The sequence below is a fragment of the Coregonus lavaretus genome, assembly GCF_964263955.1.
Source record: "Coregonus lavaretus genome assembly, chromosome: 8".
In the NCBI taxonomy this organism is placed as follows: domain Eukaryota; kingdom Metazoa; phylum Chordata; class Actinopteri; order Salmoniformes; family Salmonidae; genus Coregonus; species Coregonus lavaretus.
This window is the reverse complement of record NC_139995.1, coordinates 19,445,038-19,566,933: the sequence shown is the minus strand read 5'-3', so window position 1 is coordinate 19,566,933 and position 121,896 is coordinate 19,445,038. Positions and strand designations below refer to the sequence as shown.

Genomic DNA, 121,896 nt, shown 5'->3' with positions numbered 1-121,896 from the left:
TTTGCTGTTCTCCAAATAGCATTTTAGAGTTTTTTAATTGTGAATAAATGCAGTAAATGAGCTTCAACTTCCAAAAAATTCCATTCCCCCTCCCACACCCCACTTTGCCATACCCTAGGTTTAGCTGAACTGACGCCACTGCTGTGGCAGGTGGGGAGGTGCAAGTTACCTGAATGTCTTGTATGGTATTTATATTGTATTGGCTTTTGAATATGACATAATTTAAAAAAAATGTACCTTCTTATTATATTTCATCCTTCAATGTTCATCTCAAAGTCCACCATATTGATGCATTTAGCTGTTGAATTATATATATTTTTCTTCCAGGGGAGACCCCCAGACCCCACTACTAGGGTTCAACCTCTGGCTTTGGGCTAAGCCCCAATGTCCTCAAATCGTAGCAACGCCCCTGCTTTTGACAGTAGGTTACAATAGGTTGACTACCCTGCCATCTAGCGGCCATGTGCTACAATGACTATTCGTCTCCTCATTGTCCGAGCCTTCGAGGCCGACGACATTCCTGCAGTGCGCACGGCAACTGTCCTCTTGAGTCCGCTCCCTTCGTCTCTGCCTGTCATCACATAGGCTCACTGCACTAACCAACGATGGTTGAAAAGTTGCATCATTGGGACATCTGCCAAGTTTACAAGCCCTCAAAAGGCTCATAAAGCCTGCATAAGTTAAGATTAGCTCATGTTATGGTTGCATATTATTATATTCCTTGCAGCTCGGACACCATTGACATCTGAGGCTTATATTAGGAATATAAATCCCCGTCCTTGTTTTTTCTCCAAAATAAAACCGCATAGGCCCATGTCATGACTCAAAATCATACTAGGCCTATTTCCCCTTTGATTTATTGATGATTATCATATCTGCAGCTACTTCTTGTTGGGAAAAAAATATTTAAGAAAGATCAAATCGAGTTTGTAAAATTGGAAAGAAATAGGCAAAAAATTGTTGTTCTTTTAATGTTCAAGCCATTCATACATGTTCATTCTAGCGAATGGATTATTGTTATGCCACATTAATTGAATATTAGTTATGCCATTTCCATTCTCAACAACTGTGAGACATCTCAGACATTCTTTTTTTTACCAAATGGATTGGTATTTGTGGGGATTAAGCTTTAGCCTATAGAGTCCACAGCGTACTGGGAACCTGCTTTTAACAAACGGGGCTCTTTATAACGATTTTCAAATCTAGAACACATTGGGTTCGCCATGAAAGCATATTTCTAAAAGCTCTACACCCAAACATTTAATAAACACCTTATCACGCCCAGGTCCGCCCCCCTCCCCCCAAAAGATAAACCCTTAAATGCCCTGTCATTAGTGTCTCTCTTCAATTTCATAATCTGCTGATATTATTGTGCATTCGGTTGTTAATTAATAAGAGGACAAATCTTTTTCTCAATTATAGCCTAATAGATCAATATGTATTTATGTGCCGAACAATGGAGCAAAATTAAGCAACATCGAGTTCTTTTATGCGGTTTCAGGCAAAAGTCGATATCACCTTTACAGTTTTGGGGAGAAAAAAATGCCATTCAACGAAAGTGGCTCGATTATATAAGCCTATGCAATCCATATTCTAAATTAGTTCAACGATTAACTAAGTGTTGAATCCATAAGGGAATTTGCCAAACGTAGGCTAAAGGTTCCGTCTAAATCAACGTTCAAGAAGATAAACATTATTTCCCTCCTCTGAAATAGTCTATTTCTGAATAAAAAAGAAAACATTGTTTTCTGTTTCTTTGCATCTGTTAATTCTGGTGTTGGATATTAGATTTTTATTGTGTTTGAAGATGGAAGTCATGTTTTTATTCTCAACGCCGACAATATCAGCTACTCGGGTTTAGAACGTAGATATAGGCGGCAGAACATGCGCAGTGGCAGTTTGTGCCATATTGGAATGAGGTCGTGAACGACTAGGCGGAAAGAGACGGCATCTAAAACCGACTTGAAAAACTATTTACTGGTAAGAATCAGATTTTGTGACCAAATACTCACATACAATATTTTGTTTATTAAGATCTTAATATGATATAATACATTTTGGTGCTGTCTGCGTCTTTTTTCCCGTCTCTATAAAAGATGACTCGGGCTCGGTCGAGTGCAAGCGCCGGTATTGCTTAGTATAGCCTATCGCTCAAGCCATGACGTTCAGTAACTTGACTTAGTCACAGGCGTTTTTAGCATGTGCGGAATCAGCCGCATTCTACTGCGGTGCGGTTGGCATCTGAACTGACCTATATGGCATAAACACAGAGAGGCTATGAAATACATGTTCTTTATTGCGTTCGGTGTTCTTCTCTTTAGTGCACGTTCCAGTGTGAAAGTTGGATCATCGGTGCTCGTGCGTTCAAAGCTATTGCGTTAACATCCATATTGCGCTAAGTAACCTATTGAGCTTCTATCGGAAATTCCCTCAAATTTTGTTAATGTACTTAATGCATTTATTTAGTTGGATATCGCTCCTATATAATAAAGGTTGCACAAGCTTGATGGACATCTGCGGGTGTATTTTACAAATAGCCTAGCGATCTTTTTATTTTTTATTTTTTTAATTGTAGTTGATTGAATAAGCCTAACAGATAGGGCCTAAATTATCCTATACACATTGCCATTTCCACGTAGGCTACCCTAAGCACTAAGCTGCCTATTTCTCTACAGCTCCAACTTCCCAGTTATGCAACTTGAGTGATCGCAGCAACATTGTTTCAATTGACCTGCCGCAATAAACTGCAACATTGTTTCAATTGACGTGCATCTATAGCCTAAAATGCTAAATTGTTTCTTCTGACTTGTCGATGAAATAGCAATACGAAGTGTTTTTTCCTTAACTTTTATATTTACATCTGCCATTGGTTAATTAAGTTGGAACTATTTATGGTCAGGCTCTTCTATGGCCATTTACACGAAAAATCCAGTTCAAATAACAGTTTAAACACTGCAACAACACTGGGGCAACAACAGTGGGACACCAACACTGCCCTCTGACGTGCGAGGCCCCTACTTGACATAGGCAACATGTAACCCTGAAATACAATCTCTCAAATAACAAGTAGCCTATGTGAAGGCGAATTGCTGACAATAAGGAATCATAAACACACAGGCTAATATTATTGTAATTGTGTTCCACTTGATGAAAATACTCCCAATAGTCTAACTGTATTCTTGACATAAACCCATGTCCTCAAGACTTCACTTTAATTGAAAGTACATTTCTCAAACCCTTGTGTGTCCAATTAATGCATTTATTTTGCTTGCATTACCTGCCCAGAGATCACTCAGGACTTCATTCAGTCAGTGGCATGTTAAAAATCTGCTTGTGTTTGTGTATGCATTCTAGTTTCTCTTTCAGGGCGAGTCAGGGTATTTCTGCTGGTGTATCTTCTGGTGGAGAGAGTCAAACATGCAGGCATCCTGGTGGTGTGTGTGGGTACTGGCTAGGTCTCTTTCAAACGATAGGGGAAGTTGTTGGTCTTCCTGTTCACTTTGGTGATGAAGTGACAGTTTGTTAAACAGAATGAGCTATGAAGTCCCAGAAATGTCAGCATAATAAAATAATCTTTCATCAACCCCCTCATCCTTCCCTTCTCAGCTTCATTCTAATTTGTCTATATCATATTAAAATAAACTTGCTGACATTTTCAATCTTTATCAACAACTTTTAGAATACTTTTTTGGGCTCATCGGGTATTAGAATACACCTCAACACTGAGGGCTGGCTCTTTGAAAATGGCTAAATGGCTCTGCTGCTCTTTTTATCCTCCCTAGTGTGAGACCAGAGTATGACCTCCAGCACAATGAGGCCCTTTACGCTGTCTGTGAATGTCCAAAGATTCAGTTGGGCTTGGTTGGATAGCTCTGTGTGTGTGTGTGTGTGTGTACTCTGAGGGCGGCAGGGTTGTGGGTGAAAGGATGGGCTGATCCTGGGTCGCGGTGTCCGGGCGGTGGTCAGAAGGACCCTGTCTGACGGCTGTCTCTACTTTAATAGAGACATCAGATTTGACAAAGACTGGTCTGACAGCCCTGCTGAATGGAGCAGCAGTGACAGAGCAGCTATCCTCCGCATCCTTTACACAAACCTATCAGCTATTGTCATCTCCAATGCTCTCTCATGCTCAGTATATAAATGCCATTTCTCTTTTATGTTAAATTATTTAATATGCTTTGTTGTCACTCTGGCTATAAGCCTACAGCTCAACTTTGGTTCAAAGTTGTCGTCTCTTTAAGAGGCCCCACTCATGCTTTTAGAAATTTAGCAAGAGGGATAATTTGTATTTTCAAAACCCTTACCTAAATATTCTCAGTTTCACTTCTCTCTCACACATTAACTAAACTTTGTTTATGCTTTTATTTCGCAAGCCCCCTCACCTTTCACAAAAATGTTATGTAATCACTGGACAAATTACATCCCTTTCACCAGCTATACCACTTTTAACAACCACCTACTATTCTTACTTGCTCTCCTGATTTTTGCTGTCAAACACAAATAATAATCCAGCTCTCCTTTCTTCCCCAGAGCTTCTAGACTTGGCTTGTAGGAGGAGCCGACATGAGTCATGAGTCGCTGGAGTCTGGTGAGAAACAACATGGACCTACAGCTTTGTTACTGGTGAAGAGGGCTTTCAACATAACAAAATTAACTGAACTGGTGTGTGTGTGTTGCAGATGGGGACTCTAGTCAGCATGTGTCTGACTTTAACTGGGATGACTATCTGGAGGAAAATGGGACAGTGTCTGTGCCCCACCATGCCTTCAAACACGTAAGTATTGAGACTGCTCACACTCCTCTCATAACCACACACAATATTCACACTCTTAATCCTAAATTCACCTTATAAGATATTTTCCTATTTAATTCTCCCCAGGTGGATCAGGGCATGCAGACGGGTCTGACTCCAGGTATGAAGCTGGAGGTGTGTGTGCGTTCGGAGCCCGACCAACCCTACTGGCTGGCGACCATCATCACCACCTGTGGCCAGCTGCTCCTCCTGCGCTATGAGGGTTACCACGATGACCGCCGCGCTGATTTCTGGTGTGACATCATGACGGCGGACCTCCACCCCCTGGGCTGGAGCCGGCAGCAGGGCAAACCCATGAGACCCCCCGAGGGTAAGAGAACTATGGCCGGGGAGGGAACTCAGTTGGACGGGTGTTGTTAAAAAATTAATAAAGTTCATCTGAAGAAGTTGTATAATTATCTTTCCACTCCCTGTTATTACAGTGAAATCTAAAACGTGGTTTTCTAAAGAAATTCCGGAGGCTTCTTTCCATATTCTGTAACCGTGCCTCTCCATCGCCCCCCTCAGGTGTGAGAGAGAAGCAGCCAGACTGGCAGGGTGTCCTGGAGAAAGCCCTGGCTGAGAAGTGCAGTGCACCTGCCAACCTTCTGGAAGGGGTAAGGGGGTGCTCAGTTATAAACTGGAACAACTGGGAAGGTATGACAGATAAGCATGGGTTTTGAACTCCTTACGTGAGTTCTTACACGTCTGTGTGTGTGTGTGTGTGTGTGTGTATGTATGTAGCCCCAGCGTGGTAAGGACCCGGTGGACCTGCTGTCTCCAGGCTGCAGTGTGGAGCTGCAGGACCGTGTTGACCCTGGGGTGGCGTGGGGTGCTGAGGTGGAGGAGAATGTGGGTGGCAGGCTGAGACTACGCCTAGTGGGCACAGAGGGGCTCCCTGAAACACACTCCACCCTCTGGCTCTACTACCTGCACCCCCACCTCCACCCACCTGGCTGGGCCAAGGAGCATGGCTGCACCCTCAGGCCTCCTTCAGGTAAGCTGATCATCTTTTCAAAAAGACCTTGGGGAAATTCAATTTTAACCTTTTCACGCGTGAGTTCCAAAAATCTCTAACGGTCGCCCCAGCGTGAGTTTTTTATGCGCGTGATGTCAGAATGCACTCACTGTTCCAAAATGTGATTGTTACGCAACAGGACAGTTAACCCGCGCTGTCCTCAAACCAAAGCACGCTGCCTGCTAATTATCTATAGGCTATGTTTCAACTTGTCAATTTCAAATGATTTTCTAACAAGTGTTTCTTTTGAACAACAGTTTGAATTGAGGTGTGTTCTGCCTCCTCATTAATTCACATAGGAGTAGCCCGTTTCACTGTTGCGGACAATTTATGTTTGAGGCTTTACTGAACTGGACAAACTTCTCCCTTGGAGGAGAGCCCAAGCACTTCCCCAGTGTTTCCAGATCAAGTATGCAGACATTTGCGCATCTCCAGTCATCTCCTGGGACATTATCCAGCTTGCGGCCACATTGCCTTGATTGTTGTTTTCCTTACAAATAATAACTTTGGACGTGTGCGTTCCTATCAAAGTAAGTTCCTTATTACTTTATCATTATAGTTTCTGTATCGTCTTGTCATTTCTACTGTAGCACACTGTATGTATGTATGGAGCATAATGGATTTACTGTTTTATTCACGTTTTCAAGTACTGGTGACAAATCATGCATTCCGATTCTTGCATAGATTGTAATGGAGACACACTATATATACAAAAGTATATGGACACCCCTTCAAATTAGTGGATTTGGCTATTTCAGCCACACCCGTTGCTGACAGGCGTATAAAATCGAGCACACCACCATGCAATCTCTATAGACAAACATTGGCAGTAGAATGGCCTTACTGAAGAGCTCATTGACTTTCAACGTGGCACCGTCATAGGATGCCACCTTTCCAACAAGTCAGTTCGTGTTATTGTGAAGTGGAAACGTCTTGGAGCAACAACGACTCAGCCGTGAAGTGGTAGGCCACACAAGCTCACAGAACAGGACCACCGAGTGCTGAAGCGCGTATTGCGAAAACATCGTCTGTCGTTCGTTGGGAGCTTCATGAAATGGGTTTCCATGGCCGAGCAGCCGCACACAAGCCTAAGATCACCATGCGTAATGCCAAGTGTTGGCTGGAGTGATGTAAAGCTCGCTGCCATTGGACTCTGGAGCAGTGGAAACGCGTTCTCTGGAGTGATGAATCACACTTCACCATCTGGCAGTCCAACGGACGAATCTGAGTTTGTCAGATGCCAAGAGAACGCCACTTGCCCTAATGCATAGTGCCAACTGTAAAGTTTGGTGGAGGAGGAATAATGGTCTGGGGCTTAGCGCTACAGCATACAGTGACATTCTAGACGATTCTGTGCTTCCAACTTTGTGGCAACAGTTTGGGGAAGGCCCTTTCCTGTTTCAGCATGACAATGCCCCAGTGCACAAAGCGAGGTCCATACAGAAATGGTTTGTCAAGATCTATGTGGAAGAACTTGACTGGCCTGCACAGAGCCCTGACCTCAACCCCATCGAACACCTTTGGGATGAATTGGAATGCTGATTCCGAGCCAGGCCTAATTGTCCAGGCCTAATTGTCCAACATCAATGCTCAACCTCACTAATGCTCTTGTGGCTGAATGGAAGCAAGTCCCCGCAGCAATGTTCCAACATCTAGTGGAAAGCCTTCCCAGAAGAGTGGAGGCTGTTATAGCAGCAAAGGGGGACCAACTCCATATTAATGCCCATGATTTTAGAATGAGATGTTCGACGAGCAGGTGTCCACATACTTTTGGTCATGTAGTGTATGATGTGTGTAAAATACTTTCTGGAAGGTTGTACTGATTATGATGAGCTAATGCTATCGTTACTCCAGGTTGCCAGCTCATACCCCCCTTCCAGAGTTTAATTTTATTTAGCTGATAAACTTATCCTGTGTTTGCCCCCCATTTTTATTGATATATCCCCCACATAGTAATATTTCCTGCATCATATCCCCCCACGATACCATGAACCCCACCACAAACCATCCTAAAATGGTTTCAACTATATCTGGCAACCCTGTTTAGCTTTCGCACTATGGTTAGGCTAGGCAGTAGGCTTGTATTTGGGGTGATGATCTGTGAGGTGATAACATTTTATTTGCTTTGTGATTTGTCAAACACTGTAAACGACTTACCAGGTCATGTGCTCCGGTTCTTGTATACACTGTAACAACTACATCGAATATTTATAATATGCTGAAAGTGGCCAAACTAAGTTCATATTTGGCGCAGCCATCTTTCACTTTGACTTTATTTATTTGTGTCTTATAGTGAATGGCATTCTGGGATTACGGAGTTTTCACTTGTCAAACATAAACAAACATGGCTGCCATCATAAAGAATTTAGCCGCTGTTAGCTTAGCTGACACGCATCTCTTTTCTAAACAATATTACGTTTCTCCATGTGCTCACCAGAGATGTGGTACATTGTAAACAATTCTAGCTGTTAGGTCGCTAACCGGTTGTTGTTGTTTTTGTCAGCGCAACCTGTTATTTAGACTGGTTTATGGGATGAGTTTGGCTGTGGATGCGTTCCGTGTGACGCTTGGATGATGAAGTTCGCATTTATCTTTTACAATAAAAGGTGAAATTGAGGAATAAAGTTGTGAATACCTTTATTTCCCATCAGTACAAAACAATGTTTAGATGCTTTTCAGACAACAATGCCGTTTAGGCACGTTTGTTGCATCATGCGTTCTGTTGCTACTGTTCCAACCACATATTTGCAATGGTACGCTGCAGGGACCACTCAACAATGATCACAAATATGTCATTTTACGCATCAAAGGGTTACGATGCAGAAAGCAAAATATGATTTTTGAATAAATCGGAGGTTGCGGTTTTTACTGTTTAACATGATAATTTGTGTGTGTGCTTGCTTTTTTCAGCCCTGGTCCCCCTGCACACAGAGGAGAAGTGGGAGGAGGTCAGACAGAGGATGATTGATCAGCCTCATGGTGAAGCCCTCTTTGAGGAGTTCTATAAGGTGAAGGCACTACCAAGCATTATGTACTAACATTACAAGTCTGTGGAATACCTGTGCAATATTGATATAACAAGCCATCACTGTGTGGTGTGTGCATGCTTCAGGACCGGCCTCCCATCGCTGCCCACTGCTTCACTGTGGGGATGAAACTGGAGGCTGTTGACCCTGCATCCCCTTTCTGCATCAGTCCTGCCACCGTTACCAAGGTAACAACCTCTTTACTGTCCTCCTCTCTCCTCAGGCTCCTGGATTTGTCTGAATACGTCCTTCCCAGACCAGAATTAATATGACTGGGTTGGATGATGGTTGTACAGTAATGAAGGCACTCCACCCAACAGTTTCCACCATATTGTTGCTGCCTATTCGGTCCACTCAGATCAGTGTTCATCTCAGGGCTAGGAGAGTAGAGATGAATCCTGACATAGTACCCATGTACACTCTGGGAGTCTATCCACTCCAAGCAGAAGTGTGTTGTCAGTGAGATACAGTATGGTAGTGTATGTAAGGCTAGCTTTGGTTGTGATATGGTCATGGAGGAAGGGTAGAGTAACTACTGCATAGAGCCAACATGAGTATGATGTGATACCCGACCTCTCCTCTTCAGGTGTTCAATGACCAGTACTTCCTGGTAAAGATGGACAATCTCTGTGGTAATGATTTGGTGTCAGATGGCGGTGGGAATTCCTTCCTGTGTCACAGGGACAGTCCTAGGATCTTTCCCGTCCAGTGGAGCCTGAAGAACGGCCTCCCGCTCAGCCCCCCACCAGGTCGGGAAACACTAGTAACATTTACAGAGCTACTTTTAAAACTGTGCTCAACTTTCTTTAAAAACTTTAAGCTAATTGTATTGTGGTATCCCTCTCCCTCTCCTTCTCTCTCTCTCTCTCTCTCTCTCTCTCAGGGTACCAGGGGCAGGACTTTGACTGGGCAGACTATCTGAAACAGTGTGAGGCTGAGGCAGCACCCCAAAACTGCTTCCCCACAGTGAGTCAAGCGCTGTCTGAAAAATGGCCTCATAGAACAATGCATGTTATAACATGAATTGTGGGGGGGGAAAAGTATTTAGTCAGCCACCAATTGTGCAAGTTCTCCCACTTAAAAAGATGAGAGAGGCCTGTAATTTTCACCATAGGTACACGTCAACTATGACAGACAAAATGAGATTTTTTTTTCTCCAGACAATCACATTGTAGGATTTTTAATGAATTTATTTGCAAATGATGGTGGAAAATAAGTATTTGGTCAATAACAAAAGTTTCTCAATAGTTTGTTATATACCCTTTGTTGGCAATGACACAGGTCAAACGTTTCTTCACAAGGTTTTCACACACTGTTGCTGGTATTTTGGCCCATTCCTCCATGCAGATCTCCTCTAGAGCAGTGATGTTTTGGGACTGTCGCTGGGCAACACGGATTTTCAACTCCCTCCAAAGATTTTCAATGGGATTGAGATCTGGAGACTGACTAGGCCACTCCAGGACCTTGAAATGCTTCTTACGAAGCCACTCCTTCGTTGCCCGGGCGGTGTGTTTGGGATCATTGTCATGCTGAAAGACCCAGCCACGTTTCATCTTCTTCCCTTGCTGATGGAAGGAGGTTTTCACTCAAAATATCACGATACATGGCCCCATTCATTCTTTCCTTTACACGGATCAGTCGTCCTGGTCCCTTTGCAGAAAAACAGCCCCAAAGTATGATGTTTCCACCCCCATGCTTCACAGTAGGTATGGTGTTCTTTGGATGCAACTCGGCATTCTTTGTCCTCCAAACACGACGAGTTGAGTTTTTACCAAAAAGTTCTATTTTGGTTTCATCTGACCATATGACATTCTCCCAATCCTCTTCTGGATCATCCAAATGCACTCTAGCAAACTTCAGATGGGCCTGGACATGTACTGGCTTAAGCAGGGGGACACGTCTGGCACTGCAGGATTTGAGTCCCTGGCGGCGTAGTGTGTTACTGATGGTAGGCTTTGTTACTTTGGTCCCAGCTCTCTGCAGGTCATTCACTAGGTCCCCCCGTGTGGTTCTGGGATTTTTGCTCACCGTTCTTGTGATCATTTTGACCCCACAGGGTGAGATCTTGCGTGGAGCCCCAGATCGAGGGAGATTATCAGTGGTCTTCCATTTCCTAATAATTGCTCCCACAGTTGATTTCTTCAAACCAAGCTGCTTACCTATTGTAGATTCAGTCTTCCCAGCCTGGTCCAGGTCTACAATTTTGTTTCTGGTGTCCTTTGACAGCTCTTTGGTCTTGGCCATAGTGGAGTTTGGAGTGTGACTGTTTGAGGTTGTGGACAGGTGTCTTTTATACTGATAACAAGTTCAAACAGGTGCCATTAATACAGGTAACGAGTGGAGGACAGAGGAGCCTCTTAAAGAAGAAGTTACAGGTCTGTGAGAGCCAGAAATCTTGCTTGTTTGTAGGTGACCAAATACTTATTTTCCACCATAATTTGCAAATAAATTCATAAAAATCCTACAATGTGATTTTCTGGATTTTTTCCCCCTCAATTTGTCTGTCATAGTTGACGTGTACCTATGATGAAAATTACAGGCCTCTCATCTTTTTAAGTGGGAGAACTTGCACAATTGGTGGCTGACTAAATACTTTTTCCCCCCACTGTATAGCATGGGTGAACCGGGACAATGAATAATCTCTCTCTCCTGATGTCTCTCTATCTCAGGAACAGTCTGATCACAGCTTTAAAGAGGCCATGAAGCTGGAAGCGGTCAACCCACTCTCACCTGAGCACATTCACGTGGCATCAGTAACCAAGGTCAAAGGGCAACATATCTGGCTTGGCCTGGAAGGTGAGAACCTGTAGCTATGCCTCATATTTGGGCCCTGCATTTTTAAAGCTTAGTTTGAGACCATTTAATTGTGAGCTTGTTCACAATGATGGTATTGATATTAGATCATTAATAAGTCATGTGTGTCTACATCATTTTTCTCTCTGTGTGTCCAGGGCTGAAACAGGCTATGCCAGAGCTTATAGCTCATGTGGACTCGTTGGACATCTTCCCTGTCAGCTGGTGTGAGACCAACGGTTACCCTCTGCTGTACCCCATCAAGCCCGAAGGTGGGCGTCCCAAAATAGTATCCCTCTGTGTTCCTCTCTAATCTGAAGGGGTGCCATGCCACAATATGCATGGAAGTGTTAATATTGCAGTCACCATATTTGACAGTACCGTGTGTAGTTTTATTCATGGTGATTATACATTGTCTTACAGTTGAGAAGCAGAGGAGGATTGCTGTGGTGCAGCCTGAGAAACAGTAAGTAGGCCTATGGGAAAGGAAGGACTCTATCATTGGCTGTTTGTCCACTTTTGATTGGTTAACATTCTAATTCCATGCACTTTGACCCCTAACCTGTATCTTTGTCCCTAAAGCCGAGCACCACCCAAATCCTCAACACCTGACTCACTCAAGCAGCAGATGACCAGCCAATCAGCAACTGGTGAGTGTTCTCTTTCTCATCTAGACATCCTGGAGAAATACATTAGGATTGTTTCTAAGGTGAGGCACAGCTCTTACATTGTGTGTGTTGTTTTGTGTACAGGACAGGGGAACGGGAAGTACTGCTGTCCCAAGATCTACTTCAACCACCGCTGCTTCTCTGGCCCCTACCTGAACAAGGGCCGCATCGCTGAGCTTCCCCAGTTTGTCGGCCCTGGCAACTGTGTTCTGGTGCTCAAAGAGGTGAGGAGCACCTGAGTGGGATTGGAACAACTATACTATACAGTGTTATAACTATATATTACAATATACTCCAAAGTAAACTAAAATCTCCTAAGGGCAGTTGGTAATAGGGCGAAATTGTAGTATGCCAAAAGATCCCTTCTCACGTCCCACTTAGACTGGGAATAGTATCCATGCTAACCCCTTCATGTCTCTCTCCGTCTCCCTGTGTGCTGTCCAGGTGTTGACTCTGCTGATCAACTCTGCCTACAAGCCCAGCCGGGTGCTCAGGGAACTGCAGCTGGACCAGGAGGGCCGCTGGCACGGCCATGGAGAGACGCTCAAAGCCAAGTGAGGAACACATTCTCTATCATAACGTCATTAAGATCACCTCATGCACTTTGTAACTTTTCTGCTCATATTTGTGATTGAGTTGATGATTAAAGTGTGTACTGGGCCTGGCTAAGCGTTCCTAGCGTTGCTAACCTGAAGATCTGTTTTTGACCGGCAGGTACAAGGGAAAGAGTTACCGGGCTACAGTGGAGATAGTGCGTACAGCAGACTGCGTGGCTGAGTTTTGTAGGAAGACCTGCATCAAGCTGGAGTGTTGCCCAAACCTGTTCGGACCTCGCATGGTTCTGGAGCGCTGCACAGAGAACTGTTCTGTGCTCACCAAGACCAAATACAGTATGTGTCACCAGTGCTTGACTTGGACTGAAATACAGTACCAGTCAAAGTTTGGACACACCTACTCATTCAAGGGTTTTTCTTTCTTTTTAGTATTTTCTATATTGTAGAATAATAGTGAAGACATCAAAACTATGAAATAACACATATGGAATCATTTAGTAACCAAAAAAGTGTTAAACAAATCAAAATATATTTTAGATTCTTCAAAGTATCCACCCTTTGCCTTGATGACAGCTTTGCACACTCTTGGCATTCTCTCAACCAGCTTCATGAGGAATGCTTTTCCAACAGTCTTGAAGGAGTTCCCACATATCCCAAACCATCTCAATTGGGTTGAGGTCGGGTGATTGTGGGATTGGAACAACTATAGACATCGGAGGATTGCAACTATAGATGATCTGTGGAGGCCAGATCATCTGATGCAGCACTCCATCACTCTCCTTGGTCAAATAGCCCTTACACAGCCTGGAGGTGTGTTTTGGGTCATTGTCCTGTAGAAAAACAAATGACAGTCCCACTAAGCGCAAACAAGATGGGATGGCGTATCGCTGCAGAATGCTGTGGTAGCCATGCTGGTTATGTGTGCCTTGAATTCTAAATAAATCACAGACAGTGTCACCAGCAAAGCACCCTCACACCACCTCCTCCATGCTTCACGGTGGGAACTACACATGCAATGATCATCCGTTCACCTACTCTGCGTCTCACAAAGACACGGCGGTTGGAATCAACATTCTCAAATTTGGACTCAGACCAAAGGACAGATTTTCACCGGTCTAATGTCCATTGCTCGTGTTTCTTGGCCCAAGCAAGTCTCTTCTTCTTATTGGTGTCCTTTAGTAGTGGTTTCTTTGCAGCAATTCGACCATGAAGGCCTGATTCACACAGTCTCCTCTGAACAGTTGATGTTGAGATGTGTCTGTTACTTGAACTCTGTGAAGCATTTATTTGGGCTGCAATCTGAGATGCAGTTAACTCTAACTTATCATCTGCAGCAGAGGGAACTCTGGGTCTTCCTTTCCTGTGGCGGTTCTCATGACAGCCAGTTTCATCATAGCGCTTGATAGATTTTGCGACTGCACTCGAAGAAACTAAAAGTTATTGAAATTTTCCAGATTGACTGACCTTCATGTCTTAAAGTAATGATGGACTGTCATTTCTCTTTGCTTATTTGAGCTGTTCTTGCCATAATCTGGACTTGGTCTTTTACCAAATAGGGCTATCTTCTGTATACCACCCCTACCTTGTCACAACACAACTGATTGGGTCAAACGCATTAATAAGGATATAAATTCCACAAATTAACTTTTAACAAGGCACACCTGTTAATTGAAATGCATTCCATGAAGCTGGTTGTGAGAATTCCAAGAGTGTGCAACGGGTGGCTACTTTGAAAAATCTCAAATATATTTTGATTTGTTCAACACTTTTTTGGGTTACTACATGTTTCCATATGTGTTATTTCATAGTTTTGATGTCTTCACTATTATTCTACAATGTAGAAAATAATCAAAAGAAAGAAAAACCCTTGAATGAGTAGGTGTGTCCAAACTTTTGACTGGTACAGTAGGTGCCGGTACTCATTTTGGGTACTGTTTATATTTAGATGCAGGTGCTCCACAATACTTTTGAGCTAATATTCTAGAAGCGGGACAGGAGCTCAAGCAGTAGAACATTTGAGGTGCCTTACTCAGCTCCGGTGAGCCCCTGCCCAAGTCAAGCACCTAATCAGTCACTCTAGATCAAATGCATATCTGTGAAAACTGGTATTAAAACATCTGGTGTTATTGAGATAAAGGGTCACTCAAAGCTGATATGCAGGGAAAAAATATATAGGGGAACCAGTGTCTGTTTTTATGTGTACTTCATTATGCATCTATGTCTATGGTAAAGTATTGGATGCATAATGCTCAGGAGGACTAAGATTGTAATATTGATTTGTTCTCTGCAGCTTATTACTATGGTAAGAAGAAGAGTAGGCGAGTTGGCCGCCCACCAGGGGGGCACTCTAACCTGGAAGGGGGGGTGAAGATGAGAGGTAGGAGGAGGAAGAGGAGGAAGCAACTCTTCGTCCATAAGAAGAGACGCTCCTCAGCCTCACTTGACAACACACCTGCCGGTTCACCACAGGTAACACACACACACACACACACACACACACACACACACCCACACCCAGACATCTTTAAACTGAACCATCCCTTTTCTCTAACACAGGGGAGTGGAGAGGAGGAGGATCTGGATGATGACTCTCTGAGTGACGATACTGGCTCTGAACTCCAGGATGATCAGGATGATTCAGAATATTCCATTGGGAAGTCACAACCACCCACCCCGTCCCCGTCTCCTCCCACAACGCCCAGGCCAACCCGAAAGCGCAGGAAACCTCGCTCCCCATCCTACTCTGATGATGAAAATCACCCACCTTCACCAAAGGTAAACTACTGTGCTTTGACTTCTTGTTTGTTCACTGTTAATATATAGTACGTTGCATTGTCTAGACCTTATTGTCCCTGTTAAAGATAAACACCATAATTAACTGCATCTTTGTGTCTTGCATGTGTTTTGCAGCACTCGAGAGGTGAGGCTCCCCAGAAGCTGTGTTTGGACACCAGTCCCCTGGAGTGGAGTGTGACTGATGTGGTGCGTTTCATCAGGACCACCGACTGTGCTCCCCTGGCTCGCATTTTCCTGGATCAGGTAATAATTGTATATATACATACATACATACATACATACATACATACATACATACATACATACATTCATTCCAGGGTTTATTTTACTATTTTCTACATTGTAGAATAATAGTGAAGACATCAAAACTATGAAATAACACATATGAAATAATGTAGTAACCAAAAAAGTGATAAACAAATCAAAATATATTTGAGATTTGAGATTCTTCAAAGTAGCCTCCCTTTGCCTTGATGACAGCTTTGCACACTCTTGGCATTCTCTCAACCAGCTTCATGAGATAGTCACCTGGAATTCATTTCAAATAACAGGTGTGCCTTGTTAAAAGTTAATTTGCGGAATCTATATCCTTATTAATGCGTTTGACCCAATCAGTTGTGTTGTGACAAGGTAGGGGTGGTATACAGAAGATAGCCCTATTTGGTAAAAGACCAAGTCTATATTATGGTAAGAACAGCTCAAATAAGCAAAGCGAAACGACAGTCCATCATTACTTTAAGACGTGAAGGTCAGTCAATCTGGAAAATGTCAAGAACTTTTCATGTTTCTTCAAGTGCAGTCGCAAAAACCATCAAGCTTTATGATGAAACTGGCTCTCATGAGGACTGTCACAGGAAAGGAAGACCCAGAGTTACCTCTGCTGCAGAGGATAAGTTAGAGTTAACTGCACCTCAGATTGCAGCCCAAATACATGTTTCACAGAGTTCAAGTAACAGACACATCTCAACATGAACTGTTCAGAGGAGACTGCGTGAATCAGGCCTTCATGATCGAATTGCTGCAAATAAACCATTACTAAAGGACACCAATAATAAGAAGAGACTTGCTTGGGCCAAGAAACACGAGCAATGGACATTAGACCGGTGGAAATCTTTTCTTTGGTCTCGATGAGTCCAAATTTGAGATTTTTGGTTCCAACCGCCGTGTCTTTGTGAGACGCAGAGTAGGTGAACGGATTATCTACACAAGCGTGGTTCCCACCGTGAAGCATGGAGGAGGAGGTGTGATGGTGCTTTGCTGGTAACACTGTCTGTAATTTAAAACCCTGGAATGAGTAGGTGTTCTAAAACTTTTGACTGGTACTGTATATTCACACACACACACACACACACACACACACACACAAACACAAACAATTATCTTGACTGTGTAACTGTGTTTACACTGTGGTCTAAATCCATGACCATTGTTGTCTAACCCCATGGCTGTGCTTGTGTTTTCAGGAGATTGATGGACAGGCTCTGCTCCTTCTCAACCTGCCCACGGTGCAGGAGTGTATGGACCTGAAACTGGGACCAGCCATAAAGCTGTGTCACCATATCGAAAGGGTCAAACTGGCATTCTACCAGCAATTTGCTACGTAGCTGAGGGTTCTAAACTAAGAGAAACATTACATAGTCAGTAACCTGAAATGATTCCATAACTGATTTACTGGACATCCTTTGGACCCTGCACCCAGGCCCAGCTCAACAGCAGCAGTCAGGCATGGACATCAGATGAGTCAAGACTTCCATTGTTTCCTGTTTCTTTGCTATTTCTACTGTATGGTCAGAGAGGGTTTTGCCCCGCTTTATTCTAGGTAAAGACACCTCACATGGAAATTCATATTCAGGTTTATTTCGCCCACAGTCTCAAAATGACTCCTGGTTTCATTTAATCAACTTGCAAGCATGGACAATGCAAGGATCTAAGCACAAAGACAAATAAACCACTGGACTAAATTGTGGTATGCAATGTGTATCTAGCAGGGTGTATTTGTGTATAGTGTACATATTTAAAAGTTATTCTAGTACAACAGGGTGATTAATGGTTATAGCTTGATTTTCTACAAAACATATTTGCTTTGAAAGTATCTGTGAAGGCCTTCTTTCAAAACAGCCTTTCATCTTCTCTGAGAAAGATTTGAACTTATCATATTGAAGACATTAGGGCATGTGGTAAAAGCATTTGGATGTAGGTGTTTTTAGAGCAGAATTCAAATTTGATAGTTTTACCTTTTTACTACAACCCTTGGTAGACTACTGGATATTGTGTGGTATTTTATTTTCGTGAGCCAACTAACTCTTTGCTGTTTTAGTTTTTAGTTTCCCTCATTTATCCATCTCTGCCACTGAGATCAAATATATTTTACAGGAGATAAAATAGTGGAATTGATTCATTTGATTGTATCTATATGTTTGTGGAATATGATATTTAAGAGAATATGGAATAAAAACCTGACTCTCATCCCCATGAGTTTCAAGATCTTTACTACACTTCCCATGATCCCGTTGTCACGTCGAGCACATTAACCTTTACGTCATGTCAACATGAGTGGGCAGTATGGGAACAGAAGGGATGCAGCTTGGAATTCTAGTGGTAGCTAGCTATGCAACGAATGGACTGGATACTCTGGTCATCGAGCGAAGTATTCATAGTTATTTTATGCTAAACAGCTTTTTCAAAGAAACAAGTAGAACGTCTGAAGTCGTGAGAAGATCAATATCATGCATTTCATACATGCAGGAGGGAGGGATCAATTGCAAGTACTTGGACTGAACCAGACTAGGTAGCTAGCGCTCTAGCTAGGTAGCTAGCCAGCCTAGCTAAATTACCGGCGTTAGCAACGATTTGCATCACCCTGGTAACGTTAGGCTAGCTAAAATGATAACTGGTGGTTTGTACCTGACGCGATATTAGAGCGAAACAGTTGTATTTACTCAAGGAGCTTGATAACATAGCTAGCTAATTGGTACAGACAGCCGAAATTAGCCAACAGTAGCTAGCTAGCTTCATTTGTTAGCTAACGTTAACCCTCTCGCGCACTGCTAAAATGACATGAAGAACATCTATTGGTAATGAATCCTCATTTTTTGCACGACTGATGTTAAATGCAACTTTGTTGCTAATGTTTCCGTTAGTAAAACATTGCGTCGCTACATGCATGTTAGTGTGGTATATGCGTGAAGCATAGCTAAACCTTGTCCATGCTTGCCTGTGTATCTGGCTAACTAGTTAACGTTAGGTAGCCACAGTTTGGGTTTTAATTTGTCATAAAACCAAGAAGACGCTGACGCATGGTATGTAACTCGTTCTTTTGTGGCTATTCGGGATTAATATGGATTATCAGTAATGACATGTGTTTGCTGACACTGGCTACATAGGCAACGAGAAGATATTGATCCGCAGTTAAAGGGAGAATATTTCATTACTAGTGGCTAGTTAAGTTAACGTTCTGTTTTTTTTTTACCGATATTGTCTGCATAACTAGCTAATCGATTGCTAGCTAACAACAACTGGATAACGAAGAAACCCATTCTATGTGGATGAGACATTTAAATTGAAGTTATTGCTTGGCTATCTACCTATATGCCATCACCCCAACAACCCATTTGTTTTATCTGGTCATCTATGGCTGTTAGCGGGGTGAGTCTTATTTCTCAGGCCGGGGACGTGGATGCCCCGGGAGCGGCTCTGGCTGCTATGTCCTCTTCCAATACGTCATTGTCCGCCAACCCCACGCCAGATGCGGACACCCGTGGCTGCGAGAACGGTGCCTTGATGGACTCTTTCGGCATCTTCCTGCAAGGCCTGCTAGCGATGGTGGCCTTCAGTACGCTGATGTGTGAGTACATCCAGCCAGACGCCCACTCTGACTGTGGAAATGTGACTTCTTTATTGTAGTTTGTTCAGTATAGGCTTAATGTAAAATTGAATTTCACTGTGCAGTGTTGAAATTGGATAACCTGCTTAGGCTACTTGTTTTTAATTGATGTCTGTCTGTTTTCGATCGGCAAGAATCACTGGCAGTCATGGCATTCACTGTGTCTCAAAAGACTGGATTGGACAGTTGCCTGTTCTGTCCAAAGTATCTATGTTGTCCCATCCCTGTAGTGTTCCTTTTTGGCAATGTAGTTTGTCCTCCTCTTTGACCTTTGAGTCATTGTCAGTGTTGCCCTGGTAAAGAGGAACTTCAGTCACAGCAGCAAGAGTTGAGGAATGTTCAGCTCTCAGAGCAGTGTTGATGCCTGATGCAGCTTTCTTGTCAGGAATTGATTGGGCCTAGGCTTGCATCAGTCACACAGCCCAGCTTACATGCAGGGTGTGTCAGTAGTTACACACTCCATACAAATAACAGAGTAGTATGAGGGAGCCTGAAGTCACAGCATACCCATATTAACATTCCACTGTAAACATTTGTTTGGGCATCACACTAGGAAAACCAGCTCCCATTTTGACAGGCGACATAGACACATACTTTACACAGACACACATGCACGCACACAGTAAAGTGCTTAACACACACTAGGAGATTGTTGTCTAGTGGTACCATAGCTGAAACACAAATTGAGGATTAGGGAATGTCCGGTAGATTAGTGACTAGTTGAGTCATAAAGCATTGAACCACTTCTCACCCAGCAATCAATCGTGTGTAATGGAGGTTAGGAGAAGGGGGGGGCATGGAAACAAGATGACTATTGTTGGGAACAGCCAGAGCTTTATTTGTCAGCCATTACGTCACGTTGAGAAAATACACACACTCACACAGGGATTAATTAAAGTGTAGGCCTAGATTTTAAAAGAACCCAGTGGCTTGTGCGTCTTGTACACATAGGGGCCTAAACCCCAGAGTAGCAGTCAGGCAGTTTGTCTTTCATGTAGGCTATTGTGTCTGTAGGGAACAATGTTTGAACACACTCTCCAACCTACAGTATCTCATCCCCATTCTTCCATAGCCAGGTTGGTAATCCAGGTGATAATGCTGAACGATTCAGGTCACTGATATACCAGTCACGTGGTCAGGACAGTGTGATATGTAATATGACAATGGCTGGTGTCACATACTCTTAGCAATAGCAGGCCCTCTTGATTAGTGCTAAAGGCACTAGATGGCACATTTCTTTTAGCTCATAAGAAATAACCCAAGTATTTCCTCAGCTCACAGGACGAGCGAGATTTGGCTGATAATGATAGGCACAGTGACATCAGCTTGACTACAATTTTAGTACATAATATACAGTATAGTAGTGTGCCATTTCCTCTTTTACCATTCACCCTTCGTCTATAGTCTCACCTTGTGTAAACATGGCATCTCAATAGCTGACTTGTTAAGAGAATATAGCCTAATGAACATTGTTTGCTTCAGTCTTAAGTGTATTAGTTAGGCTATGGTGTCAGGTGTAGCCTATTTAAAAGCGAACACTGAACTGCATTTCCCATCACACTGGCCAATACTCATAGAAATAGGCCCCTTACATTTTGTGCTGATATGTTGACCATCATACTAAACTTGATGATGAAAGTATAAAGCCTATTTAAGTTCAGACTTGAGCTGTCCTAAATTAATTTACATGAATAGGATGATTGAGTTTGCTCCTTGATATAATTAGGTACACAAAGAGGTACTGATTCATCCTACTGCTGTCGTGTGTGTCTGTGTGAGAAAGACTACGACAGGCCTATATATGACTCTCTGTCTCTCTCCTGTCCACAGTAAAGCGCTTCAGGGAGCCCAAGCATGAGAGAAGACCCTGGAGGATCTGGTAAGACAGCAGCCATCTCACACCCACTCCCAACCAGCGTATTCAAGCTTATCCTCTTCAATATTGCTTATGTCCTAGTTACAATGTGTATACTGAAATGCAACTAAGATAAACACAAGACTGGTGCATGTTTGTAATGTTATGTTCAGCTTTTGAAGTAACTTGAATGCTCAAGAGTTTTTAAAATATCTTCCTGTCCCGGCCAACTCTTCCAGGTTCCTGGACACCTCCAAACAGGCCATTGGGATGCTGTTCATTCACTTTGCCAATGTCTACCTGTCTGACCTCACAGAGGAGGACCCCTGCTCACTGTGAGTGTGTCTGTCTATATTTGTATGTGTCCATCAGTCATTGTTTGTCTGTCTTTGTGCGTATGACTATGCCTCTGTATTTGTGTGTATGTAGTATAGTCTCTTTATAACATTATGTCCACCTCAACTTTGAAGTGGATAATGTCTCATCTCTCTTCCTCAGTTACCTTATTAACTTCCTCCTGGATGCGTCTCTGGGCATGCTGCTGATCTATGCCGGGGTGAGGGCTGTCAGTGCCATTGTAGAGTGGAGGCAGTGGGACGCTCTACGCTTTGGAGAATACGGTGAGGATCAGGATATTTTTCATAGCTGTCTATTTACCACCACAAACCAATGCTGGCATTAAGATTGCACTGAATGAGTTGTACAAGGCCATTAATCAACAGGAAAACGCTCATCCAGATGCAGCGCTCCTAGTAGCCGGGGACTTTAATGCAGGGAAACTTAAATCCGTTCTACCTCATTTCTACCAGCATGTTAAATGTGCAACCAGAGGGGAAAAAACTCTAGACCACCTTTACTCCACACACAGAGACGCATATAAAGCTCTCCCTCGCCCTCCATTTGGCAAATCTGACCATAACTCTATCCTCCTGATTCCTGCTTATAAGCAAAAACTGAAGCAGGAAGCACCAGTGATTCGGCTAATAAAAAAGTGGTCAGATGACGCAGATGCTAAGCTACAGGACTGTTTTGCTAGCACAGACTGGAACATGTTCCGGGATTCTTCAGACAGCATTGAGGAGTACACCACATCAGTCACTGGCTTCATCAATAAGTGCATCGATGATGTCGTCCCCACAGTGACCGTACGTACATACCCCAACCAGAAGCCATGGATTACAGGAAACATCCGCACTGAGCTAAAGGGTAGAGCTGCCGCTTTCAAGGAACGGGACTCTAACCCGGACGCTTATAAGAAATCCCGCTATGACCTCCGACGAACCATCAAACAGGCAAAGAGTCAATACAGGTCTAAGATTGAATCATACTACACTGGCTCTGATGCTCGTCGGATGTGGCAGGGCTTGAAAACTATTACAGACTACAAAGGGAAGCACAGCCGCGAGCTGCCCAGTGACACAAGCCTACCAGACGAGCTAAACCACTTCTATGCTCGCTTCGAGGCAAGCAACACTGAAGCATGCATGAGAGCACCAGCTGTTCCGGACGACTATGTGATCACGCTCTCCGTAGCCGATGTGAGTAAGACTTTTAAGCAGGTCAACATTCACAAGGCCGCAGGGCCAGACGGATTACCAGGACGTGTACTCCGAGCATGTGCTGACCAACTGGCAAGTGTCTTCACTGACATTTTCAACATGTCCCTGACTGAGTCTGTAATACCAACATGTTTCAAGCAGACCACCATCGTCCCCGTGCCCAAGAACTCTAAGATAACCTGCCTAAATGACTACCGACCCGTAGCACTGACGTCTGTAGCCATGAAGTGCTTTGAAAGACTGGTCATGGCTCACATCAACAGCATAATCCCAGAAACCCTAGACCCACTCCAATTTGCATACCGCCCCAACAGATCCACAGATGATGCAATCTCTATCGCACTCCACACTGCCCTTTCCCACCTGGACAAGAGGAACACCTACGTGAGAATGCTATTCATTGACTACAGCTCAGCATTCAACACCATAGTGCCCTCTAAGCTCATCACTAAGCTAAGGATCCTGGGACTAAACACCTCCCTCTGCAACTGGATCCTGGACTTCCTGACGGGCCGCCCCCAGGTGGTAAGGGTAGGTAACAACACATCTGCCACACTGATCCTCAACACGGGGGCCCCTCAGGGGTGCGTGCTCAGTCCCCTCCTGTACTCTCTGTTCACCCATGACTGCATGGCCAGGCACGACTCCAACACCATCATTAAGTTTGCCGACGACACAACAGTGGTAGGCCTGATCACCGACAACGATGAGACAGCCTATAGGGAGGAGGTCAGAGATCTGGCCGTGTGGTGCCAGGACAACAACCTCTCCCTCAACGTGACCAAGACAAAGGAGATGATTGTGGACTACAGGAAAAAAAAGAGGACTGAGCACGCCCCCATTCTCATCGACGGGGCTGTAGTGGAACAGGTTGAGAGCTTCAAGTTCCTTGGTGTCCACATCACCAACGAACTATCATGGTCCAAACACACCAAGACAGTCGTGAAGAGGGCACGACAAAGCCTATTCCCCCTCAGGAGACTAAAAAGATTTGGCATGGGTCCTCAGATCCTCAAAAAATTCTACAGCTGCACCATCGAGAGCATCCTGACTGGTTGCATCACCGCCTGGTATGGCAACTGCTTGGCCTCTGACCGCAAGGCACTACAGAGGGTAGTGCGTACGGCCCAGTACATCACTGGGGCAAAGCTCCCTGCCATCCAGGACCTCTATACCAGGCGGTGTCAGAGGAAGGCCCTCAAAATTGTCAAAGACTCCAGCCACCCTAGTCATAGACTGTTCTCTCTGCTACCGCACGGCAAGCGGTACTGGAGTGCCAAGTCTAGGTCCAAAAGACTTCTCAACAGCTTCTACCCCCAAGCCATAAGACTCCTGAACAGCTAATCATGGCTACCCGGACTATTTGCACTGCCCCCCCACCCCATCCTTTTTACGCTGCTGCTACTCTGTTAAGTATTTATGCATAGTCACTTTAACTCTACCCACATGTACATATTACCTCAACTACCTCAACTAGCCGGTGCCCCCGCACATTGACTATGCAACGGTACCCCCCTGTATATATAGCCTCCCTACTGTCACTTTATTTTACTGTATATATAGCCTCCCTACTGTCACTTTATTTTACTTCTGCTCTTTTTTTCTCAACACTTTTTTGTTGTTGTTTTATTCTTACTTTTTTTGTTTAAAATAAATGCACTGTTGGTTAAGGGCTGTAAGTAAGCATTTCACTGTAATGTCTGCACCTGTTGTATTCGGCGCATGTGACCAATAAAATTTGATTTGATTTGAGAGTGTGTGTGTGTGGATGAGAGATCCTTTCACCCTGTAGTACACATGATGTCCAGAAGAGGGCAGAGGCTACCTCGTGCACTGCAGTGCTGCAATGTCATCCAGATCAAACACAGTCGATCACTGTTAACTTGTTCAACTCGGGCAGAGTTGGTTTATGGATGCCACATTAAGCGAAACCTTTCCCTGGTTCTTTGATTTAGAGGCGCAATCTGCAGTTGAAATAATAACAAGGCATTCGCCCTGCTTCTGTTTTAGTAAAAGGCTGAGATGGACCTGGAGAAATGTAACCATTCTCAACAAAAATTCAGAGAAGTGAGGACATTTTTGCCAGTCCTCACGTGTAAAATACTATTTTAGAGTTAGGGTTAGAATTGGGGTAAGGGAAAACAGGATTTTGAATGGGAATCAATTGTTGGTCTCCAAAAAGTCCTCAAAGGTATAGTAAGACGTGTGTGTGTGTGTGTGTGTGTGTGTGTGTGTGTGTGTGTGTGTGTGTGTGTGTGTGTGTGTGTGTAGGAGAGCCGGTGCAGTGCACTGCGTGGGCGGGCCAGTGTGCTCTCTACATCCTCATCATGATGTTTGAGAAGGTCCTCATCATCCTGGTCCTACTCATCCCACAGTGGAAGAAGGTGAGTAGGGGGCATAATGGGCAGGGTCCTGACCTATGACCATTTGTATCAGTTTAGTTATATTATGCCTGTGGAAAATGTATGAATAATAACAGTACTGTAAACTGTCTGTCGTTTTAACTCATCTGTGTTAATGTTTGTATTTCCTGTCTTGTTTGTGTGCTTGTTGTGCTCATATTTGTGTGTCTGTGTGTCACAGCTGGCTCTCCTGAACCCCATAAACAATCCTCAGTTGGAGCTGGCCATCGTCATGCTCATCGTCCCGTTCTTCGTTAACGTAAGTTAAGTGTGCAGTGCCTCTGTGAGGCAGGGCTCAATTAAGAACATAGTATCATATGTAATGGTATTACTTCATGGGTTGTTGTTTGCTACAACTATGTGTATTTTATGTTTGTTGACAGATTTTAGCCAATTAGGCTTGTGTGTGTGTGTGTGATCAAACTGTCTGTCATGTGTGTGTCTGGTGGTGTTCTTGCTCAATGGGCTGTGTATCATATGTTGTCCTCAGGCCCTGATGTTTTGGGTGGTAGATAACTTCCTGATGAAGAAGGGGCGGACAAAAGCCAAGCTGGAGGAGCGGGAGGTGGGGGAGGACGTGCGGGGCAACCGTAAGGTGCGCTACAGACGGGCACTCTCCCACGACGACTCAGAGTCTGAGGTAAGACCTTACCCCACCACTAACACAGGGTCATTTATAAAGTCATGGACACAAAATGCTTAACGCACAATCATACACTCATTCACATACATTACACACACAAAAGCTGGTTTAGGGAAAGAGCTTGGGAAAATCCTTAGGAGGAATATAGACTAAAGTCCTTGATTTGATTCTGAGCCTTGTCCACCTCTCCTACTTACCCCAAAAGCCCTCTCCTTGCAAACCCTGTGTTGGCCTCTCTCTCCTCCATTGCCTCAGGCTGACGTAGCCACTGGGCTAAGCTACGTCCTCCTTGACCTCCACTGGCTATGTAGACAAACTCTGCCCAGCACCAGCAGGAGCCTGTCTCTGGGCTGTGAATCGTTCCACCCGGTGCCCATGGCCAGTCACTTTACTGGCCTGTAAACCTGGTGGGCCTGGCCCTGCAATCTGCTCCACAGACCAGAGACAACAACCACACTCACAAACATTCATACATTAAGTAATTTAACAGTCTGCCTCAAGCAGGGGGAATTCTTATGAATCAGAAACTGTAAAAACAAACTGTCCATCCGTTATAAGGAGTGTTTTTTCAAGTCCAGAGTTGAGTTGCTTTGGTATCAAAGGTTGAGCTTATTGTGATACTTAGGTGATTGGTTTCTTCAGTAACAGAGGGTAACTCATGAGTCATCCATAGCACTTAGAGTTGGGACGATAAACCGAAAATTACAGACACCGACATTTCCTCCTCTTATTGAAGCAATTTTGCTTACATCTGTAATTTTCGGTGATTAGGCTACACAACTTTTCTGCAGATTTATTGGTTCCAAAACAGTTTTGTTAAACAGTAATATGCATTTACCTGCTTCCTGCAATGAAAGTATCTGCCCTGTCCCTGTTTCACTGCCAGCTCTCACTCTCTCTCCCCCCTTTGTGCACAGAGTGAAGGGAGAGATGCATTCTGATAAGCGCAAGAACATGACCGTTGAGCAACAATTTAAAATATAATTGCGGGAAAAACACATTCTTTAAAACAACTACTGTTAGGGTAAGCGTACCTATTATGCCCACTTACACATTAAGCCCACTTCCGTCTTTGGATAGAGATATTTTTCTTATAAAAAATCTCTGCTGTTTAATGTTTTAACCAATTCATCTGGTTGTTATATCCATACGTTTTTATTCCAAGCCAATCAGATGTTTTGTTATTGACAGTTATGTGTAAGTTCCCACTAGTAGCCAATTTCAAAGCTGCAAAAAGTGTGGACTAACAGTGAAATGCTTACTTACGGACCTTTCCCAACAATGCAGAGAGAAACAAAATAATAAAAAAGTAAAACACGTAATAATAGATACACTATGAGTAACAATAATTTATACAAGGGCTACCAGTGCTGAGGTAATTGAGGTAGATATGTACATATAACTAGGAATAAAGTGACAGATAGTAAACAGTAGCAGCAGTGTATGAGATGAGTCAAAAAAAGTTAGTGCAAAAAGGTCAAAGCAGATAGTCCAGGTAGCCATCTGGTTAACTATTTAGTCTGGGGTTCTGCTAAGCTTACATATGGAATTGTTTTAAATGATCCTTCGCATTTTAGGACCCCTATGATTTGATGAAACATTAAAGTTGGCCTCACTGCTATTAGCACATAGAAACACATTGAATAACAGATTAAAACATGGAAAAACTGTCAAATAATAAATCAAAAGGAAGTTTGTTTTAAAGTCTGTCCTATATCTGAGAGATATGACAGATCAGAATTATATATTTTTCTGACAGTAGTTAACCCAACATTTTTGCCACTTAACCACTACCATATATACACTACCGTTCAAAAGTTAGGGGTCACTTAGAAATGTCCTTGTTTTTGAAAAGAAAAGCATTTTTTTTGTCCATTTTAAAATAACATCAAATTGATCAGAAATACAGTGTAGACATTGTTAATGTTGTAAATTGCTATTGTAGCTGGAAACGGCTGATTAGAGTCCCATAATCAGCAACCATCAGTCCTGTGTTCCAATGGCAAGTTGTTTGCTAATCCAAGTTTATCATTTTAAAAGGCTAATTGATCATTAGAAAACCCTTTTGCAATTATGTTAGCACAGCTGAAAACTGTTGTGCTGATTAAAGAAGCAATAAAACTGGCCTTCTTGAGACTAGTTGAGTATCTGGAGCATCAGCAATTGTGGGTTCGATTACAGGCTCAAAATGGCCAGAAACAAATAACTTTCTTCTGAAACTCGTCAGTCTATTTTTGTTTTGAGAAATGAAGGCTATTCCATGCGAGAAATTACCAAGAAACTGAAGTTCTCGTACAATGCTGTGTACTACTTCCTTCACAGAACAGCGCAAACTGATTACACTTGATTAATATTTTGTTATTTGTATTTTTCCCAAAAACAAATCTAACCTTTGAGACCATGTTTGTGTAAATATTTGAGAAAGTCCTTCGCTCTTTGCCCCGGTTACCCTACTCTCTATTTCAGTAAATACAACAGTATCATTGGCACCTAGAAGTTTCAGCCACTTGAAAAGTTAAAAATGTCTAAGTCGTACAGTGTACTCTGTAAAAAAAGAAATTAATAATACTGTGTCTAAATGTTTTTCTTTTTTTACAGAAAATAAGTACCGTAATTTTCGGACTATAAGCCGCGCCTTTTTCCCCAATTTTCGACCCTGCGGCTTATATAACGGTGCGGCTAATCTATGGATTTTTACAGCTAACGGCCACTAGAAGACCTCCTAAATCTATGGATTTTACAGGTTACAGTCCACCAACTTTAACTCTATGGGCTCTCTGACCGGTCCGCGCCCCCCACCTTTAAGCGCGGGCTCCAGCAGGAAAAGCTGGAGGCCGAAAAGAGTGAGACAGGTAGCGCGTAAAAGTGGAACCGAGAGTGGTACGAGAGACAGAACGAGAGCAAGACAGACAGACATTACGAGAGCGAGACAGTTTGTCTCTTTCCCGACAATCCCCTCTGTGCACGAACCCTTACATATGGTAATTAAACATTAAAACACCTGCGGCTTATAGTCCAGTGCGGCTTATATATGTACACATCATTCAATATCATTCAATTTAGCTGCTGCGGCTTATACTCCGGTGCGCCTTATAGTGCGGAAAATACGGTACAGATAATGTGGAGGTAAGGAAATGCACTATATTTACATTCTATGTGTGAGGATGATGATAATGATGATGCACTGCCACCACCATCTTCATCACTAGAAATATGTACCTTTGCTCACCCAGATTGACTCATCTAGTCTTTTTACTGGAACCACTGAGTTAATGTTTTTCACAAGAGGACAGCGGTAATAATTTGTTTTGGCAGTAATCCTGTAGTCAATGCAGCATATTCCACACTATTCAGCTGTAACAGGAAAATATGTTTTGAGAAAGTGTGTGAATGTTTTACAGGCACATTAGACAATCATTACTCACACAAACAAACATTTCAAAACACTTCAGTTTCTGTTGCTATTTCTCTTTCTCTCTTCTTTCTTTCACTCTCTCTCTCTCATTCTCATTCTCTCTCATTCTCATTCTCTCTCGCTCTCTCTCTCTCTCAATTCAATAAAATGTAAGGGCTTTATTGGAATGGGAAACACACTACCGTTCAAAAGTTTGGGGTCACTTAGAAATGTCCTTGTTTTCGAAAGAAAAGCATTTTTTTTGTCCATTAAAATAACATAAAATTGATCAGAAATACAGTGTAGACATTGTTAATGTTGTAAATGGCTATTGTAACTGGAAACGGCTGATTTTTTAAATGGAATATCTACATAGGCGTACAGAGGTCCATTATCAGCAACCATTAGTCCTGTGTTCCAATGGCACGTTGTGTTTGCTAATCCAAGTTTATCATTTTAAAAGGCTAATTGATCATTAGAAAACACTTTTGCAATTATGTTAGCACAGCTGAAAACTGTTGTGCTGATTAAAGAAGCAATAAAACTGGCCTTCTTGAGACTAGTTGAGTATCTGGAGCATCAGCAATTGTGGGTTCGATTACAGGCTCAAAATGGCCAGAAACAAATAACTTTCTTCTGAAACTCGTCAGTCTATTTTTGTTTTGAGAAATGAAGGCTATTCCATGCGAGAAATTACCAAGAAACTGAAGTTCTCGTACAATGCTGTGTACTACTTCCTTCACAGAACAGCGCAAACTGATTACACTTGATTAATATTTTATTTGTATTTTTCCCAAAAACAAATCTAACCTTTGAGACCATGTTTGTGTAAATATTTGAGAAAGTCCTTCGGTCTTTGCCCCGGTTACCCTACTCTCTATTTCAGTAAATACAACAGTATCATTGGCACCTAGAAGTTTCAGCCACTTGAAAAGTTAAAAATGTCTAAGTCGTACAGTGTACTCTGTAAAAAAAGAAATTAATAATACTGTGTCTAAATGTTTTTCTTTTTTTACAGAAAAGAAGTACCGTAATTTTCGGACTATAAGCCGCGCCTTTTTCCCCAATTTTCGACCCTGCGGCTTATATAACGGTGCGGCTAATCTATGGATTTTTACAGCTAACGGCCACTAGAAGACCTCCTAAATCTATGGATTTTACAGGTTACAGTCCACCAACTTTAACTCTATGGGCTCTATGACCGGTCCGCGCCCCCCACCTTTAAGCGCGGGCTCCAGCAGGAAAGCTGGAGGCCGAAAAGAGTGAGACAGGTAGCGCGTAAAAGTGGAACCGAGAGTGGTACGAGAGACAGAACGAGAGCAAGACAGACAGACATTACGAGAGCGAGACAGTTTGTCTCTTTCCCGACAATCCCCTCTGTGCACGAACCCTTACATATGGTAATTAAACATTAAAACACCTGCGGCTTATAGTCCAGTGCGGCTTATATATGTACACATCATTCAATATCATTCAATTTAGCTGCTGCGGCTTATACTCCGGTGCGCCTTATAGTGCGGAAAATACGGTACAGATAATGTGGAGGTAAGGAAATGCACTATATTTACATTCTATTTGTGAGGATGATGATAATGATGATGCACTGCCACCACCATCTTCATCACTAGAAATATGTACCTTTGCTCACCCAGATTGACTCATCTAGTCTTTTTACTGGAACCACTGAGTTAATGTTTTTCACAAGAGGACAGCGGTAATAATTTGTTTTGGCAGTGATCCTGTAGTCAATGCAGCATATTCCACACTATTCAGCTGTAACAGGAAAATATGTTTTGAGAAAGTGTGTGAATGTTTTACAGGCACATTAGACAATCATTACTCACACAAACAAACATTTCAAAACACTTCCGTTTCTGTTGCTATTTCTCTTTCTCTCTTCTTTCTTTCACTCTCTCTCTCTCATTCTCATTCTCTCTCATTCTCATTCTCTCTCGCTCTCTCTCTCTCTCAATTCAATAAAATGTAAGGGCTTTATTGGAATGGGAAACACACTACCGTTCAAAGTTTGGGGTCACTTAGAAATGTCCTTGTTTTCGAAAGAAAAGCATTTTTTTTGTCCATTAAAATAACATCAAATTGATCAGAAATACAGTGTAGACATTGTTAATGTTGTAAATGGCTATTGTAACTGGAAACGGCTGATTTTTTTTAATGGAATATCTACATAGGCGTACAGAGGTCCATTATCAGCAACCATTAGTCCTGTGTTCCAATGGCACGTTGTTTGCTAATCCAAGTTTATCATTTTAAAAGGCTAATTGATCATTAGAAAACACTTTTGCAATTATGTTAGCACAGCTGAAAACTGTTGTGCTGATTAAAGAAGCAATAAAACTGGCCTTCTTGAGACTAGTTGAATATCTGGAGCATCAGCATTGTGGGTTCGATTACAGGCTCAAAATGGCCAGAAACAAATAACTTTCTTCTGAAACTCGTCAGTCTATTCTTGTTCTGAGAAATGAAGGCTATTCCATGTGAGAAATTGCCAAGAAACTGAAGTTATCATACAACGCTGTGTACTACTTCCTTCACAGAACAGCGCAAACTGGCTCTAACCAGAATATTAAGATTGGCAGTCTGAGATATGGCTTTTTCTTTGCAACTCTGCCTAGAAGGTCAGCATCCTGGAGTCGCCTCTTCACTGTTGACGTTGAGACTGGTGTTTTGCGGGTACTATTTAATGAAGCTGCCAGTTGAGGACCTGTGAGGCGTCTGTTTCTCAAACTAGACACTAATGTATTTGTCCTCTTGCTCAGTTGTGCACTGGGCCTCCCCACCCCTCTTTCTATTCTGGTTAGAGCCAGTTTGCACTGTTCTGTGAAGTTAATTTGTGGAATTTCTTTCCTCAATGCCTTTGAGCCAATCAGTTGTGTTGTGACAAGGTAGGGGGGGTATACAGAATATATCCCTATTTGGTAAAAGACCAAGTCCATATTATGGCAAGAACACCTCAAATAAGCAAAGCGAAATGACAGTCCATTACTTTAAGAGATGAATGTAAGTCAATACGGAAAATGTCAAGGACTTTGAAAGTTTCTTCAAGTGCAGTCGCAAAAACCACCAAGCACTATGATGAACTATATTTTATATTTGAGATTCTTCAAATAGCCACCGTTTGCCTTGATGATAGCTTTGCACACTCTTGGCATTCTCTCAACCAGCTTCACCTGGAATGCTTTTCCAACAGTCTTGAAGGAGTTCCCACATATGCTGAGCACTTGTTGGCTGCTTTTCCTTCTCTCTGCGGTCCGACTCATCCCAAAACATCTCAATTGGGTTGAGGTCAGGGGATTGTGGAGGCCAGGTCATCTGATGCAGCACTACATCACTCTCCTTCTTGGTAAAATAGCCCTTACACAGCCTGGAGGTGTGTTGGGTCATTGTGTGGTCCTCTGTAGCTCAACTGGTAGAGCATGGCGCTTGTAACGCCAAGGTAGTGGGTTCGATCCCCGGGACCACCCATACACAAAAATTTATGCACACATGACTGTAAGTCGCTTTGGATAAAAGCGTCTGCTAAATGGCATATTATTGTCCTGTTGAAACACAAATGATAGTCCCGCTAAGCACAAACCAGATGGGATCGCGTATTGCTGTAGAATGCTGTGGTAGCCATGCTGGTTGTGTGCCTTGAATTCTAAATAAATCACAGACCGTGTCACCAGCAAAGCACCATAACACCACCACCTCCGTGCTTTATGGTGGGATATACACATGTAGAGATCATCCGTTCACCCACACCGCGTCTCAGAAAGACAAGGCGGTTGGAAACAAAAATCTCCAATTTGGACTCCAGACCAGAGGACAAATTTCCACCTGTCTAATGTCCAGTTGCTTGTGTTTCTTGGCCCAAGCAGGTCTGTTCTTCTTATTGGTGTCCTTTAGTAGTGGTTTCTTTGCAGCAATTCGACCATGAAGGCCTGATTCACACAGTCCCCTCTGAACAGTTGATGTTGAGATGTGTCTGTTACTTGAACTCTGTGAAGCATTTATTTGGGCTGCAATTTCTGAGGCTGGTAACTCTAATGAACTTATCCTCTGCAGCAGAGGCGGTCCTCATGAGAGCCAGTTTCATGATAGCGCTTGATGGTTTTTGCGACTGCACTTGAAGAAACTTTGAAAGTTCTTGAAATGTTCCTTATTGACTGACCTTCATGTCTTAAAGTAATGATGGACTGTTGTTTATCTTCACTTATTTGAGCTGTTCTTGCCATAATATGGACTTGGTCTTTTACCAAATAGGGCTATCTTCTGTATACCCCCCCCACCTTGTCACAACAAAACTGATTGTCTCAAACGCATTAAGAAGGAAAGAAATTCACAAATGCACTTTTAAGAAGGCACAACTGTTAATTGAAATGCATTCCAGGTGAAGCTGGTTGAGAGAGTGCCAAGAGTGTGCAAAGCTGTCATCAAGGCAAAGGGTAGCTATTTGAAGAATCTCAAATATAAAATATATTTTTGATTTGTTTAACTCTTTTTGGGTTACTACATGATTCCATATGTGTTATTTCATAGTTTTGATGTCTACACTATTATTCTACAATGTAGAAAATAGTAAAAATAAAGAAAAACCCTGGAATGAGTTGGTGTGTCCAAACTTTTGACTGGTACTGTATGTATGTGTGTATATTAGTTGTATTTATCGTTATCAAGCAAAATGGGTCAATTTATATTGATATTACTTTTTGTCCATATCACCCAGCTCTAATAGCACTATTGACATTGTTGAGTCACTAAAGTCGCTCTGGATAAGAGCGTCTGTTAAATAACTCAAATGTATACATTGTAGGAGTTATTAAAATAGCGGTGAGAGCGTTGAATCCTAACCTATAGACCACCAGGAAGCTGTATCTAATATTAGGAATGCATGTCCTATGGAATTTCCATTACATAGAATTTGTAGCACTATACACGACTGGCCGTGGCATGTGTGACGGGTGTCGTTTCTCATAGACATCTGGATGTAGTGTAGCAGACTGCCAACTGGTTGAGCACTTCCTCCTATCAGAGGAACTATCTGCAATCCACCAGTGGGCCTAAACCCACTATTAAATAAACCTTCCTGTACAGGTGTACACAGAGCATATATAGCTTTGGGAATCTGCCACAAGCAGAAAACATTTAGTCTGTTTGTCTACATAGAGATTAAGAGCAGTGATCTTACAGAAGATGGCAAATAGCAGGCTAGTTTTTTAGTGATGAGTTGGACCTAGTTGTTGCTTAAGTTACAGATGCTGACATATTGGTTTACACTGTAAACAAGACTGATGGCTACCTTCTATACTACACCCATATCCCACTCTGACAGACTTCTCCCCTGTATGACATTGTCAAGCGATATTTGTTCCTGCTGCTTTCACACCTCCCTGGTGGTCTAGTGGTTAGGGTTTGGCGCTCTCACCGCCACGGCCTGGGTTCGATTCCCTGTCAGGGAACACACTTTTTATTCATATTTTTTTTTTAGGGGGTAGATCAGCTTTAATATTGTAGATAGATTGTAACTTCCATCAATGTAATTGTCTGCATCACTTCCAATCCCCCATATATATATATATATATATATATATATATATATATATATATATATTTTTTTTTTTTTTTTTCTCTCCCATATATATATATATATATACAGGTAAAAGTCAGTAAATTAGAATATTTTGAAAAACTTGATTTATTTCAGTAATTGCATTCAAAAGGTGTAACTTGTACATTATATTTATTCATTGCACACAGACTGATGCATTCAAATGTTTATTTCATTTAATTTTGATGATTTGAAGTGGCAACAAATGAAAATCCAAAATTCCGTGTGTCACAAAATTAGAATATTACTTAAGGCTAATACAAAAAAGGGATTTTTTAGAAATGTTGGCCAACTGAAAAGTATGAAAATGAAAAATATGAGCATGTACAATACTCAATACTTGGTTGGAGCTCCTTTTGCCTCAATTACTGCATTAATGCGGCGTGGCATGGAGTCGATGAGTTTCTGGCACTGCTCAGGTGTTATGAGAGCCCAGGTTGCTCTGATAGTGGCCTTCAACTCTTCTGCGTTGTTGGGTCTGGCATTCTGCATCTTCCTTTTCACAATACCCCACAGATTTTCTATGGGGCTAAGGTCAGGGGAGTTGGCTGGCCAATTTAGAACAGAAATACCATGGTCCGTAAACCAGGCACGGGTAGATTTTGCGCTGTGTGCAGGCGCCAAGTCCTGTTGGAACCTGAAATCTCCATCTCCATAGAGCAGGTCAGCAGCAGGAAGCATGAAGTGCTCTAAAACTTGCTGGTAGACGGCTGCGTTGACCCTTGATCTCAGGAAACAGAGTGGACCGACACCAGCAGATGACATGGCACCCCAAACCATCACTGATGGTGGAAACTTTACACTAGACTTCAGGCAACGTGGATCCTGTGCCTCTCCTGTCTTCCTCCAGACTCTGGGACCTCGATTTCCAAAGGAAATGCAAAATTTGCTTTCGTCAGAAAACATGACTTTAGACCACTCAGCAGCAGTCCAGCTCTTTTTTTCCTTAGCCCAGGTGAGATGCTTTTCGCGCTGTTTCTTGGTCAACAGTGGCTTGACACGAGGTATGCGGCAGTTGAAACCCATGTCTTTCAAGCGTCTCTTGGTGGTGGATCTTGAAGCCCTGACTCCAGCAGCTGTCCACTCCTTGTGAATCTCCCCCACATTTTTGAATGGGTTTTTTTTCACAATCTTGACTAGGGCGCGGTGATCCCTATCGCTTGTACACTTTTTCTGACCACAGTTTTTCCTTCCCTTTGCCTCTCTATTAATGTGTTTGGACACAGAGCTCTGAGAACAGCCAGCCTCTTCTGCAATAACCTTTTGTGTCTTTCCCTCCTTGTGCAATGTGTCGATGGTCGCCTTTTGGACAGCTGTCAAATCTGAAGTCTTCCCCATGTTTGTGTAGGCTTCAGAACTGGACTGAGAGACCATTTAAAGCCCTTTGCAGGTGTTTTGAGTTAATCAGCTGATTATTTTGTGGCACCAGGTGTCTTCAAAATGTAACCCTTACACAATATTCTAATTTTGTGACACACGGAATTTTGGATTTTCATTTGTTGCCACTTCAAATCATCAAAATTAAATGAAATAAACATTTGAATGCATCAGTCTGTGTGCAATGAATAAATATAATGTACAAGTTACACCTTTTGAATGCAATTACTGAAATAAATCAAGTTTTTCAAAATATTCTAATTTACTGACTTTTACCTGTATATCCTTTAAAAATATATATATTTCCCTTTATTACTTTCCAACCCCACCATCCCCTCCCAAATTGGAGTAAACTAGTGAACAACAATGCTTAGGCCTCTACTTCATGCTTATACATACTATATACATTTTATGGACACAGTCAATAATTATATTTGGTTTGTTTTTACTCCTGAACTTCCTCCGATCATTTTCGCATGTCTTACACTAGTTATCTTGTTGTTATTAGTTGTTGTTATTAGTCCCATCCTTCAGCTCCATTCAACACCACCCATCTATCTCTTAACACCATCCATATAGGATTTCTATTTGCCATATATTTTTCAACTGTGATGTTTTACAAAAGTTCTGAACCTTTCTATTCTCATAGTTTCTACAGTTTGTGAATTGAAAATAAACATCTTTGCTAAAAGTATTATTATATTATTGATTGATTGACTATGACTTTTCAGATCACCCAGTAGTGCTATCTGCAGGGTTAGCTCCAGGTAAATATTGCAATCCTTCAGCCATTCCTGGACCTGTGTCCAAAAACAAGCTACAAATGGACAGTACCAAAACAAATGATCTAATGATTGTCTCTTCACAGCCAAATATGCAGAGCTGGGAAGATTGTATCCCCCATACTAATAACATTCTATTGGTAGCAATAATTTTATATAATAATTTAAATTGAAAAAATTTAAGTTTTGAATCCGGCGTCGTTTTGCGTATCAGTTCATAAACACTATGCCCTGGAATCGGTACGTCAAAAATCTCTTCCCAACTCTTCCCACTTTTTATTCTTTCCAAGAATGCCCGACAACCGTAGCCTAGTCAGCACAACTATTTTTTTATTTACACTCTTGAGTACCTCTCCTTTTACCCGTTCATTCAGATCTTGAAATAAACATGCATACAGTGCATTAGGAACGTATTCAGACCCCTTGACCTTTTCCACATTTTATGTTACAGCCTTATTCTAAAATGGATTAAATGGTTTTTTTACCACATCAATCTACACACAATACCCCATAATGACAAAGCCAAAACAGGTTTTTAGACAATTTTACAAATGTATAACACATTTAACTGAAATATCACATTTACATAAGTATTCAGATCCTTTACTCAGTACTTTGTTGAAGCACCTTTGGCAGCTATTACAGCCTCAAGTCTTCTTGGGTATGACGCTACAAACTTGGCACACCTGTATTTGGAGTTTCTCCCATTTTTCTCTTCAGATCCTCTCAAGCTCTGTCAGGTTGGATGGGAAGCATCGCTGCACAGCAATTTTCAGTTCTCTCCAGAGATGTTCGATCGGGCTCTGGCTGGGCCACTCAAGGACATAAAGAGACTTGTCCCGTAGCCACTCCTGCATTGTCTTGGCTGTGTGCTTAGGGTTGTTGTCCTGTTGGAAGGTGAACATTCACCCCCAGTCTGAGGTCCTGAGTGCTCTGGAGCAGGTTTTCATCAAGGATCTCTCTGTACTTTGCTCCGTTCATCTTTCCCTCGATCCTGACTATTCTCCCAGTCCCTGCCGCTGAAAAACGAATCAAATCGAATCACATTTTTATTTACCACATGCGCCGAATACAGCAGGTGTACACATTACAGTGAAATGCTTACTTACAAGCCCTTAACCAACAATGCATTTTTTAAAGATTTTTTTTTTTTTAAAGTGTTAAGTAAAACAATTAATAAAAGCAAATAACTAAATAGCAGCTGTAAAATAAAATAACAGTAGGGAGGCTATATACAGGGGTGTACCGGTGTAGAATCAATGTGCGGGGGCACCGGCTAGTCGAGGTAATATGTACATGTGGGTAGTTAAAGTGTATGTATAAATAATAAACAGAGTAGCAGCAGCGTAAAATAGGGGGGTGGGGGTGGGCAGTGCAAATAGTCCTGGTAGCCATGATTAGCTGTTCAGGAGTCTTATGGCTTGGGGGTAGAAGCTGTTGATAAGCCTTTTGGACCTAGACTTGGCGCTCCGGTACCGCTTGCCGTGCGGTAGCAGAGAGAACAGTCTATGACTAGGGTGGCTGGAGTCTTTGAAAATGTTGAGGGCCTTCCTCTTGACACCGCCTGGTATAGAGGTCCTGGATGGCAGGAAGCTTGGCCCCAGTGATGTACTGGGCCGTACGCACTACCCTCTGTAGTGCCTTGCGGTCAGAGGCCGAGCAGTTGCCATACCAGGCAGTGATGCAACCAGTCAGATCTGAGGACCCATGCCAAATCTTTTCAGTCTCCTGAGGAGGAATAGGCTTTGTCGTGCCCTCTTCACGACTGTATTGGTGTGTTTGGACCATGATAGTTCGTTGTTGATGTGGACACCAAGGAACTTGAAGCTCTCAACCTGTTCCACTACAGCCCTGTCGATGAGAATGGGGGCGTGCTCAGTCCTCTTTTTTTTTCCTGTAGTCCACAATCATCTCCTTTGTCTTGATCACGTTGAGGGAGAGGTTGTTATCCAGGCACTACAAGGCCAGGTCTCGGACCTCCTCCCTATAGGCTGTCTCATCGTTGTCGGTGATCAGGCCTACCACTGTTGTGTCGTCAGCAAACTTAATGATGGTCTTTGAGTCGTGCCTGGCCATGCAGTCATGGTTGAACAGGGAGTACAGGAGGGGACTGAGCACGCACCCCTGAGGGCCCCCGTGTTGAGTATCAGCGTGGCAGATGTGTTGTTACCTACCCTTACCACATAGGTTATCTTAGTGTCCTTGGGCACAGGGTCTATGGTGGTCTGCTTGAAACATGTTGGTATTACAGACTCAGTCAGGGACATGTTGAAAATGTTAGTGAAGACACTTGCCAGTTGGTCAGCACATGCTCGGAGTACACGTCCTGGTAATCCGTCTGGCCCTGCGGCCTTGTGAATGTTGACCTGCTTAAAAGTCTTACTCACATCGGCTACGGGGAGTGTGATCACATAGTCATCCAGAACAGCTGGTGCTCTCATGCATGCTTCAGTGTTGCTTGCCTCGAAGCGAGCATAGAAGTAATTTAGCTCATCTGGTAGGCTTGTGTCACTGGGCAGCTCGCGGCTGTGCTTCCCTTTGTAGTATGTAATAGTTTTCAAGCCCTGCCACATCCAACGAGTATCAGAGCCGGTGTAGTACGATTCAATCTTAATCCGGTGTTGACTCTTTGCCTGTTTGATGGTTCGTCGGAGGGCATAGCGGGATTTCTTATAAGCGTCCGAGTTAGAGTCCAGCTCCTTGAAAGCGGCAGCTCTACCCTTTAGCTCAGTGCAGATGTTGCCTGTAATCCATGGCTTCTGGTTGGGGTATGTACATACGGTCACTGTGGGGATGACGTCATCGATGCACTTATTGATGAAGCCATTGACTGATGTGGTGTACTCCTCAATGCTATCTTAAGAATCCCGGAACATATTCCAGTCTGTGCTAGCAAAACAGTCCTGTAGCTTAGCATCTGTGTCATCTGACCACTTTATGAACCGAGTCACTGGTGCTTCCTGCTTTAGTTTTTGCTTATAAGCAGGAATCAGGAGGATAGAGTTATGGTCAGATTTGCCAAATGGATGGCGAGGGAGAGCTTTGTATGCGTCTCTGTGTGTGGAGTAAAGGTGGTCTAGAGTTGTTTTTTTTTCCCCTCTGGTTGCACATTTAACATGCTGGTAGAAATTAGGTAGAACAAATTTAAGTTTCCCTACATTAAAGTCCCCGGCCACTAGGAGCGCTGCCCCTGGATTAGCGTTTTCCTGTTTACTTATGGCCTTATACAGCTCATTGAGTGCAATCTTAGTGCCAGCATCGGTTTGTGATGGTAAATAGACAGCTACGAAAAATATAGATGAAAAGTCTATTGGTAAATAGTGTGGTCTACAGCTTATGAGATACTCTACCTCAGGCGAGCAAAACCTTGAGACTTCCTTAGTATTATATTTTGTGCACCAGCTGTTGTTTACAAATATACACAGACCGCCACCCCTTTTCTTACCGAAGTCAGAGGTTCTATCCTGCCGATGTAGCGCATATCCCGTCAGCTGTGTGTTGTCCATGTCGTCGTTCAGCCACGACTCTGTGAAACATAAGATATTACAGTTTTTAATGTCCCGTTGGTAGGATAACCGTAATCTTAGGTCGTCCAATTTGTTCTCAAATGATTGAACATTGGCTAATAGGATTGATGGAAGAGGCAGTTTACTCGCTCGCCGTCGGATCCTTACAAGGCACCCCGACCTACGTCCACGATATCTCCATCTCTTTCTCATGCGAATGATGGGGATTTGGGGCTTTTCGGGTGTCTGTAGGATATCCTTCGCGTCCGGCTCGTTGAAGAAAAAATCTTCATCCAATACGAGGTGAGTAATCGCTGTCCTGATATCCAGAAGCTCTTTTTGGTCATAAGAGACAGTGGCAGAAACATTATGTACAGAATAAATGACAAATAACGCGAAAAAACACACATAATAGTACAATTGGTTAGAGGGCTGTAAAACGGCAGCCATCTTCTCCGGTGCCACTTCAACATCCCCACAGCATGATGCTGCTACCACCATGCTTCACCGTAGGGATGGTGCCAGGTTTCCTTCAGACGTGACGCTTGGCATTCAGGCCAAAGTGTTCAATCTTGGTTTCATCAGACCAGAGAATCTTGTTTCTCATGGTTTGACAGTCATTTAGGTGCCTTTTGGCAAATTCCAAGCGGGCTGTCATTTGCCTTTTACTGAGGAGTGGCTTCCATCTGAACACTCTACCATTAAGGCCTGATTTGTTAGAGTGCTGCAGAGATAGTTGTCCTTCTGGAAGATTCTCCCATCTCCACAGAGGAACTCTGGAGCTCTGTCAGACTGACCATCGGGTTCTTGGTCACCTCCCTGACCAAGGCCCTTCTCCCCCGATTGCTCAGTTTGTCCATCTCTAGAAAGGGTCTTGGTGGTTCCAAACTTCTTCAATTTTAAGAATGATGGAGGCCACTGTGTTATTGGGGACCTTCAATGCTGCAGAAATGTTTTGGTACCCTTCCCCAGATCTGTGCCTCGACACAATCCTGTCTCGGAGCTCTATGGACAATTCCTTCGACCTCATGGCTTGGTTTTTGCTCTGACATGCACTGTCAACTGTGGGACCTTACAGTGGGGAAAAAATGTATTTAGTCAGCCACCAATTGTGCAAGTTCTCCCACTTAAAAAGATGAGAGAGGCCTGTAATTTTCATCATAGGTACACGTCAACTATGACAGACAAATTGAGGAAAAAAAATCCAGAAAATCACATTGTAGGATTTTTAATGAATTTATTTGCAAATTATGGTGGAAAATAAGTATTTGGTCACCTACAAACAAGCAAGATTTCTGGCTCTCACAGACCTGTAACTTCTTCTTTAAGATGCTCCTCTGTCCTCCACTCGTTACCTGTATTAATGGCACCTGTTTGAACTTGTTATCAGTATAAAAGACACCTGTCCACAACCTCAAACAGTCACACTCCAAACTCCACTATGGCCAAGACCAAAGAGCTGTCAAAGGACACCAGAAACAAAATTGTAGACCTGCACCAGGCTGGGAAGACTGAATCTGCAATAGGTAAGCAGCTTGGTTTGAAGAAATCAACTGTGGGAGCAATTATTAGGAAATGGAAGACATACAAGACCACTGATAATCTCCCTCGATCTGGGGCTCCACGCAAGATCTCACCCTGTGGGGTCAAAATGATCACAAGAACGGTGAGCAAAAATCCCAGAACCACACGGGGGGACCTAGTGAATGACCTGCAGAGAGCTGGGACCAAAGTAACAAAGCCTACCATCAGTAACACACTACGCCGCCAGGGACTCAAATCCTGCAGTGCAAGACGTGTCCCCCTGCATAAGCCAGTACATGTCCAGGCCCGTCTGAAGTTTGCTAGAGTGCATTTGGATGATCCAGAAGAGGATTGGGAGAATGTCATATGGTCAGATGAAACCAAAATAGAACTTTTTGGTAAAAACTTAACTTGTCGTGTTTGGAGGACAAAGAATGCTGAGTTGCATCCAAAGAACACCATACCTACTGTGAAGCATGGGGGTGGAAACATCATGCTTTGGGGCTGTTTTTCTGCAAAGGGACCAGGACGACTGATCCGTGTAAAGGAAAGAATGAATGGGGCCATGTATCGTGAGATTTTGAGTGAAAACCTCCTTCCATCAGCAAGGGCATTGAAGATGAAACGTGGCTGGGTCTTTCAGCATGACAATGATCCCAAACACACCGCACGGGCAACGAAGGAGTGGCTTCGTAAGAAGCATTTCAAGGTCCTGGAGTGGCCTAGCCAGTCTCCAGATCTCAACCCCATAGAAAATCTTTGGAGGGAGTTGAAAGTCTGTTGTCCAGCGACAGCCCCAAAACATCACTGCTCTAGAGGAGATCTGCATGGAGGAATGGGCCAAAATACCAGCAACAGTGTGTGAAAACCTTGTGAAGACTTACAGAAAATGTTTGACCTGTGTCATTGCCAACAAAGGGTATATAACAAAGTATTGAGAAACTTTTATTATTGACCAAATACTTATTTTCCACCATAATTTGCAAATAAATTCATAAAAAATCCTACAATGTGATTTTCTGGATTTTTTTTCCTCAATTTGTCTGTCATAGTTGACGTGTACCTATGATGAAAATGACAGGCCTCTCTCATCTTTTTAAGTGGGAGAACTTGCACAATTGGTGGCTGACTAAATACTTTTTTCCCCCACTGTATATAGACAGGTGTATGCCTTTCCAAATCATGTCCAATCAATTGAATTTACCACAGGTGGACTCCAGTCAAGTTGTATAATCATCTCAATGATGATCAATGGAAACAGGATGCACCTGAGCTCAAGTTCGAGTCTCATAGCAAAGGGTCTGAATATTTATGTAAATATGGTATTTCGGATTTTATTAGCAAAGATGTCTAACCTGTTTTTGCTTTGTCATTATGGGGTATTGTGTCGGTTGATGAGGGGGAAAAAAACAATTTAATCAATTTTAGAATAAGGCTGTAATTTAGCAAAATGTTGAAAAGGTGAAGGGGTCTGAATACTTTATGAATGCACTGTATGCATTTTGTATTTTAAGATCTGAATGAACGGGTAGAAGGAGAAGTGCTCGAGTGTAAATTATAAAGTTGTGGTGACTGGGCTACAGTTGTCGGGCATTCTTGGAAAGAATAAAAAGTTTGTTCCCTGACCGGGAATCGAACCCAGGCCGCGGCGGTGAGAGCGCCGAATCCTAACCACTAGACTACCAGGGAGCTCTGTTTGGAGCCTGAATGCATTTCAGATCGAATGCGTGACAAAAGGGAGGCGCCTCTCCAAAAGAGATGTAGCATACCGGACTGCCACCAGGGTGAGCACTTCTTTTACCCTAAGCAACCAGCCCCTTCCCCCATCCTTCCACCCCTTTGAAGCAGATTACATTTTACATTTTCGTAATTTAGCAGACGCTCTTATCCAGAACGACTTACAAATTTGTGCATTCACCTTATGATAGCCAGTGGGACAACCACTTTACAATTTATTTTTTATTTTTTGGGGGGTGGGTTAAGGGGGGATAGAAGGATTACTTTATCCTATCCCAGGTATTCCTTAAAGAGGTGGGGTTTCAAGTGTCTCCGGAAGGTGGTGAGTGACTCCGCTGTCCTGGCGTCGTGAGGGAGCTTGTTCCACCATTGTGGTGCCAGAGCAGCGAACAGTTTTGACTGGGCTGAGCGGGAACTGTGCTTCCGCAGAGGTAGGGGGGCCAGCAGGCCAGAGGTGGATGAACGCAATGCCCTCGTTTTGGGTGTAGGAACTGATCAGAGCCTGAAGGTAGATGGATGAAGAATGATGCATTTCTTCTGACACAGGCTTTCTTTGGTCTCATTTCCTCTCTCTTACTCTCTCTCGCTCTCTCTCTCTCTCTCTCTCTCTCAGATCCTGTTCTCGGCTGACGATGAGATGGACGACTCAGACGAGGAGGATGTGCGCCGGCTCACCGGCCTCAAGACGGTCAAGAAAAAGAAGCACCGTATGGGGATCCCTGTTTAACCTGGGCCTACCCAGGCTGACCTGGTCTAACCCACTCGTGTCCACTCGCCTCACGTCCCCACTCTCTCCCTCTCCAGGCCCCGCTGCCCTGACTGGAGCCTCCTGGGAACATGTCTAGATTCCTCTAACAGCAGGCTTGTATTGGTCTCTGTGGAGTGAGTAGGGTGCCTCTGTAGGGAGGTGGGATCATGGAGGACTGCAGATCATGGAGACTATTGGACTGCATTTACTACACATTCACATGGGACTCCTGCAGTCTCTACACTGGGAATATAAACACTTGGAAAAGTATTTTGCTGCAGCTAACAACATACCATGTCTATCTGAGATTTCACCATAGATCTATCACTCGTGGTTGTGACACTCATTGGGGAAATTAATTGTTATGATTGGGAAAACCGTTAACACTGGTGTATAGTAGGAACATTTGGATGTGGGTGATGCAGTATAATTGCTAGCACCCCTTCACTGTGGTTCCACACTGACTCTTAAGAGGCCCAGGATAATATTAACTGCATCAGGTTAAGCTGTGAATGGTTGTTACTTTTTCTGTGGTTTAGCAGGTGACCCCTGTTGGATGTAGAGGGAGAGAACAGGCACCTGGGATTGCGCTCAGCGTTTTCCCCTGCCTTCAAGCAAACCTCTGTCATTTTAACATTTTAATACATTTGATACTTATCTTCCAAATCTAAAAGTGATTGTATTCCTCATTTAGATTCCATATATAAAATGTATGTGCTCCTCAGCTAGGCTGACTGCAATGGCCTGTCATAAGAGTTGGTGGAGGTGTGTGTCTGTCTGTGTGAAGTTCCCATTCATGCATGTAAGGGAATGTGGGAAGTTTAGGATGCTCCTATGGAGGCTTTTCTCTGTAAACATGCAGTGTTTTATAATAACCACAGCACTCACGTTTCTAACTCCTCTAAGCCTATATCATGACTGCAGAGGGAGGACCGGTCAGGACAGTGCAGCTTGGCTGTGCGTGTCTCAACCATGCACCACCCAACCTTTAACCCAAGGGACCAAGACCCCTATTCCAGGCGCACCCAGTGATGGTACAGCCAGGGTTTAGGTCTGCAGGCCTGGATCGGACCCTTCTTTCTCTGTGTATGTGTGTATGACTGTTAACTGGGATCTCTTCTGTTACCTATTTATTCCTTGTCTTTGGTGTGTCCTGTTTATATTTTTTTTTTACAGTAAGTTATTTTGGGCCAAAACCATGAGGCTGAACCAACACCATGCGTTCTTAATTCAGAGACGGAGTAGATATGGGACATGAGGGTGTGTCCTCAGAACCAACTCTCAAACTCTCTGCTCTTGACCACATTACTGGTCTAAGGATGTTCTTTGTTTGTTTTGTATTTATTTTGTGTTGTTCATACTTTGTTTTCGACAATGTGCCTGTGTGAATTTACCGTGTTGTGGGTGTTTATCTTGTGCCTCAGATCTTCAGACTTGCAGTAGCATTCAGTTGGTTTGGCTCCGATGTTGAGAACTTGACAGAAGCTCTTACCTCTAGACTGGGAGTGACTTTTGGACCGGTGTACAGCCTACAGTACGGTGGAGAGAGCAGAGCGGGTATGTGTCAGTGTGTGCAGTGTTTTAGTACTCGACTGGTCTCTGTCTCGAGTCCAGTCTCGAGACCACATATTGAGTGTCTCGGTCTTGTCTTGGTGTCGGGAACATTTGTACTCTGTCTTGACTCGGTCTCGGACAGTGAGGACCCGTAATTTCTTGCCAAGACCAACAGAGTAAAAAATGTATAATTATCAGCTTCCATTCAGTCAGCGCATAAAACCGCTTCGCCAGGCCAAATATACAGTGCATTCGGAAAGTATGACGTTTTCCACATTTTGTTACGTTACAACCTTATTCTAAAATTGATTACATTTATTTTTTCCTCATCAATCTACACACAATACCCCATAGTGATAAAGCGAAAACAGGTTTTTAGAAAGTATTCAGACCCTTCGCTGAGAGACTCGAAATTGAGCTCAGGTGCATCCTTTTTCCATTGATTATCCTTGAGAAGTTACTACAACTTGATTGGAGTCCACCTGTGGTAAATTCAATTGATTGGACATGATTTGGAAAGGCACACACCTGTCTAAATAAGGGCCCACAGTTGACAGTGCATGTGAGAGCAAAAACCAAGCCATGAGGTTGAAGGAATTGTCCGTAGAGCTCTGAGACAGGATTGTGTCGAGGCACAGATCTGGGGAAGGGTACCAAAAAATGTCTGCAGCATTGAAGGTCCCCAAGAACACAGTGGCCTCCATCATTCTTAAATGGAAGAAGTTTGGAACCACCAAGACTCTTCCTAGAGCTGGCCGCCCAGCCAAACTGAGCAATCGGGGGAGAAGGGCCTTGGTCAGGGAGGTGACCAAGGACCCGATGGTCACTGACAGAGCTCCAGAGTTCCTCTGTGGAGATGGGAGAACCTTCCAGAAGGACAACCATCTCTGCAGCACTCTACCAATCAGGCCTTTATGGTAGAGTGGCCAGACGGAAGCCACTCCTCAGTAAAAGGCACATGACAGCCCGCCTGGAGTTAGCTAAAATGCACCTAAAGGACTCTCAGACCAAGATTCTCTGGTCTGATGAAACCAAGATTGAACTCTTTGGCCTGAATGCCAAGTGTCACATCTGGAGAAACCTGGCACCATCCCTACAGTGAAGCATGGTGGTGGCAGCATCATGCTGTGGGGATGTTTTTCAGCGGCAGGGACTGGGAGACTAGTCAGGATTGAGGGAAAGATGAACGGAGCAAAGTACAGAGAGATCCTTGATGAAAATCTGCTCCAGAGCGCTCAGGACCTCAGACTGGGGCGAAGGTTACCTTTCAACAGGACAACGACCCTAAGCACACTGCCAAGACAACGCAGGAGTGGCTTCGGGACACATCTCTGAATGTCCTTGAGTGGCCCAGCCAGAGCCCGGACTTGAACCCGAACAAACATCTCTGTAGAGACCTGAAAATAAACTGTGCAGCGACACTCCCCATCCAATCTGACAAAGCTTTAGAGGATCTGCAGAGAAGAATAGGAGAAACTCCCCAAATACAGGTGTGCCAAGCTTGTAGCGTCATGCCCAAGAAGACTCGAGGCTGTAATTGCTGCCTATGGTGCTTTTCTTTTTTTATTTAACCAGGTAAGCCAGTTGAGAACAAGTTCTCATTTACAACTGCGACCTGGCCAAGATAAAGCAAAGCAGTGCGATTTAAAAACAACAACACAGAGTTACATATGGAATAAACAAAATGTACAGTCAATAACACAATAGAAAATCTATATACAGTGTGTGCAAATGTAGTAAGTTATGGAGGTAAGGCAATAAATAGGCCCTAGTGCAAAATAATTACAATCTAGTATTAACACTGGAGTGATAGAGCAAAATAAATAACAATGTAAATAACAATATGGGGATGAGGTAGTTGGGTGGGCTAATTACAGATGGGCTGTGTACAGGTGCAGTGATCTGTAAGCTGCTCTGACAACTGATGCTTAAAGTTAGTGAGGGAGATAAGTGTCTCCAGCTTCAGAGATTTTTGCAGTTCGTTCCAGTCATTTGCAGCAGAGAACTGGAAGGAATGGCGGCCAAAGGAGGTGTTGGCTTTGGGGATGACCAGTGAGATATACCTGCTGGAACACATACTACGGGTGGGTGTTGCTATGGTGACCAATGATCTAAGATAAGGCGGGGATTTGCCTAGACGTGATTTATAGATGACCTGGAGCCAGTGGGTTTGGCGACTAATATGTAATGAGGGCCAGCCAACGAGCGTACAGGTCACAATGGTGGGTAGTATATGGGGCTTTGGTGACAAAACGAAGTACTGAGTAAAAGGTCTTAATACGTAATACTTACGTTCTAAATTAGCAAAAATATTTAAACCTGTATTTGCTTTGTCATTATGGGGTATTGTGTGGAGATTGATGATTTAAAAAATGTAGTTTTCCAATTTAGAATAAGGGTGTAACGTAACAAAATGTGTAAATAGTCAAGGGGTCTGAATACTTTCCGAATGCGCTGTATACACGCTTTTCTTGAAACATTAATATCTTAACAGCCTTTATATCTATTATAGACATGTTTGCGCAGTGGCAAACCTATAGGCATCCAGTGTGTGACAGGTTCGTGATTCTGTAAGGACAGCAACCGTAATACCAGCGCACTCATGTAGGAGTGCATTTTTTGTAAAACACAAAGGGCCAGTGGTATAGTTGAGGGTATACGCAGGTATAAGCCGTATGTGTCTGTGTGAATCAGAAATCTATAGGAAAACCGTTTGGGAACTTTTAGGCAAAATTAGAGTATACCCACTTCACCAGGCACCACTGCATAGGGCCGATGGAAAGACAACAGTCACACACAACATGATGTTAAAGGATAAGCAGTCCATAAACTCGGACATAAAAAGCCAGTAGGTCCCAATCATAAGAATACAAAAACACAACCATTAATAATTTCCCAATCGAAATGTACAACTATTACTTCCCATTGCAACACTTCACATTTAGCACACAAAGTAACCGGTGACCTAAAGTTTAAAGTGGAACTGACAGCGTTTTAACTACTTTGCAGATATGAAACAAAAAGGACAATCATAATATCAGTAAAAAATATCAAATTACCAGTTCATGCTACAAAACCAACTTTAAGAGTTTTTTTTAAATAAGTTATATTTGACTCAAAGTTCCATGATGTACACTAAGGCATTGTTGGCAGAATAGATGGATGCAGTTCAATTCATAATTAATATAATTCACCAATACATTTGTTGGTAGTCCAAAAAATATTGCTATCAGGTTGTAAATCACAGCTGGCCTGGTACATTGTTTGCTGCCTCGATTCGGGATGCACTGTTTCAGTTTCAATGACTCAATATTCTGGACAAAAACGGACGAATGTAACTAAGGCTGGGAATGTCAATACAATTAAACTAGCAAGGGCAATGATCACAAGTCAGTCATAACGTGGCTATAATGAACATCGTTATGTTTGGAGGAAAAAGGGGGTGGCTTGCAAGCCGAAGAACACCATCCCAAGCGTGAAGCATGGGGTTGGCAGCATCATGCTGTGGGGGTGCTTTGCTGCAGGAGGGACTGGTGCACTTCACAAAATAGATGGCATCATGAGGAAGGAAAATTATGTGGAAATATCGAAGCAACATCTCTCAAGACATCAGTGAGGAAGTTAAAGCTTGGTCGCAAATGGATCTTCCAAATGGATAATGACCCCAAGCATACTTCCAAAGTTGTGGCAAAATGGCTTAAGGACAACAAAGTCAAGGTACTGGAGTGGCCATCACAAAGCCCTGACCTCAATCCTATAGAAAATTTGTGGGCAGAACTGAAAAAGCGTGTGCGAGCAAGGAGGCCAACAAACCTGACTCAGTTACACCAACTCTGTCAGGAGGAATGGGACAAAATTCACCCAACTTATTGTGGGAAGCTTGTGGAAGGCTACCCAACACGTTTGACCCAAGTTAAACAATTTAAAGGCAATGCTACCAAATACTAATTGAGTGTATGTAAACTTCTGACCCACTGGGAATGTGATGAAAGAAATAAAAGCTGAAATAAATTATTCTCTCTACTATTATTCTGACATTTCACATTCTTAAAATAAAGTGGTGATCCTAACTGACTTAAGACAGGGAATTTTTACTAGGATTAAATGTCAGGAATTGTGAAAAACTGAGTTTAAATGTATTTGGCTAAGGTGTATGTAAACTTCTGACTTCAACTGTATGTAAGTGTTTTTTTTTAAGTGTCATTCTTCCTGGGGGTGTATATGAACAGATTTTAATCAGATTTAATGTTGCTAAAATGCTTGTCAGTTCCACTTTAAATGCAACAATGTTTCACACTAAGTTATTTTCAAGAGATGGCTAACAGCAAGCACGCTGCAATAAAAAACACAGTTCCACTCTCCAGATGATAATTTGAAACTTAACTTCTTGTTGAAAGTTATTCTTGAAAGGGGAGGAGCTAGCAAATTAGCAACAACATCCTCTTTCATAACACCTGCTGCAAACTAGCTGACAACAAAAGCTAGCTAGCTAGACCGTGGGAAAACTACTGCTCGCTATTGCGCAGTGTTCTGTTGGCCTTCAAGAAGGCAGAAGTTACCATATGTTTTTGTAAAAATGGCCCCACTCATTAAGTCAAAATGTAATTGGTTGATTCTACTGTCACTACAAAAATGTTCCCTTATACAGCTGAATGGCAGATGCCTTTATCTAGCTTCTAATGGCCTAGCAAATGGCTGACTTAGCTAGCTAGATTTATCTCCCCAGAGACCAACAAAGAAAAATCCTGATTGGATCTTTTTTTCTCTTCAGTGTTAACCCTTTCCTTCCATCAAACCTGATGATTAAATCAGAACATTATTTAAAATATTATTATAATCATTATTTTATAAATCCTTAGCCCTTCTCTGAAGGCGTGGAAGGCCCATTGTTCCCCAGTGTGTTTGGATTAGTAATAACTTGTAGAGTGGCTCTATTTTCCCTCAGCAGGCATTGTTTAATGATTCTGAATGTCTAAAGTATCCATAAGTTGTTCTGAAATATGAACACAGAAATACTGGACATTTTGAACTCTCATTATGGTGGTGATTTGACAATTGCAATCATGGTCTTGAATTGGACTCACATTTTTCTGGTCTTGTTCTTGACTCTGTCTCAGACCCCTTGTACCCCTCACGGTCTCGGGCTTGACTCGGACTCGATTTGCTCCGGTCTTGGTCTTGAATCGGACTCGATTTGCTCCGGTCTTGGTCTTGAATCGGTCTCGCTTTAACACAACACTGAGTGTGTGTTTGTCTTAATGCTCCTGTAAGTAAGGAGTGGTGATAAAGTAAATGTGATGATGTTGAACGGTTTGAGTAGGATGTTGTTGGCTGATACAAAGTAATAACTGACTGAGGGGTTTGGTAAACGGTGGTACAGGTTGTCCTTAGTTCAACAGAGGGATTTTAGTACTTTACAAAAACTAAAATGACTGGCAAATTATGGACTTACATTACCATTAAAAATGTTTTTACAATAAAGTTTGTAAAACACTGAAATAACAGATTTTGTCTCTGAACAAAGACCTTTCTGTTTTGTCAATTTAGTAGGGTTGTAATGCGTTGTAGCAGAGTTTAAAAAGGTATGTTCCCTGGAATCGAACCCGGGCCGCGGCGGTGAGAGCACCGAATCCTAACCACTAGACCACCACTGCTGGAGCATAGAATACTTGCACAAATAAGTCTCTTGGAATGGAGGGGGCAGACGATGAGAGTTATGAGGCAGGGGGAGGATTCTCTGAGATCATAGGTCTCGGTAATACTCTAGACTGCCAAAAGGGTACACATTCTCACAGTGACAGTGGGCCCTCAGTAAACATTAACAGGTGCAGTGAGATGTACGTCACTGAGTGAGGACACATTTCTCCCCATAGAGTAGACTGACTCAGAGAGTAATGTCTCAGTACCCGCAAATAGACCCCTCACATAATTCCCTCACTACACTGACTTTTCAAGCATTCAAAATGACTCATAGACTTATCATTGAAACACAAGCCTGGCTCTCAAACACTTTTTGACTCCTGTCCTTACTCGCTTGCCATTATTAAATCTCTAAACCTTTAGGTAATCCATTCAGAAAAGTATTTTTGACCTCAGGGTTAATGTGATGGAAGAGGAACTCTGCAGGGTAGCCTAGAGGTTAGAGAGTAACCGAAGGGTCACTGGTTCGAATACCTGAGCTGACAATGAGTGATAAATCTGCCAATGTGCAATTGAGCAAGGCACTTAACCCTCATTTGCTCCAGGGGTGCCATACTATGACTGTAAAACAACACATTTTACTGAGTGGTGTGGCTTCCCAGAGTGATTTCTGTTCCTTGAAATCACTCCTAGCAGAATGTTATGGGGAAAGGACTATGTGTTGTCTCGTTCACTCAGCTGTTCGCTGTATCCACATCGTAAACGAAGGAAGACCCATTCCAGCTGCACAATCACTCACGTCAGACCTAATAATACACCCTGACAACGGACACAGAGCGAGAGAGGGATGGAAACAGAGGAGAGTGGGGGTCCACTGACTCACTCCCAGGGTCAATAAGCGAGAATAGCCCCCTGAGGATCTGGGGGCATAAATACAATGGACTGGACAGAGCGGAGCAGTCCAAACATATACACACACACACACACAGCTCCACTGACTAGAACTCTGGGATTAAGACACACAACCCACACACCATGTCTCAGGTAAGCAAACTTCCATGTATCCTACTGTGCTGACCTACTGTATCATCTATATGTCGCAGTTTTTGATGACAGCTACATTTACATATATTATTTCCTATGTTAAGGATTCCACAATGTTTACTTTAGAATATAAATATTGTGAGACAAATCAGAGGGAGAGTTGGAGGATAAGGGAAATCCAGAATGGTGTGAGATTTTGCCCTGTCTTTAACCTCCATTCTCTCTCCTGCCCTCCATAGCCCGGTGAGGTAAAGAAGAAGAAGCGTCCTGTGATGAAGGAGGAAGACCTAAAAGGAGCCCGCAGCAAACTGGGGCTAAAGGGCGAGCCCAAGAGTAAGACTTATGAGGTCATGGTAGAGTGTGGTGAGTAGGAGCTTTACCACTCCACAGTGTGTAATCGGCGCAGCGTTTTACACACTGGCACTACTGTAGGTTTCCATTCTGGCTCTACAGACTCAGTATCTATAGTACTGTCGCTTGCCTAACATAATTTTTTCCACTTGTGTGAGCCTGTCAAATACAAGTAATGAATCACTTTCATATGAAAGGCAACTGACTGCATTCACCCTTTTGATATTGATCAGTTGTAGACACGAGTGTAGGGAACATATCAGGGAGAATAAAGTGAGACGTGAGCTTGGTTATACTTTTTAGAATGTTATCTCTGAACTCTGGCATGTTCACCAGCTCAGACTGAGTTGGTGACAAATAGTTTCCACTCCTTCTATAGAGACTGAATCTTGTATAATCAGTCTGTAATACTGAGGGTATATACATTTAGTTGGTGGCAAGATTAGAGAACTAGGAAGGAGGATAAAATACAACACAATACAGCATTTCTTCTAAAGATTATAGACACATTTCAGTGTATTGGTTTGTCAGTATGTGTGTATATTGCATCATGTTTCTGTGGTAGTGCTTGGCACGCCCCACTATCTTTGCTGACAGCCTTGTCTCTGTCCATCCACAGAGCGTATGGGGAAGGTGGCTCCCTCTGTTTTCAGTGGGGTGAAGTCTGGAGGAGAGACAGTACTGGAGAAGCCTGAAGCCCCAGGAGCCAGCATCTTTGGCAAGTAGAGCCATCCAGTGTGGAGGAGTGTTGGCTATCATCACTGCACTAGAGTCTAGAGGAGAGACAGGACAGACATGAATGGACAAACGGCACCGAAGAAGCCAAACCTTGCTGTTATTCAATGGTCTGATACCTGTAGTTTTTTTCATTTTCAGCACGGAAATAGGCCCATGTCGTTTTGAGCTAGTTGTTCATAGTAGGGTTTGTTCATACTGTATGATGACTGTTTTTGATTGAGAATTTCAAATTGTATGTCAATTGTCATTTGTAAATGCTGAAATATTGGTTTTATGTTTTTATAAACAAATGAATGACCTCCCTACTTATTGGTTCTGTATCCTGTTGTTTGGAGCATTGAGTCACTTGTCATAGGGACATGGGTAGTGAGTGAAGTGTTTCATTTTTAAAATATTTTTTATATTGCAATATCATCACAACATTACTACACTACAATGTTATTACTACAAGATTAGCGTCTTAAACACATGGACAGGGTCATGTAAAAGTAGGGGTGTCAAACATATGTCCCACGGGCCGGATCCGGTCTGAATCTAGACAGGATTTAGTGAGCTAACTTTGGTCAGCTCTGCGTTCAACTCGGGATAACCGGTCCGGTGACATGAAAGTGGCTCACCTTTTAGCCAGGTACATTTCTGCAGGCTGACGTTTGTTGTCATGAATCTTGCTTTGGAGGCAGAACTGAACGATTTACGCTAGATGGGCCAGCTGCAAAGTCAAACCTGACAATCATACAAAATTCATGAAAACAAAAATTAAATGTTGTCTTAATTTAAGGTTTGCAGTGTGGTGAAGGTTAGGATTAAAATCAGATTTTACGACTTTGTGGTTTTACGTTTGCCCACTGACAAAGAAATGATCAGTCTATAATTTTAATGGTAGGTTTATTTGAACAGTGAGAGACAGAATAACAACAAAAAAATCCAGGAAAATGCATGTCAAAAATGTTATATTGATTTGTCTTTTATACAGGTAACGAGCTGAGACTAGGAGCACACTCATTTACATTTTAGTCATTTAGCAGACGCTCTTATCCAGAGCGACTCACCAATTGGTGCGTTCACCCTATAGCCAGTGGGATAACCACTTTACAATTTTGGGGGGGGGGGGGGGGGGGGGGTAGAAGGATTACTTTATCCTATCCCAGGTATTCCTTAAAGAGGTGGGGTTTCAAATGCCTCCGGAAGGTGGTGAGTGACTCCGCTGTCCTGGCGTCGTGAGGGAGCTTGTTCCACCATTGGGGTGCCAGAGCAGCGAACAGTTTTGACTGGGCTGAGCGGGAACTATGCTTCCGCAGAGGAAGGGGAGCCAGCAGGCCAGAGGTGGATGAACGCAATGCCCTCGTTTGGGTGTAGGGACTGATCAGAGCCCGAAGGTACAGAGGTGCCGTTCCCCTCACTGCTCCATAGGCAAGCACCATGGTCTTGTAGCGGATGCGAGCTTCAACTGGAAGCCAGTGGAGTGTGCGGAGGAGGGGGGTGACGTGAGAGAACTTGGGAAGGTTGAACACCAGACGGGCTGCGGCATTCTGGATGAGTTGTAGGGGTTTAATGGCACAGGCAGGGAGGCCAGCCAACAGCGAGTTGCAGTAGTCCAGACGGGAGATGACAAGTGCCTGGATTAGGACCTGTGCCGCTTCCTGTGTAAGGCAGGGTCGTACTCTCCGAATGTTGTAGAGCATGAACCTGCAGGAGCGGGTCACCACCTTGATGTTGGCGGAGAACGACAGGGTGTTGTCCAGGGTCACGCCTAGGCTCTTCGCACTCTGGGAGGAGGACACAGCGGAGTTGTCAACCGTGATGGCGAGATCATGGAACGGGCAGTCCTTCCCCGGGAGGAAGAGCAGCTCCGTCTTGCCAGGGTTCAGCTTGAGGTGGTGATCCGTCATCCATACTGATATGTCTGCCAGACATGCAGAGATGCGATTCGCCACCTGGTTATCAGAAGGGGGAAAGGAGAAGATTAGTTGTGTATCGTCAGCGTAGCAATGATAGGAGAGGCCATGTGAGGATATGACAGAGCCAAGTGACTTGGTGTATAGGGAGAAAAGGAGAGGGCCTAGGACTGAGCCCTGGGGGACACCAGTGGTGAGAGCACGTGGTGCGGAGACAGCTTCTCGCCACGCCACTTGGTAGGAGCGACCGGTCAGGTAGGACGCAATCCAGGAGTGAGCCGCGCCGGAGATGCCCAGCTCGGAGAGGGTGGAGAGGAGGATCTGATGGTTCACAGTATCAAAGGCAGCAGACAGGTCTAGAAGGACAAGAGCAGAGGAGAGAGAGTTAGCTTTAGCAGTGCGGAGAGCCTCCGTGACACAGAGAAGAGCAGTCTCAGTTGAATGACCAGTCCTGAAACCTGACTGGTTTGGATCAAGAAGGTCATTCTGAGAGAGATAGCAAGAGAGTTGGCTAAAGACGGCACGCTCAATAGTTTTGGAAAGAAAAGAAAGAAGGGATACTGGTCTGTAGTTGTTGACATCAGTGGGATCGAGTGTTGGTTTCTTGAGAAGGGGAGCAACTCTCGCTCTCTTGAAGACGGAAGGGACATGGCCAGCGGTCAAGGATGAGTTGATCAGCGAGGTGAGGTAGGGGAGAAGGTCACCGGAGATGGTCTGGAGAAGAGAGGAGGGGATGGGGTCAAGCGGGCAGGTTGTTGGGCGGCCTGCAGTCACAAGTCGCAGGATTTTATCTGGAGAGAGAGGGGAGAAAGAAGTCAAAGCATAGGGTAGGGCAGTGTGAGTAGGGCCAGCAGTGTCATTAGACTTAACAAACGAGGATCGAATGTCGTCAACCTTCTTTTCAAAGTGGTTGACGAAGTCATCCACAGAGAGAGAGGAGGGGGGGGCGGGGGGGGGAGGATTCAGGAGGGAGGAAAATGTGGCAAAGAGCTTCCTAGGGTTAGAGGCAGATGCTTGGAATTTAGAGTGGTAGAAAGTGGCCTTAGCAGCAGAAACAGATGAAGAAAATGTAGAGAGGAGGGAGTGAAAAGATGCCAGGTCGGCAGGGAGTTTAGTTTTCTTCCATTTCCGCTCCGCTGCCCGGAGCTCTGTTCTGTGAGCTCGCAATGAGTCATCAAGCCACGGAGCTGGAGGGGAGGACCGAGCCGGCCGGGAGGATAGGGGACACAGAGAGTCAAAGGATGCAGAAAGGGAGGAGAGGAGGGTTGAGGAGGCAGAATCAGGAGATTGGAGGGAGAAGGATTGAGCAGAGGGAAGAGATGATAGGATGGAAGAGGAGAGAGTAGTGGGAGAGAGAGAGCGAAGGTTGCGGCGGCGCATTACCATCTGTGTAGGGGCAGAGTGAGTAGTGTTGGAGGAGAGCGAGAGAGAAAAGGATACAAAGTAGTGGTCGGAGACATGGAGGGGAGTTGCAGTGAGATTAGTAGAAGAGCAGCATCTAGTAAAGATGAGGTCAAGCGTATTGCCTGCCTTGTGAGTAGGGGGGGACGGTGAGAGGGTGAGGTCAAAAGAGGAGAGAAGTGGAAAGAAGGAGGCAGAGAGAAATGAGTCAAATGTGGACATAGGGAGGTTGAAATCCCCCAAAACTGTGAGGGGTGAGCCATCCTCAGGAAAGGAACTTATCAAGGCGTCAAGCTCATTGATGAACTCTCCAAGGGAACCTGGAGGGCGATAGATGACAAGGATATTAAGCTTAAATGGGCTAGTGACTGTGACAGCATGGAATTCAAATGAGGAGATAGACAGATGGGTTAGGGGAAAAATTGAGAATGTCCACTTGGGAGAGATGAGGATTCCTGTGCCACCACCCCTCTGACCAGATGCTCTCGGGGTATGCGAGAACACATGGTCAGATGAGGAGAGAGCAGTAGGAGTAGCAGTGTTTTCAGTGGTAATCCATGTTTCCGTCAGCGCCAGGAAGTCGAGGGACTGGAGATTAGCATAGGCTGGGATGAAGTCAGCTTTGTTGGCAGCAGAACGGCAGTTCCAGAGGCTGCCTGAGACCTGGAACTCCAGGTGTGGGGTGCGTGCAGGGACCACCAGGTTAGAGAGGCAGCAGCCACGTGGTGTGGGGCGTTTGTGTAGCCTGTGCGGAGAGGAGAGAACAGGGATAGGCAGAGGCATAGTTGACAGGCTGCAACAGATGGCTACAATAATGCAGAGGAGATCGGGATGAAATGAACTGAACATCAGGGAAAGGAGAGAGCAGGCCTCCCTCACCAAAAAAATAAATAAATATATAACTCTCCCAACTTCCACCTCAGAAACTATAATTGTTTCACTGAACCACCCGAATAAAACTCTCCCAACTTCCACTTTAGAAATTAGAATTGTTGTAAGCTACAGCAGACTGTTATCAGTAGCTGTAATTAAGTACAGCAGCTACCAACCACCTAACGTTAATGCCTCGGATGAGGTTAGAAAAACAGCTGAATGGTAGCAGCTAGCTGGCTCAATCACAGGTACTCTCAAGCATGAAATAACATTGGAAACAGCTAACCACAGTTGCTAAAAGTTACCGGTAGCTACCCTCTAGCTAGCTAGCTTTGTTGGTCCAGGTAGTGGGTAAGCTAGCCTCGTGCTTCGCCTGGGCTCCGCCGAATAAAAATCCTTACCTACAGTAATTACCTACAATAATAACCTACAATAACTACCGGAGTAAGCTACCTATAATACCAAACTACAATACCTACCTACAATCTAAATACATGGTTTAAGCTTAACTCAACACCAGATAAGAACACTCTTAAAGGGAGTGCTCCTAATCTCAGCTTGTTACCTGTATAAAAGACACCTGTCCACAGAAGCAATCAATCAATCAGATTCCAAACTCTCCACCATGGCCAAGACCAAAGAGCTCTCCAAGGATGTCAGGGACAAGATTGTAGACCTACACAAGGCTGGAAATGGGCTACAAGACCATCGCCAAGCAGCTTGGTGAGAAGGTGACAACAGTTGGTGTTTATATTTGCAAATGGAAGAAACACAAAATAACTGTCAATCTCCCTCGGCCTGGGGCTCCATGCAAGATCTCACCTCGTGGAGTTGCAATGATCATGAGAACGGTGAGGAATCAGCCCAGAACTACACGGGAGGATCTTGTCAATGATCTCAAGGCAGCTGGGACCATAGTCACCAAGAAAACAATTGGTAACACACTACGCCGTGAAGGACTGAAATCCTGCAGCGCCCACAAGGTCCTCCTGCTCATGAAAGCACATATACATGCCTGTCTGAAGTTTGGCAATGAACATCTGAATGATTCAGAGGAGAACTGGGTGAAAGTGTTGTGGTCAGATGAGACCAAAATTGAGCTCTTTGGCATCAATTCAACTCGCCGTGTTTGGAGGAGGAATGCTGCCTATGACCCCAAGAACACCATCCCCACCGTCAAACATGGAGGTGGAAACATTATCCTTTGGGGGTGTTTTTCTGCTAAGGGGACAGGACAACTTCACCGCATCAAAGGGACGATGGACGGGGCCATGTACCGTCAAATCTTGGGTGAGAACCTCCTGCCCTCAGCCAAGGCATTAAAAATGGGTCGTGGATGGGTATTCCAGCATGACAATGACCCAAAACACACGGCCAAGGCAACAAAGGAGTGGCTCAAGAAGAGGCACATTAAGGTCCTGGAGTGGCCTAGCCAGTCTCCAGACCTTAATCCCATAGAAAATCTGTGGAGGGAGCTGAAGGTTCGAGTTGCCAAACGTCAGCCTCAACCTTAATGACTTGGAGAAGATCTGCAAAGAGGAGTGGGACAAAATCCCTCCTGAGATCTGTGCAAACCTGGTGGCCAACTACAAGAAACGTCTGACCTCTGTGATTGCCAACAAGTACTAAGTCATGTTTTGCAGAGGGGTCAAATACTTATTTCCCTCATTAAAATACAAATCAATTTATAACATTTTTGACATGTGTTTTTCTGGATTTTGTTGTTGTTATTCTGTCTCTCACTGTTCAAATAAACATACCATTACAATTATAGACTGATCATGTCTTTGTCAGTGGGCAAACGTACAAAATCAGCAGGGGATCAAATACTTTTTTCCCTCACTGTATATATATATATACAAACAAAAAAAGTATGTCTGCTCAATATAAAGGATCAAAACTGGCGGAGGAATAAAAATAGCATAAATAAGAAAGTATATCAGTTTCATTTGAGGACCAGGATGTTGACAGCTGTGCCATACAGATTGCAAAATAGTTGGGAAGAGATTTTTGATGTACCGATTCCATGGTACAGGGTGTAAGAGTTGATATATAAAACGACACAAGATTCAAGACTTTGTGCTTTTCAGCTAAAATTATTGTACAGAATTCTTGCCATCAACAACATTTTGAATATTTGGGGCATACAATAATCGAAGCTCTGCAGAGTTTGTTGTGAGGATACAGAATCAATAGACCATTTATTTTGGTATTGCCCTCAGGTAGCCTGTTTCTGGTCTCAGGTTCAGGAATTGAACATTGGCTTAAAATTGACCCTAGAAATAGTACATGTACATTTACATTTACGTCATTTAGCAGACGCTCTTATCCAGAGCGACTTACAAACTGGTGCATTCACTTTATAGCCAGTGGGATAACCACTTTACAATATGTTTTTTTCTTTTCTTTCTTTCTTTGGGGTGGGGTAAGGGGGGGTAGAAGGATTACTTTATCCTATCCCAGGTATTCCTTAAAGAGGTGGGGTTTCAAGTGTCTCCGGAAGGTGGTGAGTGACTCCACTGTCCTGGCGTCGTGAGGGAGCTTGTTCTTCCATTGGGGTGCCAGAGCAGCGAACAGTTTTGACTGGGCTGAGCGGGAACTGTGCTTCCGCAGAGGTAGGGGGGCCAGCAGGCCAGAGGTGGATGAACGCAATGCCCTCGTTTGGGTGTAGGGACTGATCAGAGCCTGAAGGTACGGAGGTGCCATTCCCCTCACAGCTCTGTAGGCAAGCACCATGGTCTTGTAGCAGATGCGAGCTTCAACTGGAAGCCAGTGGAGTGTGCGGAGGAGCGGGGTGTCGTGAGAGAACTTGGGAAGGTTGAACACCAGACGGACTGCAGCATTCTGGATGAGTTGTAGGGGTTTAATGGCACAGGCAGGGAGCCCAGCCAACAGCGAGTTGCAGTAATCCAGACGGGAGATGACAAGTGCCTGGATTCGGACCTGTGCCGCTTCCTGTGTAAGGCAGGGTCGTACTCTCCGAATGTTGTAGAGCATGAACCTACAGGATCGGGTCTCCGCCTTGATGTTAGCGGAGAACGACAGGGTGTTGTCCAGGGTCACGCCAAGGCTCTTTGCACTCTGGGAGGAGGACACAACGGAGTTGTCAACCGTGATGGCGAGATCATGGAATGGGCAGTCCTTCCCCGGGAGGAAGAGCAGCTCTGTCTTGCCGAGGTTCAGCTTGAGGTGGTGATCCGTCATCCACACTGATATGTCTGCCAGACATGCAGAGATGCGATTCGCCACCTGGCTATCAGAAGGGGGAAAGGAGAAGATTAGTTGTGTGTCGTCTGCGTAGCAATGATAGGAGAGGCCATGTGAGGATATGACAGAGCCAAGTGACTTGGTGTATAGCGAGAATAGGAGAGGCCCTAGAACTGAGCCCTGGGGGACACCAGTGGTGAGAGCACGTGGTGCAGAGACAGATTCTCGCCACGCCACTTGGTAGGAGCGACCTGTCAGGTAGTACGCAATCCAAGTGTGAGCCGTGCCGGAGATGCCCAACTCGGAGAGGGTGGAGAGGAGGATCTGATGGTTCACAGTATCAAGGGCAGCAGACAGGTCTAGAAGGACAAGAGCAGAGGAGAGAGAGTTAGCTTTAGCAGTGCGGAGAGCCTCCGTGACACAGAGAAGAGCAGTCTCAGTTGAATGACCAGTCTTGAAACCTGACTGGTTTGGATCAAGAAGGTCATTCAGAGAGAGATAGCAAGAGAGTTGGCTAAAGACGGCACGCTCAAGAGTTTTGGAGAGAAAAGAAAGAAGGGATACTGGTCTGTAGTTGTTGACATCGGAGGGATCGAGTGTAGGTTTTTTGAGAAGGGGTGCAACTCTCGCTCTCTTGAAGACGAAAGGGACATAGCCAGCGGTCAAGGATGAGTTGATGAGCGAGGTGAGGTAAGGGAGAAGGTCACCGGAGATGGTCTGGAGAAGAGAGGAGGAGATAGGGTCAAGCGGGCAGGTTGTTGGGCGGCCGGCCGTCACAAGTTGCAAGATTTCATCTGGAGAGAGAGGGGAGAAAGAAGTCAAAGCATAGGGTAGGGCAGTGTGAGCAGGACCAGCAGTGTCATTTGACTTAACAAACGAGGATCGGATGTCGTCAACCTTCTTTTCAAAATGGTTGACGAAGTCATCCACAGAGAGGGGGGAGGGGGAGGAGGCAAAGAGCTTCCTAGGGTTAGAGGCAGATGCTTGGAATTTAGAGTGGTAGAAAGTGGCTTTAGCAGCAGAAACAGAGGAAGAAAATGTAGAGAGGAGGGAGTGAAAAGATGCCAGGTCCGCAGGGAGTCTAGTTTTCCTCCATTTCCGCTCGGCTGCCCGGAGCCCTGTTCTGTGAGCTCGCAATGAGTCGTCAAGCCACGGAGCAGGAGGGGAGGACCGAGCCGGCCGGGAGGATAGGGGACATAGAGAGTCAAAGGATGCAGAAAGGGAGGAGAGGAGGGTTGAGGAGGCAGAATCAGGAGATTGGAGGGAGAAGGATTGAGCAGAGGGAAGAGATGATAGGATGGAAGAGGAGAGAGTAGCGGGAGAGAGAGAGCGAAGGTTGCGACGGCGCATTACCATCTGAGTAGGGGCAGAGTGAGTAGTGTTGGAGGAGAGCGAGAGAGAAAATGATACAAAGTAGTGGTCGGAGACATGGAGGGGAGTTGCGGTGAGATTAGTAGAAGAACAGCATCTAGTAAAGATGAGGTCAAGCGTATTGCCTGCCTTGTGAGTAGGGGGGGACGGTGAGAGGGTGAGGTCAAAAGAAGAGAGGAGTGGAAAGAAGGAGGCAGAGAGAAATTAGTCAAAGGTAGACGTAGGGAGGTTAAAGTCACCCAGAACTGTGAGGGGTGAGCCATCCTCAGGAAAGGAACTTATCAAGGCGTCAAGCTCATTGATGAACTCTCCAAGGGAACCTGGAGGGCAATAAATGACAAGGATGTTAAGCTTAAATGGGCTAGTGACTGTGACAGCATGGAATTCAAATGAAGAGATAGACAGATGGGTCAGGGGAAAAAGAGAGAATGTCCACTTGGGAGAGATGAGGATTCCTGTGCCACCACCCCGCTGACCAGATGCTCTCGGAGTATGCGAGAACACATGGTCAGACGAGGAGAGAGCAGTAGGAGTAGCAGTGTTTTCAGTGGTAGTCCATGTTTCCGTCAGCGCCAAGAAGTCGAGGGACTGGAGGGTAGCATAGTACTGTCTGGAGAGACCGGGTCAGTCAATTACAAATACTTTTACTAAGAGTATTAGTATATTAATCTTCAACTCGCAATCTGTGGATTCTATTAGATTAGATACAGTCAAATTGTATGTTAAACATCACAGCATAGTTGAAAGATATATGGTGCGTAGAAATCCGAAGAGGGTGGCCAGCAGAGATGGGTGGAATGGGCTGAGGGAAGCTGAGGGTTGGGATGTGGAATTGGAGACATGTGGGAGTGGAGTTGCTGGGCGGGGGATAGAATGACGGTCAAAGATAAAAGTAAAAAATTAAGTACAAATAAAACAGAACAAAAAGTATGTTTGAATGACAGTGTTGTTACAGCTAATGCCTGTTAGCCTGAGGCTGATGCCGTGCAGGTGTTTGTACACATGCATATACACACACTCTCATTCAAATGCACACACACATAGACACATGTAAATAGTGCCATACATGCACTCAAACATATTAAGTTGGCCTTGCTGTTATGATTTTTGTTGTCCTTGATGTCTTTAGTTTTTTGCATTGTTGTTTTCTGTTTTCCTTTGTCTCTCTTTTTTCATTTTTTTCTCTTTTGTTCATTTTGTTGGTGCAATGGGGGACGGGGACGGGGGCTCGGGCTGGGGAATCAAATTATTTAATTTTTCGCGGGGGGGTTCTCGGATGGTTGAGGTGCAGATCTTGGGGAACTGTGGGGTTGATCTTGGAGGGCTGGTGGCCTGGAGGTTGGGAGCTTGGGCCGGTGGCTGATGGGTCGCTGGTTCGGGTCCCCGTTTTTGACCTTATGGGAGATCTGTCGACATGCCCTTGAGCGGGATGTTGACCCTGGTTGCTTCTGTGGGTCGCTCTGGATGGGAGTCTGTTAGATGGCTAATGTGATGTAGATGTTGACAGGCATGTTGTCGGCTTCACTGCAAGGAGATTGTATGATTTAAATATTTATTTATTTATTTATTTTTTATCATAATATATACCAAAAACTATTTTGTCCAATCAACGTAAGCTAAATATGTTGCTGTCCATGGTTCTGATTTCTATGTGTGTGCGTGCATGTGTAGTGTGGTTCGTTCTGCGTTGTGTACTTTTAATTAGGACACGGCCACAACTGGAGGTCTGCTGGTTGGATTATTTTTATTTGCCCTGCACACGAAGAGACAACACACAATATGTTAGCCCTTGGTGCAGTCACGGCTCTCGGGCACCTGCGTGAGCACATGGAAACTCACTCAAACACTGTCCCAAGTACTCACAAGTTACAATAGGTACCCTAATTAGCGAGCTCGGTGAAACTTGTTAACATAAATCTTTATATTGTCCACATTGTAACAAAACCTATACCATTGTAACAGCACTTTGTGTAACACTACCACAGTTTTATATTGACAAATTACGGAGCCAAGGACAACATACCTTGCTAGTTGAAGGTCAGGCAAAAGAGAACAATAAGAGGGTACGTAAGTACAGATAACCCGCGATGGACCAAACCAAAATATACAAAACTTTTACAATCAGGTGTATTTACAATATAGATATTTTTAAAAAATTGTACACCAAAAAATAACATTAGCTATGCAGCTGTAATTAGATAAAGAAAACACATTGAATTATTATTATTGTTATTAAATTATTAACATCCCCTCTTGACCTGGCCTACTTGAACTGGTCCTTGTGTGCAACTTGGTGCATAATCTAAGGGAACAACATCACACTACTACACGTGCATGCGTTTCGTGCAAGTAGAAAAACATGTTCACTCACCCTACTTGTAGAGAAATGCCAATGCCATCCTCCTCTCTTTATAATAATAATAATATGCCATTTAGCAGACGCTTTTATCCAAAGCGACTTACAGTCATGTGCGCATACATTTTTACGTATGGGTGGTCCCGGGGATCGAACCCACTACCCTGGCGTTACAAGCGCCATGCTCTACCAATTGAGCTACAGAGGACCTTCTTTCATGTTGACGAAACGGTCTATGACTGTCATACAGTACATGCTTTTATTTTTTGTTGTCCTAGGCTACCTGGCTAAAATGCTTGCTCGCTAGCCTAACTTCCATTAATGGGAAATGTTCGCTAGTTAACATTAGCCTTCTACATCTAGCTACATATTGAACTTCCATCCTCTCAGGCCAGGGGCACAACAATGTTTGAATTAATGGTTGGATCAGAATCGCTGTTTTTTGGGTGCGCCAGGACCATTCAAAGTTGAGCTCGCTCAGTTTATATTGGCTAATTTTTATACTTTTTTCAAGGGAGGCCAGATGCTCGCTGGCTTCCCTTGCCTTCAATGCTACGGGCGGGAACAATGTCATACTCTTTTGGACCAGACAGCATCAGATAGATGGCCTACACGTAGAGAGACAGAGGGGAACTGTTTCGCTCGCTCGGATGCTTTCTCCGGTGAGATACATTCAGCCTCTTGCGAATTGAAGGAAACACAGAGAGACAAAATATCAATTTCTTTAATTTTTTAATTTTTTTGGGGGTGGGGGTGAAGCCTGGCTTCCCTTGGCATCTGTGAATGCACGGCACTGAGTAGTGGGAAAAAGGGACTTGTGCATTGATAAGCACACTAAATAAACAATATGCGTAAGAAAGACAGCACTTCTAACAGGCCATTTCACACCATAGCCTGCTGAATTTGCATGTTAACTTTTCTTTCTTTTTGATTTCGGCAACAAAATAACATGTGGCACTGACTCGCCCATGGATTGATGTTTTAGCGTTGTCTCAATGAAGAGTTTGGTATTCGACTAGCCATGTGCGACATGCACACGCAGTTACAAGTGCGGCTGGTGCCCGATCAATATCTACCTTCATAACATGGATGAAGCCTGATCTGGAATGTGTAACTAACTAAAACTAGGTCAATTCAGAAAAGCCTGAGTACATCTAGCTAGATTCATAGTATACCCCTCTGGTCTGAATGAGGCTTCAGTATTGGGCACACAGAGCCCTCCTTGATATGGTGGTTCACATATCTGTCTCTCTCTACCCTCCAGGAGTCAGCAAATGTACTCATTTTGTTAGCATTTTGCAATCAACCCTCTGAGGGAACGTATAGCTACCTACTGTACATGTATGTACACACTTCTCTGGTAATGAGTGAGAACAGGAACACACATGCAGTACTGTATGAGTGTACCATGTGTAAGCCAAAGAGAAGGACAGAAATGGGTGGTGAATACAGCACACTCATGTTAGGACTTCGGTGTGGATTGATTTTAGTTTCACTAAATTGCTATGTTTGCTGGGAATAGTCCATTGGCATGCAACGGAATATGCATAGAGTGGAGAGGCTAACCCTAGTCTGGTCAAAGGCCACTCTACTGACCAGTTAGGATAGAGCCTTCTCAGAAACTTGGTTTGTCAACAGAACTAACAAACAATGGACAAGCAGAGGTTGATGGAGCCTGGTAGACGTGTGTTATATTGACCGATGGAATGAAGTCTATACTTGTTGAATACTTATTTACTTATTATCCTTACCAGATTCCAGGCAGTCAGGATAAAAAGCAACCTCAAATTGTTTTACTAGGTAGAGTGAGTAGGCTATGTGGACTGTTAGACTAACAAATATATGTAACCACACCCACACAAACATCCCTGGAGGCATATACAGTGGGGAGAACAAGTATTTGATACACTGCCGATGTCACAAGGCTGATGTGGATGCGGTGTTGGAGTCAGGCGCAGGACACAGAAGCTTAGTTGATCCGACTTTTAATAGTCACCGGAGCAAAATTCTAAATACATCAGGCGAATACGCAAAACAGTGCGTAAAGTGCGCACGGCACTAACAAATAGTAAACTCATACACAAAACCAACCCGACAGGAGAACAACGACACACAACTACAAACAAAAACCAGAGGAAACTTATAGGTGACATAATTAAGACGTGATGTGGAACAGGTGCACTAAACAGACAAAACAAAACAAACATAGATAACATCAAACGGTGGAAGCTAGTACTCCGGGGACGACGAACGCCGAAGCCTACCCGAACAAGGAGGAGGAGCAGCCTCGGCGGAATTCGTGGCAGCCGATTTTGCAGGTTTTCCTACTTACAAAGCATGTAGAGGTCTGTAATTTTTTATCATAGGTACACTTCAACTGTGAGAGACGGAATCTAAAACAAAAATCCAGAAAATCACATTGTATGATTTTTAAGTAAACCATTTGCATTTTATTGCATGACATAAGTATTTGATACATCAGAAAAGCAGAACTTAATATTTGGTACAGAAACCTTTGTTTGCAATTACAGAGATCATACGTTTCCTGTAGGTCTTGACCAGGTTTGCACACACTGCAGCAGGGATTTTGGCCCACTCCTCCATACAGACCTTCTCCAGATCCTTCAGGTTTCGGGGCTGTCGCTGGGCAATAGACTTTCAGCTCCCTCCAAAGATTTTCTATTGGGTTCAGGTCTGGAGACTGGCTAGGCCACTCCAGGACCTTGAGATGCTTCTTACGGAGCCACTCCTTAGTTGCCCTGGCTGTGTGTTTTGGGTCGTTGTCATGCTGGAAGACCCAGCCACGACCCATCTTCAATGCTCTTACTGAGGGAAGGAGGTTGTTGGCCAAGATCTTGCGATACATGGCCCCATCCATCCTCCCCTCAATACGGTGCAGTCGTCCTGTCCCCTTTGCAGAAAAGCATCCCCAAAGAATGATGTTTCCACCTCCATCCTTCACGGTTGGGATGGTGTTCTTGGGGTTGTACTCATCCTTCTTCTTCCTCCAAACACAGCAAGTGGAGTTTAGACCAAAAAGCTCTATTTTCGTCTCATCAGACCACATGACCTTCTCCCATTCCTCCTCTGGATCATCCAGATGGTCATTGGCAAACTTCAGACGGGCCTGGACATGCGCTGGCTTGAGCAGGGGGACCTTGCGTGCGCTGCAGGATTTTAATCCATGATGGCGTAGTGTGTTACTAATGGTTTTCTTTGAGACTGTGGTCCCAGCTCTCTTCAGGTCATTGACCAGGTCCTGCCGTGTAATTCTGGGCTGATCCCTCACCTTCCTCATGATCATTGATGCCCCACGAGGTGAGATCTTGCATGGAGCCCCAGACCAAGGGTGATTGACCGTCATCTTGAACTTCTTCCATTTTCTAATAATTGTGCCAACAGTTGTTGCCTTCTCACCAAGCTGCTTGCCTATTGTCCTGTAGCCCATCTCAGCCTTGTGCAGGTCTACAATTTTATCCCTGATGTCCTTACACAGCTCTCTGGTCTTGGCCATTATGGAGAGGTTGGAGTCTGTTTGATTGAGTGTGTGGACAGGTGTCTTTTATACAGGTAACGAGTTCAAACAGGTGCAGTTAATACAGGTAATGAGTGGAGAACAGGAGGGCTTCTTAAAGAAAAATTAACAGGTCTGTGAGAGCTGGAATTCTTACTGGTTGGTAGGTGATCAAATACTTATGTCATGCAATAAAATGCAAATTAATTACTTAAAAATCATACAATGTGATTTTCAGGATTATTAAAAATTACAGACCTCTACATGCTTTGTAAGTAGGAAAACCTGCAAAATCGGCAGTGTATCAAATACTTGTTCTCCCCACTGTAAGTAGACACACATTCACACACCTCGGGCCTCCTGCCACGCTGAGGTCAGGTCTTCCGGTCGTTGCTCCAGTATAAAGCAGACAAACACACACAGTCTGCCACTCCTCCTGTGAGCGGCGTGGTAGGAAACAGTTGAGTTGTTTTCAAAGCAGTGAAGTCAGTGTTTAGCTGCAGTTTGATCATGTCTGGAGTGTGGACTGTGCTGTTGCTCTGGGGATGTGTCTTTCTCCCGGCTCTGTCGCATGGAGCTCTGGTTATCTCACGGGATGCCTCCACACCACAGGTGACTCTCCATTGTTACTATACAGATGCAGGATTCTTAATTTGATCACCCTGTTGCAGGAGAACTTCCTGCAATGCAGGACATGTAAAACCTGTAGTGTATTTGAGGTTTAAAAAGGCAATTCAATTTCAGACTTGATTTTCCCTCATGAAAAATGTGTCTACACCTACAAAATGTCCATTTTTGTAGGTGTAGGTTGCTGCAGGATTATTTTCCTGCTGTAGCAATATGGTTGAAATTAAGATCCTACATCTGTAGTATCTACTCTCCTGTTACTACATCTCTCCCCTGCTGCCATCTCACCCCGCCTGCTATACTGCTATATACTGTTACTCTATTTACTGTATATGTATCTGTACAGTATCTACTTTTCTGTTAACACATCTCTACTTTGATTCATCTCTGTTCTATTTTTGTGTATGTGGGTGTGGGTGTGTTTGCATGCGTGTGTACATTAATCGATTTATAGTCAAGCCAATATCTATATGCATTACAATGAATTAGGCTATGAGATGTTAAATTAGTTTGGATGACATTCTGACCCTAAATTCAAACTTCTCTCTTGTGCTTTGTATCCCAGGGCTCTGATGGTGCTACAAGGCTACTAAAGGTACCGCTCAGCGTCGACACAAACCGTACTGTCTGACACAAATCCAAACAGGAATCTGTCGCAGAATCCGTCAGACTTCTACTCTTGAACACCCAGTGGTGCATCTGATTACACTTGATTAATATTTTGTTATTTGTGTTTTTCCCAAAAACAAATCTAACCTTTGAGACCATGTTTGTGTAAATATTTGAGAAAGTCCTTCGCTCTTTGCCCAGGTTACCCTACTCTCTATTTCAGTAAATACAACAGTATCATTGGCACCTAGAAGTTTCAGCCACTTGAAAAGTTAAAAATGTCTAAGTCGTACAGTGTACTCTGTAAAAAAAGAAATTAATAATACTGTGTCTAAATGTTTTTCTTTTTTTACAGAAAAGAAGTACAGATAATGTGGAGGTAAGGAAATGCACTATATTTACATTCTATTTGTGAGGATGATGATAATGATGATGCACTGCCACCACCATCTTCATCACTAGAAATCTGTACCTTTGCTCACCCAGATTGACTCATCTAGTCTTTTTACTGGAACCACTGAGTTAATGTTTTTCACAAGAGTACAGCGGTAATAATTTGTTTTGGCAGTAATCCTGTAGTCAATGCAGCATATTCCACACTATTCAGCTGTAACAGGAAAATATGTTTTGAGAAAGTGTGTGAATGTTTTACAGGCACATTAGACAGTCATTACTCACACAAACAAACATTTCAAAACACTTCCGTTTCTGTTGCTATTTCTTCTTTCTTTCACTCTCTCTCTCTCATTCTCATTCTCTCTCTCGCTCTCTCTCTCAATTCAATTAAATTTAAGGGCTTTATTGGAATGGGAAACATACACTACCGTTCAAAAGTTTGGGGTCACTTAGAAATTTCCTTGTTTTCGAAAGAAAAGCATTTTTTTTGTCCATTAAAATAACATCAAATTGATCAGAAATACAGTGTAGACATTGTTAATGTTGTAAATGGCTATTGTAACTGGAAACGGCTGATTTTTAATGGAATATCTACATAGGCATACAGAGGTCCATTATCAGCAACCATTAGTCCTGTGTTCCAATGGCACGTTGTGTTTGCTAATCCAAGTTTATCATTTTAAAAGGCTAATTGATCATTAGAAAACACTTTTGCAATTATGTTAGCGCAGCTGAAAACTGTTGTGCTGATTAAAGAAATAATAAAACTGGCCTTCTTGAGACTAGTTGAATATCTGGAGCATCAGCATTGTGGGTTCGATTACAGGCTCAAAATGTCCAGAAACAAATAACTTTCTTCTGAAACTCGTCAGTCTATTCTTGTTCTGAGAAATGAAGGCTATTCCATGCGAGAAATTGCCAAGAAACTGAAGTTCTCGTACAATGGTGTGTACTACTTCCTTCACAGAACAGCGCAAACTGTCTCTAACCAGAATAGAAAGAGGAGTGGGAGGCCCCGGTGCACAACTGAGCAAGAGGACAAATACATTAGAGTGTCTAAATTGAGAAACAGTCACCTCACAGGTCCTCAACTGGCAGCTTCATTAAATAGTACCCTCAAAACACCAGTCTCAACGTCAATAATGAAGAGGCGACTCTTCATATCTCAGACTGGCCAATAAAAATTAAAGATTAAGATGGGCAGTCTGAGATATGGCTTTTTCTTTGCAACTCTGCCTAGAAGGTCAGCATCCCGGAGTCGCCTCTTCACTGTTGACGTTGAGACTGGTGTTTTGCGGGTACTATTTAATGAAGCTGCCAGTTGAGGACCTGTGAGGTGACTGTTTCTCAAACTAAACACTCTAATGTATTTGTCCTCTTGCTCAGTTGTGCACCCGGGCCTCCCACTCCTCTTTCTATTCTGGTTAGAGCCAGTTTGCGCTGTTCTGTGAAGGGAGTCTCAAGAAGGCCAGTTTTATTGCTTCTTTAATCAGCACAACAGTTTTCAGCTGTGCTAACATAATTGCAAAATGGTTTTCTAATGATCAATTAGTCTTTTAAAATGATAAACTTGGATTAGCAAACACAACATGCCATTGGAACACAGGACTGATGGTTGCTGATAATGGGCCTCTGTACGCCTATGTAGCTATTCCATAAAAAATCTGCAGTTTCAAGCTACAATAGCCATTTACAACATTAACAATGTCTACACTGTATTTCTGATCAGTTTGATGTTATTTTAATGGACAAAAAAAGTGTTTTTCTTTCGAAAACAAGGACATTTCTAAGTGACCCCTAACTTTTGAATGGTAGTGTATATATACAGTGTTGTAACAATGTGCAAATAGTTAAAGTAGAAATGGGAAAATAAATAAACGTAAATATGGGTTGTATTTAAAAAGGTGTTTGTTCTTCACTGGTTGCCCTTTTCTTGTGGCAACAGGTCACAAATCCTGCTGCTGTGATGGCACACTGTGGTATTCCACCCAGTAGGCATGGGAGTTTATCAAAATTGGGTTTGTTTTCTAATTCTTTGTGGATCTGTGTAATCTGAGGGAAATATGTGTCTCTAATATGGTCATACATTTGGCAGGAGGTTAGGAAGTGCAGCTCAGTTTCCACCTCATTTTTCTTCAAATCAAATAAAATAAAATTTTATTTGCCACATGCGCCGAATACAACAGGTGTAGACATTACCGTGAAATGCTTACTTACAGCCCTTAACCAACAATGCATTTAGTTTTTAATAAAAAAGTAAAATAAAACAACAACAAAAAAGAGCTGAAGTAAAATAAAATAACAGTAGGGAGGCTATATACAGGAGGGCACCGGTGCAGAGTCAATGTGCGGGGGCACCGGCTAGTTGAGGTAGTTGAGGTAATATGTACATGTGGGTAGAGTTAAAGTGACTATGCATAAAAAATCAACAGAGTAGCAGCAGCATAAAAAGACGGGGTGGGGGTGGGGGCAATGCAAGTAGCCATGACTAGCTGTTCACAGGAGTCTTATGGCTTGGGGGTGGAAGCTGCCGAGAAGTCCTCTGGACACAGACTTGGCGCTCCGGCACCACCCGCCGTGCGGTAGCAGAGAAAGTCTATGACTAGGGTGGCTGGAGTCTTTGACAATTTTGAGGGCCTTCCTCTGATACCGCCTGGTATAGAGGTCCTGGATGACAGTGTGCACATAGCCTGTCATTTCTTGAGAGCCAGGTCTGCCTACGGCGGCCTTTCTCAATAGCAAGGCTATGCTCACTGAGTCTGTACGTAGTCAAAGCTTTCCTTAAGTTTGGGTCAGTCACAGTGGTCAGGTATTCTGCCACTGTGTACTCTCTGTTTAGGGCCAAATAGCATTCTAGTTTGCTCTGTTTGTTTGGTTAATTATTTCCAATGTGTCAAGTAATTCTCTTTTTGTTTTCTCATGATTTGGTTGGGTCTAAATGTGTTGTTGTCCTGTGGGTCTGTTTGTGTTTGTGAACAGAGCCCCAGGACCAGCTTGCTTAGGGGACTCTTCTCCACGTTAATGTCTCTGTAGGTGATGGCTTTGTTATGGAAGGTTTGAGAATCACTTCCTTTTAAGTGGTTATAGAATTTAACGGCTCTTTTCTGGATTTTGATCATTAGCGGGTATCGGCCTAATTCTGCTCTGCATGCATTATTTGGTGTTTTTCGTTGTACACTGAGGATATTTTTGCAGAATTCTATATGCAGAGTCTCAATTTGGGGTTTGTCCCATTTGTGAATTCTTGGTTGGTGAGCGGACCCCAGACCTCCCATCCATAAAGGGCAATGGGTTCTATAACTGATTCAAGTATTTCTTTGCCAGATCCTAATTGGTATGTCAAATTGTATGTTCCTTTTATGGTATAGAAGGCCCTTATTGCCTTGTCTCAGATCGTTCACAGCTTTGTGGAAGTTACCTGTGGTGCTGATGTTTAGGCCGAGGTATATATTGTTTTTTTGTGTGCTCTAGGGCAATGGTGTCTAGATGGAATTTGTATTTGTGCTCCTGGCAACTGGACCTTTTTTGGAACACCATTATTTTTGTCTTACTGAGATTTACTGTCGGGGCCCAGGTCTGACAGAATCTGTGCAGAAGATCTAGGTGCTGCTGTAGGCCCTCCTTGGTTGGTGACAGAAGCACCAGATCATTAGCAAACAGTAGACATTTGAATTCAGATTCTAGTAGGGTGAGGCTGGGTGCTGCAGACTGTACTAGTGCCCTCATCAATTCGTTGATATATATGTTGAAGAGGTTTGGGACTTAAACTGCATCCCTGTCTCACCCCAAGGCCCTGTGGAAAGAAATGTGTGTGTTTTTTGCCAATTTTAACTGCACACTTGTTGTTTGTGTGCATGGATTTTATAATGTCGTTTGTTTTTCCCCCAACACCACTTTCCATCAATTTGTATAGCAGACACTCATGCCAAATTGAGTCAAAAGCTTTTTTGAAGTCAACAAAACATGAGAAGACTTTGCCTTTGTTTTGGTTTGTTTGTTTGTCCATTAGGATGTGCAGGGTGAATACGTGGTCTGTCGTACGGTAATTTGGTAAAACGCCAATTTGACATTTGCTCAGTACATTGTTTTCACTGAGGAAATGAACTAGTCTGCTGTTAATGATAATCCAGAGGATCTTCCCAAGGTTGCTGTTGACGCATATCCCACTGTAGTTATTGGGGTCAAATTTGTCTCTACTTTTGTGGATTGGGGTGATCAGTCCTTGGTTCCAAATATTGGGGAAGATGCCAGAGCTAAGGATGATGTTAAAGAGTTTAAGTATAGCCAGTTGGAATTTGTGGTCTGTATATTTTATAATTTCGTTGAGGATACCATCAACTCTCTCTCTCTCTCTCTCTCTCTCTCTCTCTCTCTCTCTCTCTCTCTCTCTCTCTCTCTCTCTCTCTCTCTCTCTCTCTCTTCCTCTCTCTCTCTCTCTCTCTCTCTCTCTCTCTCTCTCTCTCTCTCTCTCTTCCTCCCTCTCTCTCTTCCTCCCTCTCTCTCTCTCTTTCTCTCTCTCTCTCTCTCTCTCTCTCTCTCTCTCTCTCTCTCTCTCTCTCTCTCTCTCTCTCTCTCTCTCGCTCTCTTCCTCCCTCTCTCTCTCTCTCTCTCTCTCTCTCTCTCTCTCTCTCTCTCTCTCTCTCTCTCTCTCTCTTCCTCCCTCTCTCTCTCTCTCTCTCTCTCTCTCTCTCTCTCTCTCTTCCTCTCTCTCTCTTCCTCCCTCTCTCTCTCTCTCTCTCTCTCTCTCTCTCTCTTACTTTCTCTCTCTCTTACTTTCTCTCTTACTCTCTCAGGTGGAGGTGTACAGTGTAAAGGTGGAGCATAAGGTGGCTTCTCGTTTCGCTCACACGGTCATAACCTCCAGTGCTCTGAACAAGGCCAACTCCTCTCAGGAAGTGTTCTTTGATGTGGATCTGCCCAAGACCGCCTTCATCACCAACTTCAGCATGTCAGTCAGCACCCATGGCATGTGTAGAAGCCACGTTATGTGTAAAAATGATAACATCAATCCATAGGACTGTTACTCTTCGGTGTATGTGTGTGTCTGTGTGTGAGTGCATATGTGTTTATGTTTGTTTGTTTGAATGACTGTGTTTTTGTATCTCAGGGAGATAGAGGGTCAGACATACACAGGTAAGGTGAAGGAGAAGGAGCAAGCCAAGAAGCAATATCAGAAAGCTGTTTCCACAGGGCAGACTGCAGGACTGGTCAAGTGAGTCGAACAGGGTAATGAGGAGGGGGCAAACATGATGTATCCATTACACCAAGCACTCCTATACTATTTTATCACAGCCTGTGTTTGAGTGTTTTGTTTCAACTGTGATCCTCCTACTGGGCCTGTGTTTGTGTACTCTAGGGCATCAGGGAGGAAGATGGAGAAGTTCTCCGTGTCTGTGAACATCGCGGCCAATAGTAACGTCACCTTCATTTTGACCCACGAGGAGTTGCTTCAGCGTAAACTGGGCCAGTACGAGATCATGACCCATGTCAAACCCAAGCAGCTGGTCCAGCACTTTGAGGTCTGTAGATGTGTACACTCTATACCCCAAAACAAAACTTTTGTCATCATCTTGACTCCTCAGTCCTGTGTCTCATCAGTCCTGTCCATGTCTCTGTGACAGATTGTGGCAGATATCTATGAACCCCAGGGAATTGCCTTCCTGGATGCCTATGGAACCTTCATCTCCAACGAGCTTCTCCCCCTGGTGGAGAAAACAGTCACCGACAAAAAGGTAAATTATGCTGTTCTGTTCTATGAAACAAATGCATGTGGAACATATCCTCCCAAAGAGATTAATACAATTCTGTGTTGTTTTGTGTTTAATTGTGTTGCCCTCCCTCACTCAGGCACACATCTCATTCTGCCCAACACTGGACCAGCAGAGGAAGTGCCCGGGTTGTGACGGCACCCTGATTGACGGGGATTTCTTCATCAAATATGATGTGAACCGAGCTGAGACCATCGGTGACATCCAGGTCAGCTGTGTTGAATATAATATAGGATCAGTATTTGGGTCAATTCCATCAATTCAGGGTGTTCATGTCATAATGATGTTCATTATACATCTTTTTCAGATAGTGAATGGGTACTTTGTGCACTTCTTTGCTCCTCCGGACTTACCCCGAGTTCCAAAGAATGTGGTGTTTGTGATCGATAGGAGTGGGTCAATGGGCGGAATCAAAATGCAGCAGGTAATAGAGAGAAATAGTGTGTCTGAGAGAAAGAAAGAAAGAAAGAGAGAGAGAAGATGAAAGAGAGAGAATATGAGAGAGGGAGAGAAGATGAGAGGGAGAGAGAAGGGTAGAGGAAACATATCACTTGGTTACAGTGCTGTAAAAGTAGTTCATGCTCAGATTGACCTGAGAGCCTTTGATCCCTCATAGACAAAGGAAGCTATGCTGAATATCCTGAATGACCTGGATGAGGACGACTACTTCGGAATTGTCATATTTGACTATCAAATCTTAACATGGAAGGAATCTCTGACCAAGGCCAACACGGAAAATGTGTCTGAAGCCCAAAAATTTGTCAAAGAAATAGATTACAGGGGAGGTGAGCCATTATGTGTTTATTGGGAATGGGGTGACTCATACAAAGAGAAATAATTAATGATGTTTCTGTCACTAGGACTTTAGTAGTGAATCAATGGCAGTACAACACTTGGGCAAGCAGTATGATAAAAGTGAGGTGCATTTATGAGGGAACTTGCAAAAGGATATCTATCAAACATTTATTTTTGATAACACCTGGATTGATTTTGTGTGTTGTTCTCCTTTTAGTCACTAATATAAATGATGCTGTGATGAAAGCTGTGGACATGATAATGAAAGACATACAAGACAAGAAGGTCCCGGAGAAGAGTGTGTCTATGGTTATCTTACTGACAGATGGAATGCCCAACTCAGGTGCCATTTTAACATTGAAGTAGCCATCTGATGTATTGCTCTATATTAGATCAAGCCAGTAAGGTCATGGTACATATGTTTACTGGTCCAGCCATGTGTGTTTGTGTACAGGAGAGTCTTCTGTACCACAGATTCAGCAGAATGTCCTTGGTGCTATGGGTGGGAACATGTCTCTGTTCTGTCTGGGCTTTGGGAATGACGTGGACTACTCCTTTCTGGATGTGATGTCTAGACAGAACCAGGGACTGGCCCGGAGGATCTACGAGGGCTCTGATGCCACTGTCCAGCTTCAGGTGTGGACCAGGGCTCTGTCCCAAATCTCACAATAGTAACTTTTCTGAGGTTTTCTGGTTTGACCATATCACTGATAGGGAGCATCACTGGATAGATGAAACTATTTAGGTCCTTGAGAGGTCTTATATAGATCCTACGTTTTGGCATTATTGATAATGTACTGTAAAAAATTATAATAGACAAATGACTAGGTGATGTGTGCATTTGTGTCCCAGGGTTTCTATGATGAAGTGGCCAGCCCCCTCCTCTCCGAGGTGGACCTGCGTTACCCTGACAACCTGGTGAACTCTCTGACCACCAGTCACTACAAGCAGCTGTTCAACGGCTCAGAGATTGTGGTAGCTGGCCGGCTCACTGACAATAGCCTGGATAACTTCCTGGTGGAGGTGTTTGCACAGGGGGTGAGGAACAGGCAGGCACAACACAACACACCACACCACCCTGATACTGAGCTTAGAAAGATGGATCTTTCTTTGCACCTGAAGGGCATTGTGACTCAAGTATTGTACAATGCTCGACCCAACTAATGCTTCTCTCTCACTCCTTCTCTGTGTATAATACCTCTTTCTCTTCTCTCTCACATCGTCACACTCTTTTTAGATCGAGGAGGACTTTATTGTCAAAGGCCAGGCCAGTGCCCAGGAGTGGGACATACTGTACCCTGAGCAGGAGTACATCTTTGGGGACTTCACTGAGCGTCTTTGGGCCTACCTCACCATCCAAGAACTGTTGAGCAAGAGGTCTGTGTGATCAGCTAACTGCTATTAACTGCTAGTCTGGTGAACTCTCCAGAACTAAATGGTGGTTAAGCATTATCCAAATGCCTAAAACATACTGGTAGTTGAGAGCTTTGGGATCTAATGAATGGAGCTGGGTATATTAAAGTAACTCAATTCGTAAATATTCCATTATTTTCTGCCCCGCGGTGTAAGTTCAACCAAACCTAACCCAAGTTAAACCGAACCTAACCTCTAATCCAAACCTAATGCAATAGCACCACTCATCCTATGTTTCAATTGTCAGAGGGACTGGTACTGCGGAGGAGAAGGGAAATGCCACTGCCCAGGCTCTGGAGATGTCCCTGCAGTACAGCTTCGTCACCCCCCTTACCTCCATGGTGGTCACCAAGCCTGAGACTGACAAAGGGCCAGAGGGCCCCCTCATCGCCGACAAGCTGACCGAGGGTATGAGACCCAGTGGGTTGGGAGTGAAGAGGGGCAGGGGGAGACAACCAGTACATCTGGCGTGTCTTATCTGACATGTTTATCTCAGTGGTTATGGAAATCCTTGCATCGATTGTCAAAGGTGTGTGTCTGACTGTTTTCTTTTGCTACTGTTTGACAGATGAAAGGCAGAAAGCCCAGAAATTTGGTAAGCACATGCCATGAATGGACATGACTGTATCCTTCATCTAAATGGGTTTCTATGTCATTATAGTGGATCACCTGAATTTATGACATGGAAAGCTGACACCAAATTATTTGTGGTTAGAAACTGAGGATATTGCATGGTAATATACACCCTGTTATATTCAGAGTAAATCTATCAAATGCATTTTACCACTTTGAACGTGAACTTTATTTGCCATCTGACATCTTTGGTGTGATTTTCAGGTTATGCTGCACCCCAGCTGATGAGCAACACCTGGACGCACAGCAGGATCTCACCCACATACTTTGGTGAGTCCCACTTAATTCAGAGTGACCCTCCTGTCAGACATGGGTTACTTCGGGATTTTCTATCTGGTGGAACTGTCCCAAAAATGGGTTGCTTCACCAACTACAGTAATTTTGTATTTATATTTAGTATGTTCAATGCCCACCATGCTGTCATGCCACGACAAAAAAATAAATAAAACATTGTAAAGTGGTTATCCCACTGGCTATAAGGTGAATGCACCAATTTGTAAGTCGCTCTGGATAAGATCGTCTGCTAAATGACGTAAATGTAATAAATGTAAATGACTATAATAGAGTGATCCAAAGTTTGGATGGGCTTAGCCTCAACCAAATCAAATTTCAAAACTGTAACAATCTGTTGTTGACTCTGCAGTGGATGGAGACCCTCATTTCATGATTGAGTTGCCAGAGCAGGAGGATGCATTGTGCTTCAACATAGATGACAAGCCTGGTACCATCTTCAACCTAGTGAGAGACCAGCTGGCAGGTGAATATGTAGAAATTAGGCATTATTTGAAATTGACCAACCTTTGACAGTAATGCGTCTTTGAAGGCATGAATTCAAACCATGACACTTGTTTTATAAAATATACACTGCTCAAAAAAAGAAAGGGAACACTTAAACAACACAATGTAACTCCAAGTCAATCACACTTCTGTGAAATCAAACTGTCCACTTAGGAAGCAACACTGATTGACAATAAATGTCACATGCTGTTGTGCAAATGGAATAGAAAACAGGTGGAAATTATAGGCAATTAGCAAGACACCCCCAATCAAGGAGTGGTTCTGCAGGTGGTGACCACAGACCACTTCTCAGTTCCTATGTTTCCTGGCTGATGTTTTGGTCACTTTTGAATACTGGCGGTGCTTTCACTCTAATGGTAGCATGAGACAGAGTCTACAACCCACACAAGTGGCTCAGGTAGTGCAGCTCATCCAGGATGGCACATCAATGCGAGCTGTGGCAAGAAGGTTTGCTGTGTCTGTCAGCGTAGTGTCCAGAGCATGGAGGCGCTACCAGGAGACGGGCCAGTACATCAGGAGACGTGGAGGAGGCCGTAGGAGGGCAACAACCCAGCAGCAGGACCGCTACCTCCGCCTTTGTGCAAGGAGGAGCAGGAGGAGCACTGCCAGAGCCCTGCAAAATGACCTCCAGCAGGCCACAAATGTGCATGTGTCTGCTCAAACGGTCAGAAACAGACTCCATGAGGGTGGTATGAGGGCCCGATGTCCACAGGTGGGGGTTGTGCTTACAGCCCAACACTGTGCAGGACGTTTGGCATTTGCCAGAGAACACCAAGATTGGCAAATTCGCCACTGGCGCCCTGTGCTCTTCACAGATGAAAGTAGGTTCACACTGAGCACATGTGACAGACGTGACAGAGTCTGGAGACGCCGTGGAGAACGTTCTGCTGCCTGCAACATCCTCCAGCATGACCGGTTTGGCGGTGGGTCAGTCATGGTGTGGGGTGGCATTTCTTTGGGGGGCCGCACAGCCCTCCATGTGCTTGCTAGAGGTAGCCTGACTGCCATTAGGTACCGAGATGAGATCCTCAGACCCCTTGTGAGACCATATGCTGGTGCGGTTGGCCCTGGGTTCCTCCTAATGCAAGACAATGCTAGACCTCATGTGGCTGGAGTGTGTCAGCAGTTCCTGCAAGAGGAAGGCATTGATGCTATGGACTGGCCCGCCCGTTCCTCAGACCTGAATCCAATTGAGCACATCTGGAACATCATGTCTCGCTCCATCCACCAACGCCACGTTGCACCACAGACTGTCCAGGAGTTGGCGGATGCTTTAGTCCAGGTCTGGGAGGAGATCCCTCAGGAGACCATCCGCCACCTCATCAGGAGCATGCCCAGGCGTTGTAGGGAGGTCATACAGGCACGTGGAGGCCACACACACTACTGAGCCTCATTTTGACTTGTTTTAAGGACATTACATCAAAGTTGGATCAGCCTGTAGTGTGGTTTTCCACTTTAATTTTGAGTGTGACTCCAAATCCAGACCTCCATGGGTTGATAAATTTGATTTCCATTGATAATTTTTGTGATTTTGTTGTCAGCACATTCAACTATGTAAAGAAAAAAGTATTTCATAAGATTATTTCATTCATTCAGATCTAGGATGTGTTATTTTAGTGTTCCCTTTATTTTTTTGAGCAGTGTATAACACATATCAAATCTACACTATACCAACAGCTTGCCTCAATCCCATGCTGCCTTGCAGGTATTTTGGTCAATGGCCAGACCATTGGGGATAAGAAGGTGGCCCCTGATGGCAAAGTGAACACCTACTTTGGTCGCTTTGGCATCGTTCACCAGGGGCTGGGGGTGAGACTGGAGGTGACCACTCATGACATCACTGTGTCCCAGGATGGCAAGCAGGCCAAGCTCTTCTGGTCAGACACCGCCTCTCTCAAGGGAGCCAAGTAAGCACCCTTACCCATTACGGTTTTGCTGTTCTGTCTTCCATATAACTCCTATAACTAATAACTAAGGCTAGATACGTAGAGACCAGAGTTTATATCTGTAATGCAACCTCCCTACCACATAAGGTTGAAGGGGCATCTAACGTTTCATTCTGTCATCATGGTTAAACTACCTCCATCTCCCTCTCCCCCTCCTATAGTATGGACCTGCAGGTGACCAAAGACCGCAGCTTGACTGTCACCCTCAGGGACTCGGTCCGGTTTGTGGTCATCCTACACAAGGTGTGGAAGCAGCACCCCTACCACCAGGACTACTTGGGCTTCTATACCCTGGACAGCCACCTCCTCTCCCCCAGCGTCCACGGCCTTCTAGGTAGGACAGCCACCTCCTCTCCCCCAGCGTCCACTGGCTCCTAGGTAGGACAGCCACCTCCTCTCCCCCAGCGTCCACTGGCTCCTAGGTAGGACAGCGACCTCCTCTCCTCCATCGTCCACGGCCTGCTAGGTACCACCAGGGGTGCAATCTGTCATTGGCAAGGCCAGATGAAGTCTGCTTAGCTGGCTGGAGGTTTACTCTGCATTATATTTGGAAAATTGTCTGTATATTTGATCAATTAAAATGTATTATATTGTCCCCATACAGGTCAGTTTTACCATGGCGTGCAGTTTGAGGTGAGAGACATGCGTCCAGGAGAGGTGCCAGAGAAACCAGATGCCACCATGCTAGTGAAGGGACAGGAGCTTACAGTGACAAGGTAGATGCCTACACACACACATACATACTTCTTCTTCGGTAATCCCATTGTATCCAAAGATGACTTCCACTTCTGAGTTTATGGTAAATTCTTTGGTGACTGTGGAGTCCAATCCGAGATCCACAAACTTTATTGCAGGTGGGGCATGTGTAGTCTGTGTTGGTGGGGGCAGGCATGGTTGTATGTCTCCTGAGCAGTTTTTGCTGTCTCTTTGTGCTCCTCTCCTCCTCCCACCTCAGTACACCACTCTGGCAGTATCCTCTAGGTCTGTGGGTTTGATGTTGCACTTCTTCAGCAATGTTTTCAGCTGGTCCTTGTAGCGCTTCATCTGCCCCCCTGCAGACAGCCGGCCAAGATGTAGCTGGCCATACAGGATCTTCCGCGGCAAGTGTTCCTGAGACATCCTAATGACATGCCCAAGCCAGCGTAGTTGATGTTGGGTGACCATGGCCTCCATACTCTTGCAGTTGCGCTGCAGGCATCCTATGTGGAATCACTCTAGCTGCTTGTTGTGGCGGCTGTAAGTGACCCAAGCTTCACTGCTGGAAAGAAGTGTGGTGATGCAGACGGCTTGATAGACGGCGACTTTGGTGTGGAGGTGGAGATCCCTGTTTTGGAAGACCCTGCGTCTGAGTTTCCCAAAGGCAGCTGATGCTTACTTGATCCTATTTTGAATTTCGAAGTCGATGCTGCGGTCCTCCGAGAGGACGCTGCCCAGGTATTTGAAGGATGGGACTATTGCCAGTGATTTGTGTTCAATGGTGAAGACAGGCATGGTGGGTGGAGGGCTGGATCTCCATTGGCAGACCACCTCTGTCTTGGTGGTATTGATAGACAGTCCCATCCTACTATAGACCCTCACAGCCGCTACAAGGACGGACTGAAGATCTTCCGGAGTGTGGGCCACAAGGGCACAGTCATCAGCATACTGCAGCTCAAGAACCCGCTCCGTCAAAACCTTGGTGGTTGCTTGGAGCCTTCATGTCGACCGTACTCCTGTTCTTTCTGAAGCCGCATTGTGACTCTGCAGCAGTTCCTCTGTGATGTTGTTCACCATCCTGTGTAGCACCACCTTGGCCAGGACCTTGCCGGCAACAGCCAGGAGGGATATCCCCCGGCTGTTGCCGCAGATGGACTTGTCACTCTTGTTCTTCTAGATGGTGACAATGTTTGCTTCCCACCGCTGTTGGGGGAGGATCTCCCAGTCCCAAACCGCCGTGATGTACTGGTGGAGCGTTCTGGTGCAGAAGTAACCACCCTTCTTATGTAGCTCTGCCGGGATTCTGTCAGTGCCAGGAGCCTTGTTGTTCTTGAGGGAACGGATAGCTGATAACACCTCTTGGAAGGTTGGTGAATGGTTGAGGTCTTGAATGGGTGGACGGACAGGCAGTTCTTCCAGGATGAAGTGGTCTGTAGGAGAGTGCTGATTGAGTAGTTCTTCAAAGTGATCAGCCCACCTCATCAGGATCTGGTTTTGTTCCTTCAAGAGAGTCAGATCATCAGCTGTTTTCGGGGGGGTGATGGAGCGACTTCTAGGGCCATAGATAGCTTTAGTTGAGTTGTAGAAATTGTGCATGTCGTTTTTGTCTGCATAAATTTGGATTTCCTGTGCCTTATTCGTCCACCATTCGTTCTGCAGAGCATGCAAGGTTGTTTGCACTTCCTTGCGTGATGCACGCCATTGCTGGCGGAGGGTAGCAGATGTGGGGCTGTTGAGAATAGCCCTGTGCGCTTTGTGCATATTGTCCAGTAAGGTTGTGATGGTGTCAGAGTTCTCATCAAACCAGTCCTGATGTTTCCTACCTCTGTAGCCAATGGAGTGGGCCACTGCCTAATAGATGCCCACTTCTGGTCCATGGGGTCCTCTGCATTCAAAAGAGGCTCCGTCCCCTTCAGCCTTTCAGCGAGAGAGCGACGGAACTCGTCCCTTACTGCAGTTTTCTCAAGCCCGGGTACAGTGCAGACGCCTCTTACTGGACTTCTGCAGGCATGTGGGGGGACGTATTCTCACCTGGAGTTTAGCCAGTATCATACGGTGATCTATCCAGCATTCTGCACCCCTCATGGCATGTGTCAGCAGGACGTCATTAGTGTCAGAACGTCTCACTATGACGAAGTCGATCAGGTGCAAGTGTTTGGAGCGTGGGTGCATCCATTATGTTTTATATGTGTTCTTCTGCTGGAACAAGGTGTTGGTGACAATGAGATTGTGCACGGCACATAAAGTTAGCAGTCACATGCCATTCTCATTGACCTGACCAACACCATGCCTACCCAACACTCCATTCCATATCCTGTTGTTCTGTCCCAACCTTGCGTTGAAGTCACCCAGCAGAAAGATCTTCTCATTCCTGGGGATGCGGTGAAGGGCCTCATCTAGGGATTGGTAGAAGCAGTAATTTGCCTCATTTTCAGATGGTAACGTTGGAGCGTATGCACTGAGAAGAGTAGCATAACGCATCTTGGCTAGGGGGATACGGAGAGACATTAGTCTTTCACTTATGCCGACAGGTGTTTCGGTGAGGCTGTGTAAAAGGCTGTTCTTAATTGCCAGTCCCACACCGTGCTGATGTTGTCCACCCAGAGGGTAACCTTTCCAGAAGAAGGTGTAGCCTTCTCTCTCCCTCTTTCAGGGAACCTTCATCCAGGAACCTGGTCTCACTCAGGGCAGCAATGTCAATGTTGTAGCGTCTTAGTTCTGCAGCAATCAGAGCTGTTCTCCGATATGGTCTATCGCTATTATCGTCAGTGTCCAAAAGAGTTCTGATGTACCATGTCGCCAGTTTCAGGGGAATTATTTTCTTTAGCATTTTTCAACCGCTGAGTGGACCTCCCGATAGGTGCAGTAGCCTATCCAGGATGGAGTGAGTGGGCAATTTGTAGGCCACCTTTTCTAGGCCTCTCCCCAGCTGGGGTGAGCCATGTGGCTCCTAAATAGGGCTGCTCAGTCACACAGGGGTCTGCCGAGAGCAACTGCCACTCAAGTCCTTGCTGCTGCCGACCATAATAGCCCTGTGCTGCTGGCGTGCAGGGGTCTGATTAAGGGCTCCCAGTGCATTCACTTCTGCCCCGTCACCAGACACCCCAACGCCGCCAGACTGTAGTCCGGTTTCCGGTTGATGGCTTCACTGAGGTCAGGAGTGGATACCTGCGCAAAGGAAGTTATTTAAAGTGCCGCTGAGGGTTTGCAATCCCCAACAGCACTACTTCACTGTAGGAAGGTGAATTCCAGTGGCAAGGGGGGAAACCCAGGATGACCAGTATCTTCCACAGCTGCAGGAGGCAGCCGGATCCCCAGTCTGTCGGCGTACGCCTACCGTGCGCCGCCAGCACGCTGCTTTTCTCTAAGGGTGTGCTCCCCTAGCCTTTGTCGTACCAGACTAACCCACAAGGCAGCGGGACAGTGGTTGATGGCTGCCAGGATGTGTCAACACAAAGGTGGGCCTGCACAGACGCATCTCTGGGGCCCACTGCTGCTCCGAGATCCCCTGCCAGTTAGCCTGGAGTTTCAAAACAACCGGTTAACGTGTGCCGCCGTGAGGAGGCCCGACAGGAGTCTTGGTCATGGAGAGGCTTTGTACCGGCAAGGGGAGACTTGTGCATGAAGCTGCTCCCCAATTCACCACAAGGGCTAGCTGGCGGCAGCGAGCTGTAAGCGAGAGTATGCAAGCACGTGGTAAGCGGGCATGCAACTTACCTCAACTTAGGCACTACTGCACTAGACGCGTCACATACACCCTGCGGTTGCCCGCGGACACACACACATGCATACACACATACATACACACACTTCTCTCATCATTGTCTCTCCTCCTTGCTGTGTTTCCACAGGGGCTGGCAGAGGGACTTCCGCTGGGATGTGAAGAATGGAGAGAACATCCCCTGCTGGTTCATCCATAGCAACGGCAATGGCCTCATCGATGGAAACCACACAGACTACATCATGTCTGGACTCTTCAAGACTGTCTGAGTCTCGTACACTAGCAGTCAACCTCCTCAAACTGTACAATACATCAGTCACACGTTTCACATGGATTCAACACACTGTATGTGCTAAAGATACACTATCATGACATGAGAATAATTATGGGTAACTTTAGATCAAATCTGACTGGAGTACATTTAATTAAAAGATAAGTGGCAAGAAAGGGGACACAAGTGGCTGTCAAAGATTCCATCTTTTTATATATTGATATGGGATAGTGATGAGCAAAACCTGTTGAAATAAATGGACTCACTGCCACCTAACTTGTGTGTATTTATTCCCATTTTGAATGGCCACTGAGAGGGAAAGATGAACGGAGAGAGAAAGATATACAGAGAGATGTAAAAAATCAACACCTCTGTGTGCTTGACGTAGGGGCGTTGGTCAGACCTGACCTCAGCCTGGGTTTGTGTGTGTTTCTTGCTCTGCCCAGTTTAACAAGGCATAGCTCATGCCAGTTACTTCATCTAGATATGAGGTCACTTCCCAACAGCATCACATAAGGCGTCTCTATTAAAAGGCAGTTTGAAGAGTGACTGAGCTAATAAACCAGACAGAGCGTTTTTGTTTTAATACAGTAGGTTCTCTACAGTCATTTAGAAACCACACCTTTGATTCAACGGGACACAAGGATAGTGACACAAAGATAGTGACACAAGGATAGTGACACAGGATAGTGACACAAGGATAGTGACACAAAGAAAGTGACACAAGGATAGCAACAGGCCCCGTGGAAGGCGGAGGGATGGACATGCTGTATGTCTGCCTGCCTGTGTGTGTGTGTGTGTGTGTGTGTGCACTTGTTTTTCTACATTATCAAGACCCCAATGTCCTAACATTTCACCTTAATGTCCTGAAAAGGTAGGGAAATAATAACTTTTTTGAAACGTCCTGAATTTGTTCAAATGCTATTTTAAGCTTAGGGTTTTGGGGGTTAGGGTTAGGTTAAGAGTTAGGGTTAGGTTTAGGATTAGGGTGTGCACTAACTTTACTGTAACAGTGTGCTTTGTCTCCCCGGCTCTGATTACATAGCTGGGGTGTGTTTCCTAATGGGTCCTGGGCAGGAGCGCTGACCCAAGTCATGTCGGAAGTTCAGGAGTTGAGAGGGATTTTCTTAAGGGGGTCTTTGGGGGTATGTATTTGGAGGAGGGACATTAATTCACACCAGATGTGGGGGGTGTTGGGGATTGTTTGGGAGGCCTCCAGCCCACTGTACTCCGAGGGCCAAATCCAAACTTGATATACACTGAGTGTACAAAACATTAAGAACACCTGCTCTTTCCATGACATAGGCTGACCAGGTGAAAGCTGTCAGCCTCTGTAGCTCAGCTGGTAGAGCACGGCGCTTGTAACGCCAAGGTAGTGGGTTTGATCCCCGGGACCACCCATACACAAAAATGTATGCACGCATGACTGTAAGTCGCTTTGGATAAAAGCGTCTGCTAAATGGCATATTATATGATCCCTTATTGATTTTTAAGCCTTAAGACACTTGAGACATGGATTGTGTATGTGTGTCATTCAGAGGTTGAATGGGCAAGACAAAAGATTGAAGTGCCTTGGAACAGGGTATGGTAGTAGGTGCCAGGTGCACCGGTTTGTGTCAAGAACTGCAACGCTACTGGGTTTTCACGCTCAACAGTTTCCTGTGTGTATCAAGAATGGTCCACCACCCAAAGGACATCCAGCCAACTTGACACAACTGTGGGAAGCATTGGAGTCAACATGGGCCAGCATCCCTGTGGAATGCTTTTGACACCTTGGGGGGGGGGTTGCAACTCAATATTAGGAATGTGTTCCTAATATTTTGTATACTCAGTGTATGTGCGCAACTTCACCTTTCACGCATGTCTAGGTGCGGTCTGTCTGAATGTCTCTCTCTCTCTCTTTGTCCATTTTCCTAGATGAAGAAGGGGTGAAGAAGGGTAAGGAAGGGGGTGAGGCAGGGCCGGGTGTTGAGGGAGGTAGAGGCCAGGGACAAGGGGAATGAGAAACAAGTAACATGAACTAGCTTCTCTATGAAAGTTAACATTTTCTTCTTCATGATTTGCTGATCCCTCCTGATGACCCGGTTGGACATTACTCCAACAGGGTCACCAGGAGGGATAAGCCAATGAAGTTGGAAGTCCCAACCAGTTGACTACATTAAAACGGTGGAAGCCCTCAATGGCGCTGTCCATGCTATGGCTTTCTGTCAATCAAAGACCAGTGGAGCAACTCCATTCTTGAGTCTTGATAATTAAGTCCCTAAAGACATTTCAAAGGCTTGTAGCTATGCTAGCTCAGCCCAGATGCAGAGTGTAGGTGTCCTTATTAACCACAGGATGGCAGCAGAGACCTGTGACAATACTGTAGTGTAGTCTAATCACTGGCTGTCAGGTCTTCAGTCATTATCCATAGAGAATGATACAGGCCTCTGGTGGCCAGAAGGCCATAGCATGGACAGCGCCATTGAGGGCTTCCACCGTTTTAATGTAGTCAACTGGTTGGGACTTCCAACTTCATTGGCTTATCCCTCCTGGTGACCCTGTTGGAGTAATGTCCAACCGGGTCATCAGGAGGGATCAGCAAATCATGAAGAAGAAAATGTTAACTTTCATAGAGAAGCTAGTTCATGTTACTTGTTTCTCATTCCCCTTGTCCCTGGCCTCTACCTCCCTCAACACCCGGCCCTGCCTCACCCCCTTCCTTACCCTTCTTCACCCCTTCCTCACCTCTCAGGACTCACCTCCTACCCACCTCCCTCCCCTGTGGCGTACCTTTGTCCCCATTTGAATTTTTCACATTGCTGTTGCCGCTGGTGCGTGATGCCGGGACTGAGCACTCTTTGTGCATACGCATGTGGGAACTGCAGTATGCAGGCTCTTGGTGTGTAGTGTGCCATGACACGCGTATGGCTGCTGACGCCCGCCCGCCTGTCTGTCTGCCGGTGGCGCTGTTTGGACACACCTGACCGGTGCAGACAATGCCCCTATGCGGGCCTGGTGCCCACTGCTTATCACCCTACAGTATACTACACCACAGCCTCCTCAGTGGGTCTCTTCACAGACCACAGAACAATGGGGCTGAAGCATTGTGACATTGTAGTGTAGTGTTGTGCAGTTTGGTGTAGTGAAGTGTTAGATGATTCAGAGTAGATCAGTGTTGTTTGGTGTAAGGGGATACAGTAATGGTTTAACATAACAGTTGTAACACCAGTACACACCCGAAAAGCATATTGAAGAGCTGCGAAGTGCAGTGCAGTGTGGTGCTGTGTAGAGTAGTGTGATATTGTAATGTTCTGTATGTGGTGCTGTGTAGAGTAGTGTGATATTGTAATGTTCTGTATGTGGTGCTGTGTAGAGTAGTGTGATATTGTGATGTAATGTTCTGTATGTGGTGCTGTGTAGAGTAGTGTGATATTGTAATGTAATGTATGTGGTGCTGTGTAGAGTAGTGTGATATTGTAATGTACTGTACTGTATGTGGTGCTGTGTAGAGTAGTGTGATATTGTAATGTAATGTTCTGTATGTGGTGCTGTATAGAGTAGTGTGATATTGTAATGTACTGTACTGTATGTGGTGCAGTGTAGAGTAGTGTGATATTGTATGTGGTGCTGTGTAGAGTAGTATGATATTGTAATGTACTGTACTGTATGTGGTGCAGTGTAGAGTAGTGTGATATTGTAATGTTCTGTATGTGGTGCTGTGTAGAGTAGTGTGATATTGTATGTGGTGCTGTGTAGAGTAGTGTGATATTGTAATGTACTGTATGTTATGTGGTGCTGTGTAGAGTAGTGTGATATTGTAATGTACTGTACTGTATGTGGTGCTGTGTAGAATAGTGTGAAATTGTATGTGGTGCTGTGTAGAGTAGTGTGATATTGTAATGTACTGTATGTTATGTGGTGCTGGGTAGAGTAGTGTGATATTATAATGTACTGTACTGTATGTGGTGCTGTGTAGAGTAGTGTGATATTGTATGTGGTGCTGTGTAGAGTAGTGTGATATTGTATGTGGTGCTGTGTAGAGTAGTGTGATATTGTAATGTATGGTACTGTATGTGGTGCTGTGTAGAGTAGTGTGATATTGTAATGTACTGTACTGTATGTGGTGCTGTGTAGAGTAGTGTGATATTGTATGTGGTGCTGTGTAGAGTAGTGTGATATTGTAATGTACTGTATGTGGTGCTGTGTAGAGTAGTGTGATATTGCAATGTACTGTACTGTATGTGGTGCTGTGTAGAGTAGTGTGATATTGTAATGTACTGTATGTGGTGCTGTGTAGAGTAGTGTGATATTGTAATGTACTGTATGTGGTGCTGTGTAGAGTAGTGTGATATTGTAATGTACTGTACTGTATGTGGTGCTGTGTAGAGTAGTGTGATATTGTAATGTACTGTATGTGGTGCTGTGTAGAGTAGTGTGATATTGTAATGTACTGTATGTGGTGCTGTGTAGAGTAGTGTGATATTGTAATGTACTGTACTGTATGTGGTGCTGTGTAGAGTAGTGTGATATTGTAATGTACTGTACTGTATGTGGTGCTGTGTAGAGTAGTGTGATATTGTAATGTACTGTATGTGGTGCTGTGTAGAGTAGTGTGATATTGTAATGTACTGTATGTGGTGCTGTGTAAAGTAGTGTGATATTGTAATGTACTGTACTGTATGTGGTGCTGTGTAGAGTAGTGTGATATTGTAATGTACTGTACTGTATGTGGTGCTGTGTAGAGTAGTGTGATATTGTAATGTACTGTATGTGGTGCTGTGAAGAGTAGTGTGATATTGTAATGTACTGTATGTGGTGCTGTGTAGAGTAGTGTGATATTGTAATGTAATGTACTGTATGTGGTGCTGTGTAGAGTAGTGTGATATTGTAATGTAATGTACTGTATGTGGTGCTGTGTAGAGTAGTGTGATATTGTAATGTACGGTACTGTATGTGGTGCTGTGTAGAGTAGTGTGATATTGTAATGTACTGTACTGTATGTGGTGCTGTGTAGAGTAGTGTGATATTGTATGTGGTGCTGTGTAGAGTAGTGTGATATTGTAATGTACTGTATGTGGTGCTGTGTAGAGTAGTGTGATATTGTAATGTACTGTACTGTATGTGGTGCTGTGTAGAGTAGTGTGATATTGTAATGTACTGTACTGTATGTGGTGCTGTGTAGAGTAGTGTGATATTGTAATGTACTGTATGTGGTGCTGTGTAGAGTAGTTTGATATTGTAATGTACTGTATGTGGTGCTGTGTAGAGTAGTGTGATATTGTAATGTTCTGTATGTGGTGCTGTGTAGAGTAGTGTGATATTGTAATGTACTGTATGTGGTGCTGTGTAGAGTAGTGTGATATTGTAATGTACTGTATGTGGTGCTGTGTAGAGTAGTGTGATATTGTAATGTTCTGTATGTGGTGCTGTGTAGAGTAGTGTGATATTGTAATGTACTGTATGTGGTGCTGTGTAGAGTAGTGTGATATTGTAATGTACTGTATGTGGTGCTGTGTAGAGTAGTGTGATATTGTAATGTACTGTACTGTATGTGGTGCTGTGTAGAGTAGTGTGATATTGTAATGTACTGTACTGTATGTGGTGCTGTGTAGAGTAGTGTGATATTGTAATGTACTGTATGTGGTGCTGTGAAGAGTAGTGTGATATTGTAATGTACTGTACTGTATGTGGTGCTGTGTAGAGTAGTGTGATATTGTAATGTACTGTACTGTATGTGGTGCTGTGTAGAGTAGTGTGATATTGTAATGTACTGTACTGTATGTGGTGCTGTGTAGAGTAGTGTGATATTGTAATGTACTGTATGTGGTGCTGTGTAGAGTAGTGTGATATTGTAATGTACTGTACTGTATGTGGTGCTGTGTAGAGTAGTGTGATATTGTAATGTACTGTACTGTATGTGGTGCTGTGTAGAGTAGTGTGATATTGTAATGTACTGTATGTGGTGCTGTGTAGAGTAGTTTGATATTGTAATGTACTGTATGTGGTGCTGTGTAGAGTAGTGTGATATTGTAATGTTCTGTATGTGGTGCTGTGTAGAGTAGTGTGATATTGTAATGTACTGTATGTGGTGCTGTGTAGAGTAGTGTGATATTGTAATGTACTGTATGTGGTGCTGTGTAGAGTAGTGTGATATTGTAATGTACTGTATGTGGTGCTGTGTAGAGTAGTGTGATATTGTAATGTACTGTACTGTATGTGGTGCTGTGTAGAGTAGTGTGATATTGTAATGTACTGTATGTGGTGCTGTGAAGAGTAGTGTGATATTGTAATGTACTGTACTGTATGTGGTGCTGTGTAGAGTAGTGTGATATTGTAATGTACTGTACTGTATGTGGTGCTGTGTAGAGTAGTGTGATATTGTAATGTACTGTACTGTATGTGGTGCTGTGTAGAGTAGTGTGATATTGTAATGTAATGTACTGTATGTGGTGCTGTGTAGAGTAGTGTGATATTGTAATGTAATATACTGTATGTGGTGTTGTGTAGAGTAGTGTGATAATGTAATGTACTGTATGTGGTGCTGTGTAGAGTATTGTGATATTGTAATGTACTGTATGTGGTGCTGTGTAGAGTAGTGTGATATTGTAATGTACTGTATGTGGTGCTGTGTAGAGTAGTGTGATATTGTAATGTACTGTACTGTATGTGGTGCTGTGTAGAGTAGTGTGATATTGTAATGTACTGTACTGTATGTGGTGCTGTGTAGAGTAGTGTGATATTGTAATGTACTGTACTGTATGTGGTGCTGTGTAGAGTAGTGTGATATTGTAATGTACTGTATGTGGTGCTCTGTAGAGTAGTGATATTGTAATGTAATGTACTGTATGTGGTGCTGTGTAGAGTAGTGTGATATTGTAATGTACTGTATGTGGTGCTGTGTAGAGTAGTGTGATATTGTAATGTAATGTACTGTATGTGGTGCTGTGTAGTGTAGTGTGATATTGTAATGTACTGTACTGTATGTGGTGCTGTGTAGAGTATTGTGATATTGTAATGTACTGTATGTGGTGCTGTGTAGAGTAGTGTGATATTGTAATGTACTGTACTGTATGTGGTGCTGTGTAGAGTAGTGTGATATAGTAATGTACTGTACTGTATGTGGTGCTGTGTAGAGTAGTGTGATATTGTAATGTAATGTACTGTATGTGGTGCTGTGTAGAGTAGTGTGATATTGTAATGTACTGTACTGTATGTGGTGCTGTGTAGAGTAGTATGATATTGTAATGTACTGTATGTGGTGCTGTGTAGAGTAGTGTGATATTGTAATGTACTGTACTGTATGTGGTGCTGTGTAGAGTAGTATGATATTGTACTGTACTGTATGTGGTGCTGTGTAGAGTAGTGATATTGTAATGTAATATACTGTATGTGGTGTTGTGTAGAGTAGTGTGATATTGTAATGTAATGTACTGTATGTGGTGCTGTGTAGAGTAGTATGATATTGTAATGTACTGTACTGTATGTGGTGCTGTGTAGAGTAGTGTGATATTGTAATGTACTGTACTGTATGTGGTGCTGTGTAGAGTAGTGTGATATTGTAATGTACTGTATGTGGTGCTGTGTAGAGTAGTGTGATATTGTAATGTTCTGTACTGTATGTGGTGATGTGTAGAGTAGTGTGATATTGTAATGTAATGTACTGTATGTGGTGCTGTGTAGAGTAGTGTGATATTGTAATGTACTGTACTGTATGTGGTGCTGTGTAGAGTAGTATGATATTGTAATGTACTGTATGTGGTGCTGTGTAGAGTAGTGTGATATTGTAATGTACTGTACTGTATGTGGTGCTGTGTAGAGTAGTGTGATATTGTAATGTAATGTACTGTATGTGGTGCTGTGTAGTGTAGTGTGATATTGTAATGTACTGTACTGTATGTGGTGCTGTGTAGAGTATTGTGATATTGTAATGTACTGTATGTGGTGCTGTGTAGAGTAGTGTGATATTGTAATGTACTGTACTGTATGTGGTGCTGTGTAGAGTAGTGTGATATAGTAATGTACTGTACTGTATGTGGTGCTGTGTAGAGTAGTGTGATATTGTAATGTAATGTACTGTATGTGGTGCTGTGTAGAGTAGTGTGATATTGTAATGTACTGTACTGTATGTGGTGCTGTGTAGAGTAGTATGATATTGTAATGTACTGTATGTGGTGCTGTGTAGAGTAGTGTGATATTGTAATGTACTGTACTGTATGTGGTGCTGTGTAGAGTAGTATGATATTGTACTGTACTGTATGTGGTGCTGTGTAGAGTAGTGATATTGTAATGTAATATACTGTATGTGGTGTTGTGTTGAGTAGTGTGATATTGTAATGTAATGTACTGTATGTGGTGCTGTGTAGAGTAGTATGATATTGTAATGTACTGTACTGTATGTGGTGCTGTGTAGAGTAGTGTGATATTGTAATGTACTGTACTGTATGTGGTGCTGTGTAGAGTAGTGTGATATTGTAATGTACTGTACTGTATGTGGTGCTGTGTAGAGTAGTGTGATATTGTAATGTTCTGTACTGTATGTGGTGCTGTGTAGAGAAGTGTGATATTGTAATGTTCTGTATGTGGTGCTGTGTAGAGTAGTGTGATATTATAATGTTCTGTATGTGGTGCTGTGTAGAGTAGTGTGATATTGTAATGTACTGTACTGTATTTGGTGCTGTGTAGAGTAGTGTGATATTGTAATGTAATGTACTGTATGTGGTGCTGTGTAGAGTAGTGTGATATTGTAATGTACTGTATGTGGTGCTGTGAAGAGTAGTGTGATATTGTAATGTACTGTACTGTATGTGGTGCTGTGTAGAGTAGTGTGATATTGTAATGTACTGTACTGTATGTGGTGCTGTGTAGAGTAGTGTGATATTGTAATGTACTGTACTGTATGTGGTGCTGTGTAGAGTAGTGTGATATTGTAATGTAATGTACTGTATGTGGTGCTGTGTAGAGTAGTGTGATATTGTAATGTAATATACTGTATGTGGTGTTGTGTAGAGTAGTGTGATAATGTAATGTACTGTATGTGGTGCTGTGTAGAGTATTGTGATATTGTAATGTACTGTATGTGGTGCTGTGTAGAGTAGTGTGATATTGTAATGTACTGTATGTGGTGCTGTGTAGAGTAGTGTGATATTGTAATGTACTGTACTGTATGTGGTGCTGTGTAGAGTAGTGTGATATTGTAATGTACTGTACTGTATGTGGTGCTGTGTAGAGTAGTGTGATATTGTAATGTACTGTACTGTATGTGGTGCTGTGTAGAGTAGTGTGATATTGTAATGTACTGTATGTGGTGCTCTGTAGAGTAGTGATATTGTAATGTAATGTACTGTATGTGGTGCTGTGTAGAGTAGTGTGATATTGTAATGTACTGTATGTGGTGCTGTGTAGAGTAGTGTGATATTGTAATGTAATGTACTGTATGTGGTGCTGTGTAGTGTAGTGTGATATTGTAATGTACTGTACTGTATGTGGTGCTGTGTAGAGTATTGTGATATTGTAATGTACTGTATGTGGTGCTGTGTAGAGTAGTGTGATATTGTAATGTACTGTACTGTATGTGGTGCTGTGTAGAGTAGTGTGATATAGTAATGTACTGTACTGTATGTGGTGCTGTGTAGAGTAGTGTGATATTGTAATGTAATGTACTGTATGTGGTGCTGTGTAGAGTAGTGTGATATTGTAATGTACTGTACTGTATGTGGTGCTGTGTAGAGTAGTATGATATTGTAATGTACTGTATGTGGTGCTGTGTAGAGTAGTGTGATATTGTAATGTACTGTACTGTATGTGGTGCTGTGTAGAGTAGTATGATATTGTACTGTACTGTATGTGGTGCTGTGTAGAGTAGTGATATTGTAATGTAATATACTGTATGTGGTGTTGTGTAGAGTAGTGTGATATTGTAATGTAATGTACTGTATGTGGTGCTGTGTAGAGTAGTATGATATTGTAATGTACTGTACTGTATGTGGTGCTGTGTAGAGTAGTGTGATATTGTAATGTACTGTACTGTATGTGGTGCTGTGTAGAGTAGTGTGATATTGTAATGTACTGTACTGTATGTGGTGCTGTGTAGAGTAGTGTGATATTGTAATGTTCTGTACTGTATGTGGTGATGTGTAGAGTAGTGTGATATTGTAATGTAATGTACTGTATGTGGTGCTGTGTAGAGTAGTGTGATATTGTAATGTACTGTACTGTATGTGGTGCTGTGTAGAGTAGTATGATATTGTAATGTACTGTATGTGGTGCTGTGTAGAGTAGTGTGATATTGTAATGTACTGTACTGTATGTGGTGCTGTGTAGAGTAGTGTGATATTGTAATGTAATGTACTGTATGTGGTGCTGTGTAGTGTAGTGTGATATTGTAATGTACTGTACTGTATGTGGTGCTGTGTAGAGTATTGTGATATTGTAATGTACTGTATGTGGTGCTGTGTAGAGTAGTGTGATATTGTAATGTACTGTACTGTATGTGGTGCTGTGTAGAGTAGTGTGATATAGTAATGTACTGTACTGTATGTGGTGCTGTGTAGAGTAGTGTGATATTGTAATGTAATGTACTGTATGTGGTGCTGTGTAGAGTAGTGTGATATTGTAATGTACTGTACTGTATGTGGTGCTGTGTAGAGTAGTATGATATTGTAATGTACTGTATGTGGTGCTGTGTAGAGTAGTGTGATATTGTAATGTACTGTACTGTATGTGGTGCTGTGTAGAGTAGTATGATATTGTACTGTACTGTATGTGGTGCTGTGTAGAGTAGTGATATTGTAATGTAATATACTGTATGTGGTGTTGTGTAGAGTAGTGTGATATTGTAATGTAATGTACTGTATGTGGTGCTCTGTAGAGTAGTATGATATTGTAATGTACTGTACTGTATGTGGTGCTGTGTAGAGTAGTGTGATATTGTAATGTACTGTACTGTATGTGGTGCTGTGTAGAGTAGTGTGATATTGTAATGTACTGTACTGTATGTGGTGCTGTGTAGAGTAGTGTGATATTGTAATGTTCTGTACTGTATGTGGTGCTGTGTAGAGAAGTGTGATATTGTAATGTTCTGTATGTGGTGCTGTGTAGAGTAGTGTGATATTATAATGTTCTGTATGTGGTGCTGTGTAGAGTAGTGTGATATTGTAATGTACTGTACTGTATTTGGTGCTGTGTAGAGTATTGTGATATTGTAATGTTCTGTACTGTATGTGGTGCTGTGTAGAGAAGTGTGATATTGTAATGTTCTGTATGTGGTGCTGTGTAGAGTAGTGTGATATTATAATGTTCTGTATGTGGTGCTGTGTAGAGTAGTGTGATATTGTAATGTTCTGTATGTGGTGCTGTGTAGAGTAGTGTGATATTGTACTGTACTGTATGTTATGTGGTGGAGGTGGCGGGATATTTAGTGTCTCCATTCAGGCTGAGAAGGTGAAAAGTGTAACCTGCTGTTGACCTCAGAGAGGCTTAACTCTGGAGTCATGAAGAGGCCAGGGAACAAGCTAAGGGAACAGGGAGGATATTCTCAAGTCTACCTTATCCTTACATCTCTGATAACGTGCTGTACATATTTCCACCTCTCTGTTATCTTATTTGTTTGTTTGTTTTCCTCATGACGAAAGTCTTGTGTCGTCACTGTCACGCCTGTTTTAAATCACAATTACATCTACAAGGGAAGGTAATGACAGGACCCACTGGGCAAAAACTGGTTGAATCAACGTTGTTTACACATCATTAAAACAAATATATATATGCAATGTGATGACTTTGAATCAATGTGGAAAACTGATTGGATTTGCAAAAAGTTTTCAACGTAAGGGAATTCCGTATTTTTTTTATCCAACTTTTAACATAAATTAATTGACATCGTGAAATGTTTTCTTGATTTCACATTCAATTCAAGTTAGTTGACAACTCAACCAAATGTAAATCAAAACTAGATGTTAAAATGACGTCTGTGCCCAGTGGGGTGGAGAGAGACAGAGAGAGGGAGAGAGAGAGAGACTGAGTGGGGCCTGATGTTTATCAGAATCAGGGAGTTGAATTCCAGATGGTGTGATAAGGCAGAAAACAAGCAAACAAAATGCAAAAATAGATAGAACGTAAAAGAGAGGGCAGACAGACGGACGACGTGGGTAAATACATGATGTTGGGGGCAGGCAGACAAACGGACGATTTGAGTGTGTGGTGTTGGGGGCTAGAGAACCTGTGAGCTGCTTCTATGTACCTGAACCTATCAGTAGAGAACAAGTCACTTCCTCTGACATATGAACTAATGTGTGTTTGTGTTCATGCCTGATTGTTTATTTATTTGTTTCACTATAATTTATTTGTTTCATATATATTGTGAGAGGTCAGTGACCAGCCGTAGGAAGACGACACGACAGCACCCTCTTCAGGGGATAGGTACTCGCTGTAATGCCAATTAGCACACAGCTGGGCCCACTAATTGCTTGGTGTCTTCCTCTATATAGGTGTGCCAGGAGAGGAGCTGGGGGTGGGGATCAGGACGAGTCTGACGACGCAAGGGCAAGGGCAAGGGCAAGGGCAAGGGCAAGGGCAAGGGCAAGGGCAAGGGCAAGGGCAAGGGCAAGGGCAAGGGCAAGGGCAAGCTAGTTGGTGGCTGAAGGTGGAGGAAAAACTATGTCTAACAGACATCGTGGAAGGAAAAAGAGGAATGGAAGGAAAAAGAGAGGCAATTGTTTGTGTTTCTGTTGGACAGAGGGAGAAGGCACTCGGAGTTAAACAAATGTGTGAAAGAATTGTGAATTGTTTCGTTTCGCTCTCAAGAAAAGGGTGCCATTGAAATGAGTGATTACTGGGGTAGCAATAAATGTAAAAGTGGACCAACTGAAGGGGAAGATTCCCGGTGTTTGTGATGCTCGTCGTTTGGTGTGACGCAAACAGGGTGGCGAGAGTGGGGAAACATAAGAGTCATTGTCTGTTCTTTTGCGTTTTGAAGTTGAGTCTTTGCCTGACAAAGTGAAGTTAGGATATATACGTTTTCCTGTACGAGCTTATGTGCTGTAGACATTACGACGTTACAGGTGTCAAACTTATGGGCATGTGGCAGCAGTATGTAGGAGGGAGGTTCCAAGGTGTGAGAAGTGTGCAGAAGGGCATGAAACAAAGGAATGTGTAGCATTGGGGAAAGTAGTGGTATGTGCTAATTGTAGGGGTGGCCATGGGGCTGGGGATCAGAAATGTCCAGTGCGAGAGAAGCAGGTTTAGGTTTCCAGGGTTAGAGTAGTGAAGAAGTTGTCATATGCTGAGGCAGTGACGCAAGTAGAGGAAGAGGGGTCAAGGGGGGGTAGTGGTGAGAGTAGTAGATTTGTACCAGTACAGAGGGATAGGCCAACACGTGATATATGTTTCAGTAAGATTGGATTTTTAGCATTTATAGCAATGGTTATTAATTGTACTGCAGGGATGGAACGTAAGTCAAAGAAAATTGAGGTTGTGGTGGCAGCTGCAGAGAGGTATTTGGGTGTGCGAGACTTGACATCAGAAGAGTTACAGGGAGAATTAAGTGGTGATGTCCCATCATTTCAGGTTGAGGGCATGAGGTAGGAATGAATATATTTAAATAGTGGAGAAGGGTGGTGTTAATTATTAATAATAATTTAGAATTTGTGAGTGTACTGTTAGATGGTAGGGTATTTCTCTATTTTCTTTTCTTATTCAAGCAAAATATAAGGGAGTTGTACTCCAGTCTAGTAGGTGGCGGTAATGCAACAAATTAGATGCCAACCGCCGTTAAACCTCATTGAAGAAGAAGCTGGGGGAGGATTGGGAGTAGAGACCGGGACCTGTGAGGACGTTATATTGTCCTACCTCAGAGAAAGCTTCTTCGTCTGGGGCACCTTGTCTCTCTGTTAACCAAAGCAGACTATAGATAGAGAGAAGCATTCCTCCTGTAACTATTATGTGTAGACGATCGTCTAAAGACAGGAGTAGCCGTTTGTTGTTTTTTCTTTCCCTTTTTGGGCCATGGCCTTTTGGTCAACGGCTTAGTTTATGTTTAAAAAATTGTTACGCTGTTGTTTCAGCGTTGGACGTTACCCTGTATTGGAATTATTTTGTTGGGCGAAAGAAAACCCGTTCAGTAACAATACAAAAGAAAAGGAATGGTCTGTTCATTTCATGCCTCCCGCTTGTGTTAGGGTGCTTCGGACAAGCTGATCCGTTCACTACTGGTGGAGAATGCGGGCATTTTGAGGCAAGACCACAACCTTTCCCCTTTCGGTGGCTGTGATTCTTTTTTTTCTTTCGGAAGCCCACTACACCTACTGACAGGCATGAGCGAAGAATTGCTGCGTCAGCTAATGGCCTGCACCATTGCCCAACTGGAGACCCTAGACCGCCCATCTCCCAGGGATCGTAGGATGCCCAACGTCAACGTGCTGATTCCACGTCTGACGGAGGACGAAGATGTGGAGGCCTATCTTCTGGCCTTCGAACGAACGCAGCAGAGAGAGAGATGACCTCAGGATGACTGGGCGGGCCTCCTGGCTCCCCTGCTCACAGGGAAAGCCCAGGCAGCATACCATGACATTGAGGATGGGTCTGCCGCGGATTACGAACGTCTGAAGGTGGAGATTCAGTCCCGCTATCAGCTGAACCCCAGAGACTGGGCCCAAAGGTTTCATGACTGGAAGTACGCCGAAGAGGAGTCACCGAGGGGCCAGCTCTACCAACTTATCCGTCTGGTAAGGGGGTGGCTAGGCCCCACAAAAACCACGGCCAAAGTGTTAGAAACCCTGGTCATAGTGTTTGAGGGAATTACCCATCACCATGCAGAGGATAGTCGATCAGGCAAATCCAGTTACAGTTGACCACCTAGTCCAGTGCATCGAGTTATACTTGTCTACTTAAAGCCTTGCTGCCGTTAGCAGGGGCGAGAAGACCACTCCAGTGGTACGCCCCATGGCTAGCAGGAGGGTCGACAAGGCCAGCACCTAGCCCCATAGTCAAGACTTTTAGTAAGGCCATGCCTCAGGGCCCTATACAGTGTTTCAAGTGCAACACATATGGTCATATGGCTAGACACTGCCCCAGCGTAGACGTCCCTATGCCCACTGAATCAGCAGCCACCCCACGGGACCAGGGGGAATGTCCTGCGCCACAGGTACAGTGAGGGAAAAAAGTATTTGATCCCCTGCTGATTTTGTACGTTTGCCCACTGACAAAGACATGATCAGTCTATAATTTTAATGGTAGGTTTATTTGAACAGTGAGAGACAGAATAACAACAAGAAAATCCAGAAAAACGCATGTCAAAAATGTTATAAATTGATTTGCATTTTAATGAGGGAAATAAGTATTTGACCCCTCTGCAAAACATGACTTAGTACTTGGTGGCAAAACCCAAAAACTTCACCCTGTCTGAAGAGCTAATGGGCCAATTTGGAAACGCCCAACACCGGGACCCCGACCTTCGCCAGGCGATGCAGAAGGTGAAGAAGATAGATGGGAGGAGTATCTGCTCGGAAGGTGAGTTAACCACTCCTTATTACACCATCAAGCGGGGTCTCTTGTACTGGGTGGCCAAACGTAGAGGGGTAGGCATACAGAAGATAGCCCTATTTGGTAAAAGACCAAGTCCATATTATGGCAAGAACAGCTCAAATAAGCAAAGAGAAACGACAGTCCATCATTACTTTAAGACGTGAAGGTCAGTCAATACGGAACATTTCAAGAGCTTTGAAAGTTTCTTCAAGTGCAGTTGCAAAAACCATCAAGCCCTATGATGAAACTGGCTCTTATGAGGACCGCCACAGGAATGGAAGACCCAGAGTTACCTCTGCTGCAGAGGATAAGTTCATTAGAGTTACCAGCCTCAGAAATTGCAGCCCAAATAAATGCTTCACAGAGTTCAAGTCACAGACACATCTCAACATCAACTGTTCAGAGGGGACTGTGTGAATCAGGCCTTCATAGTCGAATTCCTGCAAAGAAACCAGTACTAAAGGACACCAATAAGAAGAAGAGACCTGTTTGGGCCAAGAAACACAAGCAATGGACATTAGACTGGTAAAAATGTGTGACTGGCCAATAAAAATAAAATATTAAGATGGGCAGTCTGAGATATGGCTTTTTCTTGGCAACTCTGCCTAGAAGTTCAGCATCCCGGAGTTGCCTCTTCACTGTTGACATTGAGACTGGTGTTTTGCGGGTACTATTTAATGAAGCAGCCAGTTGAGGACCTGTGAGGCGTCTGTTTCTCATACTAGACACTAATGTATTTGTCCTCTTGCTCAGTTGAGCACCGGGGCCTCACACTCCTCTTTCTATTCTGGTTAGAGACAGTTTGCGCTGTTCTGTGAAGGGAGTAGTGCACAGCGTTGTACGAGATCTTCAGTTTCTTGGTAATTTCTCGCATGGAATAGCCTTCATTTCTCAAAACAAAAATAGACTGACGAGTTTCAGAAGAAAGTTATTTGTTTCTGGCCATTTTGAGCCTGTAATCGAACCCACAATTGCTGATGCTCCAGATACTCAACTAGTCTCAAGAAGGCCAGTTTTATTGCTTCTTTAATCAGCACAACAGTTTTCAGCTGTGCTAACATAATTGCAAAAGGGTTTTCTAATGATCAATTAGCCTTTTAACATGATAAACTTGGATTAGCAAACACAACGTGCCATTGGAACACAGGACTGATGGTTGCTGATAATGGGCCTCTGTAGATATTCCATAAAAAATCAGCCGTTTCCAGCTACAATAGCCATTTACAACATTAACAATGTCTACACTGTATTTCTGATCAATTTTATGTTATATTAATGGACCAAAACAAGGACATTTCTAAGTGACCCCAAACTTTTGAACGGTAGTGTATATACGAGAGGAAAGCATTGGTGTTTAATGTCTAATCCAGACTCATATCACATCACAGAGTAATCAGCATTCTATTTGACAAAAACAACATGACCCAGCTTTTTAACTAAAACTAAAGCTAACATTGTCCCACCCCATATGAGATGGAAAATACATGGCGCTAAAGATATGGAACCGACAGTAGATGTTGAGTAGTTCAGGGCTCTCCATCTGTTTTAGTTTTGGAATGGTTGTGATAACCTTAGCTTGACCTCTGATTGGTCTAATCACACCCTCTGAGGTCAGCTGACAGAGTACTGCACTGTGATTGGACAATACTCAGCTACAGGAAGTGAAAATGTTTAGCACTGTGTTGTGTTAACAGTTGAGTGTGTCCCATTAGCAGTTACCCTGCAGTATCAACCAAAATAAAACAGTGAAAGAATTTCCAACACAGGACTTAACAGAAAATCCTCAATACAACTCACCCTGTGTTGTCATATACAGTTATGTACAGTAAGTTTGAAACTCCCTATCCCTTTTTGTGTGTGCAAGTGGATGTGTTTGTGGATGTACTGTACATGTACACTGAGTGTACAAAACATTAGGAACACCTGCTCTTTCCATGACATAGACTGACCAGGGGAAAGCTATGATCCCTTATTGATGTCACCTGTTAAATCCACTTCAATCAGTGTAAATGAAGGGGAGGAGACAGGTTAATGAAAAATGTTTAAGCCTTGAGACATGGATTGTGTATGTGTGCCGTTCAGAGGGTAAATGGGCAAGACAAAATATTTAAGTGCCTTTGAATGAGCTATGGTAGTAGATGACAGGCGCACTGGTTTGAGTGTGTCACGATCTGCAATGTTGCTGGGCTTTTCATGCTCAACAGTTTCCCGTGTGTATCAAGAATGGTCCACCACCCAAAGGACATCCAGCCAACTTGACACAACTGTGGGAAGCATTGGAGTCAACATGGGCCAGCATCTCTGTGGAACGCTTTCGAACCTTGTAGAGTCCAAGCCCTGATGAATTGAGGCTGTTCTGATGGCAAAAGGGAGTGCAACTCAATATTAGGAATGTGTTCCTAATGTTTTGTACACTCAGTGAATATGGGTGTGTGTACTTTTAAGCATTCTTCAGTAACGTGATCTCCCCAGTTCATCTGACAAAGCGATGTCCATTTGTTTTAGATGATGAGTATGGTAAGGCCTAGCTTTAAAGAACCCAAGGGGCTTACAGCTTCCCCCTCTTGGTTTCTCATCTTAACGTATGGACCACAGCTGGCTCCATGTGAACTACAATCCCAATGTTTTATTATAAAGTTTAGAAACGTCAATAATCCTCGCTTGCGATGCGGTTTTGGAAACATAAAGCCCTCTACTTTCACATCACATCAAAATAATTTCATACAAAATATACACTTACTGTTTTAACCTGTTTTATCACAGTTGCAGCCAACAGTATTTTTTAATTACAACACTATTCTAGTGTCCTTCTTCAGTTACACACAGGTGTTCAGAGACGCTTCTATAGCTAATTAGAACAGGTTGTGGCCTCTGTCTTCCGTAAACAAGAGCTGTAACTTAGAAATATTGCTGTGTGGGAGCCTTAACACTATAAATGTGTGTAGTTATTTTACTTTTTTTGTTTTATTATTAAGTTCCAAAGGTTTCCAAAACCGTATGGGGAGCATCGAGCGTCGGGGCATTTTCCTCAGGTGGCAGACAGCTTTGTGCATAGACGTTATATGTGTTAATTAACATTACTGTCTATTGAATGGGCTAGGTATGGCCCTACCTGTTTCCGGTGGCAGAGAGATGCACAACGGAGAAATTAACCTTACGGCTTATAAGACAATAATAAAATACTGTATGCCCAAATGGTCAGGACCGTTTTTGACCCACAACAAATGCAAAAACCCTTTACTAAGTTTGGTTGGGATGCTTTACTGTCCCTGATGATGAGTGTTGTGAATAGAGTTTAGCCTGGCTAGATTAGATCAGAGGATCGCTGTGTTTGTTTGTTTTGATTTGGGAGGTCCTGAGGGATCCCCTCCACCCCCAACCCCATCCCGCAGCAGGATTCACCCTCAGGACACTCTGCCGACTGGAGCCCCCATGACCCCCTCCTCACTCCGGCCACATTACCCAAGGCATCCTGGGGAAAAAAGAGGAGACTGCCATGGCTTACAGTCCACAAATAAAATCACAACCAGACTCTTGGTCCAGGGAGAACCACCCAGGGAGGCAGCCTCCAGCCCTCTCAGCCCCATAAGGAGCTCATCCCAGTGGGGTGACTTCCCTTTCATCTGCCTATGGGTTTAACAGCTACACTGGCTGTATCAAGCACAAGGTCTCACAACTAGACAGTGAACATGGCTCAGGGCATAGTGACATTGTGACATGTCACATACAGTGTCTTCAGAAAGTATTCATTCCATTTGACTTATTCCACATTTTGTGTACAGTCTGAATTTAAAATGGATTAAATGTATTTTTTCTCTCACCCATCTACACACAATACCCAATAACAATGTAAAAACATGTTTTTAGACATTTTTGCAGCAAATGTATTGAAAATTAAATACAGAAATATCTAATTTACATACGTTTTCACACACCTAAGTCAATACATGTTAGAATCATCTTTAGCAGCGATTACAGCTGTGAGTCTTTCTGGGTAAGTCTCTAAGAGCTTTGCACAACCGGATTGTACAATATTTGCACATTATTCTTTATAAAATTATTCAATCTCTGTCAAGTCGTTGTTGATCATTGCTACACAGGCATTTTCAAGTCTTGCCAGAGATTTTCAAGCCGATTTAAGTCAAAACTGTAACTAGGCCACTCAGGAACATTCAACGTCATCTTGGTAAGCAACTGAATATACCAAACATTAGGAACACCTTACCCCCCCCCCCCCCCCCGATAGCGGTTGACATTTTAATGTAGAAATTGCAAACTTTAGAAGCCTTTTTAAACCTTGAATACACTACAAATTTGCAGTTCCTTAGCAACAAAAGAGTTATCAAATTAAGATCCTATATATGTACATAATTCTGTGGTCTGTGATGCAGAAGCACTGTCCCATAAGATCTGAGGAAATGGCAAATCTATACTAATTGGCCAGTGGAGGTAGGTGGGAGGAGCTATAGGAGGACGGGCTCATTGTAATGGCTGGAATGGAATCAATGGAATGGAGTCAAACGTGGTTTCCATACTGTGTGTTTGATACCATTCCATTTATTCCGTGCCCATCCTCCTATAGCTCCTCCCACCAGCCTCCTCTGATGCTGGCCCATGTTGACTCCAATGCATGCAACAGTTGTGTTAAGTTGGCTGGATGTCTTTTGGGTGGTGGAACATTCTTGATACACACTGTTGAGCGTTAAAAACCCAGCAGCGTTGTAGTGCTTGACACACTCAAACCGGTGCGCCTGGCACGTTCAACCATACCCCATGTTAAAATCCTTCTTTAACATGTCTCCTCCCTTTGATCTACACTGATTGAAGTAGATTTAACAAGTGACATCAATAAGGGATCATAGCTTTCACCTGGATTCACCTGTTCAGTCAATGTGATGGAAAGAGCAGATGTTATTAATGTTTTGTATACTCAGTGTATATTTGGCCTTGTGTTTTAGGTTATTGTCCTGCTGAAAGGTGAATTTGTCTCCCACTGTCTCTTGGAAAGCAGACTGAACCAGGTTTTCCTTTAGGATTTTTGCTTGTGCTTAGCTCTATTCTGTTTCTTTTTATCTTAAAAAAACTCCCTAGTCCTTGCCGATGACAAGCATACCCATAATATGATGCACCTATGCTTGAAAATATGAAGAGTGGGACTCAGTGATGTATTGTATTTGTCCCAAACATAACGCTTTGTATTCAGGACATAAGGTTAATTTCTTTGCCACATTTTTTGCAGTTTTATTTTAGTGCCTTATTGCAAACAGGATGCATGTTTTGGAATATGTTTATTCTGTACAGGCTTCCTTCTTTTCACTCTGACATTTAGGTTAGTATTGTGGAGTAACTACAATGTTGTTGATCCATCCTCAGTTTTGTCCTTTCACAGCCATTCAACTCTTTAACTGTTTGAAAGTCACCATTGGCCTCATGGTGAAATCCCTGAGCGGTTTCCTTCCTCTCCAGCAACTGAGTTAGGAAGGACGCCTGTATCTTTGTAGTGACTGGGTGTATTGATACACCATTCAAAATGTAATGAATAACTTCACCATGCTCAAAGGAATATTCAATGTCTGCTTTTTAAATGTGTACCCATCTACCAATAGGTGCCCTTCTTTGCGAGGCATTGGAAAACCTCCCTGGTCTTTGTGGTTGAATCTTTATTTGAAATTCACTGCTCGACTGAGAGACCTTACAGATAATTGTATGTGTGGTGTACAGAGAGGAGGTAGTCATTCAAAAATCATGTTAAACACTATTATTGCACACAGAGTCCATGCAACTTATTATGTGACTTGTTAAGCAAATGTTTACTCCTGAACTTATTTAGGCTTTCCATAACAAAAGGGTTGAATACATATTGACTCAAGACATTTCAGCTATTCATTTTTAATTAATTTGAAAAAATGTCTAAAAACATAATTCCACTTTGACATTATGGGGTATTGTGTGTAGGCCAGTGACACAAAATTTAATCCATTTTAAATGCAGGCAGTAACACAACAAAATGTGGAAAAAGTCAATGGGTGTGAATACTTTCTGAAGGAATGAATGAGATTTCAGTTTATTTTTTATGTTTTGTTTTACAGCACGGAGGCTCAATAACTTGAGAACAAAATAACTTTTTATTTGACGCTATCAAGGCAATTCATTTTCCTTCTTTGCAATTAGTTTGCTATCTAGCCTATTATTTTATTTTGGTCTTATGGTTTTTCGTTCTGTCATTCTTTTATTTTTTTGTTATTTCGTGAAGAAAATGCTGATCACATGATCAAGGTCATGTAGAGGTCTGGTGGACCCACTGTGCTCAATGCTTTCTATCCCTCTGTCTTGCCATCCCCTCATCCCTCTATCCTTCCATCTCCCTCCTCCCCCTGCCCCCACCTCCTTCACTGACCTATGCTTCATCTCCCACAGCCCCTGTGGCTATGAAGCCTGGCACCAGACAGTTATTCAAACCCTCAGGCACCCTCACAAACTACAGGTCAGAGAGAGAGAAGAGTTAGAGAGAGAAGCAGAGGGTATTTGTGTCAATTTGCTCAGTTTGGAGTGCATGGAGATTTGTCAGCAGATGCTGTTGTTATTTGTTAAAGTCAGTCACTCATTACAGGATGTATAGTACATCATGCAAGTAGTCTGCTGTGTCTCAATTCACTAACAAGGTCAGATGTACACTACAGTGGGGTCCAAAATTATTGACACCCTTGAAAAAGATTAGCAATAATGACTGTATAAAATAAATATTTCAAATATTGAGCTATATTCTATACGCAAAAGAAATGGGAAATTATTATTTTATGCTAATACAATTGCTCAGATAAAGAGATTTTGTTTAACAAGTAATATTTTTTTTTCTCAAAAAGGTAGGGGTCAAAATTATATTCCTAGCACGCAATGAACACAATAATCCTGAATTCATTGTGAATAATGATGAGTGAGAAAGTTACAGAGGGTCAAAGATCATACCCCCAAGACATGCTAACCTCTCACCATTACCAATAACAGGGTAGGTTAGAATGTCTTGGGGGTATGATCTTTGACCTTCTGACCAAATACTAAACCTTTGACTACTTTATTTATAAGAATATTTTGAGGTGTCAATAATTTTGACCCCTACCTTTTTCAGGAAAAAAAGTATTACTTGTTAAACAAAATCTCTTTCTTTGAGCAATTACTGTGCATTCGGAAGGTTTTCAGACCCCTTTACTTTTTCCACATTTTGTTACGTTACAGCCTTATTGTAAAATATATTAAATAAAACATTTTCCTCATCAATCTACACACAATACCCCATAATGACAAAGCAAAAATTGGTTTTCATAAATGTTTGAAAATGTATAAAAAATTAAAAACAGAAATCCCTTATTTACATAAGTATTCAGACCCTTTGCTATGAGACTCGAAGTTGAGCTCAGGTGCATACTGTTTCCATTGATCATCCTTGAGATGTTTCTACAACTTGATTGGAGTCCACCTGTGGTAAATTCAGTTGATTGGACATGATTTGGAAAGGCACACACCTGTCTATATAAGGTCCCACAGTTGACAGCGCATGTCAGAGCAAAAATCAAGCCGTGATGTCAAAGGAATTGTTTGAAAAACTCTGAGAGCATTGTGTTGAGGCACAGATCTGGGCAAGGGTACCAAAACATGTCTGCAGCATTGAAGGTCCCCAAGAACAAAGTGGCCTCCATCATTCTTAAATTGAAAAAGTTTGGAACCACCAAGACTCTTACTAGAGCTGGCCGCCCGGCCAAACTGAGCAATCGGGGGAGAAGGGCCTTGCTCAGGGAGGTGTACCAAGAACCCGATGGTCACTCTGACAGAGCTCCAGAGGTCCTCTGTGGAGATGGGAGAATCTTCCAGAAGGACAACCGTCTCTGCAGCACTCTACCACTCAGGCCTTTATGGTAGAATGGCCAGACGGAAGCCACTCCTCAGTAAAAGGCACATGACAGCCCGCTTGGATTTAGCTAAAATGCACCTAAAGGACTCTCAGACCAAGAAAAACAAGATTCTCTGGTCTGATGAAACCAAGATTGAACTCTTTGGCCTGAATGCCAAGCTTCATATCTGGAGGAAACCTGGCAACATCCCTACAGTGAAGCATGGTGGTGGCAGCACCATGCTGTGGGAATGTTTTTCAGTGGCAGGGACTGGGAGACTAGTCAGGATCGAGGGAAAGATGAACTGAGCAAAGTACAGAGAGATCCTTGATGAAAACATGCTTCAGAGCGCTCAGGACCTCAGACTGGGGTGAAGGTTCACCTTCCACGACCCTAAGCACACTGCCAACACAACGCAGGAGTGGCTTCGGGACAAGTCTCTGAATGTCCTTGAGTGGCCCAGCCAGAGCCCGGACTTGCACACGATCGAACATCTCTGGAGAGACCTGAAAATAGCTGTGCAGCGACGCTCCCCATCCAACCTGACAGAGCTTGAGAGGATCTGCAGAGAAGAATGGGAGAAACTCCCCAAATACAGGTGTGCCAAGCTTGTAGCGTCATACCCAAGAAGACTCGAGGCTGTAATCGCTGCCAAAGGTGCTTCAACAAAGTACTAAGTAAAGGGTCTGAATACTTATGTAAATGTAATATTTCATAAAACCTGTTTTTGCTTTGTCATTATGGGGTATTGTGTGTAGATTGATGAGGGGGGAAAAAACAATTTAATCAATTTTAGAATAAGGCTGTAACGTAACAAAATGTGTAAAAGGTCAAGGGGTCTGAATACTTTCCGAATGCACTGTATATTATTCCTAGTCTTTATCAAGGGTGTCAATCATTTCAGACCCCTGTGTCTAGAGTGCTTGTAATTGCTTTTGGAACCACATTGCAATATTGAGCTTGGATGCTTGTTATAATTATATTTTTTTGTTTGGTGGATTTGCATATAAAAATTTAATGAAATAAAATACATATTTTAAAGCCCACAAAAAGTAATTCTCTGTTCTAAAGTTACTTAAAATAATTTATTTGTGTTCTTTCTTTTAACCAATCCCTTTGCTTTAAAATTTAGAAAAATATTTAAGGATGAATTCATTTGTTTTTATTACGTTTCATTTTAAGCACATGAAAAGAGAAATAAAAGCAGTGATTGGATAAAAATTGGTCTTTGTAAACATTGTGACCCGAGTTTGACGGTCCCCCTTTCCTCCTTTTACAAGAAGTCTCTTGCTGACAGGAGCTCAGAGAGATGAAGGCCTCTTTTAAAGAGGACACGAGTTGAGGAAGCAGTCTTTGGAGTCTTTGTGTGGGCTTATGTTTTTTAGTCTGTTTTGTTCTTCTAAATCCTGCTTGGCTTGTGTTTGTCTTAAAGCTCTGCTTTTAACGATTAAGGAATAGAGGTTGAACCGTCATGTGAATATGTTATTTTAGCTCTGTAGAGAAGGTTAGTATGTTCCTCCTGAATATCAATCAATTACATGAATGCGTCATTTCAATGTGTACCGGTGTGATTGCTGTATGTTGGTTCACTCACAATAAAACCAAATTGGTGGACTCTGGTAGATATCAGAGGAGGCATCAATGGAAATCTGAGTGAGTGAGAGAGCAGAAGGGATTGTTCATAAACAGGTTGACTGCCTTTTTAGCCTTATCTTGCTGAGCTACTCTTACAGAAAACCGAGCAGAGAAGGAAAAATAATGCCTCACTCTTTCTCTCCCTCCTATTTCCCTTTTTCTTTAATTTCTCCTGTCTCCAGGTCGGTCCCCCTAATTCTTTCTTCTCTGTCTTCTGTCCATCACTCTCTACACGCTTAGAAAAAAAGGTGCAATCTAGAACCAATAAGGGTTCTTCAGCTGTCCCCATAGGAGAACCCTTTTAAGAACACTTTTTGGTTCCAGGTAAAACCCTTTTGGGTTCCATACAGAACCCTTTCCACAGAGCGTTCTACGTGGAACCCAAAATAGTTCTACCTGGAACCAAAAAGGGTTCTCCTGTGGGGATAGCCGAAGAGCCCTTTTGGAACCGTTTTTTTTCTAAGAGTGTACTAGCCACTCGCTAAACCCTCTTAACTCTTAAACTCCTCCTGTTGTTCCTCCTCTCAATATCTCACGTTAATGTTGTAATGTCTTGTATAATGTACGCCCAGTAGCATCTACAGTATTTCAACACAAGTTGCTTTACAGTAGTGACATCTGCTCTTCAGCCCAGTCTGTAAGTATGTTGATTCTAAAGCTTGGTAGGAGAGATTGTATGTATGCAGACTCAAAATCCATGCAAATGACAGCACAACATCCAAACTGTTCCAATATCGTTTTCCCCCAGTCTACAGCTTTTTTAGGAGGGGTGTAATGCTTCCTTTTACCAGAACCTCCATTTTCAGTTTCATTTGTTTGTATGTGCCAGTCTCTGCACATTTGGATGTTCTACATGTCACAGTGATATGTTAGTGTACCCCCGTGCCAATGACATGCAGGCGTCGATGTGTGTTTGTGTGTATGGTATTACGCGCCGCTGTAGCCCTGTCCTCTCTCTCTGCCAGAATGAAACGGATGGATAATTAGATATCAAAGGGAGGCAGGCAGGGTGTGGTGAACTGTGCGGGCCTCTCCGATGGTAAAGGACTTATTAATGAGATAGGCCTTATCTGCGCTCCTCCTAGGAATTCTGCCTTTGATCGGCCCCGACTCCGGACTTAATACATTTTTGATTGATAGGCTGAGATGACAGAGAGAAGCGGCATACAGGGAGCGGACTGACGGGAGGGGGCGTGGGGGCGTAGGGGAGGGGGCGTAGGGGAGGGGGCGTAGGGGTGGAGACTGATGCAACTGGAACGATGCCCTTCATGTGATCAAATATCTCTAGACAATAACACCTTAGAAGATGAACCCTCCATACATGGACGTGCAGACACTCACAAAGGCACGCATACTGTAGTGTGCATACAACACACACATGATGCACACACACGTAAACACACACCCCTACACATATAAGCAGTGATACATTTGCATACATTCCCAACAGACACCCCTATTCATTCACCTTAAACCCAACTCTAACTCACATACACCCGGGCACAAAAAAAATTCTTCCCTGAGACAGAGCTAGTAGAGGAACAGAAGAGAGGACTCGTTTTCATACACATTTTTACCCTTGAGAAATACTGCACCAAATATCTTAGATGTAAAATTGTGCGACTAAGACCTCCTAGAAAAAAAAAACGTCAAAATGAGTTACAGATTCATGAGGAAGTGGCTACGGTGTCTCAAGAGGGACAAACAGTACTATTCAAGTGAAGGTCTTTTAAGGGGTTATGCAAGGCATAGACGTTCACTTTGCCTAGCCGAGTTCTGCTAGGAGCAAACTGAACCTAGTATGCAGACGCCTTAACACTCCCCCACTAGGCCCAGAGGGACAGAGATTGTCACGGTTCAGACAGACGACCAGAGGACCACAATTGCGTCACACCAGAAAGTTTATTAAAACTTAAGGGAAAAGGGAAGTAGGGAGTGAGTGAAGGCTCCAGGGGTAACAGGGATCCCGTCCAATGTGCTGGGTCTGTGCCCCCCCCCAGTGGCAGCGATGCGTCCTATGAAGCCGGTGGTGGGTGGTCCAGAAGTCCTGGGGGGGGGGGAGACACAGACACAACAGGGCGGATGAAACAAGGCAGCAGTACAGTTCAAGGGAAATCCAAATACGTAGTAGCAAGGCAGAAGGCTGGTCAGAGTTACCGGGATCGAAGAGTAGTCAGGAGTCGTTATGGCAAAAAGCAGGTCTGGATCTCCTGGGGCAGAAGAGTATCCAAACATCAGGCAGGTCCGGGAACACAAAACCAGGGTGAGCCAGAAGCGCGAGCAAACAGGTTCCGGGTGTGAGCTTTGCAGACGATCTGACAAAGGAGAGCTGAAAGACAGGGCTTTAAATACTGGGAGAGGTAGTGGGTAATGCAGCGCAGCTGGCAGAGTAATTAGAGCAGAGCAGAGCAGGGACAGGTGGAGCTAGTTAGGCTGAGTAGAGAGAGTGGTGAGCAGAGTGGAAGAAAATTAAGGTGGTAACCCGGTGGAGTGAGAGGCTCATGACAGAACCCCCCCCCCAAGGGACGGCCCCAGAAGTCCCAAGAGCAACACCACGCCGGGCGGGAGGAGGGGAGCCGGAGGAGGGCTAGAACTCCTCCGAACGGTCCGAGTGAACGTCCTCATCCTCGGAGGAAGCCGGAGGGCCGTGGTCAAGAGATGGGACAGGTCCCGAGACAGGATCAGGCACAGGACAGGAAGCCGAGCGGGCAGGACGGTTAGGGACCCCTCTGGGGCGGCCCCTACGGATTGCAGGTTGATCAGGATGCCGTTGGTGGAAGGCGGTGATGAGAGTCCTATCCACAATCCGACTAGCTGGCACCCAGGTCCTTTCCTCAGGTCCATAGCCCTCCCAGTCAATGAGGTACTGGAGACCCCTACCCCTCCGTCTGGACCGAAGCAGGCGGCGGACGGTGTAAACCAGACCACCATCGACGAGCCGTGGAGGAGGAGGACAAGGCGCAGCAGGGACCAGCGGACTCTCATGAATGGGCTTAATCTTAGACACATGGAAAGTGGGGTGCACCCTCAGGGAATTAGGCAGTTGGAGCCGGACAGCAGTTGGGCTAATCACTCTTATGATAGGGAATGGGCCAATGAACCGAGGTGCCAGCTTCTGCGACTCCACCCTGAGTGGCAGGTTCTTCGATGACAACCACACCCTTTGACCAACATGGTAGGTGGGAGCAGGAATTCTCCGACGGTTGGCCCCGGTAGTGTAGCTGGCAACGGATCTGAGGAGTGTGGCTCGGGCTTGTGACCAGGTGCGGCGACATCGACGGGCAAAAGCAAGTGCAGATGGGCAAGTAACCTCCTCTTCCTGGCTGGCAAATAGAGGAGGCTGGTATCCATAAACACATTGGAAAGGGGACATACCGATGGCAGAGCAGGTCAGAGAATTGTGTGCGTACTCCACCCATGTCAATTGCTGCGACCAGGAGTGGGTGTTGCGTGAAGTCATGCATCGCAGTGCCTTCTCGAGCTCCTGATTTGCCCGCTCTGACTGCCCATTGGATTGGGGATGGAATCCGGAAGTCAGACTGACTGTGGCTCCCAGCAGGTGACAGAACTCCTTCCAAAAAGCGGAGGAGAATTGTGGACCACGGTCAGAAACTACATCCTTTGGCAGTCCGTGGATCCGGAAGACGTGTTCCAGGACCACCTGGGCGGTCTCCTTGGCGGTTGGGAGCTTGGGGAGGGGAATGAAGTGTGCCATCTTGCTGAATCGGTCAACTATGGTGAGAATGACGGTCATGCCACTTGAAGGGGGCAGCCCCGTGACAAAGTCAAGGGCGATGTGAGACCAGGGACGTCTGGGCACAGGCAGGGGCTGCAGCAATCCGGCTGGGGGCTGGCAGGACGACTTGTGTTGGTTGCAGATGGGGCAGGCTTGGACGAATTCCCGTACATCCTTTCTCAGAGAGGGCCACCAGAACCTCTGGGCGAGCAGGTTGTAAGTGCGGGTGGAGCCAGGGTGACAAGCTAGGCGGGAGTCATGTCCCCACTGAACGACCTGGGACCTCAGGTTTTCGGGGACAAAAAGGCGGTCAGCTGGGCAAGTGCTGGGACCTGGCTGGTTACGGAGAGCTTCCAGCACCTGTTCCTCAACAGCCCAGGTCAGAGCTGCTACGATGCAGGGACTTGGCAGAATCGACACAGGGTCCTTGGAGGGGGTGTCATCCTTCTGGAATTGACGGGAGAGGGCGTCTGGCTTGGTGTTGCGTGATCCAGGCCGGTATGACAGAGTGAAATTAAACCTGGTGAAGAACAGGGCCCAGCGGGACTGCCTGGAGTTCAACCGTTTGGCCGTGCGGATGTACTCCAAGTTCTTATGATCGGTCCAAACGAGAAATGGAATGGTGGACCCCTCCAGCCAGTGACGCCACTCCTCCAAGGCAAGCTTCACAGCCAGCAGCTCACGGTTCCCTATGTCGTAATTGCACTCAGAGGGGGACAACCGACGTGAGAAAAAGGCACAGGGATGGAGCTTCCTATCCTCCGCAGCCCACTGAGAAATCACAGCACCAACTCCCACATCCGAGGCGTCCACCTCCACAATGAATTGCCGGTCCACATCAGGCATCTGGAGGATGGGAGCGGAGGTGAACCTCACCTTGAGGGTACTGAAGGCTTTGTCGGCTGCTGGGGTCCAGGTGAAGGGTTGCTTGGTGCTGGTTAGAGCAGTGAGAGGGGCAGCAACGGTACTGTAGTTCCGGATAAACTTTCTATAGAAGTTAGCAAACCCCAGAAACTGTTGCAGCTTCTTTCTGTTCTCCGGAACTGGCCATGAAGTGACTGCTGATACTTTGGCAGGATCCATTTGGATACTTCCCTCTGCCACTATGTACCCCAGGAAGGCCACTGTCTTGACGTGAAACTCACATTTCTCTGCCTTGGCGTAGAGGGAATTCTCCAGAAGACGGTGAAGGACTTGCTGGACATGGCGGGTGTGTTCAGACAGGTTTCTGGAGTAGATTAAGATGTCATCCAGGTAAACGAAGACAAACTTGTTTAACATGTCCCGCAGTACATCATTCACTAGAGCCTGGAACACAGCAGGAGCATTGGTGAGGCCAAAAGGCATAACCAGATACTCGTAGTGGCCTGTTGGTGTATTGAATGCGGTTTTCCATTCATCTCCCTCCCGGATCCGCACTAGGTGGTAAGCGTTTCTGAGATCCAACTTGGTAAAAACAGTGGCTCCCTGGAGCAACTCAAAAGCAGAGGTGAGCAGAGGCAGAGGGTAACGGTTTTTCACTGTGATGTCGTTGAGTCCCCTGTAGTCGATGCAGGGGCGAAGAGATCCGTCCTTCTTCCCCACAAAGAAGAAGCCAGCACCAGCAGGAGATGAAGATGAACGGATTAATCCTGCGGACAGAGAGCCATTGATGTAGTCCTCCATGGACTTTCTTTCAGGAGCAGACAACGAATAAAGACGGCCCTTTGGAGGGGCTGTTCCAGGGAGGAGGTCGATGGCACAGTCGTACGGTCGGTGAGGGGGCAGAGATGTGGCTCTTGCTTTGTTAAACACTTCTCTGAGACCATGGTAGCATTCTGGGACATTGGAGAGGTCAGGAGCGGAGTTAGTAGGTACTGGCCGAGGGGGTAGTGCGGCAGCAAGCAGGCAGGTTCGGTGGCAGTCCTCTCCCCACTCCCTGATCACCCCGGTCACCCAGTCGAGCTGAGGGTTGTGCCGGCGGAGCCATGGGTAACCCAGGATGAGGGGTTGGCCTGGAGAGGGGAGCAGGTGAAACTGGATAGTTTCTTGATGGTTTCCGGACAGACCCATCGAGACCGGGGCCGTGACATGAGTGACCGATCCGAGTAAGTGTCCGTCCAGTGCCCGGGCAGGAATAGGAGGTGTCAAACGGAGGTTCTCCAGTCCCAGTTGGCATGCCAGCTTGATGTCCATTATGTTGGCTTCGGCGCCAGAATCCACCAGAGCAGCCAGGGTGTGAGTTGAGTCAGAGAGGCGGAGGTGAACTTGCAGCAGGGGTTTGCGGTCGGAGGACTGGATGGTCATTGAACTCAACCGGACTCCCCCTATGCCCGGTGAGCTTCGGCCCTTTAAAGGGCAGGTTACCACACGATGTCCATCACCTCCACAATAGAGGCAGAGGTTTGAGGTGAAGCGGCGCTGGCGCTCTGCAGGAGTGAGAGAGGCTCGCCCAATCTCCATAGGCTCAGACTGATCAAGCTGACCTGGGTGAGTGGCAGTAGATGACAGGAGCCCAGTCGGATCTCTCCGAATGCCGGTAGTAGGTGGACCTTGGCGCCCCCTCTCACGACGACGGGTCTGTATCCTTCTGTCGATCCTGACAGTCAGTGCGATGGCTTCATCAAGAGTGGAAGGCAGTTCATGGGAGACCAACTCGTCCTTGATATAGTCAGCCAAACTATGGAAGAACGCGTCCACCAACGATGGTGTGTTCCAAGAACTTCGTCTAGCCAGGGTTCGGAAGTCGATGGAATGGTCTGCGACTGTACGTCTGCCTTGTCGAATACTGAACAGTTCACGAGACGCCTCTGCGGTTGGTGAATCCAGGTCAAACACCTTCAGCATCTCCTCAGCAAACAGGTCGAAGGTTGCACATGCGGGGGTTTGACGTTCGAACTCTGCTGTTCCCCAGAGTCGAGCTCGGCCCGTCAGGTGAGTGATGGCATACCCAACTTTAGCCCCCTCCGTGGCGAAGGTCCTTGGCTGCAAGGAGAACTGAAGTCGGCAGCTAGTCAGGAATGGCCGGACCTGGGTTGAATCGCCGTTGAACCGCTCGGGGTTTCCAATCTTGGGTTCCGGAGCAGCGGCTGCAATGACCGGGGCAGGTAACTCGGGGGCAGGGCTGGTGGGCAGACTGGCTGGGGTAAGGTTGGTGAGGAGTTGAATGATCATGGCGAGTTGTTGTTGCTGCTGCTGGAACTGCTGCTCATGCTCGTCGGTCTCCATGTCGGGGAAAGTGTGCGCTGAGTCCATAATGGTCAGATCGTACTGTCACGGTTCAGACAGACGACCAGAGGACCACAATTGCGTCACACCAGAAAGTTTATTAAAACTTAAGGGAAAAGGGAAGTAGGGAGTGAGTGAAGGCTCCAGGGGTAACAGGGATCCCGTCCAATGTGCTGGGTCTGTGCCCCCCCCCAGTGGCAGCGATGCGTCCTATGAAGCCGGTGGTGGGTGGTCCAGAAGTCCTGGGGGGGGGGGAGACACAGACACAACAGGGCGGATGAAACAAGGCAGCAGTACAGTTCAAGGGAAATCCAAATACGTAGTAGCAAGGCAGAAGGCTGGTCAGAGTTACCGGGATCGAAGAGTAGTCAGGAGTCGTTATGGCAAAAAGCAGGTCTGGATCTCCTGGGGCAGAAGAGTATCCAAACATCAGGCAGGTCCGGGAACACAAAACCAGGGTGAGCCAGAAGCGCGAGCAAACAGGTTCCGGGTGTGAGCTTTGCAGACGATCTGACAAAGGAGAGCTGAAAGACAGGGCTTTAAATACTGGGAGAGGTAGTGGGTAATGCAGCGCAGCTGGCAGAGTAATTAGAGCAGAGCAGAGCAGGGACAGGTGGAGCTAGTTAGGCTGAGTAGAGAGAGTGGTGAGCAGAGTGGAAGAAAATTAAGGTGGTAACCCGGTGGAGTGAGAGGCTCATGACAGAGATAACACCCAGCCTCTCAATAACACCTTGACCACAGGGAGGAGAGGAAACATCAAATCAGCGATTCCCCACCTCCTCTTTCTCCACCCTCCCTCACCCCCCAGCCCTCTGACTTGGAGTGACTGAACTTGACCGTTACAGCGACGCGTTCCCTTGTTATGAGTCTCTGCTAGTGCGGTGCGCATGGTAAATTAAAGAAGCCATAACTGCAGCTCTGTCAGCGCCCGTTACCCACCATTCATCACGGTGGCAGCGGGCGTGTGGATAAATCCCCCATCAGGTGGGCAGATCGATCAATGTGACAGGCACATTTCAGGGGTCCAAATCAATCACGCTAACAAAGGGAGAGGAGTCTGGTGCTATATCTGTTTCTGGATGAGTCAGGAGAAAATGCATGTATGTGTGCAACCTCTGTTGCCCTGCATCAATGAGAGAACTCACTTTATTTGATTTGTGGAACAATACAATGTAGTGTATAAGGATGAACGAACCAAGTTAATGATCACAATTACAGTGTCCTCTAGGCCCACACCATTCTGGTGACCCATGGAATAGTTTTTAATGAAACCATTTGTGAACAGCTTTGCTGTTGCTTAAACAAATCTTTACTGGTATTGTCACAGAGTTGTTGTACGTACAGTGTAAACAGTTCAGATATCTTTGAAGTATATTATAAGTATTGTAGTAGGACTACATCCATGACCATAGATTCCATGAACTAACTGCACTGACCCAGGCCAGGGAGAAAGATCAGACGCGCTAGTGGCGTTACACACACAGTACATACTGAATACCACAGTACAGACTGAATACCACAGTACAGACTGAGAACATCACACTACAACCAGAACATGAACATGAAATAAAGCAAATGTAAAACTGAGGGGTTGGAAAGAGTGAGGGATGGGAGGAGGGCGGTTAGATGATAAGAGCGGGAAGAACTGATAGAAGAGAAGAAGAAACAGCAGAGAAATGATTCAAAAGAGGAATCAGCAGCTCGAGACTGATAAACCAACGGCTCATTAATTAGAAGTGTACAGCTCAGTGGGATAGGGTTGGGTTATGCTCACAAATTTCTCTCTCCTTTTCCATCTTCCTCGCTCTCTATTTCTCGCTCCCTCTCTTCCTCCATTTATGGACTGAAATGTCTTTAAGATCCTGATTCCATTTACAATAGTTGGTCTCATTGTCCATTTTAATACACAAAATGGCCTACACACCTGCATATTATTAGAACAGCTAAGTACTGATGCTTGTGCTGTCACAGCGACTCGAGAACTACCTTTAGAACACATATCAAATGTAATTTATTAGAAGTGTGGTTGAGAGAGGAAAAAATTATAAATGAATGAGCTTTAGATAGAGAGACAAAGAGGCAGAGAGGTAGTATGTAGCCATATTTAAGAGATCCAGGAGCAGGCTTAGGGCTGTGAGATGAGCCGTGCCCCATAAACAATGAGCGGACAGCTCACCCATCACAGAGACAGGCCTGCCTTCTGCTGCCCAGATAAAGCAGGGCACCCACTCCTGTATCAACACCATCCATCATCCATCTCCGCCCGTATGCAGGCACCCCCGGCTCTCCGGCTCCTCATCCACTCCATACACCTGCCCATCTATACAGTTGCTATCCCATCAGACCCTACTCTCTCCCTACACCTGCCCATCTATACACCCACTGTCTCATCAGACCCTACTCTACTCATGGCTGCCTTTCCATGAGCCCCTACATTAGTAGTCACCAACCCTGGTCATGAGGTGTTAAATCATTGTGTCTACCATTCTCTGTGCCCTTATCTTATCCTTACCTCTGGTGTTTGGACACACAACAAAGAGAGTGAATGATATTGTTCAGGGCCGGCTCCGGGCATATGCGACATAAACAGTCGCTTAGGACCCCAGGCCGCTCTCATCAAGGCAAAGGGTGGCTACTTTGAAAAATCTCAAATATGAAATATATTTTGATTTGTTTAACACTTTTTAGTTACTACATGATTCCATATGTGTTATTTCATAGTTTTGATGTCTTCACTATTATTCTACAATGTAGAAAATAGTACAAATAAAGAAAATCCTGGAATGAGTAGGTACAGTGCCTTGCAAAAGTATTCATCCCCCTTGGCGTTTTTCCTATTTTGTTGCATTACAACCTGTAATTTAAATGGATTTTTATTTGGATTTCATGTATTGGACATACACAACATAGTCCAAATTGGTGAAGTGAAATGAAAAAAAATTCTAAAAAATAAATAACGGAACAGTGGTGTGTGCATATGTATTCACCCCCTTTGCTATGAAGCCCCTAAATAAGATCTGGTGCAACCAATTACCTTCAGAAGTCACATAATTAGTTAAATAAAGTCCACCTGTGTGCAATCTAAGTGTCACATGATCTGTCACATGAAAGGCCCCAGAGTCTGTAACACTACTAAGCAAGGGGCACCACCAAGCAAGCGGCACCATAAAGACCAAGGAGCTCTCCAAACAGGTCAGGGACAAAGTTGTGGAGAAGTACAGATAAGGGTTGGCTTATAAAAAAAAATCCGAAACTTTGAACATCCCACAGAGCACCATTAAATCCATTATTAAAAAATTGAAAGAATATAGGACCACAACAAACCTGCCAAGATAGAGCCACCCACCAAAACTCACAGACCAGGCAAGGAGGGCATTAATCAGAGAGACAACAAAGAGACCAAAGATAACCCTGAAGGAGCTGCAAAGCTCCACAGCGGAGATTGGAGTATCTGTCCATAGGACCACTTTAAGCCGTACACTCCACAGAGCTGGGCTTTACGAAAGAGTGGCCAGAAAAAAGCCATTGCTTAAAGAAAAAAATAAGCAAACACGTTTGGTGTTCGCCGAAAGCCATGTGGGAGACTCCCCAAACATATGGAAGAAGGTACTTTCGTCAGATGAGACTAAAATTGAGCTTTTTGGCCATCAAG

General features: G+C 44.2%; 3 protein-coding genes and 1 long non-coding RNA gene across 5 annotated transcripts; all 4 read left to right on the top strand.

Annotated features, from left to right (window-relative positions):
• Positions 1-1,867: 1,867 nt before the first annotated feature.
• LOC311133734 (scm-like with four MBT domains protein 1) lies at positions 1,868-18,141 on the top strand. The gene is made up of 21 exons (XM_084167283.1): positions 1,868-1,980; positions 4,531-4,588; positions 4,680-4,774; positions 4,880-5,123; positions 5,321-5,409; positions 5,537-5,789; positions 8,721-8,818; positions 8,923-9,024; positions 9,423-9,585; positions 9,720-9,802; positions 11,506-11,632; positions 11,788-11,901; positions 12,053-12,095; positions 12,212-12,279; positions 12,382-12,521; positions 12,742-12,851; positions 13,012-13,187; positions 15,142-15,320; positions 15,408-15,626; positions 15,762-15,890; positions 17,111-18,141. Exons 2-21 carry the CDS (start codon positions 4,564-4,566, stop codon positions 17,249-17,251), a joined length of 2,598 nt encoding a protein of 865 aa, XP_084023409.1. The 5' UTR covers positions 1,868-1,980; positions 4,531-4,563; the 3' UTR covers positions 17,252-18,141.
• A 59-nt stretch (positions 18,142-18,200) lies between these two features.
• On the top strand, positions 18,201-54,297 carry LOC311133750 (store-operated calcium entry regulator STIMATE-like). 2 transcript variants are annotated; one of them, XM_084167302.1, is made up of 10 exons: positions 18,201-19,491; positions 21,361-21,409; positions 21,625-21,720; positions 21,884-22,005; positions 25,216-25,328; positions 25,528-25,605; positions 25,837-25,986; positions 44,531-44,638; positions 53,143-53,266; positions 53,874-54,297. In XM_084167302.1, exons 1-10 carry the CDS (start codon positions 19,236-19,238, stop codon positions 53,978-53,980), a joined length of 1,203 nt encoding a protein of 400 aa, XP_084023428.1. In that variant the 5' UTR covers positions 18,201-19,235; the 3' UTR covers positions 53,981-54,297. The 2 variants fall into 2 exon arrangements, with proteins under 2 accessions (XP_084023428.1, XP_084023427.1); XM_084167301.1 differs by lacking the exons at positions 18,201-19,491; positions 21,361-21,409; positions 21,625-21,720; ... (3 more) ...; positions 25,837-25,986; positions 44,531-44,638 and adding an exon at positions 52,815-52,903.
• Positions 54,298-68,915: 14,618 nt separating this feature from the next.
• LOC311133732 (inter-alpha-trypsin inhibitor heavy chain H3-like) lies at positions 68,916-86,553 on the top strand. Its single transcript, XM_084167282.1, has 22 exons — positions 68,916-69,221; positions 69,802-69,831; positions 70,201-70,224; positions 75,035-75,189; positions 75,349-75,453; positions 75,598-75,760; positions 75,863-75,973; positions 76,089-76,217; positions 76,317-76,433; positions 76,626-76,794; positions 77,022-77,147; positions 77,259-77,440; positions 77,657-77,842; positions 78,042-78,181; positions 78,465-78,625; positions 78,786-78,812; positions 79,055-79,120; positions 79,494-79,607; positions 81,354-81,555; positions 81,756-81,928; positions 82,199-82,310; positions 86,142-86,553. The coding sequence occupies exons 1-22, from the start codon at positions 69,120-69,122 to the stop codon at positions 86,278-86,280; spliced, it is 2,733 nt and encodes a 910-aa protein (XP_084023408.1). The 5' UTR covers positions 68,916-69,119; the 3' UTR covers positions 86,281-86,553.
• LOC311133733 lies at positions 72,001-72,545 on the top strand. Its single transcript, XR_014613624.1, has 2 exons — positions 72,001-72,052; positions 72,187-72,545. It is a non-coding gene; the product is annotated as an uncharacterized lncRNA (long non-coding RNA).
• Positions 86,554-121,896: the final 35,343 nt, after the last annotated feature.

Excerpts from the sequence above, each read along its gene's own strand:
- LOC311133734 (XM_084167283.1), top strand. The coding sequence starts at position 4,564 with ATGAGTCATGAGTCGCTGGAGTCTG. Across the intron at positions 5,124-5,320 it reads ACCCATGAGACCCCCCGAGG|GTGTGAGAGAGAAGCAGCCA; the intron begins GTAAGAGAACTA and ends CGCCCCCCTCAG. Across the intron at positions 5,790-8,720 it reads CACCCTCAGGCCTCCTTCAG|CCCTGGTCCCCCTGCACACA; the intron begins GTAAGCTGATCA and ends TGCTTTTTTCAG.
- LOC311133750 (XM_084167302.1), top strand. The coding sequence starts at position 19,236 with ATGCCATCACCCCAACAACCCATTTGTTTTATCTGGTCATCTATGGCT. Across the intron at positions 25,987-44,530 it reads ACGACGACTCAGAGTCTGAG|ATCCTGTTCTCGGCTGACGA; the intron begins GTAAGACCTTAC and ends TCTCTCTCTCAG. Across the intron at positions 44,639-53,142 it reads AGCACCGTATGGGGATCCCT|CCCGGTGAGGTAAAGAAGAA; the intron begins GTTTAACCTGGG and ends TGCCCTCCATAG.
- LOC311133732 (XM_084167282.1), top strand. The coding sequence starts at position 69,120 with ATGTCTGGAGTGTGGACTGTGCTGTTGCTCTGGGGATGTGTCTTTCTC. Across the intron at positions 75,190-75,348 it reads TTCATCACCAACTTCAGCAT|GGAGATAGAGGGTCAGACAT; the intron begins GTCAGTCAGCAC and ends TTTGTATCTCAG. Across the intron at positions 77,441-77,656 it reads ATGCCACTGTCCAGCTTCAG|GGTTTCTATGATGAAGTGGC; the intron begins GTGTGGACCAGG and ends TTTGTGTCCCAG.